This window comes from Lissotriton helveticus, chromosome 2_1 (assembly GCF_964261635.1).
Source record: "Lissotriton helveticus chromosome 2_1, aLisHel1.1, whole genome shotgun sequence".
In the NCBI taxonomy this organism is placed as follows: Eukaryota; Metazoa; Chordata; class Amphibia; order Caudata; family Salamandridae; genus Lissotriton; species Lissotriton helveticus.
The window spans coordinates 1841091476-1841235654 of NC_136059.1; positions in this window are offsets into that span (position 1 = coordinate 1841091476).

Below are 144179 nucleotides of genomic sequence, written 5' to 3' on the forward strand. Positions count from 1 at the left end.
AAACAGGAGAGCTGAAAGAAAGTGAGTGTGGGAGTGTAGCTGAGTAATAGGGAGTGAGTGTGACAGAAGAGAGGTGAGAGAGTAAGAGGACGGGGAGAATGAGGCTAACAGAGAGAGAATGAGGGAAGGGGAGTGTAGAAGTAAGAGGACATAGGGAGTAAGAGAAGGAGTTAGTGAAGTGGAGTAAGGAGAGTAAGGCAAGGGAAAAGAGTGAAGGAGCCAAGGAAGGGAAGAGAGAGTAAGGGAAGTGAAACAGGAGATCTGAAAGAAAGTGAGTGTGGGAGTGTGGCTGAGTTATAGGGAGTGAGCGTGACAGAAGAGGAGTGAGAGACTAAAAGGACAGAGAGAATGAGGCTAACAGAGAGAGAATGAGGGAAGGGGAGTGTAGAAGTAAGAGGACAAAGGGAGTAAGACAAGGAGTTAGTGAAGTGGAGTAAGGAGAGTAAGGGAAGGGAAAAGAGTGAAGGAGCGAAGGAAAGGAAGAGAAAGGAAGGGAAATAAAGGAGAAGGTCTGAAGGAAGGTGAGTGTGGGAGGGGAGTGAGGAAAAGGGGAGTAAACATGGGGATTGAGAATAAGTGAGGGAAGTGCATTAAGGGAACGGGGGTGTGAGTGGGTGAGAGAAGAGTAGTAAGGTTAAGGAAAAGAGTGTTGAGAAACTAAATTTTGTATGTCAAACTTACCTTATAAGTAATGTAAACTTAATTACATATTTTCAGTAAATGTAATATCTGTGAAAGAGAAAAAAAGTAAGTTATAATATTTATAATATATATTTCGCAAGACAAGAGAGAAAGCAGGAGATTAAAAGTCATAAAAGGGTAGTAAGAGATAAAGTAGGAGTGAAGGACTCAGAAAGGAAAACAAAGGAATGGTGAAGGTCAGAGAGAGTGAAAAAGAAATAGAGGGAGAGAAAATTACTAAGAGGATAATGACATGGATACATTCAGTGACAGAGAACAAGAGAAGGAGAGAGAAATGAAGTGAAAGTGAGTAAGATACTAAAGGAATGTGCATTAGGAAAATTAAAGAAAGAAAGGGGAGTAAAGAAAGGGGAGTGAGTGACAGGGAAGCAGGAGTGAGTGATGGTGGATTCATGACATTGAGGGATGGAAGGTGAGTGAGGGTGAATGTAGGGTCGTAAGACAGTGAGGGGACAATGGGAGTGAGGGTAACAGAGAGGGAGTGAGGGAAGACAAGTGAGAATATGAGAGAATAGAGGGAGTGAGAAAAAGAGTGAGTAAAGGGGATTTAGGTGAGTGTGGGAAGGGGAATGACCGAGGGAGCAAAGGAAGGAAAGAAGGGGAAGAGAAGTGAAGCAAAGGGACTGGGAAAAGGTGAGTGCTTGAGGGGAGAAAGAGGAAGGGGAGTTAAGGATGATGAATGAGGATAACTTAGGGAACCGGAGTAAGGGAACAAGGGTGAGGGAGGGTGAGTAAAGAGCAGTGAGGTTGAGGAAAGAGGGAAGATAGAGGGAGGATAAAGGCAAGTGAGCATTAGACAAGGGGAGTGAAGGAGTGAGGACAAAGAGGTGGTGGAAGAAAGAGAGACAGAAAGGGACTGAGTGAGAGAGCAAAGAAAGGTAAGTGAGGGAGTGTGGGTGAGTTATAGAGAGTGAGCGAGACAAAAGAGAAGTGAGAGACTGAAGGGATGGAGAAAGTAAGGCTAAAAGAGAGGGACTGAGGGAAGGGGACTGAGGAAGTGAGAGGACAGAGGGAGTGACTTAAGGAGTGAGAGAATTTGAGTAATTTTAATTTAATTTTAATTTAAGCCATTTGTAGAGCGCCTGGTTACTCAAGGACAGAGTGTCCCCGCGCTGAAAACTGCAAGGAAGCTCAAAGGAAGGAGCACAGGTAGGGCTAACATGGGCTGGGGAAGGGGAATGGACTAAATACGTGGGAAGAGAAAAGTTTTCAGTTTTTCCCGGAACCTGGTCACAGAGGGTTCCATTCGTAGCTCAAGGGGGAGCTCGTTCCAACACTTGGTAGCCAGATAGCTGAACGAGCAGCCACCCATCCTGGCTCTGGTGATTTTGGGGATTTTAAAAACCATTGTTCCAGAAGATCTAAGATTCCTGGTAGGGCGATGTATTGTTAAAAGGCGTTGTAGGTATCCTGGACCAGTGCCATGTGCGATTCGGTGGGCAAAGCAAAGCATAAGGATTTGATTAGTTCCTTAATGGGAAGCCAGTGTAATTTGGACAAAGCAGATTTCCCTGAAGCTCTGCGAGGAAGTTTGAGCACAAGGCGCGCAGCGGCATTCTTAGTTGGTGAAGTCCTTTTTTGCTCAAGCCAAGTAGCAGGGCGTTCCCATAGTCCAGATGGGGAGTCACTAGGGCATGGACAATGGTCTTCCTGGAGTAAAGGAAGAAGAATGAGTGAGGGAGCAAAGGAAAGAAAGAGAGGGGAAGGGAAGTGAAGAAGGGAGACTGAAAGAAGTTGAGTGTGGGAGGGAAGTTAGGGAAAGGCCAGTAAACATGAGGAATGAGAATAACTGAGGGAAGTGGAGTAAGGGAACGGGGGTGAAGTAGACTGAAAGAAGGGCAGTAAGGTTGAGGAAAGAGGAGTGACAGAGGGTGGATAAAGGCGAGTGATTGTAAGACAAGGAGACTGAGGGAGTGAGGACAAAGAGGTAGTGAAGGAAAGAGTGAGAGAAAGGGACTGAGTAAGGGAGCAAAGAAAGGTAAGTGAGGGAGTGTGGTTGAGTTATAGGGTGTGAGCGTGATGGAAGAGGAGTGAGAGAGTGAGGGGACCGAGAGAGTGAGACTAAGAGAGAGGGAGTGAGGGAAGGGGAGAGAGGATGTGAGAGGACAGAGGGAGTGAGAGAAGGAGTGAGTGAAGTGGAGTAAGGTTAGTGAGAGAACGGGAATTATTCAGGGAGCAAAGAAAGGAAAGAAGGGGAGGGGGGAGTGAAGTAGAGTGAAAGAGAGCTGGAAAGTGGTGGATGGGAGAGAGGCAAAGGGCAGTGAAGAAATGGGGAATGAGGATAAGTCAGGGAAGTGGAATAAGGAAAGGGAGGTGAGGGAGAGTGAGAGAAGGCCAGTGAGGGTGAGTTAAGAGGAGTGATAGAGGGTGGAAAAAGGTGAGTGAGCATAAGACAAGAGGATAATAATATATATTTGATAATACAAAATACAACATAATTTGTACAACATATTATATGGTTTATTTTTGCTGTTCTCAGAATATATTGAATTTCACTTAAAACAGTGACTTCAATACTACTCATCATATGACAGCGGGCAAAAAAAAACACAAGCAAAATGATTGTGTTTAAAAAACCCATACAACGTTTCAATAAATAATGTAAAATTTAGAAAAAACTTATCTTAAGTCACTTTTGATCCACGTACTTTTCCACGAGGCCAAATAGTATATGGAAAGTCCTTTTCTTTGGAAATTACTCGAGTATTCTTAATCTCCCATTTACCCGAGTTTCTGAAAGAAAAGCTCCAACATCTTTTACATTATGAAACAATAGTTTTATTTCAAACCCCTCGCTTACTTTTGATTAATATTTCCTACAATACTCACATCACACACTACGTGATACACTTATACTACCTCTATGACAACTGCATGTTTTTTATTATCTTCATCACTCTCACTCACAAAGTAATTTTGAACAACAAACTAAATTTCGGTTGTAAGAACACTAGGTAAGAATTTTGTAAGTCAGAAGGCAAACGTTGTTTGAAAGTCAATTGAGTATCATTACAATTACTCCAGCCTTTTTGACATTTTAAATAAGCTGTGTAATGTTCTGATGTTGTTGAATGACCATCATGGTAAATAATTGCTGCAGTTGCAAAGGTTCTTCCTGACATTGATAATTGAGAAGCCACAACATTTTTAATTTAAGTTGTCAATTTAGTTCCATCAGGTCTACATCGTTGGAACATTAAAATTACATATTGTCCATATCTTTGTATAAATTAACCCTGGACGTAGTAGGCATAGTGGGGCTACGCGAAGTGGGCAAGAAACTACGTCCACCTACTCACTTCGCGTAGCCCCACTACGCGCCACCCGCCTCCCTCCCGCACAAAATCAACATCATGACCCATTGCTCCATTTACTAAACCTCTTTCCACATGTAAATTACGTCGTAAAATTAAACGACAGTTTAAAGATGCAGACAGAGTCTTTTCTAAACCAGCAGTTTTAGATATTGTGTTCTCTAAGGAATCCAATTTTGATTTAAACTTTTCTGACAAAATAATAGTTGCTCCTTCATGTTCTATTTTATCAATAGCTTCCAGTTTCACAATCTCTTGATTTTCCTACTTAAACATTTTGTTGTTGAAGATTGAACATTCTTGCACAGTTGTCATCAAGGATATGACAGATTTGTTTTCAGGAATTTTCATAAAAATATTCTCTGGGAGAATATTTTCATTTGGAAACAAATTTGAAATTAATCGTCCATGTAAAGCTTCTTTGCCATGCTCACTTAGTTTTCCAATTCTTGTAGAATATTTTTATAATCTTCATCCTTTGCCTGTCGCATATTTTGAAGCAGTTCTGCATATTTGAAATTTAACCATATGTTAACATTTCCAATGCTTCCTAAGCACTTCCTGGTATCTTCATGCGTAAGCATTTTAAACACTGGTTGTCCTTTCACTAGAGTTAGCTGCAGTAGATCTCCAAAAACAATGATGTGTTTGCCTCCAAATAACACATCATACTCTGTTTTAAGAATTTCCTGCATTCTTAAATGCACAAAAGCAAGCATTACATTTGATACCATGCTTACCTCATCAATGATAAGAAGTTTCATTTTCTTCAAGACTCGGGAAACTTCACAACAAGCTTCTCCAGATAGCTTGTGGTATTGTAATTTATTATCATGCTCTACTGGCAGCATCAATAAGCGATGTAAAGTAATCCCTTTAATGTTGTGTGCTGCCAACCCAGTTGGAGCGGTAACAACACAAGACAGCGATGACTCCGTTCTTTTCTGCAGATACGTTGCAATTGCTTTAATCAGAAAACTTTTTCCAGTTCCTGCTTCTCCACTCACGTACAGTCGGACAGGTATAAATGATGTACATGAGCACTCTTTTTTCTCATGAGATAAACCATGCTCAATCTGTTCTGTGACTTCGTCATATATTTGTCTCTGCTCAACGTTTAGTTCTTTTTCCAAATCTTCTAAGTTAACTACATTCTCCTGAGCTTGTTCCATGGCTCTTTCCACTTCAACCATGGCAGTGGCAGCTTCATTTTGTATAATTGGTCCTCCTAGTGGATCCTGACTCAATGAAGCAGAACTCTGACTGTCTTGAGAACTGTCTCTAGCAATCTCTGCTGCAATTGTAGCTTCTTGCTGTATTTCCTCGTTCAACATTTGCAGATAATTTGAAAAAACAGGACATTCTATGGTATCCTTGGTTGCATTGAACGAATCTTCATAAGTAAGAAAATCTTCAAGTAGTTCCTCTTCTGTACGCCAAGGCTTAAAGAGTTGCAAAAGAGCTAAGTAATAAAATTCCCTTTTGTCTGGAGATTTACAACTCAATTTTCGATGATTAATCAAATGGCCTTTTCTCTGTTTCACCAGACAGCCTTTACATCCAATTACAGCGTATTAACCTTTATTGATATCTTCTGTGATGTTCCTCTTAAAAGTATAGGTTTGCAGAACTTCATAGAGACAAACATTCGCAAGATGACTACTTCTATTTGGATAGTATGTATCCAACATGTTTGTCTTCAAAATATCTGTACTGTCTGGTTCTTTCTCCGCCAAATACTCAATTTCTTGTACAGATTTCAAAACTCGGTTTTGTGTTGCAACAAGACCTAGACTCACCCAAATGATGGTTCTAGATTTGTCATATAGACTTGCTGATGATAACCGATCAGAACACTCATATGCTCCAATTTCTCGATGCGACAACATCTTCAGACTGTAACTGTATAATTTCTTGCTTAGACTCTTTTCATGTGAAATTTCCTCCCACATTTCCTTCAGTTCCGTCTTTTCTGATTTTGTGATGTAAGACGTCACATATCGAGCCACAGCAATAGAGTTGTCAGCAACATATTGAATATCCATGTTAGCATTCCACATGGACAAAATGACTGGGTTGTAGTCATTTATGTATTTGGACTCCTCATTTCTTCTTAGGTTGTATGTATTTTTAGGTGATTTTCATGTCACAATATGTCGCAGAGAAGACATAAAATTATTCACTCTTCCTCTCGATGTTACTGGACGTGGAATGCAAAACGACATTTTGTACAGAACTTGTCCTTGGATTTGTATTTTCGACGATAGTATTTTCCACAACGATGGGTTTGAAAGCGTAAAACTTGATGTCTTAAATTGTTTTCTTCTGTACTTTTCAGAACAGCACATGTAGATTACTGCTCAATGAAACTCATCACTTTCTCATCTGAATCTGTTCCAAATTTTGGTGCATCTTTAATCCATAGCAGCATATGTATGTGAGGAGCACCTCTTGATTGATACCCCTTTCTCCAAAAGAAATCCAACACCTCTCCAAGCGGAGGATTTTTTTTTGTTTGTAATAAAATACATTATAGCTTCAAACCTATGATTGAAATACCTGCATACATTAACTGGATCCAAAGAGCACAGTTCTCCAGGTGTCTTGTATTCAATATTTTCAATGTTTTTATTTGCCTCTCATAGAAATTCAAGCAAGTCTTCCCAAGCATACTCAGCACAGCTAAGAGTGAGGAACCATGTAGGAGTTCCTAAGTTTCTTAGCATACATTTAAATTCCCAATGACGACGGTACCAATACTCATTAGTACCACGCTGACATGCCATGAGATTAATTAGCTGAGTTTCCAAAACACTGTCTTGCAGTTTCACTTTATCCATAAAGTCCCTAGCCGAAACAATTTGTAGATGTGCTCCACTTTTCAGTATATGGTTCACTGCATAAGAAAGTCCAGACAAGTCACTCTCAAACAGTAGATGGAACAAATATGGAATGCATTAACGAAACCTTGGATCTTCTACATATAATCTTGAAGTCGGTATTCAGATGCAGGAATTTGAACAGGTCATCGTCATATCGTCCACCTTCACCTGTTGGAAATACCTGTGGAAAACAACGAGCTTCCAAACTTTCTTCCCATACACTAATGGGACTTCCTTTTGCTTCTTTCATGTGAAACAAGTCAATAGCATTCCCCATTACTTCTTTGGAATGCAATGGATGAACACTATAATGTTCATAAATCTCTTCACTTCTAGAGACTTCAACTTTTTCTATTTGCCCAGCGGAGAAATCACTGTCCTCTTCTACAGTTGTTTCCTCTTCTCCCACATACACATTTTTATAGTACTGATTATTTTTTACCAGATACAACGTTGCCTTTTTGACTTTCCTAACATCCACTAATTATTGCCAGATTTTCTTACTCTTTGTCGGAACACCATTAACTAGAATAACCAGAGGTTCCTCCTCTACTTTTTCTACACCAATTGTATCAATATTTTTCTTAAAATCTAGAGGCAAATAAACAACTCTTCTCTTTAATCCTCTCTGTAAATCTGAAGGAGGCAATTTCCCTGTCTTAGGCTCCATGCGAACAATAGCCTGAAAAGGATGCACACATTGAATCAGAATAGACTCATAGGTATTTAAATCCATCAATTCAGAAGGAATGTCTACCAACTTCAGATTATTATGAACAGCTCGAGCAGGCATTCTGTTTTCATTTAATTTATTATAACAATATTTACAAATACGTTGATCAGAACCCAAATCAAAACAAATTTCTACCAACAAATAAGTTGCAAAATCCTTCCACTCATTATTATATACATTTTCGCTTTTTACACATAAATCAACTATTCTAGTCTGATTCTTATAATGAGTTCGTCGACAACACACACAAGTAAAATTAGGCCTTTCACTTGAATTGACCTTAAACTTTGTAATTTCATGTTCAAATTTTTCTGTACTTGAAATCTCTACATTCTCTTCTACATTACCTTCTATTACTGTATCAATTTCTGCACTGTCCTCTTTTTCACTAAAGTAACAAAACTCAATTTCTTTACAAATGTTCTTCACATCTAATTCAGTTCCATGCAAAAGAGCACTGTTTAACTGTTTTAGTTTAAGTGCTGGACTTTTTGCATAATACAACCTTCTCACTAATTTCCTTACTTTATTAAGATGCACTGCTAACATCTTAAAATGATGAAAAACAATCTGACATACTTTTCTTGAAAGACAAGCCAGTGAAGGCCCTGGCAAACCTGTTTTTTCTCTTACTCTTCAAGGATCTAACTCTTGCAAAATTTTCATTTTTCGTTTTGGACTTTTCTTAGTATATGTCCGTAAGAAACTGTGAAACAAATCAATTGAATCCTGTTGCACACTACAAATACTACTACAATTCCAAGTATACACTGGAGCCTTAGGAAATCTCCCTAAAACTTCATCAGCTAACACCTCTTCTGTATTTCTAGGCACAATCTTTTCTTTTTCAACCAGACAACCATCCTTCACCTCATATGCTCGACCACTGGTGTCAACTGCATGCACCAAATCATTATCCTGAAAGTAACTTTCTTCATTAAAAAATGGCTCACAACTTGAACTATGCTTCCATTCTCCAGAAAAAACATCACAAAAATTAGTCTGATTAATTACTCTTTTCCACTTACATTTTGATTTGAACACATTGATTACCTTATCTAGTGTACGAATTATATTCTTCTTCTTTCATCTTTATTTCGGCCAATTTGACCATCAAAGATATACAGTAAAACACAAAAAAGCAGTGTAAGACCATCAAGGGTATGCAATAAAACACATATAATACAGTAGTAAACCTTTCCACCATAAAAGATAAGTACTTCTTAAGTAAAAGCAGATAAAAGGCCATACATTAAAATTCATATTCTTGTCATTAGGTGGTCAACTGCGACTTTAAAATACGGGTGCGGGTATTCCAGACATTTGTAGGGAATTTGGCTAGTGCAAACACCGTTGGTCCTGAAACATTAGTTTTTAAAATTCTATACATCGGGAGGTATTCCCTACAGCCAAAGTTTCTAATAAGGGGTAAAAGCCAATATTTCCTAGCGGCCTTGTAAGTTGGACAAAACAAGACCACGTGTAAGTCGCTTTCCTCATCACAGGTACATGCCGGACATTGCTTGGTAGAGGGCGGTGTAGACCAGGAGCTGGTATATGACCGCAAAGGCAATGTGCCATATCTCCATTGGAGAAATAGCTTCCTGGCCAACACGGGAGTCATCCCATCCAGGACCCTCTCCAGCCTGTAAGAATCCATGCATTGTGTAAATACAGATGTTAATGACCCCTCGCGCTGGCAATCTAAGGCCATAGCCAGTTTCTGTTCATAATAAGCATTGACCAAAACTCTTCGTGGGATCCTAAGTGACGCAATAGCTGGATCGGACCATAGATCTGGGAACCCCATTCTCACACAGGACTTTTTTATATATTTTATCCAGGGAATCTGTAGGGCTTTGGGGTGGGTTAGAAACTCCCTCAGTTCTGCCCTGTAGAGAGAAAGTTCCTCACTGCTCCATAACCTTCGCCAGAAGGCTATGGGTCTCAGGCCCAGTTCGTCTGCTATGGGTCTCAGGCCCAAGTCCATCCTCAAAGGGAGGAGGGGTGTACTAGACGGGAGTGCAGCTATCTGTCTAATAAATTTGTTCTCAGTTATAGACAAATTGGGGGCAGGTATATGCCCCCACAATTCCGCCCCATATGTGGTGGCACCCCTAGCCTGTGCCCTATAGATCTGGATGACCGGCTCCAGTGGTCGATATGTTGAACTTTTCATCATCCGTAGGATACCACCTGTGGTCTGGACTAATTTGAGTTGTTATGATGCAATCTCTCTAAAATTGCCAGAATGTCCGGAGGGACCCCCATCTCGGCCAGAACACTCCAGAGTTTCCCTCTGGGTACCAGGTCGAAGGCGGCCCGCAAGTCCACAAAAATAGTGTACAAGCTGCCGCCTTCGCATATCGCCGTCCTCCAATAAATAATGTTCAAACGAAAAACCTGGTCCACTGTGGACACTCCCTTCCTGAAGCCCGCCTGATATGGACTAAGGGCGTTAGTTTCCTCTGCCCAGTCCTGGAGGCGATTCAACAGTATCCTACCAAAAAGCTTCTGGGGCACATCAATTAGGCTGATTGGTCTGTAGTTGGCTGGGAGCAGAGGTGAGCCCTTCTTGAATATAGGAACCACCTCTGCCCCCAGCAAAGTACTCGGCATTTCCATGCCATGCAGAACTGCATTAAATACAGTAGCAAGGTAGGGGGCCCACAGATCGGGCTCCTGCTTGAACAGGTCCCCGGGGAGACCGTCCAATCCTGGCGCCTTTCCCGAAGCCAGCCCTGCAATTGCTGCCTTGACCTCCCCCACTGTGATCAAGTCTCCGCCATACTCAGCCAGTCCATTACCTATTGCAATCGTGGTTTCTCCCAGCTTTGAACTATAAAGTGACTGGAAATGTGCCTGCCACACCCCTGCTGGAATATTTGGCTCTATTGCCGAGTGGAGGCTCCCCGATCCCCCACTTACTACTCGCCAAAACTTTCGGTGGTCTCTAGTTGCGAGGGAGCTAGTAAGCTCCTCCCATTGACCCTCCTCCCATTCAGTTTTAGCATGGGCAACTAACTTTTTATATGCCCGTCTGCTTTCTCGTAGCTTCTCTCCGCATATTCCCTCCTTGATGCTTATGAGGAGTTCCCCCTTTGCCTTCCTGCAGGCCGAATTATACCAAGAGGATTTGTGTTGTTGCCCCCTCCTAGAGTTCTGTACCTTACTAAAGAGCTCACATGCCACTCCATTTATGAGGTCCTCATGGGCCTGATATATTTTGTTATGGCAATCTATGTTCCCCAAATTATTAGCCAAATCTCCCACTTTTTCCAAAATTGGAATTAATCCTGCATATAGCCTCGGGAGTATCACTTGGCTCGAGACTAATTTTTCCCACCTGATTCTTCTCCTGTTATTAGCCAGTAGAAGTTCAGGTTTGTTCTCCTCCTTAGGTGTAGTAGGGGCTTCCATACCAGGGTGGATAAAATCTAGTTCTAGGGCATTGTGGTCACTATCTAGTCTTTCGGTGACCCTGAAGTCCAGGATAGATGACCAATTCGCTAGCTGTACAAGGGCGTAGTCCAAGCGGGACTCTCTTCCCACTCTATTATACGTGGGTTTGCTTGGTATATCAGACTTGATACGCCCATTGCCAGCTCTGATTCCATGCTTTAAGGTTAGGGCAGTAATCTGATGTGCTATGGGTGTCCAGGCCTTCAGGGAAGGGCTACTACAGAGGGTACTGACCACCTAAGCTCTTCTTCCATGGAAGATCCCTCTAGAAGACCAGCCAGCGGCTCGAAATGTGAATTTAGATCCCCCCCAACTACATAGGGGGTGCCCCTTGGGATTTCACATAGATAAGCTGAAAGCTCATCTATGGTGGGAGATTCTCTCGAAACTCCGACTGGCCTAGAGTAGATATTTATCAAGGCGAGTTTCGCTAGATTTGGCCAAGCCAATAGGACCACTAAAATGTCATCCGATGGCACCTGTAGGCGTGACGCCTGGCACCCAAGGTGGGATGCCACCCATGTTGTAAGTCCACCTGAGGGGCGGCCATTACCCTCCCACCTTGCCGGGATAGAAAATGACAGGTAGCCCTGCTGGATATATTCTTCCCTTGCCCAGGTCTCCTGGAACATACAAACATCCCCAGTCTCGATATAGGTAACCCAGCCTTGTGTGTCCAACTTATTAGCTAGTCCGGCCACATTCCACCAGATTAGCCTCAGATGCGCCGGAGCAACAGTGGGGGGAGTTGCAATAGTGGAAATAAGAGGAGAACTGCTACCAGATATAACACCAGGACCATTGTCAGGAGTAGATGGGTTTGGATCAGATGGTTCACAGAAACCGTTGTCAGAATTCACAGGGTTTAAATGAAAGACTGAAGACAGTCAGTCAACCCCATCTAATCCATTGAGACAAGTAAATCGATTATAGTCATAAAAGGGTGTCTCCGGAGGTCGATAAACCGGTCGTGCAGCATACCCCCGATGTCTAGATCTCCGTTCAACCCTCGACCAGTTGCCTTGAGATGGATCATGAGGCATACGAGTGGGAGGAAAGAAAAAAGACACTGGCAAAGTCTGTATGGTAGAATCAGGAGATCTGTTTGACCCAGCACATATGTGTAATACTGTCCTAGGATCTCGGAAGGACACCATCATACAATCCCCTATCATTGATTTTCTAGTGTTCCCCAGCCAAGGTACCCTTCTCACCATGATAATTTCGTTGTTGAGGTGGGCCGGGAGGGGTCTGTTCCAGTTCAGCCATTTGATGATTCTTGTTTTGAGTGAGTGAAAGTTCTCACCTTCACCCACTTCAAGAGGGGGAGCGCCCGCCAAAACCACCATAAGGCTATTAGCCTCAGGCGGCAAGTCGGGTCTCCGTGGTCTGGGAACAGGCTTCTCAGGGAATAGGGGGACAATACTATCATTAGGTTTATCCCCAGGGGTTGTGCCAGGGGGTATGCCAGGGGGAACTAGGCCTACTGATTGCAGAGATGGAATATTAAATTTACTACATGGTAATGGGGCTAGGTTGGCCATGAGTGGCTGCGGGGGGGGACTTCAGCTGTTACCGTAGAAGGTCCCGCATTAATTGGAAGGTTTCGGGTGTTAAGGGAGGTTTCGGTTGGGGGATTCGAATCAAGGGGTCTGCTCTGTTTATTAGCCGAGGTTTTCAGGCTGCTTATAGTTGCCTCCAAGATAGTGAGTCTGATCTCTACTTTCTTCAGGCTCTCGCTAATAGGCAGAAGAAATGATTTAAGTAGAAATTCTATATTCCCCATAGAAGTAACAGGGGATGATATATTAGATGGGTTATCCCCTTGGGCGCTAACAAAGTCAGCTATATTAGTTTTAATACCCTTAACCGGGACAGCATTATGCACATTCAGTTTTAACCTATCGGAAATAGGAGGGAGCTTGGGTGCTTTTCCGAAATGGGAATGGGGGATTTTAGACTTGCCCTGCCCTCCCCTCATCTTCCTTCTACGCTTATTTGGTGGTGGGCCATGCACCTCTGCCAGAACTATTTGCTTAGGCTTGGCTTTCCTTGTTTTAGCTACAGGGGGCGTTTGAGTGACTAGATCAACAGCCATAATGCTGGGACTGGGGGGGGGGATGGCGTCAAAGGTCTGCTCCGTGGATAAGCTAAGGTTGGGAATACTATCCTGCAGTAGTAGGGGGACGCCATCTTGGGATAGTAAATCCTGGCTAACATTAAAGGAGCCTCCCTCTTGGGAGATAGGATAAGGGATGATATCACTAAGATGCCTATTTTTCATATTCTCAATAGAGCGGCGGCGCTCCGCCCTACGCTTCTCCAAAGAGGTTTCCTTATCCCCGTCATCCTGCGCCCGAGTAAAGTAATTATCCAATGTTCCATTTTTACCTCCTCCCACCTTCGCTGGTGTTCCCTCCAAAGATGGTGATGGCATATCCAAAACCTGTGTCAAGGTCCATAAAGGATCAAAGGAATACAGACAAAAGAGAGTGGGCCCAGCCCGGCCTCCTACTGCCCCGGACGGCCACAGACGGTCCCGCCCTTGTCCCGGGCTTCTCCCGGCGCGCTCCCGCGCAGTGGGTCTAGTCCATCAAACTTATAGGCTCTAAAAAATAAGGAGGGGCCTGCAGGGAGAGCTGCCCAGGTGTGTGCAATGAGGGCGGGCGGGCGCTCCTGGGACTGGTAGTCCTGCGCCTCCGCCTGCTCGCAGCCCTGCAAGATCAGTTGGTAGTCGACCCCTCTAATAGCAAATGGTTTTTAAAAGTCTCCCCTCACGATGCGGGACCCGCGAAGCGGGTACCGCTAGTTGTTGCAGAAGACGGAGGGAAAGGAAAACAATTCAAATGCCGCCGGGAAGCTGCTGGCAAAGAGACAAGTCGCAAGGCCTAACAGACATACTGCCTAAGATTCCCTACTAGTACATATGCTAAAGCCTAACTGACTTTTAAAAAACATGTACTTCCATATTTTTAAAGACATCAACTAAGCAAATTATTCACCCAGATCCATTTAAAATCATGCTTGACTCATAGTGTGATCTTAGGCACTTGACCAGGATGTTACATGTAATCTACCATGTCTGTCTCTGCATGCAATATGTGGGTTTGTGCTAATAGTAACTCACTGTCTCTACTGGCAAAAAACAGACCACATATCTATAAGCAAGACATAACATTCCTTTTTCATTTCAAAGGCACACCCTGGATCTTGATTGCACAGCTTAGAACCAATTTCTGAAGTAAGAGGCCTAACAGACACGCTGCCTAAGATTCCCTACTAGTACATATGCTAAAGCCTAACTGACTTTAAAAAAACATGTACTTCCATATTTTTAAAGACATCAACTAAGCAAATTATTCACTCAGATCCATTTAAAATCAAGCTTGACTCACAGTTTGATCTTAGGCACATGAGACACATGTCATGACACACACACAAAGAGAGAAATGACACACAGAAAAAGAGAGATTATGCACGTGCAAAGTGACATGAGACACAGGCACAGCGTACCTTTTAAGCTAAGAGAGGCAAACTGTTAGAAGGCACAGGTGACATTATTGAAAAATGTGAAAATGTAATTCCTTATTTCACACAGACACTCAATGTGATCCTTGACCAAAAATTAAAAGCCAGACATTTTACCAGAAAACATTTTCCATAGTAAATCGTTTTTAACACAAAGCACAGCCCATTTAAATGACCACTACAAAACAAAGCAGAAACCTAACTCATTTCCAAAATACATTTCCAATATGCACCATTCTATTTTTAAACAGCATTACAAAAAACATGACACACAATGCAAGAATAAAGAAGCACAATATGCTTCTTAATCTTCCCCATACTGCATACAACAGTCTATCTTCATTAACTGAATCATATATCAGATAACACACAGGCACAGAGTAAGGTGAGACACAAGCACAGAGTACCCTTTAAGCTAAGAGAGGCAAACTGTTAGAAGGCACAGGTGACATTATTGAAAAATGTGAAAATGTAATTCCTTATTTCAAACAGACACTCCATGTGATCCTTGACCAAAATTTCAAAGCCAGACATTTTACCAGAAAACATTTTCCATAGTAAATCGTTTTTGACACAAAGCACAGCCCATTTAAATGACCACTACAAAAACAAAGCAGAAACCTAACTCATTTCCAAAATACATTTCCAATATGCACCATTCAATTTTTAAACAGCATTACAAAACAAATGACACACAATGCAAGAATAAAGAAGCACAATATGCTTCTTAATCTTCCCCATAGTGCATTCAGCAGTCTATCTTTATTAAAAGAATCATTACTCACCTTTAAAAATGCTTTGAAAGATGTAGAACAGTGTCAGTCACACACACCAGATTTTCTTAAGCAGAATCTCTGAATAATGCTTCTGTCTCTGCAGCCTCAGAATAATGGCACAGATTCCATCTCATTTCAGACCCATATTATTGTACATAACCAATCAAAATTCTTCCCACACAAATTCACAACCAAACTGCACATTTTAATTGGGTGTACATTTCAACACTTTAAAACTCACATAATATTCACCCATCCCCCAAGTGCTCATTCACCCTGTTACCATGGTAACTCCCACCTAACCCAGCACACAGTTCAAAAGTTCATCATAGTATGTTGCAAAAGAATCCAGCAAGGGTGTTTGACCTCTCTATGTACTAGCTAATCATGTGCAATGTTTCTTTAAATGACCTTTTCTCAACCATTAAAATAACTTCTTTAAAAAAAAAGCATGCACCCTAATTTTCAGTGGTTAATTTTAAGAAAGCATCAACACAAATGGAGGTTCCCCTATGTACTGTGTAACAGGGAGGGGGAATTCACTCGGGAAGAAAAGAGAGTCCCTGTAGAGGGTAGCAGGCAAGGATAGCTGTGGCTAGAACTCAGGGGGAATGATTTTGACCTGTAACTGCTAACCTAGCAAACATAAGTATCAAACACAAGGGTATGCAGTGCACTGTGACTGAATCAAATGATGAAGAAAAAATTTATAAAAATATGATGAATTTATTCATAAGTACCTCCCACTCGGGTTACAATCTATTACAAAGTTAAAACTTTCTTACAATACCATTCCGGATAGTACCACATATATAAAATAAACAATTAAAACAAAATATACAATAAAAAGGGTCTTAACAAAAGGTCGACGCGGCGTTTCGGTGTCACTTTATCTCGGCACCTTCATCAGGACATTTAAGACTTTTGAACTTTGTATCTAAGAATAAATAACAATATTTTAGAGATTCTATTAAAAACATTAGTTAAAACTTTAGACTATATTGCTATATTAGACTTAAAAAGATCGGCTGGTACGCCATCAGGGCCGGGGGCCTTGCTGCTTGTCATTTTACAGATGGCTTCTGTTACCTCAGCCTCGGTTACTACTAAAGTGTATTGACGAGTAACCCCTAAGGTTAAATTGTCAACCCCTACGGACACATGTTCATAAACTGACTTAAAATGTGAGAACCACTTATCCTCCTGTATGCCACAATCTAAAACATTATTACTTGGATCTGCAAAGTAGGGTTGATTCATCACTGCCCAAAATTTGGCGCTGTTTTTTATAACATCAATAGAGGTCAGTTCTGCCCAAGCGTCTTCCCTAATCTCCCGCCTCCTTTGTTCAACTGCAGCTTTGTAAGCTTTCCTTAAAAGCGCCACACATTTTCTGTCAACAGGCTTACATTTCAGTTTGCGGTTGGCTACTGTGCAATTATGATTGAACCAGCCAGCTGGCCCTGCTTCTTTACCTTTTCCGGGATGCGTTAAGTCAGAAAATATCTGCCGGCAGACCTTTTGAAATGCCTCCACTACCTCGCTGTCCCCTGCTTCCTTATCCATGCATGTATGCAACTCCACCCCCCTACTATTTAAGAGGCTGCCTAGAAAATCCTCAGGAATGATTTTACACCATTTAATTCTCCGTGCCTGATCTGTGGCCCGAATATCTTGTTTATCAACCCCGTTCAGTTGCGACCCGGATCTACTAAAAATACCTCCAACACGCAAAAAAACGGGATTATGGTCACTAAAATGAGACAAGACAGGAAAATAATCTACCAAGTTGTTCCCTAATGTTAGGCTTGTAAAAATAAAGTCAATGGTTGACCCACCACCATTTCCCTTAAATGTTGGTATGTTCACCTCGTCCCCCATGGGTAACATTAAGCCATTTTCAGCTAAAATGTATTCCAATAAGATCCCCTGCTCCGTATGCTCGAAGTGGGAGTCGACCTGTTTGATGGGAGCAAAGGGGTCATTGGACGGGCATTTATCTGGACATCTATGGATATTAAAATCCCCCAATAGTATTATATAACATTCATTTTCAGACAGCTCCCTGTAATCTACTAAAAAGGAGTGTAAAGCTGTTAGGTTCCGTAACTACGGAAGAAGTAGGAGCAACGTTAGCCTCAATTAAAAGTGGCTCCCCCCTCGACCCCGCACCCCTCCGCTTCTTAAAAAAAGTGTCGAGCACCATTACCCCTCCCCTCACGGCCCTGATCAACTCCTCCTTCGCGGAAGGCATAGTCCCCCCCAGCTGGAAAGCGGCAGCTGTCAAAGGTCTACTAAAAAAACCTTCCTTAGACCCACAGGACCTTACCAACTACAGGCCCATATCCCTTCTCCCGGGTAACAGCAAGATCGCAGAGAAGCTGGTAAACAAACAACTATCGCTTTACCTAGAAAGCAACAACCTTTTGGCGGTCTCCCAGACAGGGTTCCGTCCAGGCCAGGGCACGGACATCGCCCTCCTGGCAGCAGTAGAGAAGGCCAGAAGCATTCTGGACACAGGAGGTTCAGTGGCAGTGATCCTCCTGGATCTCAGTGCGGCCTTCGATACTGTAGACCACCCAACCCTAATCCATCGTCTGGGAGAGATAGGACTAAAGGGTATGGCCCTGAAATGGCTAGAGTCCTTTTTGTCTGGACGCACCTTTCAGGTACGGGAAAATGACAGCTGCTCATCCACCTTCCCCCTCCGGTGTGGAGTGCCACAGGGCTCATCCTTGAGCCCCACGTTGTTTAACGTGTACATGGCCCCACTGGAGAAGAGGGTCAGTTCGTTCGGCGTGTCAATTATCAACTACGCCGACGACACTCAGTTGGTCATAACCCTTTCACATCCCCACCTTGCCCCATCGGATCTCCACGGCTGCCTCTCCGAAGTCCACCGATGGATGAACCTCTCTTTACTCAAATTGAATGGGTCCAAGACTGAGATCCTTCTGATGGGCCACAAGGGGCTCTCTTTACCATCTCACCTTTGGCCTAGCTGCCTAGGTGACCCTCCTACACCCAAGGAAGAGGTCAAGAGCCTGGGCGTATGGATTGAGAGAGACATGAGCTTCAAAACCCAGGCTAAAAGAACGGCAGGGACATGTTTTGGACTACTCAGAGCCTGCAGGAAGATCTTCCCCTTACTCCCTGAGACCGCAAGGAGGCTCCTCATTCAGGGTCTAATCCTGGCAAGATTAGATTACTGTAACGCCATCTACCTAGGAGCCCCCGAAGCCACCCTGAACTCACTGCAAAAAGTCCAAAACGCCGCTGCTCGCCTACTCACGGGCACCCCAGGAAGATCCTCCGCCAGGCCGGCTCTTAGATCTCTCCACTGGCTGCCAGTCAGGGAAAGGGTCGCTTTCAAGGCCCTGTGCATGGCCCATAAAACCCTCAACAATAACGGCCCCCCCCTTCTCAAAGAAATCCTAGTCCCATACAAAGCGGAGAGAGACCTTCGGTCCGGAACAGAAAATCTTATTGTAGTCCCGAGAGTCAGAAAAGCCAAGACTGGTGGCCGTCGCTTTTCGGTTCACACGGCAAAACAGTGGAACCATCTGCCACGAAAACTCAGGTCAGAACCGAACTACCTCCATTTCAGAAAAACCCTAAAAACTCTCCTTTTCCCGCAGACATAATTTCATCAGACGGCTGAACCCCCTCGGAGAACAGGTCAGCGCTGGGATGCTCCTTGAGTTACTACGCGCTTTACAAAACCATTAAATAAATAAATAAATAATAAATAAGGTTACTGGTGGGGGTAGCTCTATCAAATGAGTTATAAAAGTTGACAATCAGAACATTATAAGCCCCTTTACAGAAGATTTTAACTACCAAACAATAGGGAGAGCCAGAATCAACCACCGTGTGTTTTCCTAAAATATTAGCTGCCACTAGAGTTACCAACCCTCCCCTAGCACTTCCTCTAGTAGTAGGGACCGCAGGGAGAGAATAGGTGGTGTATCAATCCATAGTAAATGTATTATTTGTGTCCCACGTCTCCTGCAAGGCGATGATATCTACCGTTCCCAAAAATTCCCTCCAAATGGGGTCATCTACTTTGTTTCTTAGCCCTGCGATGTTCCATGTTCCTATCTTGATATATCTATTGTCTCTAGGGACATCCCTACCCGCTGGTTGGCTAACTGGGCTATTTTCTAAATCTTTACCATTCCCGAGCTCACAGGCGATATTAGGCAGTACCCTAATATCCACACCTAAGTTTACGGGGGAAAAGGGGTTGGTCTTATTTCCTTTACCAGTTCCTAGTGCTATTCTCGCCTGTTGTCAATCAACCCAGCCCAGGTCGGACAGGCAATCATACTGGTTAGACATTGGGATGTTATAAAGATTGTCTAATGGATGGGAGATTTGGGCATAGTTGTAAGCGTGACCGACATTCATCCCACTACTCTTAAACCTGTCTGCGTTATAACTAATGTCACGGCTGTGTCTACCTCCTCGTCTCTGGGCTAAAATACACCTCTCCTCGCCACCACTATCCCAGTTATAGGTATTCCTTTCCCTAGGTGCCTCTTGGCTTATTTCTCCTCTATGGTAGTTCGAATCTTTAAGCCAACTCCATCCACTATCCTGCTGTTCATTAGGCATGTAAAAATAAGAAAGGGGCCTGGCCGTGACCGAAGTACCTTTATTATCATTACGAGGATTCCCCCGACAGATATAATCCGCCATACGAGGATCCTCGAAGGTCACTACTATACAGTCTCCCTGAATTCTTTTCTTATTATGTCCTACCCAAGGCGTTCTCTCAACCATTAGGATATTACCACGAAGGTTTGGCGGTAAAGGGTGATTGTTCGTTAACCAGTGGCATACCTTGTTTTTGAGCGCCTGGAAAGTTTCTGTATTAGGGGGGACCAGTTCTGTGACCCCCGTCAGGATAATCACGTAAGAAGAGGCATCTGGCGGTAGATGAATATTTCTCCGTGTCATGTTCTTTGGGGTTGGTACAGAGCCAATTTTTAGAGTGGGGATGGCAGGGTTGTTTGGGTCAACTTGATCACTAGACTTATTTGCTGTTGTGGTTTGGGTGCTAACTTTATTAATCAGATGATTAGGAGGGTTTAATGCCTGATTCTTTGGTTTCTTATTTTTTTACCACAGCTGTGGGCTTAGACGCGGGTCGAGATTTACTGGCTGGAACGATGTGTTTAGTGACCCTGTTAGTAAAGCTACTATCATGAAACCTTATGTCCTTATGTATGTCGTGAAGGACTTTTTCGATGCCATGAAGCCTGGCTTCTAGAGGGGCGAGTAAAGTTTTAATGATTTTAGTTATAGTGCAACCTATGGGCTCCTCCTCCCCATTTTCCATCCCTGTTGCATCCTCCCTTGACATATCAGCAATGATGCTATCCTCAAGGATGTCCGTCATGGAATCATCCAGGATCGTATCATCGATAATAGCAAGGGGTAGGCTGGCAACCTCTAAATGAGCTACTAACGCCCCAGTTTTCTCCCCAATGGGTTCAATACCCGAGACTCTCGACTCTACAGATCCTCCCATCTCATTTAGATCATTACTAGTATTCCTTGGAGGGTTAAGATGAGCTTTCTTAGCTCCAGTGATGTTAGCAATAGTTTGCTTTCGTTTAGGGATTGCCCCCTCCTTTGTTCATGTGTAGACACTACCAGAAGATCTACCTGAGGATTTAGCTGGTTGTGCTCCAAGCTAGTATCTGTTGGGTTGTGAATCTCAACCTGAGGATCGAGTGTTGGTGGATCTGATAAACTTGGTTGGCTATAGTTCTTATGAATATCAGCGAGGACCTGTACAGGGTTAGGTATAAGTAATGAAGTATCAGGTGTGCGGGCGGTGCCAATAGGACCTAAAGACAATCTTCTAGCTATTTCTAATTCCTGGGAAACCCTCCTGTACATAAGTACTATGCCTTGATTAATTAAGGAGTTGGTACGCACAATAAAGTCATCTAATGTTCCAGTCAATTTTTTTCTGCCGGCCGCAACCATACTTCTAGTTTCACGGCACTCCATGAACCTCAGCAGTGCAAAATTATCGCAGCAAAATAGACAACCTCTTTCTACAGCGGGCAACCAAGAGCCTTGGCCCAGTCCAGTCTCTTCCGGCCTCTGACGGCCACAGACGGTCCCGCCCTTGTCCCGGGCTTCTCCCGGGACGCTCCTGCGCGCTCCTGCGCAGCGGTGTGTTCCGCTAAATATGTAGGGAGGAGAAATGTTTTAGGGGCGGGCTGGGGCGGCCAGGCAGGGAGAGCGGACCAGGGGATGGTGATAGGTCATACAGGGACTCCTGGGAAACGGAGTCCCTGTTTTCACGCTCGCAGCCCTGTCGCCGCTTCAGCCCTCACCTTCCCTAATCGCAGCGCTTCAGCGCTAGGTCCACAGCAGTTAGTTTTTTGAACTCCTCACAGGCGATGTGGGACCCGTGAAGCGGGTCCGGCGAGCAGTGTTCTGGTCCTAGGGCTCTGGTTGAGCGAGTCAGCTACACCTCCGAGATAATGGAAGCAAAGGAGAATCCCGCTGGTTCACCGGCAGAGTCCAGTTTTACCTCCTTCGTGGTAAGGGTGCGGGGCGGCCAGGCAGGGAGAGCGGACCAGGTGATGGTGATAGGTCATACAGGGACTCCTGGGAAACGGAGTCCCTGTTTTCACGCTCGCAGCCCTGTCGCCGCTTCAGCCCTCACCTTCCCCAATCACAGCGCTTCAGCGCTAGGTCCACAGCAGTTAGTTTTTTGAACTCCTCACGGGCGATGCGGGACCCGCGAAGCGGGTCCGGCGAGCAGTGTTCTGGTCCTAGGGCTCTGGTTGAGCGAGTCAGCTACACCTCCGAGTTAATGGCAGCAAAGGAGAATCATTTCCCCCTTTGTATTTTCACCTCTGGTGTCTCGATTCTACCGAGACACAAGATGGCGGACTCTCCGGACTGTTTAGAATGTTGACAGACATCCGACAGCCAATCAGCTTTCCGCTCGCGCACTCCTGTAGCGCGCCGGGTGCGCTCCCCGGTACGTGTACCGGAGAGCGTTTGGAGCGCGCCTATAGATATATATGTATTTTTTACGTTAATTTTCGAAAAAACCACCAGAGCAATTTTCACCAAATATAGCAAAGGCACTTCTGCGTACCAGTCCCTACAATTTTGCAAAGTTTGGCGTAATTCCACTCAGCGGTTCGGGCTGTAGCCTTGTCAATTCGGCCTATGGAAATTAACATGGGGAAAACACGTTTTGGGACCCCCCTTTTTTCTCGGCCCCCACTTCACGTATCCCCCGAATCTTGCAGGGAAGGACCGGAGCGGAGCTGGCCCAAATTTTTTAAAAGTACACACAAATTCCTCAACCGGCGCCCAATAGAATGTTGCGGATTACCTATGGTAGCTAGGTCCTAACTATAACTACCTACTGGCGACCGCCTGTAGGTAATATATATATACAAATATATATATTCCTCAACTCGCTCACCACTTCCATTGCACACAGGAAAAAACAAGTGTGGTCCCAGGTATTTTGTAGTGTTATTTTATTTCATAGCCAGCTCTGCAATAACCCATTTCAGCATTTCAGGCAATCCCGCCCTTGATCACATGACAACTCTCTGACATTTTTCTCCGCCTTTTAAAGTGCAAGTGCAATTGACAAATCCACGGACATGAAAAAAATACTCAACATATACAAATTAGTTGGTCACATAATAAAAACATAAATGTTGTTCAGTGGCCAATAAATAACATGATAAAACGGGTACAAAGTTATACAAATATGTATAAAAATACATATTAATATCAGCTTCAATGCCTGGACCACGTCATCAAAATCCAACCATGTCCAACTCTTAAAACTATGTAAAGTGCATACCAAATAGTGCACAAAATGAAAATGTATGTGCAAAATAAATATCCTATTATATCACTTAAACAGTTTAACAATTTCTGGTTCCAGCATAGCATAGACCGTGAAGCAGTTTATTTAAAGGGACCCTTTTTGCAAACATATTTCTAGATCCGATTCTAAGACTATACTCTTGTAACATACTTATAAACCCTCTGAATACGGATAATAATGTGCCATACAGCATCAATTTTTAAAGTGTATATGTGCTGAGGAAAAATTCATATATTGTATAGACAATGTATACATAGTTGACCCCTCAGAAATAAATAATTTTATGTTAATAGAAGCATAAAATATACTTTCTAAATATGATTTCTAAAACTCAACCATAAATATCATAAATACATAAATATCCTAAAATGGCAATAACAATTGTATGTTATTAAGAGTGCGTTCCAAATCGCTGCTGGAGAAGGTCTAAAAACTAATTTTATCTGATGCCAGAGAATTTGTCTTGCTCTATCGTATACATAGCTGACACTTGATATTTTGTGTACAGGTCTTATCTGGTATATATATATATATATATATATATATATATATATATATATATATATATATATATATATATATATATATATATATATATATATATATATATATATTCACTGAAAAAACCATAGGTTTTACACCAGTTATAGTTAGCTGGAAGTTTTACTCGCATAAAACCATTGAAATTCCCACGTTATAGTTAGTTGGACTCACTATAACTTGTGTGTGCAATGCACTGCTGATGACGTCACATATTACATCACTCATGACATGGTCAGTGACATCACTCATGACATCACTGATGACACCATCCAGTGAATGTGTGTCTTTCTGAAAAATAAATAATAGTGAGTAATGTTTACATATTTAAATATATGTATTAATGTAACATAGATGCATGAATGACTGACTCTCTGTTTGTATGTGTTTTGAATACAGCACATGTGCAGGACTGTATGGGTGGATGAGTGTGTATATGTGTATGTTAGTGAGTGAATGACTGTCTCACTAGTGTCTTTATGAGTAACTACATATGTTTTAATGTAGTATATGTGAATATTGATGTATATAAGTGAGTATATGTGAGGGATTGTAAGAGTTCCTTTTTAAATTAGTATCTGTTTCTATAAGTGATTGTTTAAGAGAGTAAGTATGTGTAAGTTTCCTTAAAAGTAAAGTGGTAGTCTGTGTATAACTGTATATGCAAATAAATGGATGTTTAATAGTTCATTTGCATGTGTGAGTATGTGTGACAGTATCTTTTGGATGACTGTCGGTGTGTAACAGGATGTATAGGTGTATCACTACATATGATGAGTGAGTATATGTATGAGTGACTACATAGAACTGTTGGTGAATTAGTGGATGTGTATATAGATGGTGGAATTACTGAATTGGTTGTTGTAACTGGTATGGGTATCTCCATTTTTTTGAACATTTTAGTTTCTATTTCTGATTATGTGTTTCAAGGGTTACATTAGAGTGAAAGGAGGTCTGTCACTAGGATGGTGTCATCAGTGATGTCATGAGTGATGTCACTGACCATGTCATGAGTGATGTAATATGTGACGTCATCAGCAGTGCATTGCACTCGCAAGTTATAGTGAGTCCAACTAACTATAACGTGGGAATTTCAATGGTTTTATGCGAGTAAAACTTCCAGCTAACTATAACTGGTGTGAAACCTATGGTTTTTTCAGTGAATTTCAATGGTTTTTTAATAGCAAATCTTTATAGGTATAAAAAATAAGAAATTTTAAAGCGAATTTTATATTGTATAAATATGTCATATTTTTGAATTTTTTTGAATTTTTCATCCCGGGGCGCTCCCGGGGCGCGTACCGGTGAACGCACGGGTAAGTGCAATGTTACGGCGCGTACAGGTGAGTGTCCCGATAGCGCTATTGCCGCGAACGAAAAGAACATCGTGACGTATCGCGTAGCCGCCACGTCTTGCGTCATAAGACACGTATCGCGTAGCCGCGAAATGCGTCTTATGACGCACCGCGTAAGCGCACCCCGAAGCGCATACAATCGCGCAACGTAAGCGCCCCGATGCGCTTACGATACACGTCCCGGGACGCGCTCCAGGGCACGTAGCGTAAGCGCGTCAAACCATGTGACTTTAAAATAACACTTTTCATTGGTTCAGAACTTTTTTTTTTTCCAAATTGTGTGAAACCCACCCATTTCTCTCACTATTGCTTTGTACTTGGAGAGAGCAAGAGCTGTTCTGTGTACTGTCCTAATCTATAGCAATGGCTGCAAGGGAGTCATCCAGCAGTGATTCCGACTGATTTTTGGATGAGGACCCTCCTCAACAGAAGAAAAAGGACCATTTCATCTGGAAATTCTATGACATCCCTGAAGGACAAACAAAAGTCAATGCTCCAAAAGTAACCTGCAAAATATGTGGCAGTACTTTATCCAGAGGCAATCCTCTAAAAAAATATAGCTTCGGAAATGCCAATTTATTCAGGCATGTCAAAATAAGACACCCAAAAATTTTTGTCAGGGAGAGTGTCAGGGAGCTGGCACGGAATTTACCCACAGATGGCGGCAGCACCTCCACTGGTGGAGCAACACCTTCGGGACCACTCCGTAGAAGAATGGTCCCTAACATACAGCCGGTGTTTGCAGGCATCAAATTTCTGTGCACGCAGTGTGACAAACTGCTCTGCTATGGCGAGCAGAGTGTTGAACTCATTGCCATAAAGAAACAAGAACACCGCTGCCCTGCCAGTCCCTAAATTTTCACATTTGTTTGCTCCTGTTGAGCAGTTTTGGAATCCCTGTTTTTGTTTTTCCCCTGAAAAAAATCCCCAAAAAATATAAAATCGTTTTAAAAAGTCTAAAAAAAATATAAAACAACAAAAAGAAGAAAAAAAACAGTTCTTTTTAGAACTACCTTTACTTTATAAAAATAAACCTATATTTTTAAAGAATCTGTATCAATCTTTTTTCTGCAGGGTACGCGTACCGGTACGTGCACCGGGGCGCGCAACGGGGAGCGCACAAAAAAAAAAAGAAAAAAATAATAATTAAGGAGTTAGCATGAGGGAAGAACACAAAGAGAGTAATGTTAAGAGAAAGAGAGCTAGAGGGAGAAAGACAGAGGGATTACTACATAGTGAAAAACAGACAATGTGTAATAGGGTGAAAATGAGAGAAGTAAAATCACTAAACAGGCGAAAGAAGGGAAGAGAGAGGAAGAACACTAAACTAGAGATAGTGGGATAATGTGAGTGGGTGTTGAAAGAAAACGATAGGACAGAAAAAAATTGAGAATGAACAGTACTGGCGTAACTGGGATAAATGAATAACGGTGAGGGAGGGTAAGAAAAGACCAGTTAGTATAAGTAAAGAGGGGTGAAAGACAGTGAAAAATTGAATTAGGATAAGAGATGGGGAGTGACAAACACAAAAGACAGAGAAAATAAAGGTAACAGTACCTGAATGGGATGTGTGTGTGTATATGAAGTTTGTGTGTGGGGGGATTTTTTTCTATGTATGAGGTGTGTGTGTGATGTGTGTGTGTGATGTATGTCAGAGGTGTGTGTATGTGTGGGGACGGGGATGAGGTGTGTGTGTAGGAGTAAGGTAAATAATTAAGAAAAACAGAATGAGTGAAGAAGCAAAGGAAGAGAACAGAGGGTAAGTGAAGTAAAGAATTGGGACTGAAATAAGTTGAATATGAGAAGGGAAATAGGGTAATTGGAGTAAAGATGGAGAATAAGAATAAGTGAGGGAAGCAGAGTAAAGAAACAGGAGTGAGGTTGGTTGAGAAAATATTAGTGAGCTTAAAGCAAAGGGTGATGACAAACTACATTTTTTAGTCACACTTACCATATAATAAATGTAACTTTAATTACATTTTTTTAGTACATTTTATATCTGTGAAAGAGAGCAGAAAAAATAAGTTATAATTAGTAAAATATGTATTTTAAATTAAAAGATACAAGTGAAGAGGTTAAAAATCATCACAGTGTGAAACATAGGAAATGAGAGATAGTAATGGAACCAGAGTAAAAGAAATGGGATGAAGAACGATGAGAGAGGAGCAGTGAAGTTGTTGTAAAAGAAATGATAGAAGGTAGATAAACACGATTGAACATAACACAAGAAGAGTGAGACACTGAGGACATAGAAGTAGTGAACGAAAAATAGATAGAAAAGGTCAAACGTAAGGAGCAAACAAATATAAGCGAGGGAGAGTGGGTGATTTATAGTGATAGAGTGCGATAATAGTGCTGAGTGAGTAAACAGGAATTACTAAAAGAGCAAAGGAGGAAAATACGGAAAAGGGAAGTAAAGCAGAGAGACTGAAAGCTGAAAAGTTATGCAAGGGAGAGAGGTGATGCAGACAGTTGAAATGAAAATGAGGGGTTGTCAAAGAAGTGGAGTAAGGGAAGGGGTGTTACAGAGAGTGAGAGGAAGACATTATAAGTGAGTTAAAAGAGCTGAAAGAGGACAGAAAAAGGAAAGTGAGTGTCAGAGAATGGGAATACAATTTAATTTACACAATCCAAAGTATAGAATAACTTGTACAACATGTTACATAGTTTATTTTTGCTGTTCTCAGAATATATTGAATTTCACTTAAAACAGTGAGTTCAAATTACTCATCATATGACATCGGGAAAAAAAAACACAATCTAAAAGATTGTGTTTTAAAAAAAACCTTAGATACTAACAAATGACAAATGTACACTAATCTTTGATTGACTTACTTTTCCTTGAGGCCAAATAGTATATCATGGAGGTCCTTTTCTCGTTGCAAAGTACTTTGCTGTTCAGTAAAAAATCTATTTCATCGACTTTCTAGAAGAAAAACTCCAAGAACATCTGAAATATTTTCAATATTTTCATATACTCCTTTTTTTCAGTCATGACTCTTTACTCATTCCTGCACCTTTCCATTTGGCCAAATAGTGTCAGATGTATGAGTATATATCAGTACTCCTCCCGTCTTCATAGGCCAATTACCTTTACCTAAATTTTGGCTGTAAAAACACTAGGTATGAATTTATAAAGCCAAAAGGCAAACGTTGTTTGAAAGTCAAATGAGTGTCGTTACATTGGGTCCAACCTTTAGAAGTTTTTAAATAGCATGTGTAATGCCCTGATGTTGTAGAAGGACCGTCATGAAAAATAATAGCTACAGTTGCAAAGGTTCTTCCTGATATCGATAAATGAGAAGCCACAACATTTTTAATAGAAGTTGTCAATTTAGTTCCATCAGGTCTACATCGTTGGAACATTAAAATGACATAGTGACCATAATTTTGTAGAAATAATGTGGACAACATTGTAGACTTACATTGGGTACACACCATATTGTGATCAGCTGCTTTAACTAGATTATTAAAAGGCACTGATTTGCAGTCTGGTAAAGTCAAATATATAAATCTTTCACTGTCTATTCTAGTAGTACTTGATGAAGCACAGTTATCACAGTCATGTTGCCATTGATAAGAAAGGTTAAAAAGATTTTTTATATCTACTCCTTCATCATCCAATACATCAAACATATACATTAAAAATTCCTGACAATCCTGCTGAATTATCTGTGAAAATTGATTTTGACCTGAACATATGTCTACAAGATTCCTAATTTCTGAAACACTTTCTATTTTTCCTCTATCACTGCTACATTTCTCTAACACAGAATTCAATAAACAGCACAATGTTTGTTCCCGATTTTCGACAATCTGTTTTTGTAAATTTTGAAGAAAAAAAACAACATTACTACTACATTAGCATAGCAGTTGAAACCTGAACTGTTTTCAAACTGAAATCCAACAACATCATCAACAGAATCCTTTTTCCTTCTGCTTACAATTACAGTTTCATCAACTTTTTGTTTTTTTGCTACTACCTCACTGCAATTACTCTCATTTCTTCTTTTTCGGCCTACCACACGTTTTTCAATCAGAGGATATTGAGGCAAATGTGGAGCATACTCTCTTCGTAACCTATTGTATTCTTTAACACAATCTAGATCTGCACAAATCTTTGTTTCGTCACACTCAATCAAGTATAATCCTGATAAAGTTCTGACTCGTGATAAAGCCACATATGCCATACCCTCTTTAAACACAGAACTTCCAATGTTCACCAAAGCGCTATCTACACTTAAACCTTGAGATTTATGAATTGTCACCGCATATGCCAAACAAATAGGAAACTGTTTTCGGCGAACATATAAGTCTTTACGAGCAAAAATCTAGCTGAACAACGACAAATTTGTTCTATTTCATCAATGCCATCAAATTGAATTTTTATAATTTCAATTCCATCTCTATTTTTGTAATTCACAAAACCAACAACATGACCCATTGCTCCATTTACCAGACCTCTTTCAACATTTAAATTCCTTCTAAAAATGACACGACAATTCAAACAAACATTCAGAGTCTTTTCAAAACCAGCAGTTTTAGATATAGTCTTCTCCAATGAATCCAATTTTGATTTCACATTTTCTGACAAAATAATTGTTGCTCCCATATGCTCTATTTTATCTATAGCTTCCAGTTTCACTATCTCTTCATTTTGTAACTTCTGCATTTTGATGTTGAACATGGAACATTCTTTCAGAGTAGGCATCAAACATATGGCAGATTTCTTCTCGTTAATTTTCTTAAAAATATTCTCTGGAAGCATGTTTTCATTTGGGTACAAATTAGAAATTAACCGTCCATGTAAAGCTTCTTTCCCTTGTTGACTTATTTTTCCTACTCTTACATCTTGTAAAATATTTTTATAATCTTCATCCTTTGCCTGCCGCATATTTTGAAGCAGTTCTGCGTATTTGAAGTTTAACCATATATTAACGTTTCCAATGCTTCCTAGGCACTTCCTGGTATCTTCATGTGTGAGCATTTTGAACACAAGTTGTCCTTTCACTGGAGTCAACTGCAGAAGATCTCCAAAAACAATAATGTGATTTCCTCCAAATAAAACATCATAGTCTTTTCTAAGAATTTCTTGCATTCTCAAATGCACAAAAGCAAGCATTATATTTGACACCATGCTTACTTCATCAATGATAAGAAGTTTCATTTTCTTCAGGACTCTCGAAACTTCAGAACACGCATCTCCAGATAGCTTGTGATATTGCAATTTGTTATCATGCTCCACTGGCAGCATCAGTAAACAATGTAAAGTAATCCCTTTAGTATTATGTGCTGCCAGCCCAGTTGGAGCGGTAACAACACAAGACAGCGGTGATTCAGTCCTTTTCTGCAGATAAGATGCAATTGCTTTAATCAGAAAACTTTTTCCAGTTCCCGCTTCTCCACTCACGTACAGTCGGACAGGCTTAAATGATGTACATGAGCACTCTTTCTTCTCATGACTCAATCCATTTTCAACCTGTCCCGTGACTTCGTCATATATCAGTTTCTGCTCAAGGTTTAATTGTTTCACCAAATCTTCTAAATGAATTACATCCTCTTGAGCTTGCTCCATTGCTCTTTCCACTTCATCCATGGCAGTGGCAGCTTCATTTTGGATAATTGGTCCTCCTAGTGGATCCTGACTCAATGAAGCAGAACTCTGACTGCCTTGAGAACTATCTCTCGCAATCTCTGCAGCAATTGTTGATTCTTGCTCTATTTCTTCATTCAACATTTGCAGATAATTTGGAAAAACAGGACATTCTATGGTATCCTTCGTAGCATTAAGAGAGTCTTCATAACAGAGAAAATCTCCAAGTAGTTCCTCTTCTTCTCGCCATGGTTTAAAGAGTTGCAAAAGAGCCAAATAGTAAAATTCTCTTTTGGCTGGATTTTCACAACTCAATTTTCGATGATTAATCCAATGACCTTTTTTCTGTTTCACTAGACATCCTTCACATTCAATGATTCCATATATTCCATTATTGATATCTTCTCTGATGTTCCTCTTATAAATATATCTTTGCAGAACTTCATAGAGACAAACGTGCTCAAGGTGAGGACTTCTATTTGGATAGTATGTATCCAACATGTTTGTCTTCAAAATATCTGTACTTTCTGGTTCTTTCTCCGCCAAATACTCTATCTCTTGTACAGATTTCAAAACTCGATTTCGTGTTGCAGCAAGACCTACACTCACCCAAATGATGGTTCTAGATTTGGCATATAGACTTGCTGACGACAATCGATCAGAACATTCATATGCTCCAATTTCTCGATGCAACAACATCTTCAGACTGTAACTGTACAATTTCTTGCTTAGGCTCTTTTCATGTGAAATGTCCTCCCACATTTCCTTCAGTTCTGTCTTTTCTTTTTTTGTGATGTAAGACGTCACATATCGAGCTACAGCAATAGAGTTGTCAGCAACGAATTGAATATCCATGTTAGCATTCCACATGGACAAAATCACTGGGTTGTAGTCATTGATGTACTTGGACTCTTCGTTTCTTTTTAAATTGTATGTATTTTTTGGTGATTTTCTCGTCACAGTATGTCGCAGAGAAGACATTAATTTATTTACTCTTCCTTTAGAAATCACTGGTCGTGGAAAAGCGAAACGACATTTTGTGTAGAACTTGTCCTTGTTTCTGAATTTTCGACGACAGTACTTTCCACAACGATGGGATTGAAAGCGTAAAACTTGTTGCCTTAAATTGTTTTCTTCGGTTGTTTTCGGAACAGCACATGTTGGATACTTTTCAATGAACTCATCACTGTCTCATCTGAATCTGTTCCAAACTTGGGTGCATCTTTAATCCATAATAACATATGTATGTGAGGAGCGCCTCTCGCTTGATACTCCTTTCTCCAAAAGAAATCCAAAACCTCTCCAAGGGGAGGATTTTTTTTGTTGGTATTAAAAAACATCATAGCTTCAAATCTATGATTGAAATATCTGCATACATTCACTGGATCCAAAGAACACAGTTCTCCAGGTGTTTTGAATTCTATATTTTGTATATTAGCATTGGCCTCTCGTAGAAATTGAAGTAAGTCCTCCCATGCATACTCGGCACAGCTAAGAGTGAGGAACCATGGAGGAGTTCCTAAGTTTCTTAGCATACATTTCAATTCCCCATGGCGACGGTACGAATACTCATTTGTACCACGCTGACATGCCATGAGATTTAATAGATGAGATTCTAAAATATTATCTTGCAGATTCACTTTCTCCATAAAGTCCCTCGCCGAAACATTTTGTAGATGTGCTCCACTTTTCAGAATATGGTTTACTGCATAAGAAAGCCCAGACAAGTCACTTTCATACAGTAGATGAAACAAATAGGGAATGCATTGACGAAACCTTGCATCTTCAGCATATAATCTTACAGTTCGATATTCAGATGCAGGAATTTGAAGTGGTCGATCGTCATATCATCCACCTCGACCTGTTGGAAATAGCTGTGGAAAACAACGAGCTTCCAAACTTTCTTCCCATACACTAATGGGACTTCCTTTTGCTGTTTTCATTTGAAACAATTCAATTGCATTCCCCATTACTTCTTTGGAATGCAAAGGATGAACAGTATAATGTTCATATATTTTTTCACTTCTAGACACATCAACTTTTTCAATTTGGCCGCCTGAACAATCACTGTCTTCATCTGCAGCTGTTTCCTCTGCTGCAACACATATATCTTTGTAGTACTCATTGTTTTTGACTAAATACAACGTTGCCTTTTTGACTTTCCTAACATCCACTAAATCTTGCCAGATTGTTTTACTCTTTGTTGGAACCCCATTAACTAGAATAACTAAAGGTTCCTCTTCTACTTTTTCTATACCAATTGTATCAATATTATTTTTCAAATCTAGGGGCAAATAAACAACTCTTCCCTTTAATCCTCTCTGCAAATCTGTAGGAGGCAATTTCCCTATCTTAGGCTCCATGCGAACAATTGCCTGAAAAGGATGGACACATTGAATCAAAATAGACTCATATGTATTTAAATCCATCAATTCACTGGGAATGTCTACCAACTCCAGATTATTATGAACAGCTCTAGCAGGCATTCTGTTTTGATTTAATTTATCATAACAATATTTACAAATACGCTGATCAGAACTCAAATCAAAAGAATTCTCCACCCACAAATAAGTTGCTAAATCTTTCCACTCATAATTATCCATCTTTTCACTTTTTGCATATAAATCAACTAACCTAGTCTGAATCTTATAATGAGTCAGTCGACAACACACACAAGTAAAATTCGGCCGCCAGTAGGTAATATATATATATATATATATATATATATATATATATATATATATACATATATATATTACCTACTGGCGGTCGCCAGTAGGTATATATAGTTAGGATTTTTTCTCTATGGGTTTTTTGAAAATTCTATGTCTAATAACTTTGGCGTTTGTGGACGGAATTGGCTGAAATTTTCAGCAAAATGGAACATTTTGTTTCTGAGCAGCCCCTGGAAATTTGGGGGGAGTTGGTCCAGGGGGGGCCGAGAAAAAAGGGGGGTCCCAAAACATGTTTTTAACATTGAGTTTTCCATAGGGCGGTTAGCCTCACTTTTAGCCCGAACGGCTGAATGGATTTGCACGAAACTTGGCAAAATTGTAGGGACTGGTAGCCCGATGTGCCTTTTGTAGGTCTCAATATATGTGCTGCAGTGGATTTTGAGAAAATAACGTTCAAAAAAAGATATATATCTGTAAGCGCGGACTGGGCAGCGCCCCGGTACGCGTACTTGACGCGTAACGGAACTTCGCGTAGCGAAGTTGATTGGCTCTCCGGTGTCTGTCAACATTCTAAACAGTCCGGAGCGGCCGCCATCTTGTCTCTCGGTAGGATCGAGTGACAAGAGGAGGCCAAAACAAAGGGGGAAATGACCATAAGGGGGCATAGTAGATCCTCCCTGACCCCCTAGGTTTGATGTGGAGGCTTTAAAGGGGCCCCGCGAAGCAAAAAAAAATAATTTTTTTTTGTTTTTTTTCGTGGTTAGCGCCCGGTACGCGAACCGGGAAGCGTTCTGGGGAGCGTACCACAATGAAAAATGAATGATAGACTTTTCAAATGCTGTATGTTAATTGATTGTTGGTTTTGTTGATTATTTTTTTATTTTTTTTTTTTAAGCTTTTTTTATTGTGTTTCATAATTTATTAAACTTTCTAACATTTCATTGTCAGAAATTTCATAATAATCATGGAATATAGATTGTAGTCTCTGAGGTTGTAAAATGTCCTCATTTGCAAGGAGGTTATCTACTGCTTGTACACATTGCAGTAGTTCTTGGTCCCAAGTTTCATCCATAAATTCAATCTCATTTGGATCAATGATTTCTGTGTTGGACTCTGGAAGGACAATTTCAAATGAAATGTTTTGTTCACTTTCCATTTTCCCTGAAATTTGCATAAAAAAAATATATATTAGTAGAGGTAGGGCACTGTTGGGATTAATTTTAGATAGGCAGTTTTTAACAGTGAATTTATCTTTGGGCAGTGTATAGTATCAGAGTGGAAGTAGGAATATAAAAAAGTGTATCTAAATTTATAAGTACTACAGAGGGATAGTATATAACTAACAGAAAAAGTTTGCCATATTAACTTAAAGTGCACAATATACTTCAGTTTTAAAAATAACAACTTACCTTTAAAAAGAAGTTGAAGTTATTAATGAAAATCCTATTGAAATGTACACCAGGAAGTAGTAGTCAAAATGGCTGTGTTTCCTTCTCTTCCTTTATATATATTCGGGTACATAACCAATCAAATGTGAGGTAAAAAAAGTAGAAAATGAAAGTAACATTTTAATTGGTTGTCAATTCCAACATTTCAGATGTGTTTTGTGAAGTAATTTACCTCACGGTATTTAGAGAGGTCTACAGGCTAAATGGCTAAATGGAATTCCAATCAAATTTGTGAAAATGGTAGGGATTGGTATGTAGTATGAGCTAATCTATATTTGGTGAAATTGTCTCCAGTGGCTTTTCTGTGAACTACTTTCCCACCTTTTTTGATGGTGCGCTTCCCAGGGAGCGACCCGGTACGCGAACCGTTGAGCGCCCCGGTTCGCGTACCTTAAGCGTTCCGGGAGTCCACCATTTTGTGTTTCGGTCGAATTAAGATACAAGATGGAGGGCAAATAATGTTCAGAATGGGTAGAAGGGGGCACGGTAGACTTATCTTGACCCCCTAGGTTTTCTGAGGGTGGCTGAGGAGGTTTATATGTGCGAAAAAAAAACATTTTTTTAAAAAATTTCGCGAGGTTAGCTCCCGGTACGCGTACCGGGTAGCGCCCCAGGGAGTGTACTTTGTTGAAAATTAGTGAAAAAAGTTAGAGTAAAATAATAATTGTGAGTGATTAGATGTAGGGTAGCTCTGAGAAGAGCTTTTGGGTTTATGGTACATTTTGGTACTTATAAGTAGGTACCAATGCACATTTTTAAATTCAGAGTGAAAACTCTGTTGCCCTCATCTGAGAAGTGAACTCCATCTCCTCTGTAGATATCTTGCATGTAGTAACGCAAGTTATTGTTGTACAGGGAGCCCATTCCATGGTCTCTCATGTAAGCTGAAACAGATTTGTTTACATGCTTCCTCGACTTCTCAATTTGTGGACAAAATTGGTTTGACCACCTCCATTTCTGTCTTTGGCATATATTTGAATATACCAAGGCAGTCTGAGGAAAAAGTGCCATTAATTGCTCAAAGGTGTCCTTTAAAAGCATTTCCAGACCTACACCAGTCAAAGTGCCCAAGTCATTACCTCCACAGTGCACAATTAACAGGTCAGGTTTTGGCAAATGCATAAAGGTTTTCACCAATGGTATCAATTGGTGACATTTTAATCCTCTGTGGCCAAACCACTTAATTTCCACATCTTGTAAATTGAGGTTAGGTAAATTCCTGCTTTCAACGTACCTTTGAGCCCAGTGAATATAACTATGACCAACAATCCAGACAGAAAACATGGTGAGAGAAGGTTCTCCTGCAGTCAGATGAAGTGTGGCAATGAAATGGCAGTTGAAAAAATGAGAGTTTGAAATGAAAAAAACTGTGGAGTTTCTGTGTTCATGAAGTAGTAACAGTGATTGGTGGATTTTGATTGATGAAAACAGAAAGTTAGGGTGTACAGATGTGTTGTTTGAAAGATGTATTTTGAGTGGTCAATAAAAAATCATTAAATGAAAGAAAGCACTGGATATGCAGGTGCACTGAGAGTTCAGAGTTCAATTGCAACATTGTTGTGTGAATTTGCAAACACCAGAGTTTCTCCAAGAGGTGGTTGCTATGGAAAATAGGCAGAAAGGGCAGAGGGGGAAGGGTTTTCATTTGAAAAAAAGTGAGGGAAGAGTTTTGATTGGGTGACATGAGAAATATGTGTGAAGAATTACACCATTTCTGTGCTTTTGATAGCTGCAGACTCTGGAGTGCATACCTTTTGCTCTGCTGAAGACAAATTGGTGTGTTTCTTAGACTGTTTTCAAACTCAAAGTATTTGCTAAGGTGAGAAAATATTTCTTTACTTTAGATAGAGAATAGTGTGCTTTAAGGAGAAAATTATGATTTATGTGGCGCAAATTGCTTGTAAATATGCTCTCACATGTGCATGGAAAATTTTGATTTTGAATGTTTGTGTTACATAGCCATGTTAAAAGTGACGCAACCATGCTGAAAAGCCAATCAAAAAATGATTTCATGTGTTTTAATGACATTTTAAGTCATTTTCTGATGTGCAGTGTTTAGAAATTATGATTTGAAAATCGTTTTTGTGGAAAAGGAATTGTTTTTAAATTCATGACAAGGATATAATGGTGTATGGTTCTTTATAAGGCAATTGACTGTCCTTGATGTTATTTTTCTCATTTTAGTGTAAGACCTTTCTCTGTGGCGCAAATTGCTTGTAAATATGCTCTCACATGTGCATGGAAAATTTAGATTTTGAATGTTTGTGTTAAATAGCCATGTTAAAAGTGACCAAACCATGCTGGGAAGGCAATCAAAAAACGCTTTCATGTGTTTTAATGACATTTTAAGTCATTTTCCCATGTGCAGTGTTTAGAAATTATGATTTTAAAATCGTTTTTGGGGAAAAGGAATTGTTTATAAAATCATGACAAGGACATAATGGTGTATGGTTCTTTATAAGGCAATTGACTGTTCCTGATGTTATTTTTCTCATTTTAGTGTAAGACCTTTCTCTGTGGCGCAAATTGCTTGTAAATATGCTCTTACATGTGCATGAAAATTTTAATTATCAATGTTTGTGTTACATAGCCATGATAAAAGTGAACCAACCATGCAGGAAAGCCAATCAAAAAACGCTTTCATGTGTTTCAATGACATTTTAAGTCATTTTCTCATGTGCAGTGTTTTGAAATTATGATTTGAAAATCGTTTTTGGGAAAAAGGAATTGTTTTTAAATTCATGAGAAGGACATAATGGTGTATGGTTCTTTATAAGGCAATTGACTGTCCCTGATGTTATTTTTCCCATTTTAATGTCAGACCTTTCTTTGTGGCGCAAATTGCTTGTAAATATGCTCCCACCTGTACATGGAAAATTTTGATTTTGAATGTTTATGTTACATAGCCATGTTAAAAGTGACCCTACCATGCAGGAAAGCCAATCAAAAAACGCTTTTATGTGACAATTTAAGTAATTTTCCCATGTGTAGTGTTTTGAAGTTATGATTTGAAAATCGTTTTTGAGGTAAAGGAATGTTGTTAAAATTTATGTGCGCCATATGCCCCCAAATTTCTTTTTCAGGGTTGCAGCAGGGTGTTCTTGAGACACCCCTGCACCTTTGGAATAAATTCCTAATTTGTGATGAGCAAATTGTTAATCGCAAATTGCACCTTCATTTATATGAGCCTCCTAGCCCATGGAAATGAATGGGTAATTTGCAATTAGCAATTTTCTCAAACAAATTTGGAATGGTAAAGAATCGCTATTTATTCCTTAAAATTCGCTTTTTTGGAAATGCAAAATAGTTATATGATACATATGGCGGTTGATGTCTAACAAGATAAGAAGCTTATGGATACATTTATGATGACTGGTGCAATGAAGTAGAAATCACTTACTTCATTGGTAGGCCTTTACAATAAATTATCTCCTCTGTATTCTTCATCAAGCGTAACTTTAATCTGCAATCCTGAGTAGGCCTCACCTTAAACAAACCTCTGGATAGGCCACATCTTATTGTCATCCTGATTTAATCATTTATAATGCTAGGGACAGATTTATGATAGGTGTATACCTCTTTTGTGCCACTTAGAAAACATTGTCCATGGGGAAATGACTTAAAATGTCATTAAGACACATGAATGTGTTTTTTTAAAACGTTTGCAATTTTTTTGGGTCACTTTCAACATGGCTATGTGTCTGAAACAGTCAAAATCTAAATTTGCAATGCACAGGTGGGAGCATATTTACAAGGAATGTGCTTCATGGGGAAAGGTCTTATAATGTAATATGGGAAAAATGACATTAGAGATACTGAAATGCCTTATAGAGAAGCATACACCATTATGTCCTTGTCATAAATTTGCAAACCATTATTTTTCCCCAAAAACGATTTTCAAATTATATTTTGAAAACACTGCACATGTGGAAATTACTTAAAATGTCAATAATTCAAAATTTGTGATTCCTTAAATGCAATGTATCAAAAAAAAAATATGTAAAAAATGATATTAAGGATTTGGAAACTACCACCAACTTCTAGTTTGTGGTAATTTGCGAATTCTTTTCAAAAAGCATTTAAAAAAAAAAAAAAAAAAAGGTCCCATATGACGCCCATACATGCCATGAGGGCATGTAGGTGTGCCATGTGCTCCCAAATTTCTTTTTCAGGGGTGCAGCAGGGTGTTCTTGAGATACCCCTGCACGCTTGAAAAAAATCCTATTTTGTGATGAGCTAATTGCTAATCACAAATTGCAACATTAATTCCTATGAGCCTCCTAGCCTATGGAAATGAATGGGTAATTTGCAATTAGCAATTTGCTCATTGCAAATTAGGAATAGTAAAGAATCGCTATTTATTCCTTAAAATTCGCTATTTATAATATGTAAACTATTTTGATGATACATATGGCAGTTCATCTGTAACAAGATAAGAAGCTTAGGGATAGATTTATGATGAGTGGCGCATCACCAGGGATGTGACAGTCATCCTGCGCCACTGTTCCGCCACCCATGTTGTGCTGCATTTACAATGCGGCGCAGCATGGGGCAAAAACGGCACAGATGCGTGACGCATCTGTGCCGTAAAGGTGGCGCATTGCTGGAGTTGTATCGTAAGTGCGATGCAGCTCCAGCAAGGCTCAGGGGTGCCCCATCTCTACAATGCTGCGTCAAGACCTATGCCAGCTTCAAGCAGGCGCAGGGTTTTGAAGCAGCTTTCTCCTATCTGATTGTAAATGCGGCACACCATGGGTGGTAAAGCAGTGGTGCACATTAACTGGTGCATGCCTGGGGATGTGCCATTTAATATAAATCTGCACTTTAACATTTGAGTATGTGCAGGGGACACAGAGTCGTTGAGGCTTATCCAAGGTTAAGAACAGATGAGTCCTGTTCAGTGAAAAATTAGACATAGGCTTCACCTGCTCAGCATCGCTGGACATGGCTAAATAATAGCTGCAAAATGTTACTCTTGTTAAATAATTTTACTATTATAATCTGTGAGATTTGTCTCTTACTCTGCAACATCTCATTGTTGTTATCTTTCTTTAAAGATAAAGACAACCTCAACATGAGCGACAATCTGCAATCAGTTGATTTTGACCTCATCATTGAACTTGTAATTGAAACATCAGTGGATGTTGATCCATTGGATGATTTAAATCCTGAGGATGAAGAAGAGCGTGATGAGGATGCAGATTTGTCCGAATTATATGATATAGGATGGGAAGCTGACCTGCTTGAGCCTTTGGAATTATAAACATTTATTTTTAAAATTTATAATCAATAAAAAGTAAAAAGGTAAACCGTTTAATTTAAAAATAAAGACACCTTCAAAAACAGGTTATGTGTAGTGTCTTCAATAAAATATTAAAATATGCTCATAAAATTAGATCAGATTCACATATAAAATAGCATAGGTAACATAAATATAAATGTCATTTCTTTTCTGGTATTTCTGTATTGTAAAAATGGCAATGACTAAAAAATCTTCAAATTAAAATGTCAAGTAGTGTGTTATGTTTTTGATCACTATTACTGATTTACTGTTTGATAATAATGTTTATTAACATTTTTTATTATATTTTTCCTCAGATTCAACTGCAGATCATTTCAAGATTTCAATATGCCTACAAAAATAAGAGAGATAAAGGCTGCAAAACGTCAAAGACAGCAGGAGAAAAAAAAAACGCAGCAGTCCTCTAACAAAAAGATTTCTCAAGCCATGAAGAAAGCACCGGGTAAGAGCTCTAAATATTTCATAAGAAATATTTCTAATAAAAAAAATATTAGTACAGAAAATGTTTCAATCCATAACACGAGAAGTAAATCAAATGGAAAGAAAAGGACAAATGAAAATGTTACTGCTAGAGCAAGAGATAAATCTGTGCATGATAGTAGAAGGAAACAACAGTTTAGGGAGATTCGTAAACGAATGTTCCGTAACAGGATAATTGGCAATTTGTTAAAAAATATTAAGAAAGGTCAACAGAAATTAGTTTTTTATAAGAGAAAAAAAAAAGTTGAGAAAGTTATTGATCAGGCTTTTGAAATTAAACGTAAGTTATTTATTTTGATAATCAATAGAATTAGGAAGCTAAACAAGGCAATTTTTGATTTCAAAAGAAATAGTAGATGGAAGAGAATAGTTAATCGTAGTAATTTTTGTGAAGTTTTTTCTGGAGAATGGATACATAGTTCAAGCTGTGAGGCATTTTTTAATGAAGAGAGTTATTTCCAGGATAATGATTTGGTGCATGCAGTTGACATCAGTGGTCGTGCTTATGAAGTGAAAGATGGTTGTCCAGTTGAAAAAGAAAAACTTGTGACAACAGAGGCAGAAGAGTTGTTAGGTAATGAGGTTTTAGGAAGACGTGCTAAGGGTCCTGTGTACACCTGGAAGTGTAGTAGTATTTGCAGTGTGCGACAGGATTCCATCAATTTGCTTTGTGATTTTGTACGGACATTTAACAAGAAAAGTTTGAAACAGAAAATAAGGTTGTTGCAAGAATTAGATCCTTGCAGAGTGAGAGAAGTGACAGGTTTGCATGGTCATTCACTGGCTTGTCTTTCCAGGAGAGTATGCCAGAGTGTTTTTCATCATTTCAGGATGCTAGCAGTGCATCATAACAAAGTGAGGAAGTTAGTTAGACTGTTGTATTATGCTAAGAGTCCAGCAATTATGCTGAAACAATTATGCGCTGCTCTTTTGCATGGTTCTGAAATAGATGTGAAGAATATATGTGAAGAAATTGAGTTTTGTTACTTTGGAAGTAAAGAGGAGAATGTTGAAATTGAGCAAGAAGTAGAGGGTCATTTGGAAGATAGTGTACATGTTTCCAGTACAGATAATTTCCAGAGGGAAATTGCGACGTTTGACATGAAATCAAGTGAGAGGCCTAATTTCACTTGTGTGTGTTGTAGACGCACTTATTATAAGAATCAGACTAAGTTAGTGGATTTATATGCAAAAAGTGAAAGGGAAAATAATAGTGAATGGAAGGATTTTGCAACATACTTGATGGTAGAAAATTGTTTTGATTTGGGATTGGATCAACGTGTGTGTACTTATTGTTGTAACAAATTAAAACAAAACCAGATGCCTGCTAGAGCAGTTCATAATAATCTGGAATTGGTTGAGATTCCTTCTGAATTGAAGGACTTAAATACTTATGAATCTATTTTGATTCAAAGTATCCATCCCTTTCAGGCTATTGTAAGAATGGAGCCAAAGACAGGGAAATTGCCTCCATCAGATTTACAGAGAGGATTAAAGGGAAGAGTTGTTTATTTGCCTCTAGATTTCAAGAAAAACATTAACACAATTGGAGTAGAAAAAGTGGAAGAGGAACCTCTGGTTATCTTAGTTAATGGGGTTCCGACAAAGAATAAGAAAATATGGCAAGATTTAGTAGATGTTAGGAAAGTTAAAAAGGCAACATTGTATTTGAAAAAAAATAATAAATACTATAAGAATGTATATGTTGCAGAAGAGGAAGTAAGTGAGGAAGAGGATAGCGATTTGTGTGCTGGTCAAATTGAGAAAGTAGAACCCTCTACTAGTGAGGAAATATATGAACATTATAGTGTTCATCCTTTGCATTCAAAGGAAGTCATGGGGAATGCTATTGAGTTGTTTCAAATGAAACAAGCCAAAGGGAGTCCCATTAGTGTTTGGGAGGAAAGTTTGGAAGCTCGGTGTTTCCCACAGCTTTTTCCAACAGGTCAGGGAGGAAGATATGATGAGCGACCTCATCAAATTCCTGCTTCTGAATACCGGACTTTGCGATTGTATGCAGGAGATGCTAGGTTTCGACAATGCATTCCTTATTTGTTTCATCTCCTGTTTGAAAGCGATCTGTCTGGACTGTCATATGCAGTGAACCACATCTTGAAAAGTGGTATACACATGCAAAACATCTCGGCAAGTGATTTTATGGATAAAGTGAATGTCCAAGATAGTATTTTGGATTCTCACCTGATTAATCTCATGGCGTGTCAGCGTGGTACTAATGAGTACTGGTACCGTCGTCATGGTGATTTAAAATGTATGCTGAGGAACTTAGGTACTCCCACATGGTTCCTCACTCTGAGTTGTGCCGAGTATGGCTGGGAAGACTTACTTCAATTTCTACGAGAGGCAAATGCTAACGTAGAAAACATCGAATTCAAGACACCCGGAGAACTGTGCTCTTTGGATCCAGTCAATGTATGTAGGTACTTCAATCATAGATTTGAAGCTATGATGTCTTTCATCATGAATAAGAAGAATCCACCTCTTGGAGAGGTGTTGGATTTCTTCTGGAGAAAGGAGTACCAAGCAAGAGGTGCTCCTCATATACATATGTTGCTGTGGATCAAGGATGCACCTAAATTTGGAACGGATCCAGAAGACTCAGTGATGAGTTTCATCCAACAGTATTCTACGTGTGCTGTTCCAAACGCAAAGGAGAAGAAAAGCCTAAGAGAAAAAGTTCTGCGTTTCCAAAGCCATCGATGTGGAAAGTACTGCCGTCGTAAATTCCGAAACAAAGACAAGTTCTACACCAAATGTCGTTTCGGCTTTCCACGACCGGTGATTTCTAAAGGAAGAGTAAACAGTTTGATGTCTTCGCTGCGACATAATGTGATGAAGAAATCACCTAAAAACACTTACAATTTGAAGAGGAACGAAGAGTCCAAGTACATCAACGACTACAACCCGGTGATTTTGTCCATGTGGAATGCTAACATGGATATACAGTTTGTGGCTGATAACTGTATGGCTGTGGCTCGGTATGTGACGTCTTACATCACCAAAAAAGAGAAGACAGAATTGAAGGATATGTGGGAGGACATTTCCCATGAAAAGAGCCTCAGCAAGAAGTTGTACAGTTTCAGTCTGAAGATGTTGTCGCATCGAGAAATCGGAGCGTACGAATGTTCTGACCGGTTGTCTTCAGCAAGTCTCTATGCCAAGTCCAGGAGTATCGTTTGGGCGAGTCTTGGTCTTGCTGCAACGCGTAATCGAGTTCTCAAACCTGTGCGGGAAATTGAGTATTTGGCGGAAAAGGAGCCAAACAGTACCGACATTTTGAAGACAAACATGTTGGATACATATTATCCAAATCGAAGCAGTCACCTAGAGAATGTTTGTCTGTATGAGGTTCTGCAAAATTACATGTTCAAGAGGAACATCAAAGAAGATACTGAGAAAGGAGTGTATGCTGTAATAGGAAGTGAGGGATGTCTGGTCAAGCAAAGAAAATGCCACTTGATAAACCATCGAAAATTGAGTGGCGAATCTCCTGAAAAAAAGGAGTTTTTCTATTTAGCACTTTTGCAACTTTTCAAGCCTTGGCGTGCAGAAGAGGAACTGCTTGGAGATTTCCTCTGTTACGAAGACTCTTTCAATGCCGCCAAGGAGACCATAGAATGTCCTGCTTTTCCCAAATATGTAGAAATGTTGAATGCGGAAATTGAGCAGGAAGCAACGATTGCAGCCGAGATTGCCAGAGACAGTTCTCAGGACAGTCAGAGTTCTGCTTCATTGAGTCAGGATCCACTAGGAGGACCTCCTATTGAAAATGAAGCTGCCACTGCTATGAATGAGGTGGAAAGAGCCATGGCACATGCTCAAGAGGATGCGGTTAACTTAGAAGAGTTGGAAAGGCAACTCAACGTTGAGCAGAGGAAAATATATGACGAAGTTACCATGCAAATTGATCATGGATTAAGTCATGATAAGAAAGAGTGCTCATGTACGTCGTTGAAGCCTGTCCGACTGTACGTGAGTGGAGAAGCGGGAACTGGAAAAAGTTTCCTCATTAAAGCAATTTCATGCTATTTGCAGGAAAGGACAGAGTCATCGCTGTCTTGTGTTGTCACTGCTCCAACTGGACTGGCAGCACATAATATTAAAGGGATTACTTTACATCGTTTACTGATGCTGCCAGTGGAGCATGACAACAAATTAGAATATCACAAGCTATCTGGAGATGCTTGTTTTGAAGTTTCAAGAATCTTGAGGAAAATGAAACTTCTTATCATTGACGAAGTAAGCATGGTTTCCAATGTCATGCTTGCCTTTGTGCATTTGAGGATGCAAGAAGTTCTCAAAACAGAGTATGATGTGTTATTTGGTGGCAAACACATCATTGTTTTCGGAGATCTTCTGCAGCTGACACCAGTGAAAGGGCAACCTGTGTTCAAAATGCTCACGCATGAAGATACCAGGAAGTGCCTAGGCAGCATTGGCAACGTCAATATATGGTTAAACTTCAATTATGCTGAACTGCATGAAAATATGCGTCAGGCAAAGGATTACAAGCTTTACATGCACGATTACTGTCAAATTTATATCCAGAACAAGATGTTGTGCCTGAGAATATTTTTCAGAAAATTACTGATAAGAAATCTGGAATATGTTTGATGCCAACTCTTGCAGAATGTGCCAAATTTAACAACAAAATGTTGCATTTAGAAAAGCAAGAGATTGTGAAAGTGGAAGCTATTGATAGAGTAGAGCATATGGGATCAACAATTATTTTGTCTGAGAATCTGAAAACAAAATTGGATTCATTAGAGAAGAGTATATCTAAAACTGCAGGTTTTGAAAAGACTCTGAATGTGTGCTTGAACTGCCGTATAATTTTAAGAAGGAATTTACATGTTGAAAGAGGTCTGGTAAATGGATCAATGGGTAATGTTGTTGATTTTGTGAAATACAGAAATAGAGATGGAATTGAATTTTTAAAAATTAAATTTGATGGCATTGAGGAAGTACAGCTAATTGCTCGTTGTTCTGCTAGATTTTTGCTTGTAAAAGACTTATATGTTCGCCGTAAGCAGTTCCCTGTTTGCTTGGCATATGCGGTGACAATTCATAAATCGCAAGGTTTAAGTGTAGACACTGCATTGGTGAATATTGGCAGTTCTGTGTTCAAGGAGGGTATGGCATATGTGGCATTGTCACGAGTTAGAACTTTATCGGGATTGTACTTGATTGAGTGTGATGTCAGAAACATTTGTGCAGATCTAGATTGTGTTAAGGAATACAATAGGTTAAGAAGAGAGTATGCGCCACATTTGCCTCAGTTTCCTTTGTTTGAGAAACGTCTGGTAGGCCGGAAACGAAGAAATGAGAACAATACTGGGGAGGTTGTAGCAAAAAGACAAAAAGTGAATGAACCTAAAATTACAAGCAGAAACAAAGAGGATTCTGTTGAAGATGTTGTTGGTTTTCAGTTTGAAAACAGTTCTGGTGTCAACTGCTATGCTAATGTAGTAATTAATGTTTTGTTTTCTCTAAAAAATGTAAAAGAAGAGATTGTGGTCAATTCTGATCAAAGATTTTGCAGTTTATTAAATTCTGTGTTAGAGAAATGTACCACTGATAGAAGAAACATAGAAAGTGTGTCTGAAATTAGAAATCTGTTAGATAGATGTTCAGGCCAAACACAATTCTCTCAAAATATTCAGCAAGATTGTATTACATGTATGATGTATTACATGCTGAAGGTGTAGATGTAGATCAGCTGTTTGGGCTTTCTTATCAATGGCAGCATGACTGCGAGAACTGTATGGTATCAAGTACTACTAGTGTAGACTCAGAAAGATTTATATATTTAACTTTGCCAGACAGTAAATCAGTCTCCTTTAATAAGCTAGTAAAAGCTGCTAATCACAACATGGAGTGTAGCCAATGTAAATCTGAAATGATGTCCACATTATTTATACGAACATATGGCCAGTACGTCATTTTAATGTTCCAACGATGTAGGCCTGATGGAACAAAATTGACAACTTTAATAAAAAAATTTGTAGCTTCGCAGTTGTCAATATCAGGAAGGACTTTTGTAACTACAGCAATTATATATCATGACGGCCCTTCAATATCATCAGGACATTACACAGCTTATTTAAAGTCTAGAAATGGCTGGTCATTCTGCAATGATTCTGTTTTAATTTTCAAAAAAAAATTGCCGTATGACCTTAAAAACTCTTACCTGGTGTTTTTAAAACCAAAATTTTAGGAAAATAATCTCGGGATATGATCTGTGGAATTTCAAGAAGTTCTAATGGCTCCTACACAATTTGGCCTTGAGGATAAGTGTAGTTCAGAGACATAACTTCTAATCATAGGATTGGACATCATGGAGATGTATTGCACTATGAATGAGTTCAGAAAAACTGTTTCTTTTCATAAGCTAATTGAAGCAGCCAATCAAAACATGGAGTAGAGGGAATGTAAGTCTGCAATGCTGTCTACTGTTTTACATTGCTTTGTGATTAAAAGTGATGTAGAGAATTAAATAATTGTAGTACTCATAGAGGTAGTGTAAGTCTGCTTCATATTAAGCAGTGTCATAGGAAATGTAGAACATGACTGAGCAAGAAGGGGAAGATATTACTATCAGTGATGTCATTTGAGATGTCATCAGTGATGTCATCAGTGATGTCATTTGAGATGTCATCAGTGATGTCATCAGTGATGTCACTGACCATGTCATGAATGATGTAATATGTGACATCATCAGCAGTGGATTGCGGGTGCGTGATATATAGTTAGTACAACTAACTATATATGGAATTTCATTGGTTTTGTGTGAGTAAAATAAGGTTTTTTAAATGCTAATTCCTAACTATATATGGTGTATAACCTATGGTTTTTGTCAGTGAATTTTTAAGGTTTTGTAAATGCTAATTCCTAACTATATATGGTCTATAACCTATGGTTTTTTCAGTGAATATATATATATATATATATATATATATATATATATATATATATATATATATATATATATATGTATATATGTATATATATATATATATTTACTGAAAAAACATCACACACGTTATAGTTAGGAATTAGCATTTAAAAACCTTGCAAATTCATTGAAAAAAACCATAGGTTTCACACATGTTATAGTTAGCTGGACATTTCACTCATACAAAATCAGTGAAATTCCCCCGTTATAGTTAGTTCAGCTAACGATAACTCACGCGCCCGCAATGCACTGCTTATGACGTCACATATTACATCACTCATGACATGGTCAGTGACATCACTCATGACATCACTGATGACATCTCAAATGACATCCCCAGATGTCACCACCTACATTTCTTGCTATTACTAAGCCTGGAAGCCAATACATTAGCCAATGGGAGGTCCCCCAGGGCTGTCATTCTTCTAGACCGCGAAAACGCTACCAATGACGGCCCTGGACTTAGTTTGGTCAGCCCCCGCGGTTCCCATATAATACGGATACTGATGTAGGCACACTCTCTTTTGCCTGCCTGTGCTGCGGTGACAGACAGACTCTCGTCATCGTCGATTGTACTACGAACTGTTTGCTTGAGCGGAGGAGGACTTGTGACACTCGATGTGGTGTCACTGCTGCTGCCGTCCAGCCAAGCTACCATAGGCACGGTGACGGCGGCGCCCACCCCCAGCCCAGCCTCAGGCCCAGCCAAAGCCCCAGCCTTTGAAGACAAGACAAGAGATGACAGAAGCAAAGGTAGGAGAAGCCGTCACAACATCAGCCTCTGCTCCAGGCCCAGTTCACGCCAGACCCACCGGCCCAGCCCCTACCCTCAGATAATTCCTTCTGCGTCACGGGGCCCTCCTAGGCCTTTCTGTAATAAATTGTGCTTGCATGAATTTCTGGGTTGTATTTTTTAAATGTCAAGTGCTTTCGTGTCTGTTCTTGGAAATTTTACATGCTAATCATATTTTTTTCTGCGTCATGTGGCCCTCCCAGCTCTATTTTGCTTTATTTTTGTGGGGTACATGTTTTGTGGTTCATCGTATTTGCTCCCTCCTAATTCTTCCATGACTTTTAATATTTATTACGGCCTCACGTGGCCTTTCCAGGCCTCTATTCTTATTGATCGTACTTGCATGTTCCTATTATTTAATTCCTTCTGCGTCATGGGACCCTCCTAGGCCTTTCTTTTATAAATTGTGCTTGCATGAATTTCTGGGGTGTAGTTTTTTAAATGTCACGTGCTTTCGTGTATGTTCTTAGAAATTTTACGTGCTTCATCATATTTGTTTCTGCGTCATGTGGCCCTCCCAGCTCTGTTTTGCTTTATTTTTGTGGGGTACATGCTTTGTGGTTCATCGTATTTGCTCCCTCCTAATTCTCTCATGACTTTTAATATTTATTACTGCCTCATGTGGCCTTCCCAGTCCTGTATTCTTATTGATCGTACTTGCATGATCCTATTAATTCCTTCTGCGTCACAGGACCCTCCTATGCCTTTCCTTAATAAATTATGTTACATGAATTTCTGGGTCGAATTTTTGAAGTTTGTCACGTGCTTTTGTGTCTGTTCTTAAACATTTTACGTGCTTTTTTCTGCGTCACGTGGCCCTCCCAGCTCTGTTTTGCTTTATTTATGTGAGGTACGTGTTTGTGGTTCATCGTATTACCTCCCTCCTAATTCTCTCATGACTTTTAATATTTATTACTGCCTCATGTGGCCTTCCCAGGCCTCTATTCTTAGTTATCGTACTTGCATGATCCTATAATTTAATTCCTTCTGCGTCACGGGGCCCTCCTATGCCTTTCTTTAATAAATTGTGCGTGCATGAATTACTGGGTCGTATTTTTGAAGTGTCACGTGCTTTTGTGTAAGTTCTTAAAAATTTTACGTGCTTGATGGTATTTTTTTCTGCGTCTCGTGGCCCTCCCAGCTCTGTTTTGCTTTATTTTTGTGGGGTACATGCTTTGTGGTTCATCGTATTACCTCCCTCCAAATTCTCCCATGACTTTTAATATTTATTACTGCCTCACGTGACCTTCCCAGGCCTCTATTCTTGTTTATCGTACTTGCATGTTCCTATTATTTAATTCCTTCTGCGTCATGGGGCCCTCCTATGCCTTTCTTTAATAAATTGTGCGTGCATGAATTTCTGGGTCGTATTTTTGAAGTGTCACGTGCTTTTGTGTAAGTTCTTAAAAATTTTACGTGCTTGATGGTATTTTTTTCTGCGTCTCGTGGCCCTCCCAGCTCTGTTTTGTTTTATTTTTGTGGGGTACATGCTTTGTGGTTCATCGTATTACCTCCCTCCGAATTCTCCCATGACTTTTAATATTTATTACTGCCTCACGTGGCCTTCCCAGGCCTCTATTCTTGTTTATCGTACTTGCATGTTCCTATTATTTAATTCCTTCTGCGTCATGGGGCCCTCCTATGCCTTTCTTTAATAAATTGTGCGTGCATGAATTTCTGGGTCGTATTTTTGAAGTGTCACGTGCTTTCATGTCTGTTCTTAAAATTTGTACGTGCTTTATGGTATTTTATTCTGCGTCACGTGGCCCTCCCAGCTCTGTTTTGCTTTATGTTTGTGGATTACGTGCTTTGTGGTTCATCGTAATAGCTCCCTCTTATTTCTCCCATGAATTTTTATATTTATTACTGCCTCACATGGCCTTCCCAGGCCTCTATTCTGAATGATCATATTTTTTTCTTTCTGCGTCACCGGGCACTCCTAGGCCTTTCTTTAATAAATTATGGGTGCATGAATTTCTGTGTCGTATTTTTGAAGTATGTCACGTGCTTTCGTCTCTGTTCTTATAAATTTTACATGCTTGATGGTATTTTTTTGTACGTCACGTGGCCCTCCCAGCTCTGCTTTAATGTATTTTTGTGGGGTACGTGCTTTGTGATTCATCGTTTTTGCTCCCTCCTAATTTTCCCATGACTTTTAATATTTATTACTACCTCACTTGGTCTTCCCTGGCCTCTATGCTTATTGATCGTACTTGCATGATCCTATTATTTAATTCCTTCTGCGTCATGGGGCCCTCCTACGCCTTTCTTTAATAATTTATGCGTGCATGAATTTCTATGTCGTATTTTTGAAGTGTGTCACATGCTTTTGTGTCTGTTCTTAGAAATCTTTTACGTGCTTGATGGTATTTTTTTCTGCGTCACGTTTTTGTTGTGGGGTACATGCTTTTTGGTTCATCGTATTTGCTCCCTCCTAATTCTCCCATGACTTTTAATATTTATTACTGCCTCACGTGGGCTTCCCAGCCCTCTATTCTTATTGATCGTACTTTAATGATCCTATTCCTTCTGCGTCACGGGGCCCTCCTATACCTTTCTTATAAATTTTACGTGCTTGATGGTATTTTTTGTGCGTCACGTGGCCCTCCCAGCTCTGTTTTTCTTTTTTTTTCTCCGATGAATTTTAATATTTATTCCTGCCTCACATGGCCTTCCCAGGCTTGTTTTGCTGTATATTGTGCTTTCATAAATATATATGTTGCATTTTTGTGCTACGCCACGTGCTTTGTGTTTCAACATACGTACTCTCTCCTAATCATCATATTTGCTCCCTTTTAATCATCCGCTGGCTTTTAACATTTCTTGCTTCCTCACATGACCTATAGTTGTTTCTTTATGTGCTCTAGTTGGCCTACAAATGTTTTGCCTCCTCAGACTAGCATAGTTTTAATTCATATTAATTGTTGGATTTATAACCTTGACACTACGGTGTTGTATTGGCCCTTTATTTGGCTTAGGTTCCCTAACCATTTTTCCCTCTATCGTACATCTTTTTATGACATGCTTTCACCAAAATACATGTTTTGGACACTTCACCACTTCATGATCAGTCTTTAAGTGCAATTGCTTCCTTTTCAAAGTGTAATGGTAATTTTTTGTCCATGATTAAAATGTTAGTCTTGATAGTTATGTATACTATGTATACCAAGGCTGCTCATGTAAATGCCACTACTGGGCCTACAGCAGAAATTGTGCTGTAGTGTAGTTCCTATTATCCCAATAGGCTCTGCGCATTGGAATAATATCTTCAATAGTATAGACGTAGGACAGAGGTTAACTAGGTCTTCTACTGTCGATATTAGACTTAAAGTTATGCGTGTGCCAGCTAGCTCAGAGTTCACTAGAAACTTTCTCGAATAGACAAGGAGGAGTTTAACCTCCCTGGATAGACAAGAAGGGATTTAGTTTCTGACAACCATAGAACATGACAACTTTGCTCTCCCCTAATCAAGAGTGTATCTCTAGAGTCGTGTGAAAACAAAAGACAACTTATTTTACTCAGTCAGTTCAGTGCATTCTTAGTTTCACCAGATTGTAGAGAAAAGGAAGAGACGGGCGTGTTCAATAAAAAGATGTTATTTATTGATCAGTCTCTTTTCTCATACAAGAGAAATGAATCGCTATTATTGCAATACTTATAGTTAAGTAAAGTGCATACAGTAATAACAGAATTATAAAATAATACTGTAAAAGCATTGATATGGTTTCTTAGCCATATGATACTTAAAATGGATAAAATAGATACATTCATATATACATTGACTAATCGTACTCAACTGGTGCTTCTAACTACGCCTACCCCAATGTACCTGACCTAAGCCTAATACGTGGGCGGGAGTAGATAAGTAGCAGTTTAAGTTAAGTTTGCTTTGCCAAGAGTCTGCTTCAAGAATTCTCTACAAAGGGTTATTCAGTTCAGTACCTGGGATTTAGAAGGCTGGAGGGTTGGTATCTCTATCTCAGGTCTTGATATTCCAGCTGCCTGCGAGGGCTGCTTGGAAGCGCCGGAGCTGGATTTCTCGGCAGGAGAAAAGGCAGCGTCTCTCTCTCAGCGCGCCAGAAAGGAGGGGCAGCGTCTGTGGGCTTCGCTGTCAGCTGGGCTCCCCGGCAAGTCTCGCTGCTCCAATCATGTCACCACCTCGTGTGTTTGCTTAAGGCAATGTCGGTATTATTTATACCTGAAAGGTGCCGGGATTGACGTAAGGATGGACATAAATACGTCAATAAGGATGTCATACGAACTGGTCGTTCGCACATTCTTTACTGAAGTTCTCGGCTAAATCAAAACAATGGCTGTGGGGATTTCCCAGGTCGTGGTAGGTTTGATTTGTTTTGAGAACACCGTATGCCTATTAGGGGGCTGGAGAAATAGTGCTTGCCTAATGAGATGGCATGCGCTATGACCTAATCAGATAACGGGCTTCTGTGCCGTTGTGTGGCTAATCAGATAACGGGTTTCTGTGCAGTTGAATTGCTGCTAGTTAATTATTAACCAGAGAAGGGTCAGAAATAGGGGGATCAATACAGTACCCATAGTAAATACACCACAGTGCAACCCACACAAGAAACTCTAAATATAAAAATCAAGCCTGTCACTGCAGGGCCTGAGCGCCCTTTGTTAAACTGTCACATTTTCAAACTGCATCCATTGACAGGCTTTACCTCTGTATTTGTATAGACGGTACTCTATATCCCTCGCTTAAACTTTCTGCACACAACATATTTTTCAAACTACATTAATATAAGAAAGGTATTTCTGAACTTTTTGTGTTTGAGAAACGTTTGTGGTAGGTTGTTAAACTAATTTCTTCTTTAAGAAATGTTACTTTTTCAAAATTAATTTGCAGGATGAATAATCAGTCATAATTCACCAGCACCTGTTTCATCTTCAGGACCTGTTCTATCTTCAGGACCTGTTCCATCTTCAGGACCTATTCCATCTTCAGGACCTGTTCCAGGTACACCACGTTCTGCTACATGTAAATTGTGTATACTATGTCTAATAGCGTATGATGTACATGTTGGTTCCTCTTTAGAAGCTCATGTGCTTTCATATATTTTTACAAGTAATCAATGCTTTCCTCTCAAAAATATGTCTCTCAACACCAAATATATGTATATTTTTTGCTCAACATATACATTTGTTATTATGTTTTCAGTTTGCCGAATGCTACCCAACTCAGCAGCCAGTTGCCCAAATTTTTACAAACGTAATATTTCTGGGGAATTATAGACTGAAAACCTAATGGAGTCATCACGTTTGACTTTAATATTTCAATGATAAATAAGGTCTCACGCTCTAGTGTTGTCCTGAACATTGGATTCTTCTTTATTTTGTTTTTTCGTACAAGATCTTTCATAGATAAAGACAAATCATTACTTTTTAGCATAGTATAGTAAGATATTGTCATTATAGTTATGAATTTTCGATTTTGTTTGTAGTGAAGCCATTTGAATATGTTTGCAACAGTTGTAACTCTCTCTAATCCTGGATCTGAAAACACCTAGACTCATGCATAATATATTGCAAACTAAGTTTTTAATTGTTAGCATTGCTGTTATGATGTCCTAATGTACATCTTTTTTTACATTTAGAGTCTGTAAAAAAGTATTGTGGTGTCTGCAACCAAGATACTTCAACAACATATGTGCAAAACTTAATGGTAAGTACCCTCAATGAGTGTAAATGCTGAATATCAAAATTAAGTGATATACAGCCTGATTCATCAAGCTAAATTGCACTTGCAAAGGGCAAGATTCTCAGAATCTTGCCTTTTGCGAGTGCAATTTTTGCATTTGGGATTCATCATCCCAAATGCAAAATTCGCTATTAAAGAATTCGCACATTTGCGAAGAATTGCATTTAAGGAATCTCTATTTGAGATACCTTAAATGCAATTCATGAATCATTTTAAAATTGCGATATTGCAATTTTGGGCCGCTATTTACCGAGAGGTCAGACCTCGTGGTAAAAACCAAAAACTTAGAAAAATGCATTTAAATGCATTTTTCTAAGTTGCATGTTACACACACACATGTCCTTTGGACATGTGTGTGCGCAACACCAATGTAGATTACATTTCAGGGGTGCTACAGGGTGCCCTTTGGACACCCCTGCACCCTTGAAATCACATCCTTATTTGTGATTAGCTAATTGCTAATCGCAAATAAGGAATAACTCCCCATGCATTCCTATGGGCCTGTAGGCCCATAGGAATGCATGGGGAGTTATTCCTTATTTGCAATTAGCAATTTGCTAATCGCAAATAAGGAACATGTAGGAATCACAATATTTTTTGCAATTCCTACATGAATCCCGTTTTGCAAGTCCTTAATAGCGATTCCTTATGAATCGCTATTAGGGGCTCGCAAAACGGGAGAATGATGAATCTGGCTGATAAGTCCTTGGAGTCTTTAGAACGCATTAAGTCTCCAGTTCACATTTGTCTGATTCAGGGTGTATATTACTATGACTCAGATAACTGAGGCATTTGCAAGGCTCTTTTTAGAGTTACTTCCACCATGCTGGAAAGCTGGCTATGCATCCTTCCAAGTTATGTAGTCATTACCACGTTTCCACTAAGTGTTGAGAGATCACTATGTTTACCATGTAAATGCATATAAAGTTTTCATTTAAAAAAGCTATTGACATTTAAACAATGCAACGTTAATAACAAGTTACTTTTCACTATCCTCCCAACAGGCCCAATGTTTCGAATGCAGCAGATGACTCCACCTTGAATTTATAAAATCTAATTTCAATCCTACTTACCTTTTACTGGTTAGATATGTACAAAATGTATGTTTTAAGTAACATATGATCGCATGCAAGATGTCTAATTAGATATTTGCACACTCCTGCAACCTTGGGTCCAGATTATTATAAAAAGTAATGTCGAGACACACTTCTTTCAGCTGTCACGATTTGCACAATCCTTTTAGAGTTGGATCAGACTTCCTCTAACATTTCTACTTAATTTTCTTTTAGAAATTGAGCAATTGTTTTGTTTAGCTGTTGAAATATAAATTCAAATCTTCCTCCTCTTTGAAGGTCAACAAGCAATACCGCTCCTCTACACATTATTGTTCAATGGTAGTCTAAAAAGTAGTGGTAATTCCACTATCACTAAGGTAGACATCTGACAATAGAATCTATGATATAGTTACAGCACTATTCCATGGTCATAATCCAAAAGGTGTTTTTAGACTCAACAAAAAGAACAATTATGCACTTTATATGCTGGACAGTATTGCTTCTAAACACCCTTTCAATGCTTTCTTGAATACCTTCAAAAGAGATTTCATGGATTTACATGCATAGACTTTCAGGTCTCCATATCTCTAATGTAAAACAAGCGTACTTGTTTTTCTTTTCTTTTGTCACTGACATATATAAACTCATCAGTCACTCCTATGGTAAGCCTTTACAATCCTGAATGCTGAGTGCTGGGTTTTGTGTAAGAGGATGCCCATGCATATCCAAGCTAAGTTTTCTTTAGCTGCATGGAAACATGTAGTGTAACCTATCAAACACTTTGAAATGCTAACCTCCCACTAGTCCTAGAGGCGGATGTAGAATTCAACCGTTCTTCATAAAATAGAATTGGATGCCACTAAGTACAAAGTGTTTCTGTATTATGCAAGTCCAAATGTAATTAAAAACAGGAAACAAGAGCATTGCTATCCTCCACATTAGTCTTTAGACATTTATCGAGCCTTTTTTTGTATCAACTACCCCGACCGAAGGCAGTGGGAAATTAGCGCACTTGCTCCCTTTCTTGGCTGGGGTTATCAATTCTTCTTCTTGTAATACAAATTCAAAGTGCAGGCCCTATATTGAGCCTTCTTGGTAAGTATTACTCGTGAATGGCAGTAGGTAATTTCCACAATTGCAGCCTTTCTTATTACTTACATTATTCATCTTCCACTCAATCAACACATCATCTACACATACACACACCTACTTGCAGCCTTTCTTGGCTATAGTTAACAACTATTATTCTATTTCATATCTGTATTCAAACTGCAGGCCCTTTATCAAGCCTTTTTGTTGTAACAACTACCCTGGCTGAAAGCAGTGGGAAATTTGCACAGTTGTCTCCTTTCTTGTGATGCACAGTCTGTGTAATGGGCTGGGTATCCAAAGATCTACTTCCCTGATAAAACAGTGGTTACTTTGCGCGTCTGCAGTCTTTCTAACTTTTTACCTTATTCATCTTCCATTCAATGAACACATCATCTACACATACACACACCTACTTGCTGCCTTTCTTGGCTGTGGTTATCAACTATTCTATTTAATATTCGTATGCAAACTGTCTGCAGGCCCTTTATTAAGCCTTTTTGTTGTAACAACTACCCCAGCTGAAGGCAGTAAAAAATTGCACACTTGCTGCCTTTCTTGGCAGGGGTTATCAATAATTCTTGAATTTCATATTCTGATTCAAAGTCGAAACCCTTTATAGAACTGTTTTGTTGTACCTGCTACCCCGGCCAAAGGCAGTAGGACATTTGCACACTTGCTGCCTTTCTTGGCTGGGTTTATCAATTATTCTAAAATTATTTCAAATTCAACATGCAGGCCCTTTATTGATCCTTCATGGTAACTACTACCCGTGAATGGCAGTGAGTAATTTACACACTTGCATCCTTTCTTACGTCCTTTCTACCGCACACTATGTGTACTTTGTGCACTTGCATTGTTTGCTTAGATGTGATACCTATTTCTCAGGCTCCCACTGCAGAATCCGATGCACAGTCTGTATAATGGACTGGAAAACCAAACACCCACTTCCTTTACAAATCAGTGGGTACTTTGCACGTCTGCTGCCTTTCTTAATATTCACCTTATTCTGCATCCACTAGCAGAAACACACCTACCTGCTGCCTTTCTTGACTGTCTTTGCCAACTATTATTCTAATTCAAAGCAGAAGCCCTGGAAAGAGCCCAGAGTTGTTATTTTTCAGCACTACCGCCCAGAGTGGGAACTTAGTGTAATTGCTTTGCTTCCTTAGATGTGGTAGTCATTTCTCAGCCTCCCACTGCGGAATCAGATACCCTGTCTGTATAATGAAAAAGATATCCAAAGATCCACTTCCCTGACAAGGCAGAGGGTAGTTTGCGTATCTGCAGCCTTTCTTATTTCTCACCTTATTCATCTTCTACTCGATCAAGACATCATCCAAACGTACACACACTTACTTGCTGCCTTTTTTGGCTGGGGTTATCAATTACTCTCCAATTTCATATTCTGATTCAAAGTCAAGTCCCTTTATCGAGCCTTTTTCATGTAGGTACTACCCGGCCAGAAGGCAGTGGAAAATGTGTGCACTTGCTGCCTTTCTTCACTGGGTTTATCAACTATTGTTCAATTTCATATTCTGATTCAAAGTGCAGGCCCTTCATTGAGCCTTATGTTGTATCAACTACCCCGGCTGAACGCAGTGGGATATTTGCACACTTCCTGCCTTTCTTGGCTGGGGTTATCAATTATTCTTGAATTTCATATTTTAATTTAAACTCATGGCCCTTTATTGAGCCTTTTTGTTTTAACTGCTTCCCCGGCTAAAGGCACTGGGCAATTTGCACACTTTTGCAGCCTTTCTTATTTTTTACATTATTCATCTTCCACTCAATCAACACATCATCTACACGTACACACAACTACTTACTGCCTTTTGTTGCCTATGGTTATCAACTATTCTTCTATTTCATATTCGTATTCAAAGCACAGACCCTTTATCAAGCCTTTTTGTTGTAACAACTACCCCAGCCGAAGGCACTAAGAAATGTACACGCTTGCTGTATTTCTTGGCTGGGGTTACCAAGTATTCTTCTTGTAATACAAATTAAAAGTGCAGGCCCTTTATTGAGCCTTCTCAGTAACTACTACTCATGAATGGCAGTGGGTAACTTGCGCACTTGCAGCCTTTTTTTATTTTTTACATTATTCATCTTCCACTCAATCAACACATCGTCTACACATACACACACCTACTTGATGCCTTTCTTGGTTAGGATTATCAACTATTCTATTTCATGTTCATATTCAAAGCACAGGCCCTTTATCGAGCCTTTTTTTTGTAACAACTACCCCAGCCGAAGGCAGTAAGAAATGTACACACTTGCTGCCTTTCTTGGCTGGGGTTTTCAATTATTCTTGAATTTCATATTCTAATTCAAAGATGAAACAGTTTTTCGAGCCATTTTGTTGTACCTACTACCCAAAGCCGAAGGCAGTGGGAAATTTGCACACTTGCTGCCTTTCTTGGTTGGGGTTATCAATTATTCTAAAATTAATTCAAATTCAAAATGCAGACCCTTTATTCAGCCTTCTTGGCAACTACTATCCGTGAATGGCAGTGAGTAATTTGCACACTTGCGTCCTTTCTTGCGTCCTTTCTAACGCACAGTGTGTGTACTTTGTGCACTTGCATTGTTTGCTTAGATGTGATACCCATTTCTCAGGCTCCCACTGTGGAATCCGACGCACAGTCTGTGTAATGGACTGGAAAACCAAACACCCACTTCCTTTAAAAAGCAGTGGGTAGTTTGCACGTCTGCTGCCTTTCTTAATTTTCACCTCATTCTGCATCCACTAGCAGAAACACACCTACCTGCTGCCTTTCTTGACTGTCTTTGCCAACTATTATTCTAATTCAAAGTAGAGGCTTTGGAAAGGGCCCGGTGTTGTTATTTTTCAGCACTACGGCCTAGAATGGGAACTTAGTGCACTTGCTTTGCTTCATTAGATGTGGTAGTCATTTCTCAGCCTCCCACTGCGGAATCCGACACCCTGTCTGTATAATAAAAAGGATATCCAAAGATCCACTTCCCTGACAAGGCAGAGGGTAGTTTGAGTATCTGCAGCCTTTCTTATTTCTCACCTTATTCATCTTTTACTCGATCAAGACATTATCCACTCGTACACACACTTACTTGCTGCCTTTTTTGGCTGCGGTTATCAATTATTGTTCAATTTCATTTTCTGATTCAAAGTGCAGGCCCTTTATTGAGCCTTATGTTGAATCAACTAACCCGGCTGAACGCAATGGGAAGTTTGCACACTTCCTGCCTTTCTTGGCTGGGGTTATCAAGTATTCTTGAATTTCATATTCTAATTCAAACTCATGGCCATTTATTGAGCCTTTTTGTTGTAACTACTTCCCCGGCTAAAGGCACTGGGTAATTTGCACACTTTTGCAGCCTTTCTTATTTTTTACATTATTCATCTTCCACTCAATCAACACATCATCTACACGTACACACACCTACCTATTGCCTTTCTTGCCTATGGTTATCAACTATTCTTCTATTTCATATTTGTATTCAAAGCACAGACCCTTTATCGAGCCTTTTTGTTGTAACAACTACCCCAGCCAAAGGCACTAAGAAATTTACATGCTTGCTGCTTTTCTTGGCTGGGGTTACCAATTATTATTCTTGTAATACAAATTAAAAGTGCAGGCCCTTTATTGAGATTTCTCAGTAACTACTACTCGTGAATGGCAGTGGGTAACTTGCGCACTTGCAGCCTTTTTTTATTTTTTACAATATTCATCTTCCACTCAATCAACACATCGTCTACACATACACACACCTACTTGATGCCTTTCTTGGCTATGATTATCAACTATTCTATTTCATATTCATATTCAAAGCACAGGCCCTTTGCATCGCTGTCCTCAACATTAGTCATTAGACATTTATCAAGCTCTTTTGTTGTGAGAACTACCCCGTCCGAAGGCAGTGGGAAATTTGCACACTTGCTGCCTTTCTTGGCTGGGGTTATCAATTATTCTTCAAGTAATTCAAATTCAAAATGCAGGCCATTTATTCAACTTTCTTGGTAACTACTTCCCGCGAATGGCAGTGGGTAATTTCCACACTTGCATCCTTTCTTGCAAAGCACAGTCTGTGTAATGAGCTGGGTATCCAAAGATCTACTTCCCTAATAAGACCGTGCTACCTTTGCACGTCTGCAGCCTTTCTTACTTTTTACCTTATTCATCATCCATTCAATGAACACAACATCCACACATACGCACTCTTACTTGTTGCCTTTTTTGGCTGGGGTTTTCAATTATTCTTCAATTTCATATTCTGATTCAAAGTCAAAGCCCTTTATCAAGCCTTTTTCATGTAGATACTACCCCGGCAGAAGGCAGTGGGAAATTTGCGCACTTGCTGCCTTTCTCCGCAGGGGTTATCAACTATTGTTCAATTTCATATTCTTATTCAAAGTGCAGGCCGTTTATCGAACCTTTTTGTTGTAACAACTACCCCGGTCGAAGGCAGCAAGAAATTTGCACACTTGCTGCCTTTCTTGGCTGGGGTTATCAATTATTCTTGAATTTCATATTCTGATTCAAAGTCAAGACCCTTTATTGAGCCTTTTTGATGTTGCTACTACCCCGGCCGAAGGCAGTGGGTAATTTGCACACTTGTAGCTTTTCTTATTTTTTACATTATTCACCTTCCACTCAATCAACACATCATCTACACATACACACACCTACTTCCTGCTTTTTTTTAACTGGGGTTATCAATTATTCTTGAATTTCACAATCTGATTCAAAGTCAAGGCCCTTTATCGAGCCTTTTTGTTATAGCTTAATACCTCGGCCAAACACAACACGACATGGCAGGGCTATGAAAATCATCTAAATCTACAGCACTACATGCCAAAAAGAAATGCTTACTGTGTAAGTGACATTTTCCATTGTTAACATATAAAATCTGTCAATAGAAAAGAAACATGTCCTCAGTGAAGTCAAACGACTTTTTATGATATATTAAAACTATTTTCACAACTTCTTTACTGTTGTATGTTGTTACAGTGTTTTTTTCCTCCTCACGTTCAATATCTTAAGCTACACTGCAACCATTTTCACAACTTCATTACTGTAATAGCGATGTTTGTAGTACTTGCATAAAACATGTTATGACACCTTGAAACTATTTGTAAAACTTTTTGTCAGTGTTTCAACTGCTTTCATAAAACTTTTTGGGATATTTTGCAAGTATTCTAAAACATTCTTTACTGTAATATCAGTGTTTGAGTTGGTAACAGAAAATAAATGTGATACATTGTACTGTGTGGCTCACTACAATATTAAAACAGAAATGTGATAGTGTTTGCTGGAACTGTAAGGATACAGACCGGCGTATTCAAGGTATAAAACACAAGTTTGACGGTGCATGGAAGAGTGCATACATAGTCTATAGGAGTTTGAAGCAGTCCATGCCTAAAGGTCCACTTAGCAACATGAGTACTTCAGTACTAGCTGAATTATTCCAATTCTTCAAGAAGTGTGTCTCAAACCATTATTATTTTATAATACATTTATTCTTGTAAAATCTCATAATTTAATAGAACTTTTGAAATAATTTCATCATGTATTTCATTTTCCTGCTTATCAATTTCAAAAGTCATATAATCATACCTGATGTCATCTAATGCTTCCACAAAATCAGCATCCAAGATTTCATCTACAAAATTACAGCTGATATCTGCAGCATTAATTTCTTCCTCTTCATTGTAGCTACTTACAAAAAGTATGTTCAGCTCTTCTATGACACTGTTATTAATTTCAAAATCATCTTCCAACTTGTTTTGTTGATTTTCCATACTATTTTTCTTATTTTGTAGATCCTTCTACAAAAACATAAACACTTCATTCTATCCAGACTGTAATATCAGCATATTTCGTACTTGAGTGTATATTATTTTGAAAACATTCGAAAAATAAATACAATAAATACAGTGTCACTATGCATTGTGTCAAGTGCTTTACTTAGCATATACACGAATATGTTACCTTTCATTGTAATCACATACAAACCAAAACAAGATACAACACTTCAACTAAAGCACATTACATAGTGGTACAAAGCATCTCATTGGAATGTTGGGTATTAGGATAACATACACAACTCACATATAAAATGATTTTAGAAAGGTGTTACTTTTTCGATGAGAAGGATTAGTAATATCTTTCCGAGAATATTTGAATATTTAAAAGGGTAAAGTAAGAGGTGAAGAACACAGGTAAGAAGTTACATCTCAAGATGCAAGAATGGATGAAAAGGGTGGTCCAAAATCTCCATGTACAATACCCAGTGGAGACGTTTTAAAAGTGGGTACACTCAAGGAATTCTATAATGTGCAATAAGTGTTGACGATAACACCACACAGAATGGGCAATAACAGATAAAATAATGGATTGTATGTGCTTGGACTATGATGAGAATACACTGTAGAAGGACCACGGTCAAGTGCAAAGATTAAATACTTAAGACATAGCAAACAAAGTGACAACAAGAACCAGGAGGCTCTAAGAGTGGTGGAGGATGGGTTTCTTAACCTGTGTCCTACCTACTGTGTTGTAAACTTAAAACACTGACAACAGCAGTGCCTAACTTTCACTCCCCCATTACGTTGTCAATTAGGGTGGAGGGAGAGAAAGGAAAGGAGTAAACTACATGTCTACAGATGTACTGCTATGTTCAGAACACTGGATCAAGCACTAAATAAACAAACTCAGATACAAAAGAAAATACACAAAACATACACAAAGGAAATCTACACAAATAAGACAGTAATCTTGAACACAAACTGTCAACAAAACAACAAAAAGGCTAAGGACACTGCAATGGATGCGACACTGTAGAACTCATTTTCCGGTCCATGAAACTGTGCGGGCAGCTGGTAGGAGCCTACACAGGATGATGGCAGTACGAGGCCCCTGGAGAAGCTTGGGGGAGTGGTGGTCCCAGGGGCTACAAAGTGGGGCTGTGAGCCCCCCGCATACTACAAAATAAAACCTCGGAGGGTGGCGTTTCCAGGGCTCCGAGGGCCTTACAAGCCCCCCATCATGGAAAAAAATAGCCCCCGGACTTTGGGCCACCCGGGGGATAATTAAGAATAAAACTGACTTCTAGTTTTGTTTTTCCTTTTCTGATGCGCACACGTACGATACACGTACCCCACGATTTCTTATTTAAAAAAAAAAAAAAAAAGATTGTGACCTAAAGATCCATGTAGGACCCCCTGACCAGGGTGTTTCTACCCTGTCCCATTTGCTTATTTTTAAACTTTCTTTTACTGTTTTCTTGTCACTCGGTTCTACCGAGGCACAAGATAACTGCCAACACTTCCTGGTTTGCAGTGTTGGCACACAGTAAACATCCAATCAGCATGCAGCTCGTGCTCCTAATAATACAGTTTTCGGCACACTTACTGTACGCATAGGGGGAGGGGGAGAGAGGGGAGGCAGATGAAAACATACTTTAAAAAAAAGAAAGCCCTGAGCAGGTAGCGGTCCCAGTGGCTACAGGGAGAGCAGCTGTAAGCCCCCCCGCAAACTTCAAAATAAAAAACTGGGTAGTGCCGTTCCCTGGGACTCCAGAGACCTTACAAGCCCCCCATTATGATAAAAAAATGCCCCGGGATTTGGCCTGCCTAAAACGGGCTTCTACTTTTGTTTTTTCTTTTTCCACAGAGTACGCGTATTATACACGTACCCCACTATTTCTTATTTAAAAAAAATAATAATAATTTGGACCTAAAGATCCATATTGGACCCCCTGAACAGGTCTACAGAGTCAGGATGTTTCTACCCTGCCCCCTTTCCTTATTTTTCAACTTTGTTTTACTGTTTTCTTCTGACTCGGTTCTACTGAGGCACAAGATGGCCGCCAACACTTCCTGGTTTTGAGTATTGACAGACAGTTGACATCCAATCAGCATGCAGCTCGTGCTCGTAATTGAACGGATCTCCGTACGCGTACAGTACTTCGTCTCTAGATATTGCTATAATTTTACTTGTGATTTTCTCAGGAACTACTGAACGGATTTACACCATTTAACAAAAAGCACAATCTGCGTACCAAACTCTACCTCTGCCAAATTTGGTGTAATTACGTTCAGCCGTTCGGGCTGTAGCCCTGGGTAAAGGTCCCTATGGAAAATTTCATGGGGAAAACATGTCTTTTTTCTCGGCCCCCACTTGACGAATCACCCTCAAACTTTCAGGGAAGGAGCGTAGCCAAGCAGGCCATTTTCTTGGAGAAATTTCCACAGATTCGTCCACCAGCGCCAAAGTTATTCCACATGGAATGTTGTAGATTTCCTATGGAAAGTAGGTCCTAACTATAACTACCTACTGGCGACCGCCAGTAGGTAATATATATATATATATTCACTGAAAAAACCATAGGTTTCAGGCCTTATATAGTTAGGAATTAGCATTTAAAGTATTTTTGATAGTGTTCTATTGTTCATTGACAGCATGTATGAGTGAATCCATAGGTAAGTGATTAGATGTGTGTATACATCTATGAATCACTGAGTGGATTTTTCGATACTTGTATTGCTGTGACAATGGATTTAAATATGATACTCTGTATTTTACAAAGAGTGATGAAAAATTGTAATAGTGTATGAAAAGGTGTATGTGATTGTCACGTGGATGATGTCATCAGTGATGTCATCAGTGATGTCATTTGAGATGTCATCAGTGATGTCACTGACCATGTCATGAGTGATCTAATATGTGACATCATCAGCAGTGGATTGCGGGTGCGCGAAATATAGTTAGTACAACTAACTATATAGGAGCAATTTCAATGGTTTTGTATGAGTAAAATGTCCAGCTAACTATAACACCACTAAAACTTATAGTTTTTTGAGTGAATTTCAAAGGTTTTTTAAAAGCTAATTCCTAACTATATAACTCCTGAAACCTATGTTTTTTTCAGTGAATATATATATATATATATGTATAAATATATATATATATATGTATATATACATATATATGTATATTCACTGAAAAAACCATAGGTTAGAGACCATATATAGTTAGCTGGACATTTTATTGACATAAAACCAATGAAATTCCATATATAGTTAGTTGCACTAACTATATATCGCGCACCCGCAATCCACTGCTGATGATGTCACATATTACATCATTCATGACATGGTCAGTGACATCACTGATGACATCACTGATGACATCTCAAATGACATCACTGATGACATCACTGATGACATCTCAAATGACATCACTGATGACATCATCTAGTGTCTGTGTGTTTTTGTAAAGTTTAAATATGTTTTACATATTGAAGAATGAGTGGATGTATGGAAGACTGAGTGTGTGTGTGGCTGGCTGGGAGGTGTGTGACTCTGTGCATATCAATGTGTACTTGTATCAGTGATTGTATAAGAGAGTAAGTATGTGTTAGTATATGTGTGAAAAGTATGGTGTTCTGTGTTTAACTGTATAGATGAGGAAATCGAAGTGTGATTGATTCTTCACAGGACTGACTAGGTGTATGAGTGCATATGATAGTGTTGTAATAATGAGTGACTGTATGTATGAGTGATTGTATGGGTGAATGAGTGAATGTGTGTGTAGACGTAGGAATCAGTGAGTGCGTATGTAGTAACTGGTATTGATGTGTCATGATGTCATCAGTGATGTCATTTGAGATGTCATCAGTGATGTCATTTGAGATGTCATCAGTGATGTCATCAGTGATGTCACTGAAGTATGGTGTTCTGTGTTTAACTGTATAGATGAGGAAATGGAAGTGCGATTGATTCTTTACAGGACTGACTAGGTGTGTGAGTAACTCCATGGATGAGTGGCAGTGTGTGAGTGTCTGCATAGGTGTATGAGTGCATATGATAGTGTTGTAATAATGAGTGACTGTATGTATGAGTGATTGTATGGGTGAATGAGTGAATGTGTGTGTAGACGTAGGAATCAGTGAGTGCGTATGTAGTAACTGGTATTGGTGTGTCATGATGTCATCAGTGATGTCATTTGAGATGTCATCAGTGATGTCAGCAGTGATGTCATTTGAGATGTCATCAGTGATGTCATCAGTGATGTCACTGACCATGTCATGAAGGATGTAATATGTGACATCATCAGCAGTGGATTGCGGGTGCGCGATATATAGTTAGTGCAACTAACTATATATGGAATTTCATTGGTTTTATGTCAATAAAATGTCCAGCTAACTATATATGGTCTCTAACCTATGGTTTTTTCAGTGAATTTTCAAGGTTTTGTAAATGCAAATTCCTAACTATATATGGTCTATAACCTATGGTTTTTTCAGTGAATTTCATTGGTTTTTTAAAAGCTAATATCTATAGCTGTAAAATATATTCTTTATTACGTGACGTATCACGTAGCCACGTGAGACGCCTCATGACGCGTCGCATAACCGTGACGTATCGGCTCTGCAGCGCAAACAAAACCCGCAACGTAAGCGTGCCGGAGCACGCTTACAGATATATATATTTTTTTTAACCTTAATTAGACAAAATCCACACGTGCACATATCTTGAGGCCTTGCAAAGGCACATCAAACAAACAGTCCCTTCAATTTTGCCAAGTTTGCTGGAAATCTATTCCCTTAATTTTTTTTACTGTTTCTCTTGGTTTTCCCCTTGTTACGCTTACCGGGACGCTACCCGGTACGCGAACCGGACGCTCCAAAAACACAAGATGGCGGACTCCCGTTACGCTGCCGGTTAGCTGCCCGGTTCGCGTACCGGGAAGCGCCTCTACCGCGAAAAATCGCGGGGGACTTTAATATCCCCCTCATCAATCCTAGGGGGTCAGGAGGGGTTTACCTTGCCCCCTTTCCTTCATTTCCCCCTTCTTTTTTCACCACATCTTGTCTCTTGAACCTACCGAGAGACAAGATAGCGGCCGCTCCGGACTGTTTACAATGTTGACAGCTACGCTGCCGGTTAGCTGCCCGGTTAGCTGCCCGGTGAGCTGCCCGGTGAGCTGCCCGGTGAGCTGCCCGGTTCGCGTACCGGGACGCGCCTCTACGGCGTAAAATCGCAAAAAAAAATTTTTTTTATATTTTGCCCCGCGGGGCACTTTAATATCCCCCTCATCAATCCTAGGGTCAGGAGTGGTCTACCTTGCCCCCTTTCCTTCATTTCCCCCTTCGTTTTTCACCATATCTTGTCTCTCGATCGTACCGAGAGACAAGATGGCGGCCGCTCCGGACTGTTTAGAATGTTGACAGACACCGGAGAGCCAATCTGCTTCGCTTCGCGAAGTTCCGTTACGCGTCAGGTACGCGAACCGGGGCGCTAACCGGAGCGCTGTCACAGATATATATATTTTTTTAAACGTTAATTTCTCAAAATCCACTGGAGCACATATATTGAGACATAGCAAAGGCACGTCGGGCAAACCATATCTACAATTTTGCCAAGTTTCATGTAAATCTATTCAGCCGTTCGAGCTAAAAGTGAGTCCAACCGCCCTATGGAAAAATGAATGGGAAAAATGCGTTTTGGGACCCCCCTTTTTTCTCGGCCCCCCCTTGACGAAACCCCCCCAAATTGTCAGGGGCTGCTCAGAAACAAAATGTGCCATTTTTCTGAACATTTCAGCCAATTCCGTCCACAAACGCCAAAGTTATTAGACATAGAATTTTCAGAAATCCCATAGAGAAAAAATCGTAACTATATATACCCACTGGCTATCGCCAGTAGGTAATATACATATATAAACATATATAATCTGCATATCTATATAAATATAAATGCATGCATACATATACATATATGCATACATATGCATGTTATTTACATGAAAGTTTTAAAAACACTAATAAAAGCAAAGCTAAAAAGCCACCTCATTACAAACAGAATGGCTTTAACTTAAACGAGGGCGAGATCTATTGCATTTTCAATGCTTGTTTACTTTGGTTCTATCAAGAAGGCATTCAGATGTGTCACACATTTGCCATAAATTCTGAATGTTAGCCCTCTAGTTGCTCATTAGATCACTGTAGTAAAGCTAGTGCTCACCAGGGAAGTCTGCTGCTAATCATGGTTTGCAGCCATTTTCCCGCATTTTTTATCCCGCAGACTTTCAGTCCGCATACCATTATCCCGCAAGGTCATTGACCTCGCATACCATTATCCCGCATTTTTTCAAAACGCATGTGCATTTATCGCGCATGCCTTTACAAAGAATTACGTTTTAAAGGCATGTATGGTAAAAGCATTTGCGTTGTGAAAACCACGATGACGAGAGAGGTAAGTGGGTTTGTGTTAATTTTTTCGTGGGTTAGTGATTGTGTAGTGTAGTGTAGTGTTGTGTAGTGTAGTGTTGTGTTAGTGTAGTGTAGAGTTGTGGTGATTGTTTAGTGTAGGGTCATGCTGGGGGTAGTGTTTTAGGGTTTAGGGTTGTGTTGTAGTGTTTGCGTAGTGTAGGGTCATGCTGGGGGTAGTGTTTTAGGGTTTAGGGTAGTGTTGTAGTGTGTGCGTAGTGTAGGGTCATGCTGGGGGTAGTGTTTTAGGGTTTAGGGTTGTGTTGTAGTGTTTGCGTAGTGTAGGGTCATGCTGGGGCTAGTGTTTTAGGGTTTAGGGTAGTGTTGTAGTGTTTGCGTAGTGTAGGGTCATGCTGGGCGTAGTGTTTTAGGGTTTAGGATAGTGTTGTAGTGTTTGCGTAGTGTAGGGTCATGCTGGGGGTAGTGTATTAGGGTTTTGGGTAGTGTTGTAGTGTTTGCGTAGTGTAGGGTGATGCTGGGGTGTAGTATTTTAGGGTTTAGGGTAGTGTTGTAGTGTTTGCGTAGTGTAGGGTCATGCTGGGGGTAGTGTTTTAGGGTTTTGGGTAGTGTTGTAGTGTTTGCGTAGTGTAGGGTCATGCTGGGGGCAGTGTTTTAGGGTTTTGGGTAGTGTTGTAGTGTTTGCGTAGTGTAGGGTCATGCTGGGGGGTAGTGTTTTAGGGTTTTGGGTAGTGTTGTAGTGTTTGCGTAGTGTAGGGTCATGCTGGGGGTAGTGTTTTAGGGTTTAGGGTAGTGTTGTAGTGTTTGCGTAGTGTAGGGTCATGCTGGGGGTAGTGTTTTAGGGTTTAGGGTAGTGTTGTAGTGTTTGCGTAGTGTAGGGTCATGCTGGGGGTAGTGTTTTAGGGTTTAGGGTAGTGTTGTAGTGTTTGCGTAGTGCAGGGTCATGCTGGGGGTAGTGTTAGAGGGGAGGGTCGAGGAGACATTCCCCCCCCCTGCAACTGTTCAGCGTTGTAAAGGCAATCCCCTGGCCGGGTCCCGCTGGCCTCGGCCTCTCCTCCGGCTACACCCTACGTTAGGATCTCCTGGCCGAGGCGTGGCAGCAGGACCTGCCTTATATGGGCTGCTCCCGGCTGGGCGTAGCCAGAACCCTGCCCCACCTTGGAAGTTTCCAGAGTGGGGGCGGATGTTCTACTGACTTGCATTTTCCCTAGTCTATCGATTTTTTTGGCGTGGCAGGCGGTGGGACAGCGAGGGGTGATTTGGTTTCTCTCACTGTTTTTCTGGTCTCTCACCACTGGCATATTTTAACGTTTTCTTGTTTCTAGGACATTAATAGGTTTTATCATTACGTTATGTTATCGTTTCTTTGTTCGTTGTTTAATAAAAGTTCATGTTCATCAGTGGCCTACTGATTTTCGTTTTCCTATTTTTTTCTTTCCAGGTTGTTTCATGGTAGTTTCTGTTAACAGGATACAGTGATCACTTCGTTATTATTGCATATGTCCTTTTCACTAGGGGTGCTCTCTGGTCGGGCCAGATGACGTATCTCTAGTAAATGGTCCGGGTGAAAAAGGTGCATCAATCAGTGGGGAGTAGATAGGCATGACAGATTACAACGGGGGAGAAAGGTCCGCATTACGTACCCTTTCACTACTTGCAAAGATTTTCCTACGTTTATTTGCAAACAGGGAATACCTCCAAAAAGAACTAATTCCCAAACAGTCAATGTTCGGACAATCAATCAATCAATGAGGAATGAAATAGGTACGACGTGTTAAAGGCTTGCGTTACCTACCCTTCACTATCTGCAAAGGGAGAGAGAATATTCCTATTCTTCCTCGTTTGCAGGTAGAGAAGATCCTTAAGAGAATTAACTTCGAACAATTCAATGCTCGATTGAAACAATCAACAAGGGGTACTGTGAACACAAATGAACGCCGCTTATGTACATACGCATTGCTATTTTCAACAGGTTGTTCCTAATGTTTCTATTTTAGCGAGGTCAAAAAGAGATCCCATTAGTGGCCTACTGATTTTGCTCGATTCCTTTTGTTTTTTTACACGATTTTTCGCTATCTGCAAAGACTAAACAGAGTATTGCGACTCTGTGCTTGTTTGTAAATAGAGAATGAACCAAAGAGAACAATCAATCAAATGGAGAGAGAAGCAGGCACGACGGATTACAAAGGGGGCAAAGGGCTGCGTTAACTACCCTTCACTATCTGCAAAGAGAGAGTACTCCTAATAGAAATGAGGGGTGGGGGGCAGCATTCAAAGCAGATCAGTGTGCATAAACACGAAAATGTTTTTACTTACCACGTACTTGACATTCGACAGCTTATGATATTTGCTATTAAAAAACCATTGAAATTCACTGAAAAAACCATAGGTTATAGACCATATATAGTTAGGAATTAGCATTTACAAAACCTTGAAAATTCACTGAAAAAACCATAGGTTATAGACCATATATAGTTAGGAATTAGCATTTAAAAAACCTTATTTTACTCACACAAAACCATTGAAATTCCATATATAGTTAGTTGCACTAACTATATATCGCGCACCCGCAATCCACTGCTGATGATGTCACATATTACATCATTCATGACATGGTCAGTGACATCACTGATGACATCACTGATGACATCTCAAATGACATCACTGATGACATCATCCAGTGACTGTGTGTTTCTGTAAAGTTTAAATATGTTTTACATTTTGAAGAATGAGTAGATGTAGAAGTGTCTGGATGAAGGATTTAGTAGGTGCGTGACTGACTGTATGAGTGAGTGATTAAATGTGTCTCACTGAGTGCATGGGTTAGTGACTAAACTGTCTTAATTTGTGCATCATTATGTCTGTTGTTCTGTAAACTGCTGCATGTGTTGATCAGTAGCTATATGAGTAACTATATGGGTTATTGATTGATTGCCCAAGTATTTGTATGGGAGACTGAGTGTGTGTGTGGCTGGCTGGGAGGTGTGTGACTCTGTGCAGATCAATGTGTACTTGTATCAATGATTGTATAAGAGAGTAATTATGTGTTAGTATATGTTTCAAAATGTAAGGTGCTCTATGTTTAACTGTATAGATTAGAAAATGGAAGTGTGATTGATTCTTTACAGGACTGACTAGGTGTGTGAGTAACTCCATGGATGAGTGACAGAGTGTGAGAGTCTGTATAGGTGTATGAGTGCATATGATAGTGTTGTAAAGATGAGTGATTGTATGTATGAATGATTGTATGGGTAAATGAGTGAATGTGTGTGTAAACATAGGAATCACTGAGTGCGTATGTAGTAACTAGTATTGGTGTGTCAATGGTTTCAAAAATTATACTCTGTATTTAACACTGGGTGTAACAGAGGTTATATTAAAGTGTGAGGAGATGCATTGTATTGTCACATGAATGATATCATCAGTGATGTGGTCATTGATGTCAAATGAGATGTCATCAGTGATGTCATCAGTGATGTCATTTGAGATGTCATCAGTGATGTCATCAGTGATGTCACTGACCATGTCATGCATGATGTAATATGTGACATCATCAGCAGTGGATTGCGGGTGCGCGATATATAGTTAGTGCAACTAACTATATATGGAATTTCAATGGTTTTGTGTGAGTAAAATAAGGTTTTTTAAATGCTAATTCCTAACTATATATGGTCTATAACCTATGGTTTTTTCAGTGAATATATATATATATATATATATATATATATATTACCTACTGGCGGTCGCCAGTAGGTATATATAGTTAGGATTTTTTCCCTATGGGATTTTTGAAAATTCTATGTCTAATAACTTTGGTGTTTGTGGACGGAATTGGCTGAAATTTTCTGGAAAATGGAACATTTTGTTTCTGAGCAGCCCTTGAAAATTTGGGGGGGGGTTCGTCAAGGGGGGGCCGAGAAAAAAGGGGGGTCCCAAAACGTGTTTTTAACATTGAGTTTTCAATAGGGCGGTTTTGGCCTCACTTTTAGCCCGAACGGCTGAATGGATTTGCACGAAACTTGGCAAAATTGTAGGGACTGGTAGCCCGATGTGCCTTTTGTAGGTCTCAATATATGTGCTCCAGTGGATTTTGAGAAATTAACGTTTAAAAAAAGATATATATCTGTAAGCGCGCTCCGGTCCGCGCCCCGGTTCGCGGACCGGGGCGCGTACCGGAACTTCGCGTAGCGAAGCTGATTGGCTCTCCGGTGTCTGTCAACATTCTAAACAGTCCGTAGCGGCCGCCATCTTGTCTCTCTGTAGGATTGAGAGACAAGAGGAGGCCAAAACAAAGGGGGAAATGACCATAAGGGGGCATAGTAGATCCTCCCTGACCCCCTAGGTTTAATGTGGAGGCTTTAAAAGGGCCCCGCGGGGCAAAAAAAACCCATTTTTTTTTTGTTTTTTTTGCGTGGGTAGCGCCCGGTACGCGAACCGGGAAGCGTTCTGGGCAGCGTACTACAATGAAAAAAGAATGAGAGACTTTTCAAATGCAGTATGTTAATTGATTGTTGGTTTTGTTGATTATTTTTTATTTTCTTTATTTTTTAAGCATTTTTTTTTATTGTGATTGTGTTTCATAATTTATTAAACTTTCTAACATTTCATTGTCAGAAATTTCATAATTATCATGGAATATACATTGTAGTCTCTGAGGGTGTAAAATGTCCTCATTTGCAAGGAGGTTATCTACTGCTTGTACACATTGCAGTAGTTCATTGTCCCAAGTTTCATCGAAAAATTCAATGTCAATTTGATCAATTGTATCAATCAATTCTTGGCTGCTCTCTTGCAGGTCCATTTCAAAAGAAACTTGGTTTTCGCCTTCCATTTTGCCTGAAATTTGGATTAAAAAAATATATATTAGTAGAGATAGGGCAATGTTGGGAATAATTTTAGATAGGCATTTTTTATCAGTGAATTTATCTTTGGGCAGTGTATAGTATCAGAGTGGAAGTAGGAATTTAAAAAAGTGTATGTGATTTAACGTAAGTAAATTCATAATTATACAAGAGAAGCCTAACTCCATCCATAACTATAACAGAGAAGTCTCTCTAAATCTATAACTACTACAGAGGGATAGTATATATCTATCAGAAAAAGTTTACCATATTAACTTATAGTGCACAATATACTTCAGTTTTAAAAATAAAAACTTACCTTTAGAAAGAAGTTGAAGGAATTAGTGAAAATACTATTGAAATGTACAGCAAGAAGTAGTAGTCAAAATGGCTGTGTTTTCTTCTCTTCCTTTATATATATTCAGGTATATAACCAATGAAATGTCAGGTAAAAAAAGTAGAAAATGAAAGTAACATTTTCATTGGTTGTCAATTCCAACACTTCAGATGTGCTTTGTGAAGTAATTTACCTCAGGGTATTTAGAGAGGTCTACAGGCTAAATGACTAAATGGAATTCCAATCAAATTTGTGAAAATGGTAGGGATTGGTATGTAGTATGAGCTAATCTATATTTGGTGAAATTGTCTCCAGTGGCTTTTCTGTGAACTACTTTCCCACCTTTTTTGATGGTGCGCTTCCCAGGGAGCGACCCGGTACGCGAACCGGTGAGCGCCCCGGTACGCGAACCTTAAGCGTTACGGGAGTCCACCATTTTGTGTTTCGGTCGAATTAAGATACAAAATGGAGGGCAAATAATGTTCAGAATGGGTAAAAGGGGGCACGGTAGACTTATCTTGACACCCTAGGTTTTGTGAGGGTGGCTGAGGAGGCTTATATGTGTGGAAAAAAACCATTTTTTTTAAAAATTTCGCGAGGTTAGCTCCCGGTTCGCGTACCGGGTAGCGCCCCGGGGAGCGTACTTTGTTGAAAATTAGTGAAAAATGTTAGAGTAAAATAATAATTGTGAGTGATTAGATGTAGGGTAGCTCTGATAAGAGCTTTTGGGTTTATGGTACATTTAGATACTTATAAGTAGGTACCAATGCACATTCTTAAATTCAGAGTGAAAACTCTGTTGCCCTCATCTGAGAAGTGAACTCCATCTCCTCTGTAGATATCTTGCATGTAGTAACGCAAGTTATTGTTGTACAGGGAGCCCATTCCATGGTCTCTCATGTAAGCTGAAACAGATTTGTTTACATGCGTCCTCGACTTCTCAATTTGTGGACAAAATTGGTTTGACCACCTCCATTTCTGTCTTTGGCATATATTTGAATATACCAAGGCAGTCTGAGGAAAAAGTGCCATCAATTGCTCAAAGGTGTCCTTTAAAAGCATTTCCAGACCTACCCCAGTCAAAGTGCCCAAGTCATTACCTCCACAGTGCACAATTAACAGGTCAGGTTTGGGCAAATGCATAAAGGTTTTCACCAATGGTATCAATTGGTGACATTTTAATCCTCTGTGGCCAAACCACTTAATTTCCACATCTTGTAAATTGAGGTTAGGTAAATTCCTGTTTTCAACGTACCTTTGAGCCCAGTGAATATAACTATGTCCAACAATCCAGACAGAAAACATGGTGAGAGAAGGTTCTCCTGCAGTCAGATGAAGTGTGGCAATGAAATGGCAGTTGAAAAAATGAGAGTTTAAAATGAAAAAAACTGTGGAGTTTCTGTGTTCATGAAGCAGTAACAGTGATTGGTGGATTTTGATTGCTGAAAACAGAAAGTTAGGGTGCACGGATGTGTTCTTTGAAAGATGTATTTTGAATGGTCAATAAAAAATCATTAAATGAAAGAATGCACTGGATATGCAGGTGCACTGAGAGTTCAGAGTTCAATTGCAACAAAGTTGTGTGAACTTGCAAACACCAGAAGTCTTCCAATGAGGTGGTTGCCATGCAGAAAAGGCATGAAATGGCAGAGGGGGGAAGGGTTTTCATTTGAAAAAAAGTGAGGGAAGAGTTTTGATTGGGTGACATGAGAGATATGTGTGAAGATTTACAGCATTTCTGTGCTTTTGATAGCTGCAGACTCTGGAGTGCATACCTTTTGCTCTGCTGAAGACAAATTGGTGTGTTTCTGAGACTGTTTTTAAACTCAAAGTATTTGCTAAGGTGAGAAAATATTTCTTTAATTTAGATAGAGAATAGTGTGCTTTAAGGAGAAAATTATGAATTATGTGGCGCAAATTGCTTGTAAATATGATCCCACATGTGCATGGAAAATTTAGATTTTGAATGTTTGTGTTACATAGCCATGTTAAAAGTGATACAAACATGCTGCAAAGGCAATCAAAAAACGCTTTTATGTGTCTTAAGGACATTTTAAGTAATTTTCCCATGTGCAGTGTTTTGAAATTATGATTTGAAAATCGTTTTTGGGGAAAAGGAATTGTTTTTAAATTTATGACAAGGACATAATGGTGTATGCTTCTTTATACGGCAATTGACTGTCCCTGATGTTATTTTTCCCATTTTAATGTAAGACCTTTCTCTGTGGCGCAAGTTGCTTGTAAATATGCTCCGACCTGTGCATGGGAAATTTAGATTTTAAATGTTTGTGTTACATAGCCATGTTAAAAGTGACCCAACCATGCTGGAAAGGCAATAAAAAAACACTTTCATGTGTCTTAAGGACATTTTAAGTAATTTCCCTGTGGGCAGTGTTTTCAAATTATGAATTGAAAATCGTTTTTGAGGTAAAGGAATGTTGTTAAAATTTATGTGCGCCATATGCCCACAAATTTCGTTTTCAGGGGTGCAGCAGGGTGTTCTTGAGACACCCCTGCACCTTTGGAAAAATTCCTAATTTGCGATGAGCTAATTGCTAATCGCAAATTGCACCTTCATTCCTATGGGCCTCCTGCTCCATGGAAATGAATGGGTAATTTGCAATTAGCAATTTGCTCATCGCAAATTAGGAATGGTAAAGAATCGCTATTTATTCCTTAAAATTCGCTATTTTGGAAATGCAAAATAGTTATATGATACATATGGCGGTTAATGTCTAACAAGATAAGAAGCTTAGGGATACATTTATGATGACTGGCGCAATGAAGTGGACATCACTTACTTCATTGGTAGAGCTTTACATGTATTATGTCCTCTGTATTCTTCATCAAGCGTAACTTTAATCTGCAATCCTGAGTAGGCCTCACCTTAAACAAACCTCTGGATAGGCCACACCTTATCGTCATCCTGAATTAATCATTTAAAATGCTAGGGACAGATTTATGATAGGTGTATGCCTCTTTTGTGCCACTTACAAAACACTGTCCACGGGGAAATGACTTAAAATGTCCTTAAGACACATGAATGTGTTTTTTTAAAGCGTTTGCAATTTTTTGGGGTGACTTTTAACATGGCTATGTGACTCAAACAGTCAAAATCTAAATTCACCATGCACAGGTGGGAGCATATTTACAAGGAATGTGCTCTATGGGGAAAGGTCTTATAATGTAATATGGGAAAAATGACATCAGAGACACTGAAATGCCTTATAGAGAAGCATACACCATTATGTCCTTGTCATACATTTTTAACCATTACTTTTCCCCAAAAACGATTTCAAATCATAATTTGAAAACACTGCACATGTGGAAATTACTTAAAATGTCCTTAATTCAAAATTTGCTATTCCTTATTTTGCGATTGCACTGAAGGATTTGCAAATTTTGCGATTCCTTAAATGCAATGTATCAAACAAAAAATATGTAAAAAATGATATTAAGGATTTGGAAACTACCACCAACTTCTAGTTTGTGGTAATTTGCGAATTCTTTTCAAAAAGCATTTTTTTCCAAAAAACAAAAGGTGCCATATGACGCCTATACATGTCCTTAGGGCATGTATGTGTGCCATATGCCCCCAAATTTCTTTTTCAGGGGTGTAGCAGGGTGTTCTTGAGATACCCCTGCACGCTTAAACAATTTCCTATTTTGTGATGAGCTAATTGCTAATCGCAAATTGCAACCTTCATTCCTATGAGCCTCCTAGCCCATGGAAATGAATGGGTAACTTGCAATTAGCAATTTGCTCATTGCAAATTAGGAATGGTAAAGAATTGCTATTTATTCCTTAAAATTTGCTATTTAGGAAATGCAAAATAGTTTGATGGTACATATGGTGGTTCATCTGTAACAAGATAAGAAGCTTAGGGATACATTTATGATGACTGGCGCAATAAAGTGGACATTACTTACTTCATTGGTAGGCCTTTACATGTATTATCTCCTCTGTATTCTTCATCAAGCGTAACTTTAATCTGCAATCCTGAGTAGGCCTCACCTTAAACAAACTTCTGGATAGGCCACACCTTATCGTCATCCTGGATTAATCATTTAAAATGCTAGGGACAGATTTATGATAGGTGTATGCCTCTTTTGTGCCACTGTGCGTCACTTTTATGATGCAGCGGCGGTGCTAATTTGCAATTAGCAATTTGCTCATTGCAAATTAGGAATGGTAAAGAATTGCTATTTATTCCTTAAAATTTGCTATTTAGGAAATGCAAAATAGTTTGATGGTACATATGGTGGTTCATCTGTAACAAGATAAGAAGCTTAGGAATACATTTATGATGACTGGCGCAATGAAGTGGACATCACTTACTTCATTGGTAGAGCTTTACATGTATTATCTCCCCTGTATTCTTCATCAAGCGTAACTTTAATCTGCAATCCTGAGTAGGCCTCACCTTAAACAAACCTCTGGATAGGCCACACCTTATCGTCATCCTGAATTCATCATTTAAAATGGTAGAGACAGATTTATGATAGGTGTATGCCTCTTTTGCGCCACTGTGCGTCACTTTTATGATGCAGCGGCGGTGCAAAAGATTTGCTATGAGGCGACAACATTACAAATTGATGCATTTAGGCAGATATGTCATGGTGTAAAAAAAACGTACCACATGAAACCGATGCAGCAGTGATGCAAAAGATGCACCATGTCGCAAGACAGGCCTCACTTGGGGCCATATGTATCAAGCTAATTAGCATTCGCAAAGATCAAAATTCTACGAATTTCGGCCTTTGCGAATGTTAATTAGACAAATGGTATGTATCAAACAAGTTTGATGCAAAATAAGGAGTAGCAAAATTTGCTATTCCTTATTTTGCAATTGCACTGAAGGATTTGCAAATTTTGTGACTACTTAAATGCAATGTATCAAACAAAAAATATGTAAAAAATGACATTAAGGATTTGGAAACTATTGTGGTAAATTGGTGGTAATTTGTGAATTCTTTTCAAAAAGCTTTTTTTCAAAAAAACAAAAGGTGCCATATGACGCCAACACATGCCCTTAGGGCATGTATGTGTGCCATATGCCCCCAAATTTCTTTTTCAGGGGTGCAGCAGGGTGTTCTTGAGACACCCCTGCACCCTTGGAAAAATTCCTAATTTGTGATGAGCAAATTGCTAATCGCAAATTAAACCTTCATTCCTATGAGCCTCCTAGCCCATGGAAATGAATGGGTAACTTGCAATTAGCAATTTGCTCATTGCAAATTAGGAATGGTAAAGAATTGCTATTTATTCCTTAAAATTCGCTATTTAGGAAATGCAAAATAGTTTCATGCTACATATGGCGGTTCATCTGTAACAAGATAAGAAGCTTAGGGATAGATTTATGATGACTGGTGCATCACCAGGGATGTGTCAGTCATCCTGCGCCGCTGTTCCGCCACCCATGGTGTGCTGCATTTAGAATGCGGGGCATCATGGGGCAAAAATGGCACAGATGCGTGACGTATCTGTGCTGTAAAGGTAGTGATTGCTGGAGTTGTATCGCAAGTGCGATGCAGCTCAAGCAAGGCTCAGGGGTGCCCCATCTCCACAATGTTGCGTCAAGACCTATGCCTGCTTAAAGCAGGCGCAGGGTTTTGACGAAGCTTTCTCCTATCTGATTGTAAATACGGCACACCATGGGTGGCAGAGTAGTGGTGCACATTAACTGGTGCATGCCTGGGGATGTGCCATTTAACATAAATCTGCCCCTTTACATTTAAGTATGTGCAGGACACACAGAGTCGGTGAGGCTTATCCAAGGTTAAGAAGAGATGAGTCCTGTTCACTGAAAATTTAGACATAGTCTTCACCTGCTCAGCATTGATGGACATGGCTAAATAATAGCTGCAAAATATTACTCTTGTTAAACAATTTTACTATTATAATCTCTGAGATTTGTCTCTTACTCTGCAACATCTCATTGTTGTTATCTTTCTTTAAAGATAAAGACAACCTCAACATGAGCGACAATCTGCAATCAGTTGATTTTGACCTCATCATTGAACTTGTAATTGAAACATCAGTGGATGTTGATCCCTTGGATGATTTAAATCCTGAGGATGAAGAAGAGCGTGATGAGGATGCAGATTTGTCCGAATTATATGACATAGGATGGGAAGCTGACCTGCTTGAGCCTATGGAAATATAAACATTTATTTTTAAAATTTATAATTAATAAAAAGTAAAAAGGTAAACCGTTTAATTTAAAAATAAAGACACCTTCAAAAGCAGGTTATGTGTAGTGTCTTCAATAAAATATTAAAATATGCTCATAAAATTAGATCAGATTCACATATAAAATAGCACAGGTAACATAAATATAAATGTCATTTCTTTTCTGCTATTTCTGTATTGTAAATTTGCAAGGACTAAAAAATCTTCTATTTAAAATGTCAAGTAGTGTGTTAAGTTTTTGATCACTGTTATTGTTTTACTGTTTGGTAATAATGGTTAATAACATTTTTTATTATATTTTACCACAGATTCAACTGCAGATCATTTCAAGATTTCACCATGCCAACAATAGAAAGACAGAGAAAGGCTGCAAAACGTCAAAGACAGCAGGTGAAAGAAAATAAGCAGCAGTCCTCTAACAAAAAGATTTGTCAAGTCACGAAGAAAGCACCGGGTAAGAGCACAAAATATTTCATAAGAAATGTGTAGTAAAAAAATATTACTACAGAAAATGTTTCAGTCCATAAAACGAGAAGGAATTCAAATGGAAAGGAAAGGCCAATGAAAAATGTTACTGCTAGAGCAAGAGATAACTCTGTGCATGATAGTAGAAGGAAACAACAGTTTAGGGAGATTCGTAAACGAATGTTCCGCAACAGGATAATTGGCAATTTGTTAAAAAATATTAAGAAAGGTCAACAGAAACTGGTTTTTTATAAGAGAAAAAAAAAAGTTGAGAAAGTTATTGATCAGGCATTTGAAATTAAACGTAAGTTATTTATTTTGATAATCAATAGAATTAGGAAGCTAAACAAGGCAATTTATGATTTCAAAAGAAATAGTAGATGGAAGAGAATAGTTAATCGTAGTAATTTTTGTGAAGTTTTTTCTGGAGAATGGATGCATAGTTCAAGCTGTGAGGCATTTTTTAATGAGGAGAGTTATTTCCAGGATAATGATTTGGTGCATGCAGTTGACACCAGTGGTCGTGCTTATGAAGTGAAAGATGGTTGTCCAGTTGAAAAAGAAAAACTTGTGACAACAGAGGCAGAAGAGGTGTTAGGTAATGAGGTTTTAGGAAGACGTGCTAAGGGTCCTGTGTACACCTGGAAGTGTAGTAGTATTTGCAGTGTGCGACAGGATTCCATCAATTTGCTTTGTGATTTTGTACGGTCATTTAATTAGAAAAGTTTGAAGCAGAAAATAAGGTTGTTGCAAGAATTAGATCCTTGCAGAGTAAGAGAAGTGACAGGTTTGCATGGTCATTCACTGGCTTGTCTTTCCAGGAGAGTATGCCAGAGTGTTTTTCATCATTTCAGGATGCTAGCAGTGCATCATAATAACGTGAGGAAATTAGTTAGAATGTTGTATTATGCTAAGAGTCCAGCCATTATGCTTAAACAATTATGCGCTGCTCTTTTGCATGGTTCTGAAATAGATGTGAAGAATATATGTGAAGAAATTGAGTTTTGTTACTTTGGAAGTAAAGAGGAGAATGTTGAAATTGAGCAAGAAGAAGAGGGTCATGTGGAAGATAGTGTACAGGTTTCCAGTACAGATAATTTCCAGAGGGAAATTGCGACGTTTGAGGTGAAATCAAGTGAGAGGCCTAATTTCACTTGTGTGTGTTGTCGACGCACTTATTATAAGAATCAGACTAAGTTAGTGGATTTATATGCAAAAAGTGAAAGGGAAAATAATAGTGAATGGAAGGATTTCGCAACATACTTGATGGTAGAAAATTGTTTTGATTTGGGATTGGATCAACGTGTGTGTAGTTATTGTTGTTGCAAATTAAATCAAAACCAGATGCCTGCTAGAGCAGTTCATAATAATCTGGAATTGGTTGAGATTCCTTCTGAATTGAAGGATTTAAATACTTATGAATCTATTTTGATTCAAAGTATCCATCCCTTTCAGGCTATTGTAAGAATGGAGCCAAAGACAGGGAAATTGCCTCCATCAGATTTACAGAGAGGATTAAAGGGAAGAGTTGTTTATTTGCCTCTAGATTTGAAGAAAAACATTAACACAATTGGAGTAGAAAAAGTGGAAGAGGAACCTCTGGTTATCTTAGTTAATGGGGTTCCGACAAAGAATAAGAAAATATGGCAAGATTTAGTAGATGTTAGGAAAGTTAAAAAGGCAACATTGTATTTGAAAAAAAATAATAAATACTATAAGAATGTATATGTTGCAGAAGAGGAAGTAAGTGAGGAAGAGGATAGCGATTTGTGTGCTGGTCAAATTGAGAAAGTAGAACCCTCTACTAGTGAAGAAATATATGAACATTATAGTGTTCATCCTTTGCATTCCAAGGAAGTCATGGGGAATGCTATTGAGTTGTTTCAAATGAAACAAGCCAAAGGGAGTCCCATTAGTGTTTGGGAGGAAAGTTTGGAAGCTCGGTGTTTCCCACAGCTTTTTCCAACAGGTCAGGGAGGAAGATATGATGAGCGACCTCATCAAATTCCTGCTTCTGAATACCGAACTTTGCGATTGTATGCAGGAGATGCTAGGTTTCGACAATGCATTCCTTATTTGTTTCATCTCCTGTTTGAAAGCGATCTGTCTGGACTGTCATATGCAGTGAACCACATCTTGAAAAGTGGTATACACATGCAAAACATCTCGGCAAGTGACTTTATGGATAAAGTCAATGTCCAAGACAGTATTTTGGATTCTCACCTGATTAATCTCATGGCGTGTCAGCGTGGTACTAATGAGTACTGGTACCGTCGTCATGGTGATTTAAAATGTATGTTGAGGAACTTAGGTACTCCCACATGGTTCCTCACTCTGAGCTGTGCCGAGTATGGCTGGGAAGACTTACTTGAATTTCTACGAGAGGCAAATGCTAACGTAGATAACATCGAATTCAAGACACCCGGAGAACTGTGCTCTTTGGATCCAGTCAATGTATGTAGGTACTTCAATCATAGATTTGAAGCTATGATGTCTTTCATCATGAATAAGAAGAATCCACCTCTTGGAGAGGTGTTGGATTTCTTCTGGAGAAAGGAGTACCAAGCAAGAGGTGCTCCTCATATACATATGTTGCTGTGGATCAAGGATGCACCTAAATTTGGAACGGATCCAGAAGACTCAGTGATGAGTTTCATCCAACAGTATTCTACGTGTGCTGTTCCAAACGCAAAGGAGAAGAAAAGCCTAAGAGAAAAAGTTCTGCGTTTCCAAAGCCATCGATGTGGAAAGTACTGCCGTCGTAAATTCCGAAACAAGGACAAGTTCTACACTAAATGTCGTTTCGGCTTTCCACGACCGGTGATTTCTAAAGGAAGAGTAAACAGTTTGATGTCTTCGCTGCGACACAATGTCATGAAGAAATCACCTAAAAACACTTACAATTTGAAGAGGAACGAAGAGTCCAAGTACATCAACGACTACAACCCGGTGATTTTGTCCATGTGGAATGCTAACATGGATATACAGTTTGTGGCTGATAACTGTATGGCTGTGGCTCGGTATGTGACGTCTTACATCACCAAAAAAGAGAAGACAGAATTGAAGGATATGTGGGAGGACATTTCCCATGAAAAGAGCCTCAGCAAGAAGTTGTACAGTTTCAGTCTGAAGATGTTGTCGCATCGAGAAATCGGAGCGTACGAATGTTCTGACCGGTTGTCTTCAGCAAGTCTCTATGCCAAGTCCAGGAGTATCGTTTGGGCGAGTCTTGGTCTTGCAGCAACGCGTAATCGAGTTCTCAAACCTGTGCGGGAAATTGAGTATTTGGCGGAAAAGGAGCCAAACAGTACCGACATTTTGAAGACAAACATGTTGGATACATATTATCCAAATCGAAGCAGTCACCTCGAGAATGTTTGTCTGTATGAGGTTCTGCAAAATTACATATTCAAGAGGAACATCAAAGAAGATACTGAGAAAGGAGTGTATGCTGTAATAGGAAGTGAGTGATGTCTGGTCAAGCAAAGAAAATGCCACTTGGTAAACCATCGAAAATTGAGTGGCGAATCTCCTGAAAAAAAGGAGTTTTTCTATTTAGCACTTTTGCAACTTTTCAAGCCTTGGCGTGCAGAAGAGGAACTGCTTGGAGATTTCCTCTGTTACGAAGACTCTTTCAATGCCGCCAAGGAGACCATAGAATGTCCTGCTTTTCCCAAATATGTAGAAATGTTGAATGTGGAAATTGAGCAGGAAGCAACGATTGCAGCCGAGATTGCCAGAGACAGTTCTCAGGACAGTCAGAGTTCTGCTTCATTGAGTCAGGATCCACTAGGAGGACCTATTATCGAAAATGAAGCTGCCACTGCCATGAATGAAGTGGAAAGAGCCATGGCACATGCTCAGGAGGATGCGGTTAACTTAGAAGAGTTGGAAAGACAACTCAACGTTGAGCAGAGGAAAATATATGACGAAGTTACCATGCAAATTGATCATGGATTAAGTCATGATAAGAAAGAGTGCTCATGTACGTCGTTGAAGCCTGTCCGACTGTACGTGAGTGGAGAAGCGGGAACTGGAAAAAGTTTCCTCATTAAAGCAATTTCATGCTATTTGCAGGAAAGGACAGAGTCATCGCTGTCTTGTGTTGTCACTGCTCCAACTGGACTGGCAGCACATAATATTAAAGGGATTACTTTACATCGTTTACTGATGCTGCCAGTGGAGCATGACAACAAATTACAATATCACAAGCTATCTGGAGATGCTTGTTTTGAAGTTTCAAGAATCTTGAGGAAAATGAAACTTCTTATCATTGACGAAGTAAGCATGGTTTCCAATGTCATGCTTGCCTTTGTGCATTTGAGGATGCAAGAAGTTCTCAAAACAGAGTATGATGTGTTATTTGGTGGCAAACACATCATTGTTTTCGGAGATCTTCTGCAGCTGACACCAGTGAAAGGGCAACCTGTGTTCAAAATGCTCACGCATGAAGATACCAGGAAGTGCCTAGGCAGCATTGGCAACGTCAATATATGGTTAAACTTCAATTATGCTGAACTGCATGAAAATATGCGTCAGGCGAAGGATGAAGTTTACAAGACTATTCTACAAGATGTTAGAATTGGAAAAGTGACCGAGCATGGGAAAGAAGCTTTACATGCACGATTACTGTCAAATTTATATCCAGAACAAGATGTTGTGCCTGAGAATATTTTTCAGAAAATTACTGAGAAGAAATCTGGAATATGTTTGATGCCAACTCTTGCAGAATGTGCCAAATTCAACAACAAAATGTTGCATTTAGAAAAGCAAGAGATTGTGAAACTGGAAGCTATTGACAGAGTAGAGCATATGGGATCAACAATTATTTTGTCTGAGAATCTGAAAACAAAATTGGATTCATTAGAGAAGAGTATATCTAAAACTGCAGGTTTTGAAAAGACTCTGAATGTGTGCTTGAACTGCCGTATAATTTTAAGAAGGAATTTACATGTTGAAAGAGGTCTGGTAAATGGATCAATGGGTAATGTTGTTGATTTTGTAAAATACAGAAATAGAGATGGAATTGAATTTTTAAAAATTAAATTTGATGGCATTGAGGAAGTACAGCTAATTGGTCGTTGCTCTGCTAGATTTTTGCTTGTAAAAGACTTATATGTTCGCCGTAAGCAGTTTCCTGTTTGCTTGGCATATGCGGTGACAATCCATAAATCGCAAGGTTTAAGTGTAGACAGTGCATTGGTGAATATTGGCAGTTCTGTGTTCAAGGAGGGTATGGCATATGTGGCATTGTCACGAGTTAGAACTTTATCGGGATTGTACTTGATTGAGTGTGATGTCACAAACATTTGTGCTGATCTAGTTTGTGTTAAGGAATACAATAGGTTAAGAAGAGAGTATGCGCCACATTTGCCTCAGTATCCTTTGTTTGAGAAACGTGTGGTAGGCCGGAAACAAAGAAATGTGACCAATACTGGGGAGGTTGTAGCAAAAAGACGAAAAGTCGATGAACCTAAAATTACAAGCAGAAACAAAAAGGATTCTGTTGAAGATGTTGTTGGTTTTCAATTTGAAAACAGTTCTGGTGTCAACTGCTATGCTAATGTAGTGGTTAATGTTTTGTTTTCTCTAGAAAATGTAAAAGAAGAGATTGTGGTCAATTCTGATCAAAGATTTTGCAGTTTGTTAAATTCTGTGTTAGAGAAATGTAGCACTGATAGAAGAAACATAGAAAGTGTGTCTGAAATTCGAAATCTGTTAGACAGATGTTCAGGCCAAACACAATTCTCTCAAAATATTCAGCAAGATTGTCAGGAGTTTTTAATGTATATGCTTGATGTATTACATGCTGAAGGTGTAGATGTAGATCAGCTGTTTGGGCTTTCTTATCAATGGCAGCATGACTGCGAGAACTGTATGGTATCAAGTACTACTAGTGTAGACTCAGAAAGATTTATATATTTAACTTTGCCAGACAGTAAATCAGTCTCCTTTAATAAGCTAGTAAAAGCAGCTGATCACAACATGGAGTGTAGCCAATGTAAATCTGAAATGATGTCCACATTATTTATACGAACATATGGCCAGTATGTCATTTTAATGTTCCAACGATGTAGGCCTGATGGAACAAAATTGACAACTTTAATTAAAAATTTTGTAGCTTCGCAGTTGTCAATATCAGGAAGGACTTTTGTAACTGCAGCAATTATATATCATGACGGCCCTTCAATAACATCAGGACATTACACAGCTTATTTAAAGTCTAGAAATGGCTGGTCATTCTGCAATGATTCTGTTTTAATTTTAAAAAAAAAATTGCCGTATGACCTTAAAAACTCTTACCTGGTGTTTTTAAAACCAAAATTTTAGGGAAATAATCTCGGTATGTGCTCTGTGGAATTTCAAGAAGTTCTAATGGCTCCAACACAATTTGGCCTTGAGGATAAGTGTAGTTCAGAGACATAACTTCTAACCATAGGACTGGACATCATGGAGAAATACGTGCACTTTGAATGAGTTCAGAAAAACTGTTTCTTTTTATAAGCTAATTGAAGCAGCCAATCAAAACATGGAGTAGAGGGAATGTAAGTCTGCAATGCTGTCTACTGTTTTACATTGCTTTGTGATTAAAAGTGATGTAGAGAATTAAATAATTGTAGTAGTCATAGAGGTAGTGTAAGTCTGCTTCATAGTAAGCAGTATCAGTGTCATAGGAAATGTAGAACATGACTGAGCAAGAAGGGGAAGATATTACTATTCCAGGATTGTGAAAATGATCTTCAACATTTTAATTCTGAAAGTTGCGGAAATGCCAAATGACGGGATTGGCTTACAAGAAATCCAAGAGTTATAAATGGCTCTGACCAGATTTGGCCTTGTGGAAACTTGTGGTAGAGAGCAAGAAGTCATTTATTGCATGTAACGTGTTTTTAAAAACGATGGAGATTTTCTTTCAGAAAGTGGCGGGCTGAAAGTAATAACAGCACAAAAGAGTGTAAGCTGTTCATAGGACATCCTTGGACGTCATGGAAAGTAAGTTAACTTTAAGGAGTTCTGAATTTTCATTTCTTATGTTGTATGGGTTTTTTAAACACAATCATTTTGATTGTTTTTTTTTCCCCGCTGTTATATGATGAATACCTTCAAGTCACTGTTTTTAGTGAATTTTGATACATTCTGAGAACAGCAAAAATAAACCATTTAACATGTATAATTAATTCTGTACTATTTGCATTTATGATGTATATGTAGAACTGTGTAGGAGGCATGGAGAAGGTGAGGCTTCTGTAAGTGTCAAAGTTGTTGCATGCAGTGCTGCACTTCTGCGTATTCTTTCATATGCTGGACTACATCTGCACAATGAGATACCTAAGCAAAGGAAACACAAGTGATGTGATTGTGAAATGAGCAAAATAAATTGCACGTATTTCATTTACATCACCTGTGTTTCCTATCATTACGAATCACATTGTGCAGATCAAGTTTAGGTCTGTCCAGGGAAACATAGGAGGTTTGAACTTTGTTGAAGAGTGCAGTGGACATGACTCACTTCATTGGTAGACCTTCATATGTATTATCTCCTCTGTACTCTTCAACAAGTGTAAATCTCATCTGCAACCCTGAGTAGGCCTCACCTGAAACAAACCTCTGGATAGTAGACATCTTATTGGCATCCTGAAGCAATTATTTAAAATTTTAGTGTCTTGCGACACTTTTCTGAAACAACAGCAATGCAAAAGATGCACCATGTTTTAAGATAGGCCTCACTTCATCTGCATCAAGATACTGTTAGTTTAAAATGTATATCTTTAGGACTGTGTAGGGGGCCTGGAGAAGCAGAAGCTTCTGTAAGTGTCAAAGTTGTTGAAAAACTGTTTGTCCTTCAATCTTTTCCCTTGTCTTTTCTAATTTTTAAATACATTTTTTAATATTTTTCAAATGTTTGTTCTCTCTTTCACAGATTGAAAGTATAAAAACAAAAAGTGAGTAATTTAACGACAATTATAAGGTAAATATTTTGTACTGTTTTCGTTACATTTCTATCACATTTAACTACTATTAGTTCCACTGCTTCATTTCTTTAACCCTCAGTTTCCTGCCTTTGCTACTTCCCTCATTCCTTTCTCTATTACCTACTTACTCAACTCCTTCCACTCTTTTTCTCAGTCCCTCTCTTCTCATAGTTCCTCACTCTTGTTCACTCACTGCGTCTCTATTACTCTTAGTGTCTTTGACTGATCACTCTATCACTACTTGTTCATAATGCTTTCTCTGTGTAGTTGAAGCACACTAAGGGGAATATTATGAACACAGCCAATAAAATTATTGCTCTTTTTATTGGCAGAAAACTGGTGCAAAAGTGGTTTTAGTGGCAGTTTTCTGCCACAAAAGCAGCTTTAGCGACACATTTCTGCCAATAAAAGCTGCAAAACTTTTATTGCCTATGTTGATGATATGGCTCTATGTTAATTACATTTCTTTGCTGTTTCAATTAATCTTTTTCTGTTATTTTTTGTTTTCTGTTTTCTATTTTTTCTCTCTGTTATTCCTCATGTTTTAATCTTATTTTGAACATTCACTCACATTCTCCAAGAAACTCTTCTTTGTTAATGTTATGCTCTCTTTTTTTTTCTTTCACTTTGTTATCTATTTTGTTTTTCACAATTATACCCTCTTCTGTCTTTTCTTCGGTAAATAGATCTATTAAACAGTATCTCTTCTTTACTCCCTATAGCTGTCTTTCTTTTAACATCACTCTCTGTTTCCTTTCCTTATACTTACACTTTTTTTTTTTTTTTTTTTTTTTGGTTAGCTCCCGGTCCGCGTACCGGGAAGCTAACCCGGAAGCGAACCAAAAGAAATAGAGCTTGCCAGAGTGCTAAACATTCTAGCAATTTTTTTGGAAAGGGAAGGTAGTTCTGAAAAGAACTTTTTTTTTATATTTTTGTTGTTTTATATTTTTTTTTTATTTTTTGAACATTTTTTGTTTTTTTTGTATTTTTTGAACGATTTTATATTTTTTTTGGTTTTTTTTGGGGGGGGGAAAACAACAAAAAACAGGCGTTGAAAAGGGCTCAACAGGAGCAAAAAAAAATTACTGGGGGCGGTTAGGGCAATCATGGTGTTCATACGCCAGGTTGAGTGCATTGATGCTCATGTTGCCACAAGCTAATAATGCACGACAGTGCATACATAAGTGAATCATGTGCCCAAAATTTTCTTGAATATTCGGCACAGTTTCCCGTGCCTCTTCTGGTGTTAGAGAAACCGGTATTGTTGGTCTGGCCACAGGAGTTGGTCTTGGATTGTCGTGCATATCCCTTAATTCCGCCCGGCTGTAATTTAGGGGATGTTTCCTCGTCATGTGCCTGTGCATTGTGTGATTTCCAAAGCTATATTTTTTGTCCGTCCCTCTGGACAATTGTTCCTTGCATATCAGGCAGGTGACATACCTCGCGTTGACTTTTTTTTGGCCACGAGGTATTGAAAAAAACTGCCAGATGAAACTGGCTTTCTTTCTGGAAACCCTGGGCAACTCTTCTAAAAATTGTGGTTCTTCTCCCTCCTCATCCATTTCTTCCTCTTCCTCCTCAGTGTTGGTCAGGACCTGGGGAGGTGGTCCTCTCTTCCCATGAGGAGGTGGTGGTGGTGGTGGGGGTCCACCAGCTGAAGCTACCAATGAAGCCATTTTCCAACAAGCAAAATAGGTCTTCCTCTCACAATGATGAAAGTCAGAGTGAGGAAAGAAGGAGGGGTTTTCATCATTTGGGAAAAAACAATACTTCTCAACCAATGAAAAGTGTTATTTTTAAGTCACCTGACCTAGCCTTCCATCATTATGAAACCAAAAGTGAAATGAACCAATGAAAAGTTTTATTAACAAGTCACATGACCTCTCACGCTCATGTTACGCGCTGCGGAACGCTCCCCGGTTAGCTTCCGGGTCGCTAAGCTTCGCGCCCCGGTCCGCGCCCCGGGACACTTCCGGGTGCGCTAACGCGATACGTCACAATACGCATTTCGCGGCAACGCGATACGTCGCGCTTTCGCGCCGCGGATCGCTTCCGGGGAGCTGCGTTTCGCGCCTCGGTCCGCGCCCCGGGGCACTTCCGGGTGCGCTAACGCAGTACGTCATAAGACGCATTACGCGGCAACGCGATACCGTCACTATGTTGATTTCTTACCGGTTCGCGGACCGGGTCGCGGAATCAAATTGAGCTAACGGGAAGCTTCCCGGTTCGCGGACCGGGAGCGAAACAAAAAAAATATTTAAAAAAAATTATTAATAAACATATAAAATATATTTTTGGATTTAAATAAGAATACATTTTATAGCTATAGATATTTGCTATTAAAAAACCATTGAATTTCACTGAAAAAACCATAGGTTATAAACCATATATAGTTAGGAATTAGCATTTAAAAAACCTTGAAAATTCACTGAAAAAACCATAGGTTATAGACCATATATAGTTAGGAATTAGCATTTAAAAAACCTTATTTTACTCACACAAAACCAATGAAATTCCATATATAGTTAGTTGTACTAACTATATATCACGCACCCGCAATCCACTGCTGATGATGTCACATATTACATCATTCATGACATGGTCAGTGACACCACTGATGACATCACTGATGACATCTCAAATGACATCACTGATGACATCACTGATGACATCTCAAATGACATCACTGATGACATCATTGATGACATCATACAGTGACTGTATTTTTCTGTAAAGTTAAAATATGTCTTACATATTTAAGAATGAGTGGATGTATAAGTGTCTGGATGAAGGATTTAGTAGGTGCATGACTGACTGTATGAGTGAGTGGTTGAATGTGTCTCACTGAGTGCATGGGTTAGTGACTAAACTGTCTTAATTTGTGCATCATTATATCTGTTGTTCTGTAAACTGCTGCATGTGTTGATCAGTAGCTATATGAGTAACTATATGGGTTATTGATTGGTTGCCCAAGCATTTGTATGGGAGACTGAGTGTGTGTGTGGGTGGCTGGGAGGTGTATGACTCTGTGCATAGATGTATGGGTTCAAAAGTGCATGTGGAAACAGCTGTATGGGCGGTTGACTGTGTGCATGACTGTATTGGTGAGTGAATGGATATCTCAGTGCTACATGTCAAAGTAAGTACATATGTAAAATACAGTACATGTGAGAGTTGACATATATAAATAACTGTGCATAAGAGCCAGTGAATGTGTGAGTGGCTGTATGGATCATTGTGCTCTTGTATCCAGGATTGTATAAGTGAGTAAATATGTTTTAGTATATGTTTGAATAAGTAAGATGTGTATAACTGTATAGTTGTGAAAATGGAGGTGTGATTGATTCTTTGCATGACTGACTAGGTGTGTAAGTAACTCCATGGATGAGTGACAGTCTGTGAGTGTCTGTTTACACTGAGTGTATCTAAGGTTATATTAGAGTCTGAAGAGGTTCATCGTATTATCACATGAGTGATGTGATCAGTAATGTCAAATGAGATGTCATCAGTGATGTCATCAGTGATGTCATTTGAGATGTCATCAGTGATGTCATTTGAGATGTCATCAGTGATGTCATCAGTGATGTCATTTGAGATGTCATCAGTGATGTCATCAGTGATGTCATTTGAGATGTCATCAGTGATGTCATCAGTGATGTCACTGACCATGTCATGAATGATGTAATATGTGACATCATCAGCAGTGGATTGCGGGTGCGTGATATATAGTTAGTACAACTAACTATATATGGAATTTCATTGGTTTTGTGTGAGTAAAATAAGGTTTTTTAAATGCTAATTCCTAACTATATATGGTCTATAACCTATGGTTTTTTCAGTGAATTTTCAAGGTTTTTTAAATGCTAATTCCTAACTATATATGGTTTATAACCTATGGTTTTTTCAGTGAATATATATATATATATATATATACAAATATAAAGTTGTGCTGCTCAAGTATTCTCTGCCCCTCCTTAGCGAGAGTTGCGTCGGCTTTATAGACTCCTCAAACCGAGTCTGGGAAATACAGCCAAAAGATGACGATGCTATGTGCAATTTCTTAATTCTTTATTTTCGCCGCTGCCAAACGTGTTTCGACTGCCAAGCAGTCTTGTTCACTGGTCAATTCAGAAGTAAAAAGCAGCCATTTTTTATAAAACTATTGCGTTAAATGTGCTACAAACTACACAATTACCATAAAGAACAGACTCGTAGTTTTTGTTGTAAACAACAGAGTTATCTGAGACATTACACACAGTGTTTGCGTTCTGTTTTTAAAATGCTACACAGTTTTGATCTAATTCATGAAAACAGAAAGCATAGCATTTACAATATCAAAATAAATTATATGTAATACAATAAACAAAGAAGGAGTGCTCCAAATTAAAAAAATAATTTTTCAGTCCAATGCTGTAGTCCCAAAGTTCTTTATTTTCTGATCAATCCATTTTTTTCAGTTTTCTTTCTTTAATCAACAGAACAAAATATCCAATTCTTGAGATGACAATCACATACGATAATAGCCTACGCGTTTCGTCCTAGACGGACATCATCAGGGCTGCAAAAATAATAAAAGGAAAATGTATTTTACAATCATATCCATCTTATTTGTCATCTAAATACATCGTACAATGTAGAATTTACAAACATTGAATTTCAAATCACTAAAATTTCATAACCTTAATTGTCCCTGCCTATATACCATTCTAAGTTCTTTGTTATACGATCCTATACAAACTTCAATATTTTTGCGTCTCAGATCCACCATTGAATATTCATTAGAGCCCACGGCTCTAATGAACATAAACTATATGTACCGCTGACATTCTTACTTCGGCTGCTTTTTTATCACTCAAGTGAGCATACTTTATTAAACCCAAGAACGTGGACAGCTCCATTGCTCTGCGTTTTTTCTTATGGTTGTATCTTGTATCTTTATTAACTGTCCCGATCATGTGCATACTATGTTCACAATTTAGCTCAAGTGAGCTTTTATTATTAACATTATACTACCTTTATATGGTAGCATTCAAATGCCGGTAACCAATATTTTAGTATTCAGGATGGCATAGTCTGCTATTTATTTACATTAACCTTTTGACAATATATAACGCCCCAGTGGCCATTTACTGAACAAATCTTATTACTGCTCATTTATTATCTTATAAATGTGTATGCAGATCTTCTTCTACATTCAGACCTCCTGAGTACTTGGAATTCAACTTAAAAATGTATCGGGACTCCAATTTTCTCAATTTTTTCAAACGGTTTCCCCCTCTTATGTTCACCAACACTGAGTCGATCACATAATAGGTGAAACCTTTAGTATCTTTATCATGGACCTGTTCAAAATGCCTCGCTACTAGGTAGGCTCTGTCTCCATTTTTTATTGCTCTTAGGTGCTGCAAAATTCTTTTGTGTACCTGATTGATCGTGCTCTCTACGTACTGCAGGCTGCATGGGCACTGCAGTACGTAGATTGCAAAATCTGTCTTGCAGGTAAATTTGCTAAGCCAATTTGATATTAATCACAGTTGACCCCATGTACACATGCCTTGCACCTACAGCATTTGACAAATCCATCCTTCTTTGTTAACCATGTTGTTTTAGGGCTAGGCATTTTCAAAGTATTGCTCACCAGGGATTCATGAATGTAATCTGAGGTCGCTTAGAGACCTGTTTTCACAGCACTGGGTCACTCTTAATAATGTGCCAGTGCTTATTAAGTAGTTTCCTTACATCATCATGTTGTCTACTGAAGGTTGTTATGAACCTACACTGGTCCTTATTCTTGCTCTCCTTTTGCACTTTCACATCAAACAGGATTTCCTCCCTCTTTCTTTTTGATGCTTTGTTTATACCATTATCAATCCAATTTTCAGGATACCCCCTCTCTCTGAACCTCCTCTTCAAGACACAAAATTCTTTCTCCAATTCATTTGGTTCACTTCAGTTACGTTTAACCCTTAGACTTTCTTCGTATGGTATACTTCTTTTTAGGTTGAGAGGGTGAAAGCTATGTGCGTGCAATAAAGTATTGCCGCTCGTGGGTTTCCTAACTAGCTTTGTTTGTAGTTTTCCATGCTCAACATAAACTGTAACATCAAGATAATTGACTGACTCCCGACTTATTGCACTGGTAAAGGCAAGATTTAAATCATTTTTTTGAAGGTTAGAAATTAATGTTTTCACTTCCCCTTCAGTGCCTTTCCTTACTAGGAACAAATGGTCAATGAAATGACTCCAATGTATTATATGGGTGTCCCATTCCTTTTGGTACTGCGTCTGGACCACCTGCTCCTCCCACCAGCCTAAATGCAAGTTGGCATAGCTGGGGGCGAAGCAGGTGCCCATCGCAGTACCGCAGGTTTGATGAAAAAGTTGCCCGTCAAAAAGAAAAAAATTACTATTCAAGCATTTTTCCACCATACGGAGAATCATCTGGGTATGTGACCACAATTTGATGGACCGTGCACCTAGAAAGTGCCCAACTGCCCGCAGTCCATCTACGTGTCTTATACTGGCATACAACGTAGTTACATCAATTGATACCAATAAATAATCGTCTTCCCGTGGGATATCATATATCCTTCTATGGAAGTCTCCAGTATCTTGTATAAAAGATGGCAGTGTCTTTACAAAAGGGTTTAGAAAATAATCAACATATTTTGACGTATGTTCGAGAGCACTGCCAATTACAGATATAATTGGGCGCCCCGGAGGATTGTTAACATCTTTATGCACTTTTGGGATTAGGTAGAAAACTGCTGTTACAGGTTGATCAATTTTTAAAAACATGTATTCATCGTGTGATAAAAGGGTTTGCTCATACCAATTTTTAAGCTCCAAATTAAATTGGTCATTGCTGTCCAACATCAATTTCATGTTTACTTTATTGTAACACTCCTTGTTGTTGAGCTGTTTATATGCCTCGACTAGATATTTCTTTTTGTCCCAAAGGACGACATTGCCTCCCTTATCATTACTACGTACTATGCAGTTATCATACTCACACAACCTCTTGACCAATGCATGACAAGCTTTTTGTTTGTTATTGCTTAATTTACTCGCATTTTGATAGGTATCTTTGCCCAATTTTTCAGTTCATTTAACACCAGATAATTATATACATCGACGGCATCTCTCACCATCATAGGTGTGAACCTTGAGCTTGGTCTGAAACCTGTCGGTGCATCTTGATAGATATCTATATCTTCGTCCTGGGCGACATCACTGGCAGTGATGACCGTACTCTCATCGCCTGTCTCAGTGTTCATAGCTCTTAGTTCCAACATTAAATTCATGTCGTCAACTGCTAAGCCCCCATCCTGGTTTGTTTCATCACCAGGGACTCTACTGGGCCTAGAAGAAGGGTTTATCAGAAAGTGCTTCTTCAGTTTTAACGTTCTGATGCACTTAAATAAATCCCCTCTAGTTTGTACATAGTCCAGATTTGCTTCTGGGTAAATGGAAAGTCCCAATTTCAATATTCCTTGTTCCTCATTAGTTAACTTAATATCAGGTAAGTTGATAATCATTAATTCATTAGTTTATATATATATATATATATATATATATATATATATATATATATATATATATATATATATATATATATTCACTGAAAAAACCATAGGTTATAGACCATATATAGTTAGGAATTAGCATTTACAAAACCTTGAAAATTCACTGAAAAAACCATAGGTTATAGACCATATATAGTTAGGAATTAGCATTTAAAAAACCTTATTTTACTCACACAAAACCATTGAAATTCCATATATAGTTAGTTGCACTAACTATATATCGCGCACCCGCAATCCACTGCTGATCATGTCACATATTACATCATTCATGACATGGTCAGTGACATCACTGATGACATCACTGATGACATCTCAAATGACATCACTGATGACATCACTGATGACAACATCCAGTGACTATGTTTCTGTAAAGTTAAAATATGTCTTACATATTGAAGAATGAGTGGATGTATAAGTGTCTGGATGAAGGATTTAGTAGGTGCATGCCTGACTGTATGAGTGAGTGATTAAATGTGTCTCACTGAGTGCATGGGTTAGTGACTAAACTGTCTTAATTTGTGCATCATTATGTCTGTTGTTCTGTAAACTGCTGCATGTGTTGATCAGTAGCTATATGAGTAACTATATGGGTTATTGATTGGTTGCCCAAGTATTTGTATGGGAGACTGAGTGTGTGTGTGGGTGGCTGGGAGGTGTATGACTCTGTGCATAGATGTGTGAGCAGTTGATTCACTAGATGTATGGGTTCAAAAGTGCATGTGGAAACAGCTGTATGGGCGGTTGACTGTGTGCATGAGTGTATTGGTGAGTGAATGGATATCTCAGTGCTGCATGTCAAAGTAAGTACATATGTAAAACACAGTACATGTGAGAGTTGACATATATAAATAACTGTGCATAAGAGCCAGTGAATGTGTGAGTGGCTGTATGGATCACTGTGAACTTGTATCAGGGATTGTATAATAGAGTAAATATGTGTTAGTATATGTTTGAATAAGTAAGGTGTGTATAACTGTATAGTTGAGGAAATGGAGGTGTGATTGATTCTTTGCATGACTGACTAGGTGTGTGAGTAACTCCATGGATGAGTGACAGTCTGTGAGTGTCTGTTTACACTGAGTGTATCTAAGGTTATATTAGAGTCTGAAGAGGTTCATCGTATTATCACATGAATGATGTCATCAGTGATGTGATCAGTAATGTCAAATGAGATGTCATCAGTGATGTCATCAGTGATGTCATTTGAGATGTCATCAATGATGTCATCAGTGATGTCATTTGAGATGTCATCAGTGATGTCATCAGTGATGTCATTTGAGATGTCATCAGTGATGTCATCAGTGATGTCACTGACCATGTCATGAATGATGTAATATGTGACATGATCAGCAGTGGATTGCGGGTGCGCGATATATAGTTAGTGCAACTAACTATATATGGAATTTCAATGGTTTTGTGTGAGTAAAATAAGGTTTTTTAAATGCTAATTCCTAACTATATATGGTCTATAACCTATGGTTTTTTCAGTGAATTTTCAAGGTTTTGTAAATGCTAATTCCTAACTATATATGGTCTATAACCTATGGTTTTTTCAGTGAATTTCAATGGTTTTTTAATAGCAAATATCATAAGCTGTCGAATGTCAAGTACGTGGTAAGTGAAAACATTTTCGTGTTTATGCACACTGATCTGCTTTGAATGGTGCCCCCCCCCCCCTCATTTCTATTAGGAGTACTCTCTCTTTGCAGATAGTGAAAGGTAGTTAACGCAGGCCTTTGCCCCCGTTGTAATCCGTCGTGCCTGCTTCTCTCTCCATTTGATTGATTGTTATCCAAGTATTTACTGTTTTAGAATTAGTTCTCTTTGGTTCATTCTCTATTTACAAACAAACACAGAGTCGCAATACTCTGTTTAGTCTTTGCAGATAACGAAAAATCGTGTAAAAAAAAAGAAAAGGAATCGAGTAAAATCAGTAGGCCACTAATGGGATCTCTTTTTGACCTCGCTAAAATAGAAACATTAGGAACAACCCCTCATGACAAATACAAAACTAGTGAGATGAACTGAACTCCACACAATGATGGCTGCAAAACAGCTCGGCTCCGCCACCCACCCCGCCCAAAATAACGATAAAGAGCGGCTGCCATGATTGGTTGCGGAATGGCCACAACGGAGCTACGAAATGGTGCTGCTCTCATGCTAACCCCAGCTTCAGTCTGAAACATCCAGAAACACTGTAGACTACCAATTCGATCAGTTCCGGTAGCGCCCCAATGTAACCCGGTAGAGAAGAACTAGCCCTCCCCTCTTTGACTGATGGTTCTTGTTGCCTGTCCCTTCTGTTGTCATTTAACAGAACTATTTAGCCTGCTGAAAGGGGTTGTGTTTCGACCGCTGGTTGGTGGAGACATTTTGACTATATTCTGGACCTGCGTTGTCGCGTAATGCGTCATATGACGCTCCGCGTTAGCGCATCCGGAAGTCATCCGGGGCGCGCAGCGCGTAACGTAAGCATAACAAGTCATGTGACTTGTTAATAAAACTTTTCATTGGTTCATTTTACTTTTCTTATTGTAATGATGAAAGGCTTGGTCATATCACCTAAAAATTACGCTTTTAATTACTTCCGAACATTATTTTTTCTTAAATATATGTTATAATGTTCCAGGCTAATGTACTTTCCCGGAAATTTTACAACTGTCCTGCAAGTAAAATATATTCTTTTTTCGAGAAAAAGAGCGTTTCTTCGTCCCATGACGGAGCCGTTGAGCAAAAGAGGGTCGACCTGCTGTCTTAGTCGCCGATACGCCTGAATATGAGATTCTTATCGATCACTTTATGTTGCAGGAATAGAAAACACAACAGCCCTTGACCATTTATCTTTACTGCGTTCCTTCGTATTATACCTTTTACCCTTCATGTAATTGGTCTGCTTTATTTCACTTGCCTTTTAATGATTCTAAAACAGTGACTATTATTAAAAACTTTACCAATGTATATACTACTACCATGTTTTCTTTTAAAAACCTTTATTGTGAAAATTTCATTATACAAATACGAGCCTATAACCACGTGGGCCTGCCACGGAGCAAACTGTAATCGTATATGATGAATAGACATTTACACTGTAGAGGAACGTAACGGGCGGGCCATTAGGTTGCAAGAACTAAGGTGTCTAACAGTTACGGAATCGGTGGACGTACATTTTATAATAAAAATACGACAGGGCCAGTTACAATAAAATTATCTAGATATACATTTGCGGGCAAGTACCATGGGTGACGTTAATTCGAATTTTCAACAGTACAGTAATCAATAACACATCAGAACTTAATATCAATAGGGATGTCGAAATATTCAATCAATTCTCGTCCCCGCCCGCCATGTGCTTCAAAACTGCATACGTATCTCGTGATTTCAAGGTTCTGCAACCAGTACACAACAAGGAGTTACGAGTCCCATTTATTCCGGCGCCATTTTGGGCGAGGACGGGCAGGTCCAGGATATAGTCAAAATGTCTCTACCAACCATCGACTATGATGATGTTCATATGCTGTATTTATTAGAGTAACACTCATCTGTCCACATGAAATTGATTTACCACAATCTAAACATGTCATTTTAATCTTTCCAAAGTTCTTCTAAATATTTGGGACCGTTTCCCTTGCCTCTGAAGCTCTCAGTGCCACTTCTTTGATGAATGTACTAGCAGGTCAGGGGTTCTCCTCCAAATCTCTCTTTTATGCAGCACTATAATTAATTGGTGCCACCTCTCCATATGACGATGCATGGTATAGTTACCACAACTATATTTTTTTTCGGTTCCTCTGGAGAGTTCATCGTGGCAGATGAAGCGTGTAACGTACCGGGCATTTACCTTTTTTTGCATGTACAGGAAAGGAAAAAAAAATCGAGCGTCCGAGTTCTAAGGTGTCCCAGGGCCATTTTAGTGGACCAGGCCCAAATCCAAAGAACAGGCCGCCATTTTGAGAGTCCTCTTGCAGCCGCCTGTCGCTGTAGCATCAAGAGCACCCGAAACTCAGCTGAACGGCAACTGAAACGGTAAAGGGGCGCCCCACTACATTTCAGCATTGTAGAATGACCACACCAGTACAGCAACTTGCTAGACATCACCTCGGTGCCATCCGGATCTCGGCGCCCCACTGCAGATGAAGTGCCTCTCAACTATGAAACCACCACGGTGACATCCGGATCTTGGCGCGTTGTGCTGCCTTCGGCCTATTCGCACATCGGTCCGCTACTGACGCCATCTCACAGGCTAATGGGGCGACCCACGCCGAGTTTCAGCATTGTAGGATGACCACACCAGTACAGCAACTTGCTGGACATCACCTCGGTGCCATCCGAATCTTGGCATCTCAACGCCTAGTGGTATCTTCCATACAGAAAATATTGTTACGCTGCCTTTGGCCCCATTCGCATATCAGTCCGCAACTTAGACATCACCTCGGTGCCATCCGGATCTTGGCATCTCAGCGCCTTGTGGTGTCAGTCAGAAAATATTGTTGCGCTGCCTTTGGCCCCATTCGCACATCAGTCCGCTACTGACACCATCTCACAGGCCAATAGGGCGCCCCACGCCGACTTTTACCATTGTACGATGGCCACACCAGTGGCACAACTTGCTAGACATCACCTCGGTGCCATCCGAATCTTGGCATCTCAACGCCTAGTGGTATCTTCCATACAGAAAATCTTGTTACGCTACCTTTGGCCCCATTCGCACATCGGTCCGCAACTTAGACATCACCTCGGTGCCATCCGGATCTTGGCATCTCAGCGCCTTGTGGTGTATTCTCTTCAGAAAATATTGTTGCGCTGCCTTTGGCCCCATTCGCACATCGGTCCGCAACTTAGACATCACCTCGGTGCCATCCGGATCTTGGCATCTCAGCGCCTTGTGGTGTCTTCTACTCCGAAAATATTGTAGAAAATATTGTTGCGCTGCCTTTGGCCCCATTCACACATCAGTCCGCTACTGACACCATCTCACAGGCCAACAGGGCGCCCCACGCCGACTTTTACCATTGTACGATGGCCACACCAGTGCCACAACTTGCTAGACACCACCTCGGTGCCATCCGGATCTTGGCATCTCAGCGCCTTGTGGTGTCTTCAAATCAGAAAATATTGTTGCGCTGCCTTTGGCCCCATTCGCACATCGGTCCGCTACTGACGCCATGTCACAGGCCAACGGGGCGCCCCACGCCGACTTTCAACATTGTAGGATGGCCACAGAAGTGCGACAACTTACTAGACACCACCTCGGTGCCATCCGGATATTGGCGCGTTGTGCTGCCTTCGGCCTATTCGCACATCGGTCCGCTACTGACGCAAACTCACAGGCCAACGGGGCGCCCCACGCCGACTTTCAGCATTGTAGGATGGCCACACCAGTGCGGCAACTTGCTACACACCACCTCGGTGCCATCCGGATCTTGGCATCTCAGCGCCTAGTGGTGTCTTCTATTCCGAAAATATTGTTGCGCTGCCTTCGGCCCCATTCACACATCGGTCCGCTACTGACGCCATCTCACAGGCCAACGGGGCGCCCCACGCCGACTTTCAGCATTGTTGGATGGCCACACCAGTGCGGCAACTTACTAGACACCACCTCGGTGCCATCCGGATCTTGGCGCGTTGTGCTGCCTTCGGCCTATTCGCACATCGGTCCGCTACTGACGCAAACTCACAGGCCAACGGGGCGCCCCACGCCGACTTTCAGCATTGTAGGATGGCCACACCAGTGCACCTTACTAGACACCACCTCGGTGCCATCCGGATCTTGGCGCGTAGTGAAGCTGCAGCAGCTGCAAATAAGCTTCAGACAGTGTTACAACCGCTGCTCAGAACTCTCAACTATGACACCACCTCGGTGCCATCCGGATCTTGGCGCGTTGTATTGCCTTCGGCCTATTCGCACATCGGTCCGCTACTGACGCCGCCTCACGTGCCAACGTATTTTCTCCGCATTTTATACCCTATGCCGCATAACAGGTCATGTGACTTGTTTATAAAACTTTTCATTGGTTCATTTTACTTTTGGTTTCCTAATGATGGAAGGCTTGATCATGTGACCTAAAAACAACACTTTTCATTGGATGAAAACTTTTTTTTTTTCCCAAACGAAGAAAGCCCCACCTTGTTTCTGGATGTTTCAGACTGAAGCTGGCGTCAGCATGAGAGCACCACCATCTCGTAGCTCAGTCGTGGTCATTCCGCGAGCAATCATGGCAGCCGCTCCCCACCAGAAGCCTGCAGGAGTCGGAGCCCCCAAAACTTTTGATGAATTCTCAAGGCGGAGGGGACGCTTTCGAGAATGGGGTCCAAGACCTAGCAGACAAGCGTCCGATTTCCAAGGTGTCCCAGGGCCATTTCAGTGGACCAGGCCCAAAAAGGAAACAGCCTGCCGCCATTTTGAGAGTCCTGTGACAGCCGCCTATCGCTGCACCGCAAGGGTGGGCGCAACTCAGCTGAATTGCGGCTTTTGACACAGTGGACCAAAAACGGACGGAATGGCAACTGAAACGGTAAAGGGGCGCCCCACTACAACAGATGACACTCCACCTGGAGAGGCCCGTTCACGCCGCCTCCCCCGGGGCGCCCCACGCCGTTATTCGGAGCAGCATTGTAGGATACCAAAACCAGTGCGGCAACTTACTGGACATCACCTTGGTGCCATCGTTCTGCTGCCTTGGAACTATTCGCGCAACAGTTTGCTACTGATGACCCACCCCCCGCGACGCCCCATGCCGTTATTTGCTGGGTGGCAACTTACTAGACATCACTTTCGTGTCATCTAGATTTCAGCGCGTTCTGCTGCCTTGGAACTATTCGCACAACAGTTTGCTACTGATGACCCACCCCCCGCGACGCCCCACGCCGGAAATCTGGACGTTGTGCTGCGTTGGGACTATTCGCACAGCCGACCGCTACTTCGTTGTTTTTCCCTAAAAATGTTTATATGTTATTACTATTTTTGTTTTCTTGTATATATTTATAAATTATTAAAGTTTTATAATCTTACTACTTTGTCGGAGTGCTATATATTTTTAATGTGACACATAATTGTAAAAACTTTGATGTACAAAGAGTCATCCCTGGAATCTTCCGCTTCAGGCTCGGTCCCCTCCCCAATCACAATACAGGATGGTTTTCAGATAATAGCAACGCTTCTGCTGTGACGGATCTCATCGAGTGTGGGCCTTGATCTACTATAACTCCTTTGAAGAGGGGTGATTCTTTACAGCTGTGGCCATAAACTACATCTGCAGGGCTAGCTGATACCCTAGGACCAGCCTGGACAATCGGACACAGAGGAAAAGGAGTGTCAGAGGGTGCGGTAGTGAATAGGGCGAAAGGGAGGTGTCGGGCGGGCACAGGGTGTGATTCTCAGGGAAGAGCAGCGCAGATGGGGGGAGGTTTATTACCCATGCATAAGACAGAGAGCGGGGGTGACCACTGCCTGGGGGAGATGCTTGCGAGGGTGGGGAGCCATGCTAAGGATCGACAGCGTGCACAGAGTGGGTCTGGTCAAGGCATCTAAAATGGCTGCCGTGCACGACAAAAGTGTGGCATTTGAAAAAAGACAAGATGGCGCAGACAATGTTTTTCAACACTTCCTGATTTCCTTCGAATCGAACGTTAACAGACGTTGGGGCATATTACCAAAGTTAAGCGATATTTATCCCTAACGATGCTTAGCAACGATTTTTTTACCGTCAGAAATTATCGCAGATAAACCTTGCTATTATCAAGGTTTATCGCAAATACGATAAAAAACGACCGCAATGCATTAATATCGCTGAAAACTCAGCGATATTCATGCATTACCGAGCTAATGCTCTTAGCCATGTTATCCACCTCCCATTGGATAACATGGCTAAGAACTGCTCAGGGCAGGTGGTAGCTTTTGGAGATATTCGCGCTTATCTCGAATATTTCCAAAAGTTGATAATAGGAGATAGCGATGTTAGCGACTGTTTCCAGTCGCTAACATCTTGGCATGCCCACTTTGCATGTCATTAGTGATAAATATCACTCACATGCAAAGTGGGGCCCAAGATGGTCGCTATCTTCTACTAGCCGTCGCTAACTGGTGTTAGCAACAGCTAGGTAATACACATATAATTATATCTCCGCGAAGCGGAGCGCTGTTACAGATATATATCTTGTTTTTGAACGTTAATTTCTCAAAATGCACTGAAGCACATATATTGAGACCTAGCAAAGGCACATCGGGCTACCAGTCCCTACAATTTTGCCAAGTTTCGTACAAATCCATTCAGCTTTTCGATCCTACCGAGAGACAAGATGGCGGCCGCTACGGACTGTTTGGAATGTTTACAGACACCGGAGAGCCAATCAGCTTCGCTTCGCAAAGCTCCGTAACGCGAAAAGTACGCGAAGCGGTGCGCTGTTACAGATATATATCTTTTTTTGAACGTTAATTTCTCAAAATCCACTGGAGCACATATATTGAGATCTAGCAAAGGCACATCGGGCTACCAGTTCCTACAATTTTGCCAAGTTTCGTGCAAATCCATTCAGCTGTTCGATTATTATTATTTTTATTTTTTTTTGCCCCGCGGGGCCCTTTTAAAACCTCCACATCAAACCTAAACGGTCAGGGAGGATCTACTATGCCCCCTTATGGTCATTTGCCCCTTCGGTTTGGCCTCCGCTTGTCTCTCGATCCTACCGAGAGACAAGATGGCGGCCGCTACGGACTGTTTGGAATGTTTACAGACGCCGGAGAACCAATCAGCTTCGCTTCACAAAGCTCCGTTGCGCGAAAAGTACGCGTCCTGGAGCGCTGTCCGGTCCGCTGTTACAGATATATATCTTTTTTTAAATGTTAATTTCTCAAAATCCACTGTAGCACATATATTGAGACCTACAAAAGGCACATCGGGCTACCAGTCCCTACAATTTTGCCAAGTTTCGTGCAAATCCATTCAGCCGTTCGGGCTAAAAGTGAGGCCAACCGCCCTATGGAAAACTCAATGTTAAAAACACGTTTTGGGACCCCCCTTTTTTCTCGGCCCCCCCTTGACGAACCCCCCCCAAATTTTCAAGGGCTACTCAGAAACAAAATGTGCCATTTTCCTGAAAATTTCAGCCAATTCCGTCCACAAACGCCAAAGTTATTAGACATAGAATTTTCAAAAATCCCATAGAGAAAAAATCCTAACTATATATACCTACTGGCGGTCGCCAGTAGGTAATATATATATATATTCAAATCTGTTCCTTTTCTTTGAGTAAATAGTTGCATGCTTTCAAACCAACTTCATATCTTATGGATGAGTATAAGTATATGACTTCAATGGTTATTAATAAGTAATGACTGCTCCAACACATACCTGTTAGTATCCTTAGGAAATCACCCGTATCCCTGATGTAGGAACTCATACTTTGGGCTATTGGTTCAAGAAATTTGTCCACATATATTGAAAGGTTCTCATAATGTGAGTCACATGAGGAGACAATGGGTCTCCCAGGTGGGTGGTTAAGAGTTTTATGTACCTTTGGTAAGAAATATATCGTAGGAAATACTGGGAATTCTTTTGTTAGGAATTTCAGCTCTTTGTCATTGAGAAGGTTCTCACTGTGCCATTTGTTTAGTTGATCATTAAATTCCATTGTTATCCGGTTGACTGGATTTGTTTGAATTTCGAAGTAGTTGTCATCCAACTGCCTCTAGGCTTCCTCCATGTAGTTTTTAGTATTCATCAATACAATATTTCCCCCCTTATCAGCGGGTTTGATTATGATTTCCTTATTGGCCATCAAGATGTTAATCGATTCCCTTTCCTTTTTACTTAGATTTTCTTTTTGTTTTTCATTGCTTATATTGGATATCTTGTCCAGTTCTTAAATTATTGCCTCACTGAATTGATCAAATTTGTTCCCAAGGGATAGGACAGGGCAGTATTTAGACTTTCTTCTTAGCCCACATTCCACTCTTTGGTCTGTTTCAATGTCTGGATGTTCCAATACTTGTTCCTCTGTAAGTTCATCATCATTTAAATTGTAAGTCTTGTGTCAGGTCAATCCTAATTATCAATTCATGTTCATCCACTTGGACTGTATCTGATGGTTCTTTATTTTTTCTTTGTTCCTTGTTGGCATGTACTTTAGCTAGTTTAAATTTACGTACATACTTGTACCGGTCAATCCTGACTATTGTGGTATATAAATAAATAATACCGGATCTATTTTTGAATGAATGAATGAATAACAGATAGCTCAATAAAATAAGAGTCAAGATTCGAGGTAGTAGGAGTTTCTGCAGGTTTATTACAGCATAAGGACAGGATCAGGACAACCTGCATAGAACGGGGGTAACAGGGCCCGGCAGCTGCCGGGGCTGGGTCAGGAATGAGCGCGCTAACTTTTAATAACAATACATCAACTTATATACATAGCGCAAACACATAGCATTACATTGCAGTAGGCGTAACAGTGGGTGGAGCAGAAGGCGTGACGCGTAGCAGTCGCGAGAGATAACAGTAAAAGTAGGTGTAACTGGGAGTATACATAGACATGTGGTGCAAACGTAACAGAATATGTCATGAATGGGCGGAAACATAGGAGGGGGCTACCTAAGGAGCCGGGACCTCTAACCTGGTGGTGCGCGAAAACTGGCAATGACGTGTTACTAGGAGAAGCTGGGGGCTACGAACTCTGTGCTAGGAGCAGAGACTAGAGTCTGGAGGGTCGGAGCGACATGTACCTAAACCCTATCTGGTATCTGATGTTTAGGGAACATGTTGATATAAACTAGGAGTCATGAGGGGAAAAGCTAACTTGATTCTAAGACTGGACCATACATTATTCTACATGAAATGCGTGATGAGGAATATTAAATGACCAGTAAATGCAGTATTTCTCTAACATGGAGCCGAGAAGGCTAGACAATGACGGAAACTATTGATGCAGTTCAGTAGCTTAGGAATGCAAAGAAGGAGGACTGAACTGATAACTGGAACTATAACATACTTTTGGCAGACTCAGAGGCAGAGCCAAGCTGCACCGGGCACTGCGAAGCAGGAAGTAAGTGAAGGGTCGAGGATACAGGTGGGGGCTGTATCGCTCCTCAGCGAGGCTTTCAGGAGACAGGAGCTGAATCTGATGTCCGGGCCCTTTTGAGGCCTAGAAACGGGGACTTTATAATGGAATAACGTGCACACTGAGAAACGTGGCAACATAACTTTACATAGGCCTGATATTCGTAGTATTCACGAGGACTGGAAAATGACATACCAGAGGTGGACACAACTATAATTGCGTCATTAATCGGACATGGGGAATAACATATGCATATTGGTCATGCACACATAACATATGATGGATGAGGCGTAGGGACACAGAACATGGCAAAATTTACTTTTCCACATTCCCTCCTTGTCACTACGTTTCCATCAGGAAACATCAATTTTCATGATACCATCTATCATTTCATACAGTACCATTTGCTCGTCTCGAATTGTCTTGGAACGGGATTTAGAACGGGGCTTAGGACTAGGAATACAAGAGGTAGCACACATGCTGCAAATCGCAGGGCCACATTGTATACAGAGGCAGCAGCTAAATATGATCGCTACTGCAATACCTAGAAAGGACAGGACTTTCCATCCCCATGCGGAAATTATATTCCAGAACCAACCGGACCATGTCCAGGTGCCTGGATCTTGGTGTAACAGATGGGCAATTTTATGGAGTCTGGTTATAGCTGAATAAACAGACGGTGCGTTATTTGGAATGAAAATGCAGCAACTAGATCCGATGACTCTACAGGCCCCGCCCCTATCGGCCAGTATGACGTCAAGGACGAGACGATTTTGCAAAACGACAAATCTCATAGCAGATTGTTCTTCGGTTAAGTTACCTAGAGCAGAGGCAGTCTCATTTACTACAGCTTCAAGGGTTCTTGTTAACCTACGGATTAGTTTACTATTCTGGACAGGTCCTACAAAGAAGAAGAAACCTTTATTGAAATCTGTATACTGTTCTAGAGTAGTTTCAGTATAATCGACAATTGGGGACTCCCTTCTATGTCTAATGTGTACTAGATGTGTGTTTCTGTGATAATCAGATGGGGCTAGGAAAACAGGTGGCAGTAGGAAGGCAATATAACAGGTTCCCTCCCAATCGAGGGGCAGACGGACATATGCAGTTTGACCACAAATAAAATAAGAATGACGTGAAGCTTTAAAAATAGATTTCCTACTGTCACTATACTTGACAACAGTAGTACATTCACTATGTCCTACATGTACAGAACCATAATTACGGACACATAATTCACCTTTGACTGGTAGTACTGAAATAGCAGGTAAGTCTGGAGTAGTATCAGACTGAACATTCAGGACCATGAAATTCGACGAATAATTACCTAAATTATACACCTCATTTTCCAGATCTAAACCTGTTCTGTGGGGGAGACCTTGCTTGTCTGGGAAACATGTACTGTTAAGAAAAGACATATCTGTTGAGGATGACGTTAACGTGGACCATGCTCCACACGAACCATTATGTGAAAATGGATAAGGAAAGAGTGGCAGGACTCCCTTTGATGTCTGAAAAAGGGGGAGTCGACCACACACCCAACAATTAGTGGCATTGCTGGTCTGGTGTGAGTAATGTAACATACGGATAAATGAGTTGTTGCGCATAGCGAGGCGGTAAGAGAGTTCATGAGGAGGCAGATCACTAAACGTGTGCTCTACTGTAGCATTAGCAGACATATTTACATGAGGAACTGGAAAATACAGATAGAACGCATAGCTGGTGCAGGAAATCAAAATGCTGATGAATAATACGAAACTCAGAAAAACGATACATTGAATTGAACTTCGACTAACTCTCTCACTATGGGGGTCTATTTTATACATGTCAGAAACAGTCTAACCGTTTCACCTAGGGGAGGACTTATACAATCAAACTGACTGACTTATTTTACTAGACCTGAGCTTTAACTTATACTCCTGTTGCGGAGTTTTCTCTAACAAGGGAGGGGTTGTAATAATGTCTTTTGCGGGACAGTCCTTTAAAACAATGTTTTGGCAGTCTTTAGAATCTTGGGAATCCTTGGAAATGTTTTTAGAAACGGGTTTCAATCCATTAAAAAGTTTTACATGAGAAAGGTGGATCCATCCTTTTCTGCCTTCCAACTTGACGGCGGTACGGGTGGTCAAGAGGACCTGACGTGGCTCCTTCCAACGAGGTTCCAGCGGACTTGATCTGTCGAAATTCCGGACCATCACTAGGGAACCTGGAACGATTTCATGCGGTGCCACCTCGGTATTGTCTGGAAAGGCGGCAGCAACCTGTGAACGACATGAGTTGAGGGCAGACATCAAGGAAGCTAGGTAATCTGTCAGCATATTACATGAAACATCGGTAATACTTCGGGGTCTAGGAGTACCCCACATGTTAGGGGGGCGGCCGAATACGACCTCATACGGGGACAGACCTGATCTGGAATGTGCGACCATGCGCATATAAAACAAAGCGACTGGCAGAGCTACTAGCCAGTCCACACCTTTTTCTTTACAAACTTTTGCAATGCGGATTTTCAGGGTCTGATTATGTCTCTCGACCAGACCGGCTGCTTCAGGATGGCGTACACAATGAAACTTCCACTGGTACCCTAACAACAGGGAAACGTGCTTCATTAACTCTGAGGAGAATGGCTGACCGTTATCAGAATATACGACTCTAGGGAGTCCATATCTAGGGAAAAACTCACGAACCAACTGTTTGGCAGTGGTCGCGGCTGTGTAATCTGGGACTGGATATGCTTCTGTCCATCTGGACAAAGCGCATACAACTACAAGGACATACTTGAAACCTCGACATCGCTCCATCTGAATATAATCCATCTGGAGGACCTCAAAAGGGTGGTCAGGAGGCTGGAAACCACCTTGTTCCACCGGGACACTTTTACCTGGATTAAACTGACAACATATCATACAGGTACGGACTTTCTGCTTGGCTGCAGCTCGTAAATGCTTGTTGAACCAAATATTCTGGATACTGTCTAACATAGCTTTTTCTCCTAAATGTGCTGGACTATGTGCGGTATTAATAATGACTTGAACCATAGAGTCGGGGAGAAACCATGTGGCTCTACCCTTCGTTAGCCATCCTTGATCTGTCTGGACCCCTCCTTGTTCAGACCATTTCTTGATTTCTTCAGGAGTAGCATGTAACTGTATATCTATGACGTCTTGTGTAGGGTCCTTAACTGTCATGCATGTAATCGGATCTGGAGTGTGTGTTAGGTTAACTGGACTGTCTGGAGTCTGTGCTGTAAGCTTGGCTGTGCGGTCTGCTAGATCATTACCTTGGGAAATAATGTCAGTGACTTTCGTATGTGCTTTGCACTTCATGATAGCGATAGATGTCGGTAAATGTATGGCATCTAACAGAGCTTGAATAAGGAGACCATACTGAATCTTGGTTCCATGAGAAGTCATAAAACCTCTCTCCTGCCAGAGCACTCCGAAGTCGTGTACAACTCCAAATGCGTAACGTGAATCTGTATAAACATTAACTCTCTGGTTCTTGGCGTGTATACAGGCTTGTGTCAGAGCGACTAGCTCTGCTGCTTGAGCGGACAGGGTATCAATACGGTGTGTTTCAATAACTTCGGTGTCCGTAGTCACTGCATACGCGGCGACTAGTTCTCCTGTACTAGTTCTCATACATGAACCATCCACATAAAGTGTCAGGTCAGGATCTGGTAATGGAATGTCCGTCAGGTCTTGTCTTGGCTTTGTCGTAATATTAACTACTTCCACACAGTCATGTGGGTCAGGATTTAAACTAACTGATGGTAACAGTGTAGCAGGATTCAGGACGTTGCAGCGTCTAATATCTATGTGTGGCTGGAACAGTGTCAATTCATAACCTGTTAAACGTGCAATTGTCAAGTGCTGAGTTTGTGTTCGGTTTAAAAGAACTTCCACGGCGTGTGGAACTTGTACTGTCAGGGAATGTCCTAAAACTATGGAATCACTTTGTCTGATAGCTAGTGCTGTGGCTGCAACTGACTTGAGGCACGCAGGCAACGCCTGGGCGACTGGATCTAGTGTGCTCGAAAAATAAGCACAGGGCTTGTATTGACCTGCTTGATCTTGTGTGAGAACAGATAATGCTGTACCTTCCCGTTCAGTAACGAAAAGTGTAAAAGGCTTACTGTAGTTCGGTGTAGCTAGAACTGGAGCTTGGCATAGGGCTTTCTTTAACTCATTGAAACTAAGTGTATGTTCAGATGTCCAAGGGAGGACAGTCGATACGGCTGCCTCCTGTGTCGTTAACTGTATCAGTGGCTTGGCTAGAAATGCATACTGGGGAATCCATTGTCTACAATAAGAAGTAAGGCCGATAAAGGCACGTACCTCCTTCTGGGTTCTGGGCTGGGGAAGACTCGCTATTAACTGGATACGGTCGGGTGTCAACTGCCTACCCCTCTTGGACAGCAAGTGTCCTAAGTATACCACTTGCTGAACACAGAATTGAAGCTTCGAAGGTGACACCTTGTGCCCCATCTCGGCTAGGAAATACAGAACTGTCAGGGATGCTCGCTTGCAAGCACGTTCAGAACGGGCTGTGATCAGTAGATCATCGACATACTGGAGCAGGGCAGTGTCAGTTGGCATGTGAATATTGTCTAGTTGTCTCTTGAGTGCTTGACTGTAAATAATAGGACTTTCTGTGAAACCTTGAGGAGCGCGTGTGAACATATAGCTCCTTCCATTTAAACAAAATCCGAAAAGAAACTGGCTATCTGGATGAATTGGAACACTAAAAAATGCATTCTTGAGGTCAATGACAGTGAAGAACATGGCTTCGGAATCAATGGCTGTCAATAGGGAAGAGATGTCTGGGACAACTGGGTACTGCGGAATAATACATTTATTAAGCTCTCGTAAATCAATCACTAATCGATATACTGGGGGTGCATTTGGATCAGTACGTTTCATGACTGGAATGATCGGAGAATTGCATACATTGGAGTCAGTTTCTACAACTACTCCTTGAGCCATGAGCTCGTCAATAATTTTGGATAAGGCTGCTACAGCCTCAGGTGGCAATCTGTACTGTCTGATTCGGGGTAACACTACACCTGGTTTGAGAGTCACACGATGGGGTGTGATTTGCATGTAACCTACATCAGTTGGACCTTGCGCCCATAAGTGCTGTGGAACATTAGACAATCTTGAATCAAAATCTCGTAATACATAGTGACCCTTAAAGTCACGTAGGAACAATCGTATTCCCTCTGGGGAACAGCAAATAACTGCACCTAATTCTTTCAGTGTCTTAATGCCTAATAGGTTTTCTGGACATGTCTTAGTAAGTAACAGATCAGTAGTACGGGACAATGGACCTACTTCTAGAGTAACTGGCTTTGAGATCTCATTTATAATGGGTTTTCCTGAAAATCCAAGGGAAACATTTCTTGAGCCTGAGAGCGGAGCCCCTGGAACTTCGGCATGACTAATTGTGGTCCTACTTGCCCCTGTATCGATCAAAAACTTTCTGTCTTTCCCTAATACTTGACTGTGAACATAGGGACCTTCTTGATCTACAGGTATCTCGATGAGAGGCAAGCCTACCTCCCTCTCTAGGCTGTTTCATGAATATGACTGGTACTCTGGATACTCGGACTGTGCATACTGGTACATCTGTGATGTAACATGCTGTGTTGCAGCAATAGGCTGCGGTACTGTAACTGTCTGCGGTGCATTCTGCGGCTGAGGAATCTGTGAAACTTGTTCTTGTCTAGGCGGACGTGGTCTTTCTTTAGTCTTACCAGTAGCTATGTTATGTTTCAGAACTGCACACTCGTTTATAAAATGACCTGGCTGTTTACAATAATTGCAGTTCCCTTTAACGGGAGCTGCAGGATGACTGGCTTGATTCGGACCCCTCTTCTGACTGTCTTGAGGAACAGATTGTGCAACTAGCACTTTCATTTTCGTGTCTTTCATACGTTTTCTCTCGTGTTCTTGCTCTTCCCTGATTCTATTCTGGTGGTACTGGAGCATCTGGAGCATCTGGGACGGAGTATTTGCTTGCCAGGTGCTTTCGACTTTCAAAACTCGATTTTTAATTTGTGGGCTTGAATTCTCGACTAATTTAGTAACGAAAAGATGAGGGTATGACTCACTACTTGTCTTGAGACCACTGTTGATACTGAAACATTTTTCAAATCTAGAATAAAAATCACTAATATCTTCATCTTGTTTCTGTTTACAGGCTGAGATTGCATCCCAGTCTTCTTTTCTCGTTGTCAATAATCTGGGTAAAACTTGAATCAATAATTCTGGTAATTCTTTACATTTATCTCCAAGACCGGTACCTGGTACTCGTGCCTTGTCTTCAGCTTCTAGAGCTGTCCAATCGATCTTTTTCTCTCCCACCTCCCATTCCTTTTCCTTTAACTTTTCATACACCCCTGCGGGTAACAGGACCTTTAACATTTTAATGATATCTGGGTAAGTGTATTCTCCCATACGGAGCATGTCTTTTAATTCTCTATGGAACCCTGCTGGATCTTTGTCATGACAGGGAATTAATTTCTTCATTTCAAGAAGTTCCATCTTTGAAATCGGAGTGTATACAAACACTCGTTGCATTACGCCACCCGCCCCTTGGACTGGGTGGACTTCTCGTAACGGATTCTGTCTGTCTATGTAGAATGATTTACTTTCTGGGGGTGAGACATGAACAAAATGCGGGTTCAGAAACGTTCTATATTTGTGACGCTGTTCTAGAATGACACTAATTAAATCGGTACCTAGACCTCTCCATCTATACTGGAGTAACTCGTTCAGGATATCATGCAACGGACCTGGATCAGAATGTTGACCCTCATACAGAGTAATGAGGTGCTGGATCATATACATACCCACCAGTCGTTGCTCGGCTGGGGGCAGTTTCAGAAACATTTGTGCCACTATTTCGTCTGGAAAAGTGGTAGAATCAGTAATCCATCGGACTGCTGATCGGGCTAGTTCTTGTTCATGCATGGTACTTAACTCACTATAACCGATTCGTGATTTCAGGATGTGATCGGTAGCTTGAAATACTTGTTCTAGAGAACCTTGTTCTGGTGCTGGATGATGAAAAATAGACTTGTGTTCTAGACGTAAATGGCGATCTGGAAATCTAGATTTTCCTACATACGCTATTCTGGCGGAATTCTCGTCTTCCTCTTCAGGATCAGAGGTACTTTCTTTCTCGCTTACTTGTGCTGCTTTACGCTGGTTGTGTAACCTTATTATTTCTTTACGAATTTTCTTGTACATACTCTCCATGGCACCGACGGTCTTGTGCTTACCCTCGGCTATATTATCACTCCACCTTGTCAGGATTCTCATTTCGGCGGGATCTTTAGACGGGTAATCTTGTTCTCTTATTAGACAATTGATCAGGAACTTTAATATCATGAGCTGAATCTCGGCTTTCCTTTGAGACATAATCTCGCCAATACTTTCTGGATCATCCCCTGTACGGATGAAACGATATATTCTGTCTAGATCTTCTTTCATATTCGGCAAGGTGACTAGATACTCGGTCACTCTCCTTACACGTAAGGAATATAAAACCATATTATATTCGCCTGGAACTGGATCATAGACACATTCGTTAAGGGTTTGCCTGATTTCTGTAACAGACTGATGTTTGGGCGTGCGCTGTAACGCTTGAGCATGTAATTCGAGTAATGTTGAACGCTTGTGTGGCGGCGGGGTTTGAGGAAGACCTCCTCCTGCGGCCCCTAAACTGGAATCGTCGATTGACATTCTTCGTGCTGACAGGGTCGGTAGTTGTAACGTGGGCTGGACTTGTATGGCGGACTGGACCGGGGGAGCTGTTAAGGGCACCCCGGTGTCTGAAGGAGCAGGAAGTGCCTGATTTACAGGGACTGGCGGAGCGCGAACAGGATTTGCATATTCTGGGACTGTGTCGTCCAAGTAGGACGAAATAAAAATATCAGCTGCGGTCGGTTTGTGACGTAGCTTGGTTGGAACTAATGGTGGCGGGAAATTACTAGATGCCTCTGGGGTCGCTTTTGGCACACCTTCGGCAAGAAGAGGATACATACCCTTAATGAGGGCATGCCTCTGTCTGTCTGACTGTTCGGCTTTGCCTTGTTCACCTATCTCGATTAATTCTCTTTCTTGGGCTCGTTCCTGGGATTCTCTACTTAACTCTGACTTTCTGACTTCTTTCTCGGTTCTTCTATGAGCTTCCTTACGCCATAACTCGATGGCATCTTTCTGTGACTGTCTGGCTTTCTTTTTCCATAATGCTTCTTCTACTCGCATGATACATTCGGCATCCCATGTACCCGATACGGGCCATCTATACTTTTCTTCTAACTGTTTGGTATACTCTACCCATAAATCTAGATACATTATGGCGCTTATGCCATGTTTCTGATACATAAAGTGACCTGGACTGTCCCTAGGTGGGACAGGAACCGCTTCTTCTAATAAACCCTTTCTAGTTTTTAACTGACGTAACTTGGAAAATATAGGCATGACTGAACTGTAATCTGGACACAATACAATACACAATGAAAACACGAAATCACGTCACACTCATACCACAACATTAAAAATACATGAAGAACATTATAAATAACAGTTCGAACAGAATATTACCTGGAATACTGAAAACAGAAACAGAACAGAATTTCTCGAGAACGGAACAGACTAGAGTTACTGGATGCACTGCTATAACAGTACGGAACATACCGGTCCCATAAAGGGACGCATCAAGACCCGTATCCACCTAGGTGAACACTTCGTTTGTGAGTCTGGGCACCACCAACCCACGGACCAGGAGTCAATTTAGATTGGTCCTGTCTAGATACTACCCCAGCAATGGTACTCACCGGGCAGCACGGAACGGAAGGCCTCGGACTGGACTGGACGACGGACGACGAACTTCGGACTTCAGTTACAGGTGGGCCTCCGGATACCTCGGACCTTGGACTCTCGGCTTGGGCTCTGGTCGGGACTCGCCGCGTTCCTCCACCGTCTCGTTTGGATGCTGGACCGCCTCCTCCGTCTCCTCCGTGGGCCTGAGGGATACTTGGAGCAGAAATATCTGCCAGTGCACGGTATGGTTCCGTCACGACTGCAGAGGGTCAGGGGGTCGGCGTGGCTTCACCGACGCGTGGGGAAAGGGCAAGTCCCTGTTCGGGCGCCATTATGTGGTATATAAATAAATAATACCGGATCTATTTTTGAATGAATTAATGAATAACAGATAGCTCAATAAAATAAGAGTCAAGATTCGAGGTAGTAGGAGTTTCTGCAGGTTTATTACAGCATAAGGACAGGATCAGGACAACCTGCATAGAACGGGGGTAACAGGGCCCGGCAGCTGCCGGGGCTGGGTCAGGAATGAGCGCGCTAACTTTTAATAACAATACATCAACTTATATACATAGCGCAAACACATAGCATTACATTGCAGTAGGCGTAACAGTGGGTGGAGCAGAAGGCGTGACGCGTAGCAGTCGCGAGAGATAACAGTAAAAGTAGGTGTAACTGGGAGTATACATAGACATGTGGTGCAAACGTAACAGAATATGTCATGAATGGGCGGAAACATAGGAGGGGGCTACCTAAGGAGCCGGGACCTCTAACCTGGTGGTGCGCGAAAACTGGCAATGACGTGTTACTAGGAGAAGCTGGGGGCTACGAACTCTGTGCTAGGAGCAGAGACTAGAGTCTGGAGGGTCGGAGCGACATGTACCTAAACCCTATCTGGTATCTGATGTTTAGGGAACATGTTGATATAAACTAGGAGTCATGAGGGGAAAAGCTAACTTGATTCTAAGACTGGACCATACATTATTCTACATGAAATGCGTGATGAGGAATATTAAATGACCAGTAAATGCAGTATTTCTCTAACATGGAGCCGAGAAGGCTAGACAATGACGGAAACTATTGATGCAGTTCAGTAGCTTAAGAATGCAAAGAAGGAGGACTGAACTGATAACTGGAACTATAACATACTTTTGGCAGACTCAGAGGCAGAGCCAAGCTGCACCGGGCACTGCGAAGCAGGAAGTAAGTGAAGGGTCGAGGATACAGGTGGGGGCTGTATCGCTCCTCAGCGAGGCTTTCAGGAGACAGGAGCTGAATCTGATGTCCGGGCCCTTTTGAGGCCTAGAAACGGGGACTTTATAATGGAATAACGTGCACACTGAGAAACGTGGCAACATAACTTTACATAGGCCTGATATTCGTAGTATTCACGAGGACTGGAAAATTACATACCAGAGGTGGACACAACTATAATTGCGTCATTAATCGGACATGGGGAATAACATATGCATATTGGTCATGCACACATAACATATGATGGATGAGGCGTAGGGACACAGAACATGGCAAAATTTACTTTTCCACACTATGATGACTCTCAGGGCAGAATGTTAAACGCCTATTTAATACCGCCATTTCATAATTTTTTTGTGTATACTTTGAGAGGTTCACATTAAAATTGGAGTTGTTTACTTCAGGTTGCGTAGGGGGTATTGTCTTCTTTCACTTTTCGCGTCTGGTTTTTTTTGTCCTTGCAAGGTGTTTTCCCCCTTCCCCTGCCTCGGCTTGTATTTCTTCCACGTCGACTCCCCCTCATGTGCATTAGCTGCATCTCTTCTAAAAAAGTGACTCTTGGCGCGGCTCCTGCTCCACTTGTTATTCCTCCATCACTTATATCCGATTCGCTTGTGCTTTAAGTCAGTGTCTTAGAAACTTGTGTTGAATAGTCTCTGTTGAGGTTGTCAGTAGGTAGTCATAGTTAGGGTCAAAGTTTCCATGGAAAAGGCGTGAATCGCCATGAAATCTTCACAAAACGTCCCTTTTTGGTTTAACTGCTGTGCTGATAGCTTCAGGTTGATCCATTAAGCAGGGACTGAGAAAAAAACGGGTTCCAAAACACGTTTTCCCCATGTTAAGTCTAAAGGGATTTTTCATTTTTTGAGCACGACTACAGCACGAATTGCTGAACAGAACTCCACAAAATTTGTCAGAAAGCTAGATGTTCATCCCATAAGCATGCTTTTTATGTATCTTATCTTTATTATACAGTTAATAAAAACCGTAATGTACAAACAGAGCAATGCGTGTTAGATTAAAATTTTAAAATATATAAAAACATGATCAGGTTCTTAATGCTAGGCGTTTATGCAGTGCAGTTAAAATGATATTGACGAACTTCCCAGCTCTTGCTAAGGCCTGGGCTGAATTGTTACTAAAGCATAAAGTCGATGCTTCACTGCAGTGTCTCAGTGATTGTTCCCGAAAGACGGGGATCAGTAGGCGACGTCGATCAGTGGCAAAGAATGGGCAAAGGCAAAGCAGGTGGAGCCAGGACTCATGTATATAGTTGCAAAACCTGCAAATGGGCTGCTCGTTCCACCGAGCCCACTGTGGATTAAAGTCGAAGATTGGTAGGGCTAGCAGCCTCATGTATATTATTTTGTTGTGAGTCTGGGGGTTGAGGGAGTACTTAAAGTATAATTGAGGTTTCCCCTTGATATATGATTCATTCAAGGCAGTGAAAAGTTCGTTTTTAGATATCCCGGCAACGTCAGTCTGAAATGAAACTGAGATGAATTGTTTTGTTATTGTTTTTTTCCACGTTAGCAGAGGAATAGTTGTGTTAATGAGAGAGGTTGGTTCAATCTTTAATGTAGAGATGGCAAGGTGCAACTGTTCGTGCCAAGGGGAATGTTCGTCCTTGAACACAGCTTGTAGTTGCTCTTTCAAAGATTGTCCTGGTGCTCGTAAGGTGTGTATATAGTATTTGATTAGGTCGCCCAGGCAATAGAGGTTTGCGCATGTCAGGCCCAGCTCGAGTCTCATCCTCGACCTCCTCACATGCTGCGGAATGGAGAAGATTTTCTTATCAGCTTTTATTTGTAAGTTTCCCAGAAATGCGTCCATTTTACCGGGAAAGGCCAAGGGCCATAGGTAACTGCAGGTAATAGTTTGGCCCGTAGCACCCTTAGGATTGGTTCGGCTGAAGGGCTGTGCAAATGACGATTCAGATGCCTAAGGCTATGGATGATCCTCAAACCCTTAGACCTTAAGTGTCTAAGGTCTGCTGCTTGGTTTGCCCTAGCGTTGAACCAAACTCCTAGGTAGTTGTAGCTGGTGCAGGTCGTTATTTGTGATCCCCCTGCTCTCCAAGTAAGATTTTTCTTTTTGTGCCTCCGAAAGATCAACATTTTGGTTTTTGATTCATTCATCACAAGATGGTTCTTTGTATTATATTTATTGAGGACAGTGAGCGATCTTTGCAATCCTGTTTTCGTGTGGTCCATGATGATGATGTCATCGGCATATTGCATTGTCTGTAGGCTCAGCCCGCCCAGTTTTGGGGCAGCCAGTTCCTTTGGTAGATCAGCAGTGTAGAGGTTGAATAGTAGCGGAGCAAGTACACAGCCTTGTTTTAAGCCGTTTTCACTTGCAATTTTTCTGGACAATGTTTGGGCGCTGGTTTTAATCCTAACCCAGGTATTATGGTGCAAGGATATCAAGGCTGAGAGAAGAGGAGACGGTATTCCCCAGGAGTTTAATTTGTTCCACAGCGTCCCTCGATTGACAGGGTCGAAGGCTGCGCTGTAGTCCACAAAGCAGCAGAATAGAGGTAGTTTGCAAGCCAGGGTAGCATTCCGCGATAAGTAGGACAGAGCCATTATGTTGTCCATCGTGGAGCAGCCTGCCCTAAAGCCTGACTGAGAATGAGGAAGGATGTTGTTTTCGCTGGCCCAGTTTTCTAGTTCCGCCAGTAAGACCCGGGCGTATGCTTTGGCTTCGATGTCTAGCAAGGCTATCAGTCTGTAGTTGGCCGGATTTGAGAAGTTGCCCTTTTTGTGGATTGGGTGTAGGATTGAGCCCTGCCAATAAGGTGGAATTTTAGCTGTGAGAAAAGCATGTGCAAAGAAGGGTGAGAGGAGTTCTACCCAAAACTGCTGGAATTTTTTAAAGACTGCTGCAGGCATTCCGTTTGGGCCTGGTGCTCCGTCGTTCTTCATGCGACTGATGATCTTACTTACTGCATTTCCAGGTAGGGCCAGACCAGAAGTGTTTCCGTTGAGTGGGGCTGGGGGCGTAGGGGTGGTTGAACGCTCCCGTGCCCCGCCATTATAAAGTTGGTTAATGTGCTCCACCCATACGTTTTCAGGGACTCCGTTTTCTCCGGTGTGGCCGTTGTTACTAAGCTGGTTGATATACCTCCAGAAATGGGCCGGATTTCTATCCTTTAAGAGGAAGAACATTTTTAGCCAGGCTTCCTCTATACGTTTGTTCCGTTGGGCCCATGCGCGTTTCTTACGAGCTGCCCTGTGTGGCCCTTTCGTGGATAGCTGGGCAGCTCTTTCTGCTTTCTGCGTGCTTTTTATGATTTGTTGTAAATCTGTTAATTAGTTGTTCAGATATCTGACTGCAAAATATATAGATAGCTGGGGATGCGAGTCCTTGCAGAAGACTTAGTAAAATTTGATTAGCTGTCAACACTTCAACCAGGAAGTATTGGCAGCCATCTTAGAACTCGGCTTGAAGCAGAGTCCCAGAAAAAAGTCAAAAAAAAAAAAAGGGGGCAAGGTAGGTATATCCTGACCACTAAGATATGCTGGAGTGGTCCCTCAGGGACCTTACGGGGGTAAAAAGAATTTTGTAAAAATCTTTTGACACCGACCTGCGGGTGGATCTGCAAATCCACTGCAACACTTCTTAAAAAATGACACACAGGCTCCTACAAGTCTTTTTCTTAAAGCCCTTGGGTCTGCCAAATCCCGGGGGCATGAAGAAGGGGGGGCTAATAGGGTCCCCCATAGGCTTATAAAAAGCCATGGGGACCAGCACCTCCCGGGGCTGCAAACAATAAAAATAGGTGGGGCTCGCCTGCTCCCACAGCAGGACCACCACCTCCCCTGTCACAATGTTTTTTAAATTAAATGCGGGTGAGGTCCTATGCCCCCCGCTGACCCAGGGTCCACCACCTCCCTGGGGCACATAGATTATTTTTAAAATGTGGAGCAGGCCCTACGGCCTCCCACACTGCCCCGGTGACCACCACCTCACTGGGGCACACTGTTTTTTTAAAAGAAATGCAGGAGAGGCCCTCAACTTCCCCCGCTGCTCTGAGGACCGTCACCTCCCCAGACCACAACCTCAACAATGCAGGGGGTTAAGTTAAAATTGTAGTGGCACAGCACAGGCCCCCTCCTAGAGCACTAGATTGCCCTGGGGACCCCCACCCCCCAGCGCCGGCTTCAGCAATGTCCTTCATTGTCCAGCCCTGGGACATTGCAGTTTGCTATGGCTTGGCAAGCATAGCAATCCCTCTGCTTTCAGCAAGGGAGAGCAGAAAATGTTCTTGCTGGCTGAAAGCAGAGCATATGTGTTTGCCTGCCCGCTGTCAAGTGAGCGATGAAACAGACATTGCTTTGAGATCCAGGGAGTTGCATGTTAGCAGCTCCCTGGGTCTCAAAGCAATGCAGGCTCCTGCAGGAGGCGGGGAGTGGGCAGGGACTGCGGGGTCCTTCAGGCTCCCCCCTCGGTCCTTAGTAAAGTGGCCTGGCCCCTGGTATGTGGTCCCTGGCCCAAAAACGGGCCAGGGAATAAGGCCTCCCTTTGATTTTAAAAAAAAAACAATAAAGGTTGAGCTCCGGAGGATGGGGTATCCAGGACCAAAATCGGCCAGAGAGGGGGGCCTCTAGGGCCCCACCCCTTTGTTTCTATTGAAAAATTGTCAGGCTTTGGAGGATGGGGTACCCAGGGTCCAACATGGTCTTAGCCACCCTTCCTAAAATAAAAAATAAAAAGCTGGCAACTCACTGGAGGACCCGCCCTCTTTCTCCATCACTCTGCAAACACCCCTCCTGGTGCACTGATGGGTGGGGGATGAAGTATCTTTCACTGCTGAGAATCCTTAGGGCCAACAAGACCTCCTGATACCCAGAGTAAGCACAATACTGTGGGATTTCTGAGAGGTGGTCGGAGGCCATGCCCCCTTTCTTCGCCACTCGCAAACACACCTTTCAGTGCACTGCTGGTGGGAGGATGAGGTCCCCTTGCCTCCTGAGGGCCTCAGGACTAACGTGGACTTCTCATCAAGCAGTAGTGCATTAGGAGGTGAGTTTGCACAGCGATAGAGAAAGGGACATGGCCTCTGACAACCTCTCAGTAATCTATCTGTGTGGGTCTTACTGGAGGTAACGGAAGTGCTAATTGACCCCCAAGGACCCTCAAGAGGCTTCATCCCCTAACTAGTAGCACACTAAGAGGTGCATTTGCCAAGTGGTGGAGAAAGGGGGCATGGCCGCTGAAAACCTCTCAGCAAACCCACTGTGTGGGACTTGCTGGAGGTAACAGGAGGGGTAGTCGTTCCCCAAGAATGCTCAATAGCCAAGGTGACTTCATTCCCCTACTAGTAGTGTACCAGGAGGTGTGTTTGCAGAGTGGTGCAGAAAGGGGGTGGGCCTCCTACCAGGTCTCATCAATCCTGCTGTGTGGGACTTACTGAAGGCAATAGGAGGGGTCGTTGGCTCCCAAGGATGTCCTGGGGACCAACTTCTCCTCCTGTTACCACTAGTTATAACCATAGAAACTCACTGAAAAAAACAAAGGTTACATGGGTGGATGGGTGTCCATGGGGAGTTGGCTGCCCAAGGGATCGGGTGCAGGTCCTGGCCTCAAGCAAGACCCTGCACTCAGCTCCATGCAATGCATGGAAGAAGACTATGCATGAAGAAGCTTTGACCTCCTAGTGAGCATTGGGTATCTGTAAAGATCTTACTTTACGTTAAAAAAAACTAAAAAATCACTGAAAATATAATGGTTAAAGTGATGTAGGTAGGTGAAAATGTCGGTTACTATGTATCATTTTAAATTGAAAAACACTGAAATTCACCAGATAAAGTTGACTAAGCTTACTCGGGTGTGTGCCCCCATCATGCTCTGCTTATAACATCACAGACTGTGTCACTCATGACGTCTTCAATGACATAACTGATGACATTGCTGATAGCAACTCAAATTACATCATTGATGACAACACTGGGCATGGTAGGGGCACAAGTTCTACTTAGCTCAGTAAACTATAACTGGTGCATTTCAGTGGGTTTTTGAGTTTGAAATGTTATGGTTTAACTGACATTTTCATCTGAACATAAGGCCACTTTAACCATTGCTACTTTTTCAGTAAATATATATAACAAAGGTTAGAGTGATGCTATAGTTAAGTGAAATTTTCAGTGCCAACATAATATTCTAAACTCAAATAACCACTGAAATTCACAAGTTATAGTTACTTCTAGTATCTATAACTACTGCCCTAAGGTAACTATGAGTTACGCCCCCACCATGCACAGTGTTTTCATCAATTATGACATTTCATGTTGCAGTGATGGTATTAATGATGTCTTACGACATGTCAAGAATGATGTAATGATTGTGGAAATTAACAGTACATGATGAGGGCATGAGTTACAGGTATGCTAGAAACCCGACCCCCTCCCCTTTTTTTGGCATTCAGCACTGTGGTATGGGGACCCTGGGGACTAATAAGGCTCGGCGACAGGAGCACATCTGCCCCTCTCCATTAATATGCAAATCGTCCCACGGGGATGGGGTCCACAGGGCCAATAAAGTCTCAGGGAGGGTGGCTGTGTGAGCCCCCACTTTTTTTTAAATGTTTGCCCTGGGGAATGGTACAGGAAGGGGGCCATTAATATGCAAATCGTCCCACGGGGATGGGGTCCACAGGGCCAATAAAGTCTCAGGGAGGGTGGCTGTGTGAGCCCCCACTTTTTTTTAAATGTTTGCCCTGGGGAATGGTACAGGAAGGGGGCCACCCACTCACACCCCATCCCCAAATATTGAAAAAAATTGTAGGCCAACATTTTTGTTTTCTTTGCCTTCTTCTTGTGGTAGTGAAGTGGGATGGGGCAAAAATGCCCTTTTTGTTTTTTATTCTGACCTCAGGGGATTTCACTCTGGGACCACTCCACAAGGACTGGGGGGCCGAGATATTTCTATGAGAAAATGTGGGAAAATGTATATCTAGGCTTATTACTGTTTACAAAAAAATCACAAATATTTTAATGCAAAATATAAATGTAAATTAATGTGTATTCCAAACATAGAACTAACAAAATATAATGTTACTGCATATTACTTCATTAAAATAAATGTGTATTAAATATATAAATTATCTTCTACATTATATTGTTCAAACACTAATACAAAAATTGCCACCCTCACTAAACTGTGTCACTGTTATCTATTATTCACTAGAATGTGTTAAAATATGGTTTGAACACACTTTTAAATGTTTAGCCTATTTTTTTATTACATTTACCAATAAAATACAAAACAATAAAATAATTATTTAAAAATGTTATGCACGTAAAAATAGAGTATGTATTGTATTGTATTTAGCAATAGTTTCTATGAGGTGTTATTTTAAACCATCACCTGTGGGTAGCATAGTGGTTAATATGAGCCGGTGGTTTCTGGTGATCAGCACCAGCACTTAATTGTCATCACCACACTTATGACACATAGTAGCACAGCTCATCCAATTTAGAGGTGAGCAGAACAGCAGTTGTTTATGAATACAATATACATAAAAAATACCAATACCTGCCTCTCCAGCCATTCCTTTAGCTTTGGGGACCTGGATAATCTCAACTGTCATACTTGCAGGCGAGAGAGATGGTTAGTAGTTGTTTGGCACAATCATTGGCAGCGATGACGAGACAATGGGTGGTGCAAGCTGCAGTGGCCTCCTGGTCAGGGCCCTGGCACTTATTATTTTACTAATTAGGCACTAGGGTGCTTCATTTCACGGTGAGGCTGGACAAGAATTCATTTGAGCCTATTTTGACACTAATATATCTTTAGAAGTGAAGTTTGGTAATATCAATGGCCTTACTCTTTGTGGGTTTTTGTTTGCATGACATATCCCACCCTAAATAACTCTTTAATTTTCAATAACACCCTCATATTTAGTATTAGGTATTACAAATGTTTACTGCCACTCCTTGTCTCTCCCAGATTTACTATTTTAAAGGATATTCCTGGGTGTGCGAAGATGAGTCATGGTGAGCCAATTTCTTATGATCAGTCACACTCCTGGCTGTCTTGTATTTAGTTGGAATTTCAGGCTATAATTATATAGCAAATATAAACATGATTTTACATATTGTAAAAGTAGATTGCAGAGAATGTCACACAAGAAATGCAATGGCAAACAAAGCCACAATGAACCAGGATTTCCTAGTATGCAAGTGCACAGATAAACAGACTTCAGAGCTGGAGTGTCTGACTAGCAAGACACCAAGACATCAATAGAAGCCTATTTAGCAACATTACAAATGGTAGTACTGTTTACTTCATATTGCAGTAACAGTGGTGCTCAGCATTTTCTACATTGCCATCATGTAACATTGCCTATGTTGATATGAACTGCCTGTGAATTAGATCACTCCAACTGCCCGTGTTTCATATCAATGTTGAATGGGTTAATACTCATTCCAATTGATTGTACCATGTTTGTGGGTATTTTACTGGGCAGTTTCAACAGGGGTTCCACTCAATTGTCCCATGCCCTTGTGGTGAAACTGTTCCACAAATGTAGATGATCTCTCAAGTTCAAAATCTCTCAGTTCTGCACTGGTGTTATCAATGTTGACTACGAATTCATATGAAGTGTGCTATACATTCTGATTGGCTTGCCTCATTATCTGTCTATCAGGTGTTCTCTTTATAGTCTCTTGCGTGTTGTATTTATATTACCCTGCAACTATGTATGTCTGCTCCTGGAAACTATAACATCATGATGCACCTTTTTTGAAGTTTCTTCGTCATCTGGCTAATGTATTGTATTGTATAGTAAATGCATTTATATAGCGCTTACTACTCCTGATGAGGCGTTGAAACGATTTTTTCAGGGAGTAGCATGTTACTTCGTAATCCATAAAGGATTAGTGGTGAATCAATCTTGTGAAGTATGAAAGTAATTTGAGTGGTGGATATGTTAGTCAGTAATGGGTGTGAGAAAGATAGCAGAGGGATAGATGAGGGAAAAAGGTTTGCATTAATATAGCGCTTACTACCCCTGATGATATGTCAAAGAGCTTTTTCAATGAGTAGAACGCTACTCCAGAACCCATAAGGGATTACGGGTAAATAATGTGCTGCTCTAGTCATGAAATACCACAATTTTGCTCTCAGATGTAGAATGTCTGAAACCTATTATTGACACTACTGTCATATGCTTGAACAAGTATCCTTTGTGTAACATAAGGGATAGATTTGGGGTCAGGTTTCTGAAGCTTTAAAAATCCTGGAGCGTGAAGCATGGATACTCTGCTGGAGTACTAAGGCTGAGTAATCTTGTAACAATGTGGCAAGCAAAAGTCCATAAATTCGTTTTATGAAGACCATGTCTGACAGTAGTAATCCAGCAATGTTCCATGAATGTTAGATTAACCAATATGAGAAAAACTTTGCTACTAGTGACTAAGGGGGGTTGACCTTATCCCCAACAACTGGGAAATTTTAATAATGTTGTTACAAATTGTTCAAGCGTCTATAAAACGGATCAGAAAATACGTGTTCATTTGTTTTCATTTATATTACCATTTTTTAGGTCTCGCCTAGCAATGCAGCGCCATGTGCTGATCGTGTAGGCGAGATATAGTGTTGCCAACTTGCTTAGCGATGCGGGACAGGATAGGCGCCCGCGCGTAAAAGACATGAGCTGTGCACGAGTACGGCTCGCAGTGTTATTACAACTCCTGCTGGCACCATCCGCATGCACATCTCCTGTCTGTGTGCGCTGCACTTATGTGCACACGAGTGGTTTGTGTGTAAGTAAATTAACAATCCCCAGCTCTCCTTGCACCCCTTCGAGTGTCAGCCAGCCATGCGCCATATGCCGCCAGCTACTCTCTCCCCGCATTCCCTACCTCCATTCCGCCATGCTTCATAACGAGGCCCGGCAGCTTGTCCCCAGAGCTCACAGGGTGCTCAGAGCACCTCTCAGCGCAGGAGGCTGCCGTCACGCTGGCTGTATCGCTGTAGGAGCGTGCCAGGCTCAAGGAGTTTCGCGCGCCGAGACAATGCCCCTGCTGCACTCCTGACGGCTCCGTGGGCTAAATATTTTACAGTACCAGGAGGGAAGGGCTGCAAAAGGAGGCACCAGCGGATCCATAGTCCATAGTAGATGTACATTAGCCAAGCAGTGTTAAGGTTTGATCCCTGTGTTTTTTTTTGCTAACTTTACTGTAATCACCCTTTCTGTTGCTGTCCTATTACCGCCCACCCTCCCATGTCCGCTTTCCTTTTCTATTCAGCGCAAGCAGTATTTGGGTTTGAGTTTGATCCTTCTGTTTTTTTTTTGTTTTGCTTTATAACTTTAATCTAAGTGCCGCGCCGCTTCAGGGACAACGCACATGTTTAATATACTTTTGCGAGTGCGAGTCTCTCTTCTGCTGTGCTTTGACCCAATCCCCTTACACACTCCGATTTGTGTTCAACCCTCCCAATTCCTGCTCTCTGCTTTGTATTAAACCCCAACCACCCTCCCGTTCTCTGTTATGTATTTGAACATCCCCTTCCGCTCTCCACAGTGATTTCAAACCGCCCAAGCCCCCTTCGCTCTCTGTAATGGCACTTGATTTATTAGCTCTTGCTAAATTCCTTTCAGCACAACGTGTGCCTGCCCGGACAGGAGATATGCACATGCGTCTGCTTTGGCCGTGCTTGTGGTAGCGAGTCTAATAATGGCCAAGAATAATCTTCTAGTTGCGGATGACCAAGGAATCTATCCAGGATAGTGGTCCTGGATCCCCACGAGGAATGGTTTCAAGGAACAACTATAGATTTGGCCCAATCTGGACTGGGTAGGTCAATCCTTCTGCAATAGGTAATTTCTGGCACTGACACCCGGCCTCTGGATCAGTAAATAATGCATCCTATGAACATTGGCATGCAGAACAGCTCTCTGCAGCACCTCCGGGTAATCCATACATTGCCTGGGTCAGTGTGAACATTTACATCTAGCAGCTCTGCGCAAGCGGGCCTAGGGAGAAATTAGGCAGCGCAAGCTAAAAGAGGCATCACTCTGCGAGGCGTGAGAGGGGGCAGGCTGCAGGCAGAGGTGGGAAGCCAGTTTTGGAGCCCGGATAGTCTCTAGCTAATAGACTAAATGTTTCTAGTCTGAAGGAACTGCACGAGGTTCAAGTGAGTCACCGGTGCAGCCAGCAAGTTCCCGAAGATCACAAGAAGCGTCAGGAGAGTAGCCGCGGCCAGGTCTTGGCAAGGGTGAACTTTAATCCCAAAGATTTCACCTGTGACATGCCAGTCACAGCTGGGGTTATGTCTGAGCACTAGAGGGGACAAGGAGCGTGTTACCTGCGTTGAAGCACAAAAACAAAACGCCCCAGGTTAGGGACTGTTATCTCAAGATGTGGGCGGGCCAGAAACAGAGCCCCCTAGGATAGGAACTGTTGTTTAAAGATCTTGTCAAACTCTCACATTTGCCGGGTTTGGTGACTTAGGGCCAGATGTAGGTAATTCCTATTTACCGACTCTTAAATACCGACTCATACCGAATCGGTATTTGAGAATCGGTAAATAGGAAGGAGGCAGATGTAGGTAAATAATTACCGAATCTGTAAGAGTCGGTATTTACCGATTTTTTAATTACAGAATCGGTATTTGCCATTGATTCCTATGGGCCTTGAAGCCCATAGGAATCACTGGCAAATACCGATTCTGTAATTACAGAATCGGTAAAAATACCGAATTGCCAAGGGGGACAGGGTGTCACTTTGACACCCTGTAGCACCCCAGTTTTTGCCTTGTGTGCAATGTGACACACATACATGCCCTTAGGGCATGTATGTGTGCGTGGCACTGTTTAAAAAGCAAAAAAAATGCTTTTTAAATGGTTTTCTTAATTTACCACCAACTACTAGTTGGTGGTAAATTAAAAATTATTAAACCCTTGTAGCACTGAAAACAGTGCTACCTACATCTGAAATTACAGAATCGGTAATTTTACCAATTCGGTATTTTACTGAATCGGTAAAATTACAGATTCGGTAAAATTACCGATTCTGTAATTTTACATGCCCCTACATACCAATGTCCAAATACCGGTCGGAAACGGCCGAAAATCTATATTTTCGGCCGTTTCCGACCGGTATTTGGACACCTATATCTGGCCCCAAGTGTACTAATGCTTCCACTACATTGGGCTCACAGGTTCAATTCCCGCAGGGTCCCCTCACCCTTTGATAGCTTTCTGAGGTCGATAAAATGAGTACCATTGAGTTGTGTAACAATAAACATCTGTTATTCAGCTCCAAGATGCCCACGTTATGTTAGTAAAGCACAGAAATAGAAACCCCAGTAGGTTAGGGACTGTTGTTTTAAGATCTGGTCAGGCTGACACGTGCAGTGAATCACAGAAACCGAACCCGCAAGGATAGGTAATGGTTAAAGATCTGGTCCGACTCTCACGTGCAGTAAAGCACAGAAAATGCAATGCAGGAAAAAGAGACCACAATTTAGCCTTACAAACTTAGAATTAATGAATTATTTGAGAAAATGTTTGCCACTTTTTCCCTATGCTATAAATTGGGTGCAAGGCTGAACAACCCAGAGGGTGTCATCACAACAATGAACACCCGCTTGATGGGGCACCTTAAATACTTTGACATCAATTGGTGCCAGCAACAAATCCACTTCCTGGAACCCCCTTTTGCATCTGAAAATACTTTGGGTCTGCTGGCGCCTAGGCTGGTCCCTGGCCAGTGTCTGGTAAATTCCTGGAACAAGCATTTGGAATGCAATAGGTCTCGCATTTGCGAGCGTTTGAGCTCTTGGCATTATAAATGACAATGCCTTTTATTTATGTGTTGGTTTTTAAAACATAAATAAAAGGCATTGTCATTTACAATGCCAGTACCTTAAACTCTCGCAAATGCGAGACCTATTGCATTGCAATTGCTTGTTTAATAAGTATGTGCGAAAAACTAAAATGTCGGGACAGATGGAGAAAGACAGCATAAGAGTGAAATAACTAGAGGCAAGGAAAGCAAGAGAGAGGGGAGAACTGACAGAGAACGACGCTGAGAGAGGGAAATCTAAACAGATGTTGTAAAAAGGACGCTGCAGAGACTGTAAAGGAGCGAGAGAAGACAAGAAAAGCAAAATTCAAAGAGATGTGGACGAAGAGAAAGAAAGTCTCAAAGTAGATGGGCGACAAATAGTTCTGAGCAAGAGGGAGGAAGAAAAAGAGAACCAGAGAAAGAAGAAATAAGAAGAGAGAAGAGAGACTCTGAAGTAGTGAAATTAAATGAAGCAGAAAGGAGGGAAGGCAGTATTGAGCCATAAAATGACCGAGAAAAGAAAGTAGCAAAAAGGGGGGAACTGTGGAGAGAAAAACAGGACAGAAGAGCAAAAGTTATAGGGCGAAGACAATAGGGAAAGTACTGAGGTGCGATGGATGTGAAAGGATAGAAGCGAGGGAAAGGCACATGGGGAAAAATCAACTTTGGAAACGGAGTTCGAGAGAAAAAGAGAGAGAGGGAGAGAATCAAGCGTTTTGCTTTATAATTTCAAATTGCAATTTACAAGTATGAACATTTAAATTAAACTTGTGCCTCTATGTAGTGCATTTTGATCACGTGACATTCACTAACGGCAGGGGTCTCTGCTAGCTCCTCTTATTCGAGATTAAATATCAGAATTGTGCTGCTAAATCGTAACATGAAACGAACAGGTAAACAAAGTTCGGCTTATATTTAAGTCTCCACATCTAGAGCAAGCTATGCCCCATTGTATTCAGTTAATAGGCAATCAATCACAATTTTTCGTGAATGGTATCCCCTGCCTGGATATCTGCAAACACAGAAAAGTCATATTGCTTTGCAACATTGCTGTGGTGCAAGGGATTAAAATAATCAATACAGTCCTTAATGTGGACTTTCACTTTAAATTAAAGTCTAAAATCCTGCTCTCCCTGTGCCTTCAAGAAGTAATTGCTCTGAATTACTATTTAACTATCAATACCTGTAGAATATGAACCACTGATTCTGCAGTAAGGCTTTAGATGAGAATGAGGGCTGCAGAGGTCCATTTCACACAAATACTCTAAGTGATAATGATTCATTTGCTCTGCATGTCAAAAAAGCTGATTACTTAGATTACAGTTTTAAAGAGGCTTACTAGTTGCTGGTTTAAAATACCTTTCTATAACGATGTATATTGTGGTAAAAATAAAACGAGGCTAGCCTACTGTGGAACACACCTCTACTCTGCATTATTTAGTTCTAGGCTGTTCTGAATCACGAAAGAGCAAATAACTTAAATGCAAACTTTCCCTACTGAGAACATTTTATTTAGTTTAATGATTAAAAACCTCATTCAGTTTTCTTAACTAAAGGTTCATTATTTTTGAGGAAATTCCAGTTAGTCGGTTCTGCTTCTCATTTTACATTTTTATCATAAATATTATGTTTGTCAGACATCAACCAACTCTCAATCTTGTTATTAGATATATGATGTAATCCCCAATGTACCAGGAGACTGAGTTATGCTTTGATGTACTGGATTATCATTCGATTGCTTAAGGAAGTGCTTAAGCGAAAGTAGAATTCACCAGAGGCATTTCCTCCCTCATATTATGACCATGCAGAGCTTCAACTTTCTCTGAAATAAATGAGCATGAACCCTGTATGCATAGGAGCAAATTCATCTAAACTGCCCCAGAATGTCACACCCAGGTCATTCTATTTCCTCTGACTACCCCTACAGTGCTCCACCAGACAGTGCAGGTGCTTTAATAGCGTCTCTGTACACTTTGACTTTATTAAAAACACTCTATTATATCCAAAGATTAAGTACAAGTTTTCCTTTCACTTCAGGTCGACTTAGGGTCTCCAAGCAGGGACTCGGGACACATTAGTTCTGGCTGCTAACATGCACTCTTCTTGTCCACTCTTTCTGCTGGGAAGCATTTAGTTCAATCATTGTGCGTAGTTTCAGCTAGATTAGGTTGCAGAGAATCAGTGTGCACAGATTTTGTTAACTCTTTTCATTCAAAAACATACATTCGAAATGTAAACCGTAGCCGTTTCAGTGTTCGTTATCATTCAATTCCTTAAAACAGAAGTCCTGGAACGAGCTGAGCAAGAGATTCTAGGGTTTGGTTTGCCTTTACATGAGAATAAATCTCAGCCATTAATAATAATCGGGTTGCCCTGTGTCCCTGGATGTGCAATTTTATAGAGCTACAGTGAGTTCTGTTGGGAAGCACAATTTGTTTGTGTAAATTTGGTGCTCATGTCATACACCTATGTATAAACTAATAAATTATCCATACAATATTTATAAATCAGGGCTCATGCCAATTGACTTTGAAATAGATCAGTAAATGATTTGACACAACACACACAAGTCTGTGATTGCTCAGGTTATTCTTAATCATGGATCCAAGTTATACACAAGATTAAGAATTGTTGTCTCATATGTAACTGTTATACAAAGATAAATAAACAAGTGACTTGGGGCCATATGTATCAAGCAAATTCGCATTCGCAAACGCCGAAATTCGCAGAATTTCGGCATTTACGAATGCGAATTTGCCAAATGGTATCTATTAAGAAAAATCTTGTGCAAAACAAGGAATCGCAAAATTTGCGATTCCTTATTTTGCAATTACATTTAAGGAATCGCAAATTTTGCGGTTCCTTAAATGCAATGTATGAAGCAAAAAAAAAATGCAAATTGTCCTTAAGAATCGCAAATTACCACCAACTTCAAGTTGGTGGTAATGTACGAATTCCTTGAAAAATGCAAATTTTTGCGTTTTTCAAAGTGCCATGTGACGCACATACCTGCCCTTGGGGCATGTATGTGCGCCACATGTGCACCCATGCTTATTTCAGGGGTGCAACCGGGTGTCCTTTGGACACCCCTAGACCCTTGAAATTATTCTCAATTTGCGATTCTCAAATTGCAAATCGCAAATTGAGAATAACTTCCCATTCATTCCTATGGGCCTCCTGGCCCAAAGAAATGATTGGGAAAGTATTCCTTAATTGAGATTCGCAATTTGCTAATGGCAATTAAGGAATACTAAGAATTTGCAAAGAAATTGCGAATTTGTACATACATCCCTATTTGCGATTCTGAAATAGCGATTTCAAAAAAATCGCTATTTCAGAATTGCAAATCAGGTTGATGATACATATGGCCCCTGGTGACACAGTGTATCTATCTAGAAGTACCACAGTGGCAGCCGTCGATGTATAGTAATGTTCAGCTGCACATTCTATAGAAAAGGTGAAAAGGCATTTTTTTGATTTGACTATAATCAGGTCCTCTGGAATTATGTGATTGCGCAACCGTTGCTTTTTTTTGCATGATTATAGATTTGCTTCATTTGCCAAATAATCCATCAGCAGCTCTATAATCTGTAGATTTTAACAACAAAAAAATTGTTTTTAGCTAAATAGTTTAAATTACTAAAAATGCAGAGACACGTGTTGCTGCACAGTGGAAGGACCTTTGCAAAGGACGACTGGTCACCTTTGTGTTGCTTATTGCTATATTTGGGTGTTAACTGGGAACTAATGAGGTGCATCCACTGCCCAGACAGTGTTAATAAGTGTAAAAATGACAAGGTAGTGAAGAATAATTTACTCAACCTGTCACATAATTTGACCATTGCGTGCCTTATCACAGGTCATATTAACAAGGGCAGTATCGCCGCTTTAGCGGCACTTTTTGCCGCTAAAGTGGCGAGATTTTCTTCGCTCTATTTACAAGGTGGTGCTAACATGCATTAGCCCATGTTAGCACCCGTTTTCCCTACGCCTCGCTTTGCATCTCTAATGAGATAGAAAGTGGGCGTCACTAGGCGTACCCCTCATGGACTACCTTGGAAAATATTGCAAAATGTACATCGCGATATTTACAAGGAGGCCCACGCATTTTTGCAGATGTTAGTGCCAAAAACTAATGTCTGCTAAAATGCAGACTTACCTATACCTAACTATGGGGGTGGTTTATGCTGATATGACCACAGGGTCCTATCAGCAAGGGTATTGCAGTTTCCCATCGAACATCGCAGGAAAACCAGCGATGTTCCATAGAAAACACCGCTATCACTGGAAAATTATCGCCATTGCGCTATGCATTGTTAATACAGTGATAGCATGGCGATAATTGCCAGCGATAGTCGGCGATAAAAAAGTTATCGCTAAGAGCGCCCAGCGATAATTATTGCTGCCGCTTGATAATATGCCCCACATTCGCTCCAGTGAAAGGATCTACATTAATCTTGGCAAAAAAAGTGTAGTCAGCTGAGGTTTTTCCCCATTTTATTTCTGAAAGGAATTTTTGCTTGTGCCTACTGCAAAAGCCACTAAATGGGTTTATGCCAAACTTGGCACAGAAGCAGAACTTTAACCAGAAAGTGTGCTTTCATTGATTTGTTGTAAACCTATTCAGTAATACCTGAGATATAACCGTTTGAAAAAAAAGCAACCAATGTAGTATTTAAAGGGTGAACCTTATTGTACTTTTCTGATGTTTAAAAACATGATTTTGAAAATCATGAATCCTGTTAATTACATTTGAACTTGATTAGCTGAATAAAGGAATTTATTTTTTACGGCCATTTATTTGTTTCCCATCATCTTGAAAATTATGATTCATGAAACATTTGTGAACTTTACACTGTGGAAAACAAAACTCCACAGCTATGGGGCAGGCACCTTTCAGATGCTTGACCCCAAAAGATTGCTGAAGCAAACTCAGGGGAAAGGAAATTTCAGTAGAACACTGACATAAATTGCCACAGTAAAATCACCATTTTTAAGATAATCAAGAACCTGCAATTACCATTTTATGCATCAGAAAAAAAGAAGTGGTTTTGAGTTGAAAACATTTTTTTTAAAGTAAATAAAAACATTGTAGGAAAAGAAACCCCACTTCACACAGTAAAACAATGTGCACAATGGCAGTAAGCAGGATGCGCAGTGTTAGGTCAGCCCTTTGGCAACAATTCTGCTGCACAACCTCCTCAGATTCAGTTTGCCACGTTCTAAACTCACTTGGCAATAGCACTGAAAAAAATCAGTCTCAAAACATCGTGTTGTACTGCATTTATGATGTGCATTGTGTGTGCCATGAACTATGACTGGAGAATTTCAGTGATTTTTTGCATTTGACCCAGAACCCTAATTCAGTTCTTAACTATGGTTACTTTCTGTGAAAATATGTGTGCATGTATGTATGCTTATGAAATTCGTATTTCACAGGAACACTGCCATAGCTCTCATATTTCATGGTTTCATGTGAAATCTAGCTTTTTATACCACTCTATTTTGACCATTTGAAGCACCTAAATATGTTTGGGTTTGGTTGGATTCTTAAAATTTGCTTAGTAATCGTGATGTATGGATGTGAACACCAGGTTCCCATTACATGTTCTTCATACCATAACCTTTCCAATTTATAAGTTATTTGAAGGCGTCCTCTAACTCTTTTGGAATCTAAAATGTATTTGACTTCAAAATCCGCCACAATAGTTGGAGGAGGCAAAGAAGGTGAGTTTCTTCAGGCATGGGCATTATACTGAAACATAAAACAGTGGATGTATTGCCAGTGTTGTGGGTAATTCTCATTTTATTGCCAAAGGGCTAACTGTTTAAAACTCTAAATATTAACACAAATTTTGACTAAAATGCATTTTAACCATTTTTTGGCAAATAGTTGGGGAAGAACCAAGGTAAGTCTCCTAGTCTTTACATTGTACTGTGCCAGAAAAGTTTGTCAGCATAGGTCGTATGCTTCTTCTTACCTAGGATGACATATGATTGTGCAATTTATCAGATTTTGTAAACAATATTTATGAAAGTCCCATATGGATGGTGAAGGGGCATCTTCTTCAATAATGATCATCTGTGGGGGAAAAATGTTAACCCAATAGAATGGGGAGTGGCCTAATGAAGATTCTGTAAAATTATTGTACAAAATCTCAGCATTCCATGCGGATTCTGTCAACTTATCACCATCTTGTAATAAAACATTAAAAAACATTCACTTACCTGCTGCAGCTCTCAAGGGGGAAAGCCTCAAAAGTCCCAGGAGGGTTGGGACTCCCTCATTGGTTGATCTATGGTCAGCCAATGAGTGGAGGTATCGGTCCCTAACCTGTCATAGAGTGGAATGGGTTCAGTTAGAGTTGATGACCCCACCACACTCTGTGACAAGGTGTCAGTATTTGGGCACTTCAAGGCTTAAAACTGAAGCGCCCTGGTTTGAGGCTATCAATGACACTCACCCTCATCATGAGAGGAAGGGCTTTGAGATGCTTTGCCAGGGTCAGGAGGTCACGCCCAAAGGAGCTGTGACATCTTCAGACCAGCAAAGTTCAGCTCAGGCAGCCATTAGTCTATGGGGCAGATTTATGAGGCTCTTGCGCCTCCTTGCGCCGCAATTGCGTCACGTAATGTGACGCAACGGCGGCGCAAACAATGCGCCCTATTTACAACATGACGCATCTAGGAGATGCGTCACGTTGGAAACCCCTGCGCCATAAGGAGGCGTTCCTGCGCAGGGGGGGGGCGTTCCTGCGCAGGAACGCCTCCTAAAAGTGGCTGAGTGAAATCTATGAGATTTCACTCAGTCACTTTCTACGTCAATTCCTTACGCCTGCTTGAAGCAGGCGTAAGGGTGACGCACCATACATTGAATAGATGGCCCCTGTGCATTGCAGGAGTCATGTCGCACTTGCGACATGACTCCTGCAATGCGCCGCCCGTGCGCCGAGAGATGCGTCACGCATCCTCACTGCCTTGCACCATGGTGCGCTGAATCATAAATGCGGCGCACCATGGGTGGCGGAGCAGTGGCGCACTGTGGCGCATGTTAACTGGCGCATCCCTGGGGATGCGCCAGTTAACATAAATCTGCCCCTATGTATTTAACTGATCTCTAGCTCCTGGCTGCCTGAACTGAACAAGAGGAGTGTCTGCTCAGTCTGACATTAACTCTTTTTGTTGGGAAAAAGGTGGTGGGGTGGCTCCTCTGCCTGTAAGGATGGGCCACGGCTGCCTATCAGCTTGTGTGTGGTCAATCACACATCAATTTCTATTATTTTTTAAAAGAGATTTACAAAAGTGTTAAATTTACTGCAAGCCCTGGTTTGCAATCTGGACATAAGGAATCCAATGAAGATGGACTAATGCTTGCTGTAAATGTATTGCTTACTTTTGGGCAAATGGTACCCCTTTCAGTAGAGTAAAGTGAGCCATCAGAGTTAGATGATTCACGGTTACCATGCACTGTGTGCCATAGCTTCGGTGGCACAGGTAAGGATTGTGGGAGCCCTGCAGTAACTCAATGTGAGATCTCCCTTGACCATACATGGTACATGTTTCTACATAGCTCTTTGCATCCTTGGGAATTATAGCAACCAAAAATGATGTTGCAGTAATTCAAGAGTTTTCTTTTGTCCTGGGTGTCCTACTAAGGGACTAGAATGTCACCAATAAACAGCTTGCACGTGCGATACTGGGGTGAGACGGCACATGGCATCCTTAACCTAGCTTTAATTATTCTTGGTCTTGCCTTAATTGTATGTTACCAAATTCTTCACTTCACAATTCTTATGTTCTTTTGGTTACTCAATAAACAATTCTGTGATGAGCAGAGCGCCTACTATTTTTTCCATTAAAATTATTAAAAGGAATTCTGATTCATGTTCTGCTACAGCATACATGTGCATAGAAAAGGCATTCATCTTTCCATTTTCATGCTAGTTTGGAGCTGAATTATAAAACTGTAGTGGCTGAAAAGTTTCAAACAGCATAATTAACTACCTCACAATGCACGTGCAGAATTTAAGAACTGTAAATTATTATGCTCTGTCAGGATGGAAATTGTATGATATGCTTCAAGGAGGTACTGCTTCAATTCTTCAACTACTACTTTAAAAGTTCTCTATCTGTTACTACATAGTTAGCTTCCACTGGGTGAGAGTATATCACACAAGGAATCCAGGACCACCTGCCAGTGGAGAATGAAGCAGCAGTGCCTGCCTGTTTGTGAAGACCATATTGCCCTGTTGGGAGGAGGGGAGTGCTGGAGGGTACGAGGCCCAGTGGGAGATCCTGGTGATTGGATCTTTGAAGTGAGGTGTGAGGAGATGGCTTCTGTACCTATCAGGTTATGGCCTATGTGCAAAGGAAAGTTGGTGATCCCGTATGTCAGATGGGGCCACCTTGGGTGGGGCTGTAGCCTATGTGCAGATTGAGGATGGTGACCCCATACGCAAGGTGGAACCACAGGGAACAGGCAAGAAGGGTTGTCTGGTTGAGACTATTGTTGTGAGGAAGTGGTTACCATGGTAGCCCATGCTGGACCAAGCCCTTACGATGTATCTGCATTAGGAGTATTGAATTTTCCCCTCATTAGTTGAGAGGATCCAAGGAAACGTTCTGTCATTAGAGGAATGTTGAAGACACCTATCTCCTGCCCTGCAAGACTACATATGAGGAACTAGAAGGCACCCTGCAGGGTCATGTGTGCAATATTCACCATAGACAGCTGCTGATTCAGCTTTGGTGCCTGTGAAGGGAGTGCTCACGGAGACCCTGGTCTTTTAGATCTTGCTGGTGCAGGTAAGACTAACTGACAGGCCCTAGGTCAACTTGCCTGCCATATAGAGCTTTGGTGCTTGAAGATTCTTGACTGAGACTCCTGAGAATCAAACTACTACTGGGGCTTAACCTGAATGCCTCATATAGTGAATTTGGGAGTAGCTGTGTTTCTATAGAAAGGGATGTCTTACTGTAAAAAAACAAAGCTGGCTGTAATATAGGCAGTCTTGTACTCTTGTACAAGGGTAACTGATTTACCACGACACAAGGTACCACAGTGTCAAGTGCTAAGAGATACCAGAAATGAGCCATAACTTAGTAGATGTGGTGGATTTCTGCTTTCTCTTAGCACTGATGGAATGTTTGCTGTTTAGAAGTAACCCAAGCACGTTTGCATCATTTTGCAAGGTTGTCAGTGTTAGATGCAACATTGTATTATGTTGTATTTTGAAAAGGCACATATTATGGTAATTGGCCCGAAAACTTCAAAATCCAGGTTTTTTTTATTAAAGGTTGTCACATTAGCAAAGTGGAATCATCCTCTTATTTAGGAGTCTTAATGGATGTCACACTGACCCCTTTTCTATTGAAAGAGAAACTTTTAATATTTGGGGGTCGATTCTGATTCCGGCTGGAAATCGAACCTACTGACACGGACCGGGAACGGAGTCCGACCGACACATACAGGTGCCGTACGACCCGTGTAGTACGATGCAATGCCCGTGACATACAACCGACTCATACGGAATACAAGCCATACGAAAGAGCCGTACGGAAACCAGTGATTCACCCGGCAACTGGACGCGATTCGCACTGACCGACAAGCACCAGGAATGAACCCGACAGACACGGACCCGCGATGCCCGACCCACGCAGTACTATGCAATGCGTGTGAAACCAGACTGACTCGCACGGAGCTCAAGCCGCATGACCGACACACACAGAAAACAGGGGCCTGAAGCAAAAGAGATCTCCGTGACCGACGCGTGTGAAACACAGAAGAAAGTCAGCGTGAAAGACTCGGAGAAGCATGCATGAGCCAACATCATGCCTTAAAAACACAAAGGAAAAAATACAAAAAAGGACCAAACAAGCAATGACAAAGTCAATAAATATATATATTTTTTAAATGGAACAAAGACACACCCTCAACTCCACCTAAATAAAGGCCAAAAATCACTACCATGATCCTTTGCAAATTCCACAGATCAGCCATCAGAGAACACCATCAGACAGCAACCGCAGACACACTCACAAATCACCCATCACACAACCTTCACACTATTAGCACCTCTCCAAAAGCAATCTCACGTACACTCAGCAAAATTGACACTCACCCACCCTCACTTGTACCCTCACACACACATCACTCCCCACCACCACCCTTCACCATGCCCCTTAAGAAGAATCTAAAGTTCACAGATAGTGAGTAAGAAGTCCTGGTAGATGAAATCCTCAGAGTAGAGCCACAGTTGTTTGGTACATTGGTACAAAGGACCCCCATGTCACAAAAAAACAAAGATGTGGGCGAAGATTGTGGACAAGGTCAACGCACAAGCACCAATGTTGCGCACAAAGGATGACATCCAGAACAGGTGGAATGATGTGTGCAGAAGGGTCAAGAAGCTCCTCGAGAAGGAACACGCCTTGAGTCAGCGCACTGGCGGTGGCCCTCCTGCCAAACCAGTATACTGCAGGTCCTGGGAGGAGAAGGTGCGGGACATCCTACCACCAGAGAGCGTCCATGGTCTATCAGACATACCAGTGCCTGGTGAAAACACAACCAATATACCCAATATTGAGTGGCAATACACACAAATCACTGTCAAGGGGACAGTGAAACCATGCACCGTTAGCAAAGCCACAGTAACCAAAAGATAACCATCCCAAGATGTGTATGCTGGTCAGACAAACACAATACTGTTGTATAGCTCCTATATATCCTTATATCGTGTTAAGTTAGCATAGGTACATTTGAGATTTAAACGCCATTTTTCCTTTCTTGCAACTTCTGCACACGACCCTTAATTGTTGACTTAGCTTTCAACCTAGTGGTTTGCCGTGGTGTATGTGAGAATAATATGTTATTGCTCTGATATCAGTTTTGTTTAATAAACCATGTCTGCACGGAGAGTGCTGAAGTTTCAGGAGCAACACGATATGGAATTGTTATGAGGTCTGATCTCCACGCCTTCATAGTCATAACACAAGTGCAGCCTTTGCCAACTTGGGCTTGAGGCGGGATTGATATTGCTTTGCACGAGAATTGTTAACACACTTGATGCGGTGCACATGCAGAGAGAGCTGGTGTATGCTGATGTGATTCCTTCATGCTAGGACACTAAGGTATGGGCCCGCCCTAAAACAACCCAAAGAGACCTTCTTAGATAATAATATAATATATGTGTTAGGGAGGGTGAGATATAAGTGTTGTTAACTCTTATTCATTACAGCATGTTAACATGCTGTCACCATTCGCTTTTTATGTCTTAGTAACTATGCTGATAATTTTGCTACTGATAATAAGTATACTTGTATTATCAAAGATACTGCGCCTGAGAAGACGGCATTAGTAAATAAACATTTCAAATGCACATGTGTCTTCTTTACTCCATGTTCTGGTTTGTAATGATAATATAACGAAAGAGTGTTCATGAGTCCCACGTACCCTGAGGTACTGTAAGTTCATGTTCTGGTTTGTCTAAACATTGGGTGTTTGATATGTCCAATGAGACACTGTAGCTAGCTCGGTAAGGGGTGAGTTGGTTGCTAAGGTAAGTTTTGGGACATCCTAATTTGCCGAGGTTCCACTCCTCTGTGCACAGTTCTGTGTGAGTACAGAAACCCTGCAACATGGCGCCCAACGGTTTCGGTGGTCTTATATCATGACACTCGAGTAGTTTATCGTTCATGCCTTAACCCCTTCACATCCGTTTCCGGAAAACGGGGTGTTGGTGAAACCTACCTATTTTTTGAAATAGGTCTTTATTCAAGCTTGATTCTTACTTAAACGGTTTCTTTGAATTACTACCCAGTTGTGCTACAAAGTATTCTTTGTGTTTTCTTGTTTCCAATTCTGTGATGGCGGCAGCGGTGGCTATTGCGCAGCATAGTCGCGTTGCGATACGCAACCATCTTCAGACGTACCAGGTCCCAGTAGATGGGATGGCTGTGATTTTCGTGGTAAGTGCAGATCCGGCGTTTCCTTACGAGTTGTTTTACTCTTGGGTTACGTTTCCGGCTGTGGACGCTAATTCTGGTTTGTACCACTCCTACACCGCCTCGGATGTCCCGGCTGAATATACGCCATACAGGGCATTGGAAATACCTATTGATCATTGGCAGCATCGAGTTTGGTTTGATGGCGCCCTCCCCCACTCTTTGTCCCGTGCGAGGTTAGGTCCACTCTCAATTCCAGGTACTAATTGGCCTGCGTTGGGTGGCTTTACCCCGCACCCGAATCACGGGGCTTGCACCCTGGCTGAAATTCGCAGGCTGCATGTAGTTTCCATTTCCGTGATTCGTGCTTTAGTGCAATACATCGGTCGACATCTTCCTGGTGGTCCCCAGGGGGGTGCGGCCGCTCCCATGGAACGAGGCGGTATGCGTCTCAATCCAGTGATGGTAAATTCGGTTTTTGGTGCGCGTCCTGTTGACAACGATGACTTCCCATTCTGGCTAGCAGAGAAGTTTGATCAACTGGAGGCGGTTTTTCCGAATTCTACTCCTGCTGATAAACATAGAATGTTGACGATTACTCTACCGAAGGATATTACTCCTGAACTTGCTGACTGTGACAGCTGGGGAAAAACATTTGCGGCAGTTTATACAAGGTGCTTCGGCACCCCGTCTATGACTGCCCTGCCTGAAATCGTTAGACGTGTTCAGAATGATCACGGTCCAGAGGCAGCGGTTGAATTGGGTATGCGCCTGTGTGGTTCTTTTGAGATTGTAAGTGATCTCATTCTCTCCAATGTTAAAGGAGATGCAGTTAACTTTCAGGTGTCGAATGCTTTGGCTGCTCTGCCCGATGCCGACAAACCCCGCCAGTTAGCAAAGATTGTAGTGGCCGCTTATAAAACTATTGGCCGCACAAGTAGAGGTCTAAAATATTTTCCAGTAAAGGAGAAAAAACAACCACAGGGACAATCTGCAGTGACAGATGCCCAGCCCAAGTCCAAGAAACAAAATTGGCCTAAAAAACAGACACAGGGGAAGCAGACAATGCAGACTCAGAGTACTTTTCCTGCAATAGAAGCTCCTGCGCCATCCGAAAAAGTTTATGATTTGCGCGACCGCGCGATGATTAAATCACCTGATCGTTTTCAGGGTTCTGATCAACGCTCTCCTCGTTCCTTTCAGGACACATCGGCCCCGAAGACCGGTGGAGGAGGAGGGGGTGGACGTGGACGTGGTGGCCAACAAGGACGTGGTCAGTCCCGCCAGACGGACGGCGCAGTGAAGCAGGAGGATTCTACGCCTAGGCGTCCGCAGTTTGCGAAAAAGAAAGTCGCAGCCTTAACAGCGCATCGATATGCCACAGATAGTGAGAACGCGGCTTCGGAATCTGACGTGGGCTCTGACGTTGCTGGACAGCGCGGCGGAGATAACCATAGTCAGAGAGGCGCTGCGTCCACTACTGAGGGTGACAGCGACTGATGTCTACGTTGTGATAGAAACAGCGGATACGAGACTTGCTCCCCCTGAAAGACTATATGAAATTGTCCTGTTAATTGAAGGTGACATACAGCGTACCGTTAAAGGTGTATTTTGGGAGAATCTGTCTTCCACATATGATATTTTACTTTCGGAGGCTGACTGGCCCCCACCTTTTGTGCTCGCGGCGCCGCGAGGGGAGGAGGTAATCCTACCCAGTTTCGCGAACACTGTCTCGAAAGAGCATGCGCAGCATTTTGCAGAAGAGTGGGCTCGGGCTCTCGCGCCGGCTCTGTACCGTAACCAATGTGGTTGGGATCAATTGTCGCCTTGCCACGAAATTCCGTTGCGGTCTCAGCCGCAGCCTCAACCTCAATATCCCATTCGGCGTGAAGCAAAATCTTCCGTCGCGGAAATCCTTGAACAATTGGAATATCAGGGAGTTATTGAAACGTGTGTGTCACCGATGAATAATCCCCTTTTTACTGTGAATAAACCTGACGGATCATATCGTTTGGTTTTGGATTACCGGCATTTAAACTCGCATTGCCGTAACTGTGCAGTACAGAATACCCACGGCTCTGCCCTAGTGGATAGTCTCGTGCGTAAGCGTTTCAAGACAACGCTTGACATATCCAATGGTTTTTATGCCCACAGATTGGACAGCTTTAGCTCCCAATGGACCAGTTTTACAAGCGCTGGAGTCCAAAAACAATTCCGGCGTCTTCCGATGGGCTACAAGAATAGTCCTGGTGTATTTACCGCTCGAATTGTCTCTATTCTGGAGGCACTCGACCCTGATGCTTTTTCGTATGTGGATGACATATATCTCACAGACGACGATATTTGGGAGCATCTGTGTCGTGTAAATTCTCTT